General features: G+C 49.9%; 3 protein-coding genes and 8 long non-coding RNA genes across 11 annotated transcripts; 6 read left to right on the top strand and 5 right to left on the bottom strand.

Moving 5' to 3' along the window:
* The first annotated feature begins 29,262 nt into the window (after positions 1 to 29,262).
* On the top strand, positions 29,263 to 34,159 carry LOC125322432. Its single transcript, XR_007201997.1, has 4 exons — positions 29,263 to 29,422; positions 31,432 to 31,564; positions 33,253 to 33,358; positions 34,119 to 34,159. It is a non-coding gene; the product is annotated as an uncharacterized LOC125322432 (long non-coding RNA).
* A 153-nt stretch (positions 34,160 to 34,312) lies between these two features.
* Positions 34,313 to 37,253, top strand: LOC125322533. Its single transcript, XR_007202061.1, has 3 exons — positions 34,313 to 34,354; positions 35,856 to 36,008; positions 37,213 to 37,253. It is a non-coding gene; the product is annotated as an uncharacterized LOC125322533 (long non-coding RNA).
* A 45-nt stretch (positions 37,254 to 37,298) lies between these two features.
* LOC125323531 (TOG array regulator of axonemal microtubules protein 2-like) lies at positions 37,299 to 45,696 on the top strand. Its single transcript, XM_048298598.1, has 5 exons — positions 37,299 to 37,330; positions 38,287 to 38,390; positions 41,111 to 41,315; positions 42,495 to 42,711; positions 45,313 to 45,696. The coding sequence occupies exons 1-5, from the start codon at positions 37,319 to 37,321 to the stop codon at positions 45,546 to 45,548; spliced, it is 774 nt and encodes a 257-aa protein (XP_048154555.1). The 5' UTR covers positions 37,299 to 37,318; the 3' UTR covers positions 45,549 to 45,696.
* A 5,650-nt stretch (positions 45,697 to 51,346) lies between these two features.
* On the top strand, positions 51,347 to 53,916 carry LOC125322653. The gene is made up of 3 exons (XR_007202142.1): positions 51,347 to 51,377; positions 52,769 to 52,857; positions 53,808 to 53,916. It is a non-coding gene; the product is annotated as an uncharacterized LOC125322653 (long non-coding RNA).
* A 6,176-nt stretch (positions 53,917 to 60,092) lies between these two features.
* LOC125322584 lies at positions 60,093 to 63,019 on the top strand. The gene is made up of 3 exons (XR_007202107.1): positions 60,093 to 60,134; positions 61,631 to 61,783; positions 62,980 to 63,019. It is a non-coding gene; the product is annotated as an uncharacterized LOC125322584 (long non-coding RNA).
* Positions 63,020 to 64,056: 1,037 nt separating this feature from the next.
* LOC125322368 (TOG array regulator of axonemal microtubules protein 2-like) lies at positions 64,057 to 71,463 on the top strand. Its single transcript, XM_048296022.1, has 4 exons — positions 64,057 to 64,157; positions 66,878 to 67,082; positions 68,266 to 68,482; positions 71,080 to 71,463. The coding sequence occupies exons 1-4, from the start codon at positions 64,057 to 64,059 to the stop codon at positions 71,313 to 71,315; spliced, it is 759 nt and encodes a 252-aa protein (XP_048151979.1). The 3' UTR covers positions 71,316 to 71,463.
* An 11,121-nt stretch (positions 71,464 to 82,584) lies between these two features.
* On the bottom strand, positions 82,585 to 85,501 carry LOC125322511. The gene is made up of 3 exons (XR_007202039.1): positions 85,460 to 85,501; positions 83,806 to 83,958; positions 82,585 to 82,625 (listed from the first exon to the last, which is right to left on the bottom strand). It is a non-coding gene; the product is annotated as an uncharacterized LOC125322511 (long non-coding RNA).
* A 153-nt stretch (positions 85,502 to 85,654) lies between these two features.
* On the bottom strand, positions 85,655 to 88,400 carry LOC125322568. Its single transcript, XR_007202090.1, has 3 exons — positions 88,257 to 88,400; positions 86,456 to 86,561; positions 85,655 to 85,695 (listed from the first exon to the last, which is right to left on the bottom strand). It is a non-coding gene; the product is annotated as an uncharacterized LOC125322568 (long non-coding RNA).
* Positions 88,401 to 98,758: 10,358 nt separating this feature from the next.
* LOC125323407 (TOG array regulator of axonemal microtubules protein 2-like) lies at positions 98,759 to 105,779 on the bottom strand. Its single transcript, XM_048298341.1, has 5 exons — positions 105,742 to 105,779; positions 104,684 to 104,787; positions 103,137 to 103,334; positions 101,737 to 101,953; positions 98,759 to 99,139 (listed from the first exon to the last, which is right to left on the bottom strand). Exons 3-5 carry the CDS (start codon positions 103,206 to 103,208, stop codon positions 98,904 to 98,906), a joined length of 525 nt encoding a protein of 174 aa, XP_048154298.1. The 5' UTR covers positions 103,209 to 103,334; positions 104,684 to 104,787; positions 105,742 to 105,779; the 3' UTR covers positions 98,759 to 98,903.
* A 39-nt stretch (positions 105,780 to 105,818) lies between these two features.
* On the bottom strand, positions 105,819 to 108,730 carry LOC125322529. Its single transcript, XR_007202057.1, has 3 exons — positions 108,689 to 108,730; positions 107,039 to 107,191; positions 105,819 to 105,859 (listed from the first exon to the last, which is right to left on the bottom strand). It is a non-coding gene; the product is annotated as an uncharacterized LOC125322529 (long non-coding RNA).
* Positions 108,731 to 108,883: 153 nt separating this feature from the next.
* LOC125322582 lies at positions 108,884 to 111,629 on the bottom strand. The gene is made up of 3 exons (XR_007202106.1): positions 111,486 to 111,629; positions 109,685 to 109,790; positions 108,884 to 108,924 (listed from the first exon to the last, which is right to left on the bottom strand). It is a non-coding gene; the product is annotated as an uncharacterized LOC125322582 (long non-coding RNA).
* Positions 111,630 to 138,891: the final 27,262 nt, after the last annotated feature.

The following is a 138,891-nucleotide window of genomic DNA, read 5'->3' as shown; positions in this document are numbered from 1 at the left end:
GCCAGGACTCGTTGCAATCTCCTTCCTGCAGCTGTGCCCGGAGGATGTTGGCCTACAGCGTCGGTGCCCATGCCCAGGAATGCTGCTCGGCTCAGGGAGGCGGAGTGTGTACAAAGGCTGCGCTCAAAGCGCTGATCGCGAGACCCCGGAGCCGCTGGCAAGTGCAGCAGCTCTTCTTCATTCCGTGCAAGTGAGAGCCCAGCCTTAGAGCCTGTCCCTGGGGACAGGGAAACGCTCTGTGTATAGTTTTGAATTTTCAGGGACAGCCAAGATGAGAATTGTTTTGAGGCAGGTGATGTTAATGTTGGGTTTGGGTGTGTCTGCAGGAAAGAAAGCAGGAATAAACCCCTGCCACAAGGAAGGAGAACATTTGCATGGCCAATTTACACCCTACAGATACACTGATCATATCAGCCCACTGAATACTGGGAGCATCTAATGCAGGGGGCAAAGCTTCCTTTAATAGATGGGAAAGATGAGATTTGAACAAATAATTTTGCTGATGCAGACAAAGGGATCAGATCCACTGGTCCCTTGCCTCAGGGTTAGTTCTGCCAAATCCTGGCACGGCCCCTTTGGAATGATTCCTTAATTGCTGATATGCAGCTGGAATGCTGAATGCATCTGGGGAGAAGAATTGCTGAGTATGTAAGGTGGCATTTTTGCTGGATTAATTCTGGACTAGGAGTGAGCTATCTCATTAAAGCTTATCTTTCTCTCTTTTATTATTGACTGTAATGTTCTACAGGGGGCAAAAAATCCTGATTTCAGAAAGTTATTCCTTTTTTTTTACCGCTTGGCTGCCACATGATTTTATCATTGGTGGAGGCCTGTACAGAATGATTAGTTCTCTGAGTTTTAGGAGCTCTCTTGGAGAGCATTTCAGAATGACCTGCCCAGTGGTATTTCCATTAGGAAGATTTTCAATTGTTAGGATTAGCCAAGATCAGAAATATTTTGAGGCAGGTCATGTTTATGTTGCGTTTGGGTGTCTCTGCAGGAAGGAAAGCAGGGAATAAACCCCTGGAAAAATGAAGTAGAGCAAAAGTGGATTGTTTGGATAGGCCAGTTTGTTCCCTACAGATATGGGCTGCTTGAATACTGGGGATATCTAATGGAAAGTGCAAAGCTTCTTCAACTTCTAACATGAGGTGCCATTGTTCATGTGCCAGCCCTTCGTTTGTTGTGAACAGAAAAAATCAAATCCAAAAAGTGCAAAACCCAGCCCAGATGTGAGTGGGAGTTACAAAAATAAATGCCTTGAAAAGTAGCTTTGGAAAGTGCCTTTCCTCCTAGACAGTGTCAAACCCACAGGCCCGGCCTGCTGGGGCTTAGGGCTGGCTGCCCTTGGGAAGGGAAGGGGATGGTGTTGGGATGGGGGTTTTGCGGCCATGGAAACGAGAGAACCACGGGCGAGCGCGTCACAAAGGGGCAGCCCCGCGCTGAGGTTGTGAAGGTGGCGGGTGTCACAGACACGGCGGCAGGAGACGCGTCTGGCTCTGCCTCTCTGTGCCGACTGCTGGCGATTGGAGTCCCCCGACCTTGTTCTAAGGCTGGGTACCAAGCTCCCGTCGCTGTCTACGCCGAGAGCGTTCCCAAATTCAAACCCAGATACTTCTGCGAGGCAGAAGCACGGGTTCCAATATGGACTTCAGTGGAAAAGGAAAGACCGCTGAAGAAAAAGGTGAGGATAGAATGGAGATGAAAGGCCTCAGCCAAATGGAAAAAAATCCCAGCAGATTTCAGGGAAAACTGGTCGATGGTGGTCAGTGCTGGCTCTGTGTCAGAGTAGGTGGCTGACAGGTACAGATGATCCTGTTGGGATGCCCAAGGCATCACAACATTCTGTCCTTAGTTTACTCTGCTTTCTCCTTTTTCTGGGTAGCCAAGTCACTCATACTGCCAGCCAGGACAGGGACTGTGGCCACAGCAGACCACAAGTGGACATGGTCATAAGATGCAAGGCCTGTTTCTACCTTTGCCATCAATGTCAGGTCTCACTAAAAATAAATTTCCCGTCCTTCCTCTGCTTGCTGATCAGCTCGAGCCCTGAGGATGTTATAACGGTGCTATTAAAACACCAGCAAGGCCTGCCTGCTTGCTGAGAGGTCTTGCTGCTTTGCAGGAAAAGTAGTCAGGACTGTGTGGGTCTGTACTTGGTAGGCACAGAAGCCCAGTCTCAAGAAGGAATGGGTTTTTTCCCCACTTATCATTGCAGCCTTCCACCTTGCCCTTCAGGCTTGGCAGGTCCATACTGTTAAGAAGAATTACAGCGATGCAAGTTTCATGAAAGATCAAAACAAAGCAAACTTCTCAATATTTAAAAAACCCCTTGAGTGCCTCACCCATTCGATGAGTAGATATCAAAGGCTGGAGTTCGACTAACTCACTTCTTCCCTTGTACCTGATCCACAGCTTCTTCAGTAGACAAAACCTCAAGGAAGAAGTGGATGGAGACCATGCCTAAGGAGGGCCCTGTGCGGCCTCCCCACCCTGGTGCCCTCCCGCCCCTGGCTGGCTGCAAGGATGCTGTGCAGACCCCCAGGCTTGGCAGTGCAGGTCTCCGCTCGCAGCCTGCTCAGGGGGCCTTGGCCCAGGAGCCCCGGCAGGGGCAGCTGAGCAGCGCTGCCCCCGGGGTCACTGCCAGGGAGCACAAGGTGAAGGCTGAGCATGGCTCAGCCTCACAAAGAGGTAAGGCGGGAGCTGGGCCGCTCTCTGGCGGGAGGAAGGCTCTTGTGCCAGCCTAGAGAGCCTGGGCACATTGCCAGGGAACAGTTCTGCCCTGCACGTGCCCCCTGCACTGAGCTGTGCTGCTCCCAGTGCCCCGTGGAGCTGTAGGGCTGCTCAGCTGTGGGGCCGGGAGAGGAGCAGGAGGGTGCGTGTGCAGCTGAGCCATTCCTGGAAAGCACAGGCCTCTGGGCTCCCTGCTGTCCCAGGGCAGCCCAGAGGCCAGGCTGTTCCTGTGCTGGCTCTGTGCAAGTGGGTCAGGGTGTCTCCCTGGTCTGCCTCAAGTGGCTGCTGGCAGGAGCATGTTTCCCTGTGCAGCTCTTTAGAAGTTTCCAGGGAATCTCTCACATGAAATACTGTAGCTTCTGATGCTTTATGTTGGCATTGTGGCCTCTGTTATATTTTGTGTTTCCATTTTACAGGACTGACTGGCTACACTCTTGCCAAGAAGTTTACCGTGGCAACTCCCTCTATGCTCCTTCCCTCCAAGCCATTGCCTCCCATCCAGAAGAGCTCTCCTTCTTCAAACGCAAAGAAAATAAGTAGCAGAGAGCAGGAGAATGGGAAAAATGGCACTAGCTACGACGAAGACGGTAGAGCAAACCAGGAGTTGAGTACAGAGGGAAAAGGATGGAAGGTAAGGAAATGAAGCTAGAGTCCTGTGTGAAAGGTTTTCAGTTTATGTGCTGTAGGCAGAGCTCGGAGACCTTTTGCTGTGGTGTGAGGCCAGGGAAGCAGCTGAGCAAAGGGAGAGCTCAGCAGGACACTGCACTTCAGGCTGTCTTTGCAGTGGGTGTGTAGTGCAGGCTTCATGTCCTCAGCGGGTATCAATAGCAGGGGAGGTCTTTGAATGGTTTCTGGCTCTCTTGTGGCTCCTGCTCTGTCTTATGGCTGAGAAAACACCAACAGGCAGTCAGAGCAGCTGAAGTTGGCCAATCTTGTGAACCAATCCTTCTACATTTAGTAAACTACGGGTATGTGTGAACCATCTCTGTGTCTTGGTGGTGTTTTCTGTCAGCTGTGTCCGGTTTGGACGGAGAAAGGTGTTTGCTGGAACCGGCAGTCCTGCAAAGTCAGTTCCAGGTTGTGTCAGCTTTTGAGTTGTACAGCCATGCCCTTGTGCCCAGTTGTCTCTGATGCTATTTCTAGACTTCATCAGCTTCTGGGCAGCTTTGTGCATTCTGGCATGGCTTTGTCCAGAGGGAAGGGATGGCAGGTGGCCATGGGGAGAGCAGCCCAGAGCCCACCCCCACGATTGCCTTTGCAGCAGGGCCAGGACCTGCAGTTGTTTTGGGTTTGCCGTGGGGTGCAGGAGGAGGCAGATGAACAACAGCTTTGGTAAACAGAATGTCCAACCCAAGGCTTGTGTACTTGATTCCAGCCTTGCTGAGAAAGGGCCCAGCGTATCCCTGAGAGGAACCGATCCTTCCACTGAAGTTTGAACAGGGCCTGATTTGGCTCTTTAGCTGTGCCAGGGACAATGGGATACTAAGGAAGGGTGTGCATCTGCCCCTGCTGCCTCCACCCCGCTTGCTGGACATGGCATGGGGGCCCTGGAGCAACTTGGGCAGGCAGAGGCCTTCCAGAGAGCAGCAGGGCAGGGAGCTCAGCAGAACTTCCTAAATGCCAGTGAGCCTGAGATGATGGATGTGTGGGAGCTGGAGAGCACCGAGCATGCCCAGAGCTCAGCAGCATTGGGGCTCAAAGGCTGCTGGGGAACTGTACGAGGGAAGGGAAGCAGCAGCAGAAATGAGGGGCTTGAGAAAAGCAGGTTTGGACATCCTGCAGAATGGCTTTGTGGGGACTTGGCTGGAGATCAGCACTGGCTGTTAGGTGCTATAGGGACAGGGAGAGAATAGGGATCCAAGGCCATTCCCATACAATCCAAAAGGCCAGTGGAGGCAGTGGCACCGCAGAACATCTTGGTGCCAAACATGTGGATGCCATCTGGGAATGTAGCCACATTTCCAGAGAAGTGAGCACAGGGATAGCGGTGGCAAATGTGGGACATGATCTCTCCCTCACCACTTCCCTTTCCATTCCCTGTCCTAGACCAAGTTGCTCCATCAGTTTGACATTTCTGCCAGGTCTCAGCTAAGAGCATGGCTAAATGTCTTCAGGCATGAAGGGGGGCAAGGCTGGATGCTTGATCTGAGGAGTACTGTGTTCTACTCTTTGCAGGCTTCCTTGCTGTGTTCCAGTGTTGGGGATATGAAGAAGGGATCATTGGGACCACCTTTGATCCCCCCAATACGCAAGGCAGTGAGTCCCCCTGTGAGCAGTGCGGCAGCGTCTGTCCCAAGCTCTCCGCAGCTGGATTTCCAGGAGTCCCAGGAGATGAGGTAAGCCAAGGTGTCTGCTGCTCCAGTGTGCTGTTCCCCTCACGCTTCCCATCTCGTGAGGTTATTTTCCACAGTCATCTCTCCCATGTATTTAGGCAAACCTCAGTGTATTCCCCATTTTGCCCATCTGTGGTGATCCAGCACAATGGCAAAGCCAACACCATATGCCCTAAGAGCAGAGGTGGTTGTGGGGAAGAGGAGGCAGGGCTTAAGAGCACCTCAGAACAGGTCCTCTGCTGGACTTGGCTACTGATTCCCTCTATGGTGTTTGTGCTGTCATTTGGGAACTGTATTGCATGGATCTGGATACTGCGGTTCTTTGAATACTGTGATCCTTGCCTGTCAACTTCTGCAGCCATGAGGATATGTCAGGGCAAATATTGGCTACTGAGGAGGTGTCTGCAAATTCAGGTGCTGCTCCTGTAAATGTCAGGTGTGACTTCTCTGTGCCTGGGCCTCCACCGTGAAACCAGAGCCCAGATAAAACTTGGGGTACAGATGTATCATCTGATCGAAGTTTAGTATTTCGATCTGGGCTTAAGATCAAAGAGGGCAAGGTGCTAGAGAAGAGTTATAGGACTGTACCTGATGCAAAGATATTGGCTTGGATATATGTGTGAGAAAATGTAGCTGTCAAGCTTATCCTAGTGACAAGGATAAAGCAGGAGTCCCAGAAGTATCATTCCAATTGAAAAGCGTCCGTAGGGCTTTTAAAGTGCAATCGGAATACCCTTACCTAGCAGCTGAGTTGGAAAAGGCCTTTTTGTCCTTGAAAGAGCAAGGAGGTGTACTGTCATTCTCAGGAGAGAGCAGTGCTATGGCCCCATGTAGCCCGAGACTGTCACCAGTGTAAGGCATGAGCAGGCAAAGTCAAGCTTGGGCAGGAGAACAAAAGTAGCTGCCCTCCATACAGACTTGTGTCTCAGCTCAGCAGCTCTTGCTGCTTCACAGAGGCTGTAGGAGCCACTTGGCTGCAAAAGGAGAGAACTGGGCAGGTCTGATGCAAGTTGAAGAATGACTGCTGTGTTTCAGCCAGAGCTTGGCAAGCTCTGTGGGACTCCAGCACCTGAAAGCTTAAGGACAATTCCTCAGCTTTGCATCGTGTTGGGTTTATGTGTTGCATTTCCTCCTTCATCAGGGGGACCATGCTAAGAAGGTTTGCCTCCTTTGATGCTACACACATTCCATGCCCTTCTCTTTCTACCTCCTCATATATTCTTTTGTCCTCCCTTTTCTCAAGGCCAAGATCCAGCGGAAGAAGCAAAGAGAAGAACTCTGAACATGCAGGTAGGTACAGGGCATGTCTGTCCTAAAATGACCATTGGAATGCTGACCCAGGGGTGGCATTGTGGCAGTTTGGTTGAAAACCATCCTGGTTTAAATGTCTTCAAATTCCTTTCAATTCCTTGATGGGCTCTCCCAGAGCCTGGTCACTGGGAGTGTGCTCCAGTGGTGCAGTGAAAATTACTCCAGGAGCTGCACTGGTACCTTGGGGCTCGGGAAATGCACCGCAGGAACAGAAAACATTCCTCTCCATCCTGCACATGCCTTTCATCTCCCTGCACCCTTTCTAAGGTCATAATTAGTAGAGAAAAAAAGACATTTAGCATGAAAGGAGAAATGTTCCCACTCCTTCCTCCTGCCTTTGAAGGAAGAAAGAGAACACCTTCCCTTGGGGCAGTTTCTGTGCTGAACCCTTTGAGATCTGAAGGAGATTCATGGACATTGCCTGGTTTTGCATGGGGAGAAATAGGGAAACCTCCTTAGACAGAAAGGCCTTGTGAATGTTCCAGTTAAGGGGAAGGAGACTTCCAAATGGATGCAGCCTATGCAGGATCAGAGTTTGTCATCCTCTGACAGCACAAGCCTAAAGCCACCTATGGCAGGTTCACGATGGCAAATCTCTTCCCCGACTCTCTCTGCCCGTGTCAGTATTGCAGGCTGAGGCTGGGGGAGGAGATGCCTTCTGCCTTGTCCCCCGTCCCTGCCTTGCCTGATCCCTGACAAGAAGAGTTGTGCCAGACCAAATGAGGTGTCTGGTGCATGTGTGTCAGTCCCTGCTTTCAAGTTCAAAGCCTCAATGCCAGGGTTGTTGTTCCCTTGCCATCTCTGGGCGTGGAATGATAGGAGAGATGAGATTTGAAGAAACAATTTTGCTGATGCAGAAAAAGGGATCAGATCCACTGGTCCTTTGCCTCAGGGTTAGTTCTGCCAAATCCTGGGCACGGCCCCTTTGGAATGATTCCTTAATTGCTGATATGCAGCTGGAATGCTGAATGCATCTGGGGAGAAGTATTGCTGAGTATGTAAGGTGGCATTTCTGGATTAATTTTGGAGTAGAAATGAGCTATCTCTTTTAATATTGACCTGGCCTTTCTACAGGGGGAAAAAAATCCAGATTTAAGACAGGTCTTCGTTTTATGATCTGCCCCATGCCACTTCCATTGGGAAAATTTTGAATTGTCAGGAACTGCCATGATCAGAAATGTTTTGAGGCAGGTCATGTTTGTGTTGGGTTTCAGTTTCTTTGCAGAGAAGAAAGCAGGCAATAAATCCCTGGAACCATGAATTAGAGCAAAAGTGGGATATTTGGATGACCCATTTGTTCCCTACAGATACAGGCTACTTGAGTATTGGGGACATCTCATGGGGAGTGCAAAGCTTCTGCAGCTTCTAACATGGGGTGCCATTATTTGTGTCCCAGCACTGCCTTTGTTGTAAAGAGAAATAAAAACCACCAAGAAAACCCAACCCAGAACTGAGGGGGAGTTACAGAAACAAAGGCCTTGAAAACTTGCTTGGGAAAGCAATTACTTCCTAGGTGGAATTGTCAAATTCTAGAGACCCCTGTGGGTTGCCAACTGTTTGGAAGGAAAGGGATCCCCAAGTAGTGGATGAGCCATGAGCAGCACAGAAGCAAAGTAGTGGAATCTCTCTCTCCCTTCCTGCCAGCTCCATACAGTTCAGAGCAATTATAGTGATGCTAGTTTCATGAAAAATAAAAACAAAGCGATCTTCTCAATACTTAAAAATCCCCTTGAGTGCTTCACCCATGATTGTAAAGGTGGGAGTTCGACTAACTCACTTCTTCCCTTGTACCTGATCTACAGCTTCTTCAGTAGACAAAACCTCAAGGAAGAAGTGGATGGAGACCATGCCTAAGGAGGGCCCTGTGCGGCCTCCCCACCCTGGTGCCCTCCCACCCCTGGCTGGCTGCAAGGATGCTGTGCAGACCCCCAGGCTTGGCAGTGCAGGTCTCCGCTCGCAGCCTGCTCAGGGGGCCTTGGCCCAGGAGCCCCGGCAGGGGCAGCTGAGCAGCGCTGCCCCCGGGGTCACTGCCAGGGAGCACAAGGTGAAGGCTGAGCATGGCTCAGCCTCACAAAGAGGTAAGGCGGGAGCTGGGCCTCTCTCTGGCGGGAGGAAGGCTCTTGTGCCAGCCTAGAGAGCCTGGGCACATTGCCAGGGAACAGTTCTGCCCTGCATGTGCCCCCTGCACTGAGCTGTGCTGCTCCCAGTGCCCCGTGGAGCTGTAGGGCTGCTCAGCTGTGGGGCCGGGAGAGGAGCAGGAGGGTGCGTGTGCAGCTGAGCCATTCCTGGAAAGCACAGGCCTCTGGGCTCCCTGCTGTCCCAGGGCAGCCCAGAGGCCAGGCTGTTCCTGTGCTGGCTCTGTGCAAGTGGGTCAGGGTGTCTCCCTGGCCTGCCTCAAGTGGCTGCTGGCAGGAGCATGTTTCCCTGTGCAGCTCTTTAGAAGTTTCCAGGGAATCTCTCACATGAAATATTGTAGCTTCAGAGGCTTTATGTTGGCATTGTGGCCTCTGTTATATTTTGTGTCTCCACTTTGCAGGTGTGACTAGGTTCATTTTTGCCAAGTCTTTCCGGCCATCTCCCTATATGCCCCTTCCCTCCAAGCCATTGCCTCCCATCCAGAAGAGCTCTCCTTCTTCAAACGCAAAGAAAATAAGTAGCAGAGAGCAGGAGAATGGGAAAAATGGCACTAGCTACGACGAAGACAGTAGAGCAAACCAGGAGTTGAGTACAGAGGGAAAAGGATGGAAGGTAAGGAAATGAAGCTAGAGTCCTGTGTGAAAGGTTTTCAGTTTATGTGCTGTAGGCAGAGCTCGGAGACCTTTTGCTGTGGTGTGAGGCCAGGGAAGCAGCTGAGCAAAGGGAGAGCTCAGCAGGACACTGCACTTCAGGCTGTCTTTGCAGTGGGTGTGTAGTGAAGGCTTCATGTCCTCAGCGGGTATCAATAGCAGGGGAGGTCTTTGAATGGTTTCTGGCTCTCTTGTGGCTCCTGCTCTGTGTTATGGCTGAGAAAACACCAACAGGCAGTCAGAGCAGCTGAAGTTGGCCAATCTTGTGAACCAATCCTTCTACATTTAGTAAACTACGGGTATGTGTGAACCATCTCTGTGTCTTGGTGGTGTTTTCTGTCAGCTGTGTCCGGTTTGGACGGAGAAAGGTGTTTGCTGGAACAGGCAGTCCTGCAAAGTCAGTTCCAGGTTGTGTCAGCTTTTGAGTTGTACAGCCATGCCCTTGTGCCCAGTTGTCTCTGATGCTATTTCTAGACTTCATCAGCTTCTGGGCAGCTTTGTGCATTCTGGCATGGCTTTGTCCAGAGGGAAGGGATGGCAGGTGGCCATGGGGAGAGCAGCCCAGAGCCCACCCCCACGATTGCCTTTGCAGCAGGGCCAGGACCTGCAGTTGTTTTGGGTTTGCCGTGGGGTGCAGGAGGAGGCAGATGAACAACAGCTTTGGTAAACAGAATGTCCAACCCAAGGCTTGTGTACTTGATTCCAGCCTTGCTGAGAAAGGGCCCAGCGTATCCCTGAGAGGAACCGATCCTTCCACTGAAGTTTGAACAGGGCCTGATTTGGCTCTTTAGCTGTGCCAGGGACAATGGGATACTAAGGAAGGGTGTGCATCTGCCCCCGCTGCCTCCACCCCGCTTGCTGGACATGGCATGGGGGCCCTGGAGCAACTTGGGCAGGCAGAGGCCTTCCAGAGAGCAGCAGGGCAGGGAGCTCAGCAGAACTTCCTAAATGCCAGTGAGCCTGAGATGATGGATGTGTGGGAGCTGGAGAGCACCGAGCATGCCCAGAGCTCAGCAGCATCGGGGCTCAAAGGCTGCTGGGGAACTGTACGAGGGAAGGGAAGCAGCAGCAGAAATGAGGGGCTTGAGAAAAGCAGGTTTGGACATCCTGCAGAATGGCTTTGTGGGGACTTGGCTGGAGATCCGCACTGGCTGTTAGGTGCTTTAGGGAAAGGGAGAGAATAGGGATCCAAGGCCATTCCCATACGATCCAAAAGGCCAGTGGAAGCAGTGGCACCGCAGAACATCTTGGTGCCAAACATGTGGATGCCATCTGGGAATGTAGCCACATTTCCAGAGAAGTGAGCACAGGGATAGCGGTGGCAAATGTGGGACATGATCTCTCCCTGACCACTTCCCTTTCCATTCCCTGTCCTAGACCAAGTTGCTCCATCAGTTTGACATCTCTGCCAGGTCTCAGCTAAGAGCATGGCTAAATGTCTTCAGGCATGAATGGGGGCAAGGCTGGATGCTTGATCTGAGGAGTACTGTGTTCTACTCTTTGCAGGCTTCCTTGCTGTGTTCCAGTGTTGGGGATATGAAGAAGGGGTCATTGGGACCACCTTTGATCCCCCCAATACGCAAGGCAGTGAGTCCCCCTGTGAGCAGTGCGGCAGCGTCTGTCCCAAGCTCTCCGCAGCTGGATTTCCAGGAGTCCCAGGAGATGAGGTAAGCCAAGGTGTCTGCTGCTCCAGTGTGCTGTTCCCCTCACGCTTCCCATCTCGTGAGGTTATTTTCCACAGTCATCTCTCCCTTGTATTTAGGCAAACCTCAGTGTATTCCCCATTTTGCCCATCTGTGGTGATCCAGCACAATGGCAAAACCAACACCATATGCCCTAAGAGCAAAGGTGGTTGTGGGGAAGAGGAGGCAGGGCTTAAGAGCACCTCAGAACAGGTCCTCTGCTGGACTTGGCTACTGATTCCCTCTGTGGTGTTTGTGCTGTCATTTGGGAACTGTATTGCATGGATGTGGATACTGCGGTTCTTTGAATACTGTGATCCTTGCCTGTCAACTTCTGCAGCCATGAGGATATGTCAGGGCAAATATTGGCTACTGAGGAGGTGTCTGCAAATTCAGGTGCTGCTCCTGTAAATGTCAGGTGTGACTTCTCTGTGCCTGGGCCTCCACCGTGAAACCAGAGCCCAGATAAAACTTGGGGTACAGATGTATCATCTGATCGATGTTTAGTATTTCGATCTGGGCTTAAGATCAAAGAGGGCAAGGTGCTAGAGAAGAGTTATAGGACTGTACCTGATGCAAAGACATTGGCTTGGATAAATGTGTGAGAAAATGTAGCTGTCAAGCTTATCCTAGTGACAAGGATAAAGCAGGAGTCCCAGAAGTATCATTCCAATTGAAAAGCGTCCGTAGGGCTTTTAAAGTGCAATCGGAATATCCTTACCTAGCAGCTGAGTTGGAAAAGGCCTTTTTGTCCTTGAAAGAGCAAGGAGGTGTACTGTCATTCTCAGGAGAGAGCAGTGCTATGACGCCATGTAGCCCGAGACTGTCACCAGTGTAAGGCATGAGCAGGCAAAGTCAAGCTTGGGCAGGAGAACAAAAGTAGCTGCCCTCCATACAGACTTGTGTCTCAGCTCAGCAGCTCTTGCTGCTTCACAGAGGCTGTAGGAGCCACTTGGCTGCAAAAGGAGAGAACTGGGCAGGTCTGATGCAAGTTGAAGAATGACTGCTGTGTTTCAGCCGGAGCTTGGCAAGCTCTGTGGGACTCCAGCACCTGAAAGCTTAAGGACAATTCCTCAGCTTTGCATCGTGTTGGGTTTATGTGTTGCATTTCCTCCTTCATCAGGGGGACCATGCTAAGAAGGTTTGCCTCCTTTGATGCTACACACATTCCATGCCCTTCTCTTTCTACCTCCTCATATGTTCTTTTGTCCTCCCTTTTCTCAAGGCCAAGATCCAGCGGAAGAAGCAAAGAGAAGAACTCTGAACATGCAGGTAGGTACAGGGCATGTCTGTCCTAAAATGACCATTGGAATGCTGACCCAGGGGTGGCATTGTGACAGTTTGGTTGAAAACCATCCTGGTTTAAATGTCTTCAAATTCCTTTCAATTCCCTGATGGGCTCTCCCAGAGCCTGGTCACTGGGAGTGTGCTCCGGTGGTGCAGTGAAAATTACTCCAGGAGCTGCACTGGTACCTTGGGGCTCGGGAAATGCACCGCAGGAACAGAAAACATTCCTCTCCATCCTGCACATGCCTTTCATCTCCCTGCACCCTTTCTAAGGTCATAATTAGTAGAGAAAAAAAGACATTTAGCATGAAAGGAGAAATGTTCCCACTCCTTCCTCCTGCCTTTGAAGGAAGAAGGAGAACACCTTCCCTTGGGGCAGTTTCTGCGCTGAACCCTTTGAGATCTGAAGGAGATTCATGGACATTGCCTGGTTTTGCATGGGGAGAAATAGGGAAACCTCCTTAGACAGAAAGGCCTTGTGAATGTTCCAGTTAAGGGGAAGGAGACTTCCAAATGGATGCAGCCTATGCAGGATCAGAGTTTGTCATCCTCTGACAGCACAAGCCTAAAGCCACCTATGGCAGGTTCACGATGGCAAATCTCTTCCCCGACTCTCTCTGCCCGTGTCAGTATTGCAGGCTGAGGCTGGGGGAGGAGATGCCTTCTGCCTTGTCCCCCCTCCCTGCCTTGCCTGATCCCTGACAAGAAGAGTTGTGCCAGACCAAATGAGGTGTCTGGTGCATGTGTGTCAGTCCCTGCTTTCAAGTTCAAAGCCTCAATGCCAGGGTTGTTGTTCCTTTGCCATCTCTGGGCGTGGAATGATAGGAGAGATGAGATTTGAAGAAACAATTTTGCTGATGCAGAAAAAGGGATCAGATCCACTGGTCCCGTGCCTCAGGGTTAGTTCTGCCAATGCCTGGGCACGGCCCCTTTGGAATGATTCCTTAATTGCTGATATGCAGCTGGAATGCTGAATGCATCTGGGGAGAAGTATTGCTGAGTATGTAAGGTGGCATTTCTGGATTAATTTTGGAGTAGAAATGAGCTATCTCTTTTAATATTGACCTGGCCTTTCTACAGGGGGAAAAAATTCCAGATTTAAGACAGGTCTTCTTTTTATGATTACCCTATGCAACTTCCATTGAGAAAATTTTGAATTGTCAGGAACTGCCATGATCAGAAATGTTTTGAGGCAGGTCATGTTTGTGTTGGGTTTCAGTTTCTTTGCAGAGAAGAAAGCAGGCAATAAATCCCTGGAACCATGAATTAGAGCAAAAGTGGGATATTTGGATGACCCATTTGTTCCCTACAGATACAGGCTACTTGAGTATTGGGGACATCTCATGGGGAGTGCAAAGCTTCTGCAGCTTCTAACATGGGGTGCCACTGTTTGTGTCCCAGCACTGCCTTTGTTGTAAAGAGAAATAAAAACCACCAAGAAAACCCAACCCAGAACTGAGGGGGAGTTACAGAAACAAAGGCCTTGAAAACTGGCTTTGGAAAGCAATTAATTCCTAGGTGGAATTGTCAAATTCTAGAGACCCCTGTGGGTTGCCAACTGTTTGGAAGGAAAGGGATCCCCAAGTAGTGGATGAGCCATGAGCAGCACAGAAGCAAAGTAGTGGAATCTCTCTCTCCCTTCCTGCCAGCTCCATACAGTTCAGAGCAATTATAGTGATGCTAGTTTCATGAAAAATAAAAACAAAGTGATCTTCTCAATAATAAATAACCCCTCGAGTGCCTCACCCATTAGTTGTGGTGATTGTAAAGGTGGGAGTTCAACTAACTCACTTCTTCCCTTGTACCTGATCTACAGCTTCTTCTGTAGACAAAACCTCAAGGAAGAAGTGGATGGAGACCATGCCTAAGGAGGGCCCTGTGCGGCCTCCCCACCCTGGTGCCCTCCCGCCCCTGGCTGGCTGCAAGGATGCTGTGCAGACCCCCAGGCTTGGCAGTGCAGGTCTCCGCTCGCAGCCTGCTCAGGGGGCCTTGGCCCAGGAGCCCCGGCAGGGGCAGCTGAGCAGCGCTGCCCCCGGGGTCACTGCCAGGGAGCACAAGGTGAAGGCTGAGCATGGCTCAGCCTCACAAAGAGGTAAGGCGGGAGCTGGGCCGCTCTCTGGCGGGAGGAAGGCTCTTGTGCCAGCCTAGAGAGCCTGGGCACATTGCCAGGGAACAGTTCTGCCCTGCATGTGCCCCCTGCACTGAGCTGTGCTGCTCCCAGTGCCCCGTGGAGCTGTAGGGCTGCTCAGCTGTGGGGCCGGGAGAGGAGCAGGAGGGTGCGTGTGCAGCTGAGCCATTCCTGGAAAGCACAGGCCTCTGGGCTCCCTGCTGTCCCAGGGCAGCCCAGAGGCCAGGCTGTTCCTGTGCTGGCTCTGTGCAAGTGGGTCAGGGTGTCTCCCTGGTCTGCCTCAAGTGGCTGCTGGCAGGAGCATGTTTCCCTGTGCAGCTCTTTAGAAGTTTCCAGGGAATCTCTCACATGAAATACTGTAGCTTCAGAGGCTTTATGTTGGCATTGTGGCCTCTGTTATATTTTGTGTTTCCATTTTACAGGACTGACTGACTTGGCTACTCTTGCCAAGAAATTTACCGTGGAATCTCCCTCTATGCTCCTTCCCTCCAAGCCATTGCCTCCCATCCAGAAGAGCTCTCCTTCTTCTAACACAAACAAAATAAGTAGCAGAGAGCAGGGGAATGGGGAAAATGGCACTAGCTACGATGAAGACAGTAGAGCAAACCAGGAGTTGAGTACAGAGGGAAAAGGATGGAAGGTAAGGAAATGAAGCTAGAGTCCTGTGTGAAAGGTTTTCAGTTTATGTGCTGTAGGCAGAGCTCGGAGACCTTTTGCTGTGGTGTGAGGCCAGGGAAGCAGCTGAGCAAAGGGAGAGCTCAGCAGGACACTGCACTTCAGGCTGTCTTTGCAGTGGGTGTGTAGTGAAGGCTTCATGTCCTCAGCGGGTATCAATAGCAGGGGAGGTCTTTGAATGGTTTCTGGCTCTCTTGTGGCTCCTGCTCTGTGTTATGGCTGAGAAAACACCAACAGGCAGTCAGAGCAGCTGAAGTTGGCCAATCTTGTGAACCAATCCTTCTACATTTAGTAAACTACGGGTATGTGTGAACCATCTCTGTGTCTTGGTGGTGTTTTCTGTCAGCTGTGTCCGGTTTGGACGGAGAAAGGTGTTTGCTGGAACAGGCAGTCCTGCAAAGTCAGTTCCAGGTTGTGTCAGCTTTTGAGTTGTACAGCCATGCCCTTGTGCCCAGTTGTCTCTGATGCTATTTCTAGACTTCATCAGCTTCTGGGCAGCTTTGTGCATTCTGGCATGGCTTTGTCCAGAGGGAAGGGATGGCAGGTGGCCATGGGGAGAGCAGCCCAGAGCCCACCCCCACGATTGCCTTTGCAGCAGGGCCAGGACCTGCAGTTGTTTTGGGTTTGCCGTGGGGTGCAGGAGGAGGCAGATGAACAACAGCTTTGGTAAACAGAATGTCCAACCCAAGGCTTGTGTACTTGATTCCAGCCTTGCTGAGAAAGGGCCCAGCGTATCCCTGAGAGGAACCGATCCTTCCACTGAAGTTTGAACAGGGCCTGATTTGGCTCTTTAGCTGTGCCAGGGACAATGGGATACTAAGGAAGGGTGTGCATCTGCCCCCGCTGCCTCCACCCCGCTTGCTGGACATGGCATGGGGGCCCTGGAGCAACTTGGGCAGGCAGAGGCCTTCCAGAGAGCAGCAGGGCAGGGAGCTCAGCAGAACTTCCTAAATGCCAGTGAGCCTGAGATGATGGATGTGTGGGAGCTGGAGAGCACCGAGCATGCCCAGAGCTCAGCAGCATTGGGGCTCAAAGGCTGCTGGGGAACTGTACGAGGGAAGGGAAGCAGCAGCAGAAATGAGGGGCTTGAGAAAAGCAGGTTTGGACATCCTGCAGAATGGCTTTGTGGGGACTTGGCTGGAGATCAGCACTGGCTGTTAGGTGCTATAGGGACAGGGAGAGAATAGGGATCCAAGGCCATTCCCATACAATCCAAAAGGCCAGTGGAGGCAGTGGCACCGCAGAACATCTTGGTGCCAAACATGTGGATGCCATCTGGGAATGTAGCCACATTTCCAGAGAAGTGAGCACAGGGATAGCGGTGGCAAATGTGGGACATGATCTCTCCCTCACCACTTCCCTTTCCATTCCCTGTCCTAGACCAAGTTGCTCCATCAGTTTGACATTTCTGCCAGGTCTCAGCTAAGAGCATGGCTAAATGTCTTCAGGCATGAAGGGGGGCAAGGCTGGATGCTTGATCTGAGGAGTACTGTGTTCTACTCTTTGCAGGCTTCCTTGCTGTGTTCCAGTGTTGGGGATATGAAGAAGGGATCATTGGGACCACCTTTGATCCCCCCAATACGCAAGGCAGTGAGTCCCCCTGTGAGCAGTGCGGCAGCGTCTGTCCCAAGCTCTCCGCAGCTGGATTTCCAGGAGTCCCAGGAGATGAGGTAAGCCAAGGTGTCTGCTGCTCCAGTGTGCTGTTCCCCTCACGCTTCCCATCTCGTGAGGTTATTTTCCACAGTCATCTCTCCCATGTATTTAGGCAAACCTCAGTGTATTCCCCATTTTGCCCATCTGTGGTGATCCAGCACAATGGCAAAGCCAACACCATATGCCCTAAGAGCAGAGGTGGTTGTGGGGAAGAGGAGGCAGGGCTTAAGAGCACCTCAGAACAGGTCCTCTGCTGGACTTGGCTACTGATTCCCTCTATGGTGTTTGTGCTGTCATTTGGGAACTGTATTGCATGGATCTGGATACTGCGGTTCTTTGAATACTGTGATCCTTGCCTGTCAACTTCTGCAGCCATGAGGATATGTCAGGGCAAATATTGGCTACTGAGGAGGTGTCTGCAAATTCAGGTGCTGCTCCTGTAAATGTCAGGTGTGACTTCTCTGTGCCTGGGCCTCCACCGTGAAACCAGAGCCCAGATAAAACTTGGGGTACAGATGTATCATCTGATCGAAGTTTAGTATTTCGATCTGGGCTTAAGATCAAAGAGGGCAAGGTGCTAGAGAAGAGTTATAGGACTGTACCTGATGCAAAGATATTGGCTTGGATATATGTGTGAGAAAATGTAGCTGTCAAGCTTATCCTAGTGACAAGGATAAAGCAGGAGTCCCAGAAGTATCATTCCAATTGAAAAGCGTCCGTAGGGCTTTTAAAGTGCAATCGGAATACCCTTACCTAGCAGCTGAGTTGGAAAAGGCCTTTTTGTCCTTGAAAGAGCAAGGAGGTGTACTGTCATTCTCAGGAGAGAGCAGTGCTATGGCCCCATGTAGCCCGAGACTGTCACCAGTGTAAGGCATGAGCAGGCAAAGTCAAGCTTGGGCAGGAGAACAAAAGTAGCTGCCCTCCATACAGACTTGTGTCTCAGCTCAGCAGCTCTTGCTGCTTCACAGAGGCTGTAGGAGCCACTTGGCTGCAAAAGGAGAGAACTGGGCAGGTCTGATGCAAGTTGAAGAATGACTGCTGTGTTTCAGCCGGAGCTTGGCAAGCTCTGTGGGACTCCAGCACCTGAAAGCTTAAGGACAATTCCTCAGCTTTGCATCGTGTTGGGTTTATGTGTTGCATTTCCTCCTTCATCAGGGGGACCATGCTAAGAAGGTTTGCCTCCTTTGATGCTACACACATTCCATGCCCTTCTCTTTCTACCTCCTCATATATTCTTTTGTCCTCCCTTTTCTCAAGGCCAAGATCCAGCGGAAGAAGCAAAGAGAAGAACTCTGAACATGCAGGTAGGTACAGGGCATGTCTGTCCTAAAATGACCATTGGAATGCTGACCCAGGGGTGGCATTGTGGCAGTTTGGTTGAAAACCATCCTGGTTTAAATGTCTTCAAATTCCTTTCAATTCCTTGATGGGCTCTCCCAGAGCCTGGTCACTGGGAGTGTGCTCCAGTGGTGCAGTGAAAATTACTCCAGGAGCTGCACTGGTACCTTGGGGCTCGGGAAATGCACCGCAGGAACAGAAAACATTCCTCTCCATCCTGCACATGCCTTTCATCTCCCTGCACCCTTTCTAAGGTCATAATTAGTAGAGAAAAAAAGACATTTAGCATGAAAGGAGAAATGTTCCCACTCCTTCCTCCTGCCTTTGAAGGAAGAAAGAGAACACCTTCCCTTGGGGCAGTTTCTGTGCTGAACCCTTTGAGATCTGAAGGAGATTCATGGACATTGCCTGGTTTTGCATGGGGAGAAATAGGGAAACCTCCTTAGACAGAAAGGCCTTGTGAATGTTCCAGTTAAGGGGAAGGAGACTTCCAAATGGATGCAGCCTATGCAGGATCAGAGTTTGTCATCCTCTGACAGCACAAGCCTAAAGCCACCTATGGCAGGTTCACGATGGCAAATCTCTTCCCCGACTCTCTCTGCCCGTGTCAGTATTGCAGGCTGAGGCTGGGGGAGGAGATGCCTTCTGCCTTGTCCCCCGTCCCTGCCTTGCCTGATCCCTGACAAGAAGAGTTGTGCCAGACCAAATGAGGTGTCTGGTGCATGTGTGTCAGTCCCTGCTTTCAAGTTCAAAGCCTCAATGCCAGGGTTGTTGTTCCCTTGCCATCTCTGGGCGTGGAATGATAGGAGAGATGAGATTTGAAGAAACAATTTTGCTGATGCAGAAAAAGGGATCAGATCCACTGGTCCTTTGCCTCAGGGTTAGTTCTGCCAAATCCTGGGCACGGCCCCTTTGGAATGATTCCTTAATTGCTGATATGCAGCTGGAATGCTGAATGCATCTGGGGAGAAGTATTGCTGAGTATGTAAGGTGGCATTTCTGGATTAATTTTGGAGTAGAAATGAGCTATCTCTTTTAATATTGACCTGGCCTTTCTACAGGGGGAAAAAAATCCAGATTTAAGACAGGTCTTCGTTTTATGATCTGCCCCATGCCACTTCCATTGGGAAAATTTTGAATTGTCAGGAACTGCCATGATCAGAAATGTTTTGAGGCAGGTCATGTTTGTGTTGGGTTTCAGTTTCTTTGCAGAGAAGAAAGCAGGCAATAAATCCCTGGAACCATGAATTAGAGCAAAAGTGGGATATTTGGATGACCCATTTGTTCCCTACAGATACAGGCTACTTGAGTATTGGGGACATCTCATGGGGAGTGCAAAGCTTCTGCAGCTTCTAACATGGGGTGCCATTATTTGTGTCCCAGCACTGCCTTTGTTGTAAAGAGAAATAAAAACCACCAAGAAAACCCAACCCAGAACTGAGGGGGAGTTACAGAAACAAAGGCCTTGAAAACTTGCTTGGGAAAGCAATTACTTCCTAGGTGGAATTGTCAAATTCTAGAGACCCCTGTGGGTTGCCAACTGTTTGGAAGGAAAGGGATCCCCAAGTAGTGGATGAGCCATGAGCAGCACAGAAGCAAAGTAGTGGAATCTCTCTCTCCCTTCCTGCCAGCTCCATACAGTTCAGAGCAATTATAGTGATGCTAGTTTCATGAAAAATAAAAACAAAGCGATCTTCTCAATACTTAAAAATCCCCTTGAGTGCTTCACCCATGATTGTAAAGGTGGGAGTTCGACTAACTCACTTCTTCCCTTGTACCTGATCTACAGCTTCTTCAGTAGACAAAACCTCAAGGAAGAAGTGGATGGAGACCATGCCTAAGGAGGGCCCTGTGCGGCCTCCCCACCCTGGTGCCCTCCCACCCCTGGCTGGCTGCAAGGATGCTGTGCAGACCCCCAGGCTTGGCAGTGCAGGTCTCCGCTCGCAGCCTGCTCAGGGGGCCTTGGCCCAGGAGCCCCGGCAGGGGCAGCTGAGCAGCGCTGCCCCCGGGGTCACTGCCAGGGAGCACAAGGTGAAGGCTGAGCATGGCTCAGCCTCACAAAGAGGTAAGGCGGGAGCTGGGCCTCTCTCTGGCGGGAGGAAGGCTCTTGTGCCAGCCTAGAGAGCCTGGGCACATTGCCAGGGAACAGTTCTGCCCTGCATGTGCCCCCTGCACTGAGCTGTGCTGCTCCCAGTGCCCCGTGGAGCTGTAGGGCTGCTCAGCTGTGGGGCCGGGAGAGGAGCAGGAGGGTGCGTGTGCAGCTGAGCCATTCCTGGAAAGCACAGGCCTCTGGGCTCCCTGCTGTCCCAGGGCAGCCCAGAGGCCAGGCTGTTCCTGTGCTGGCTCTGTGCAAGTGGGTCAGGGTGTCTCCCTGGCCTGCCTCAAGTGGCTGCTGGCAGGAGCATGTTTCCCTGTGCAGCTCTTTAGAAGTTTCCAGGGAATCTCTCACATGAAATATTGTAGCTTCAGAGGCTTTATGTTGGCATTGTGGCCTCTGTTATATTTTGTGTCTCCACTTTGCAGGTGTGACTAGGTTCATTTTTGCCAAGTCTTTCCGGCCATCTCCCTATATGCCCCTTCCCTCCAAGCCATTGCCTCCCATCCAGAAGAGCTCTCCTTCTTCAAACGCAAAGAAAATAAGTAGCAGAGAGCAGGAGAATGGGAAAAATGGCACTAGCTACGACGAAGACAGTAGAGCAAACCAGGAGTTGAGTACAGAGGGAAAAGGATGGAAGGTAAGGAAATGAAGCTAGAGTCCTGTGTGAAAGGTTTTCAGTTTATGTGCTGTAGGCAGAGCTCGGAGACCTTTTGCTGTGGTGTGAGGCCAGGGAAGCAGCTGAGCAAAGGGAGAGCTCAGCAGGACACTGCACTTCAGGCTGTCTTTGCAGTGGGTGTGTAGTGAAGGCTTCATGTCCTCAGCGGGTATCAATAGCAGGGGAGGTCTTTGAATGGTTTCTGGCTCTCTTGTGGCTCCTGCTCTGTGTTATGGCTGAGAAAACACCAACAGGCAGTCAGAGCAGCTGAAGTTGGCCAATCTTGTGAACCAATCCTTCTACATTTAGTAAACTACGGGTATGTGTGAACCATCTCTGTGTCTTGGTGGTGTTTTCTGTCAGCTGTGTCCGGTTTGGACGGAGAAAGGTGTTTGCTGGAACAGGCAGTCCTGCAAAGTCAGTTCCAGGTTGTGTCAGCTTTTGAGTTGTACAGCCATGCCCTTGTGCCCAGTTGTCTCTGATGCTATTTCTAGACTTCATCAGCTTCTGGGCAGCTTTGTGCATTCTGGCATGGCTTTGTCCAGAGGGAAGGGATGGCAGGTGGCCATGGGGAGAGCAGCCCAGAGCCCACCCCCACGATTGCCTTTGCAGCAGGGCCAGGACCTGCAGTTGTTTTGGGTTTGCCGTGGGGTGCAGGAGGAGGCAGATGAACAACAGCTTTGGTAAACAGAATGTCCAACCCAAGGCTTGTGTACTTGATTCCAGCCTTGCTGAGAAAGGGCCCAGCGTATCCCTGAGAGGAACCGATCCTTCCACTGAAGTTTGAACAGGGCCTGATTTGGCTCTTTAGCTGTGCCAGGGACAATGGGATACTAAGGAAGGGTGTGCATCTGCCCCCGCTGCCTCCACCCCGCTTGCTGGACATGGCATGGGGGCCCTGGAGCAACTTGGGCAGGCAGAGGCCTTCCAGAGAGCAGCAGGGCAGGGAGCTCAGCAGAACTTCCTAAATGCCAGTGAGCCTGAGATGATGGATGTGTGGGAGCTGGAGAGCACCGAGCATGCCCAGAGCTCAGCAGCATCGGGGCTCAAAGGCTGCTGGGGAACTGTACGAGGGAAGGGAAGCAGCAGCAGAAATGAGGGGCTTGAGAAAAGCAGGTTTGGACATCCTGCAGAATGGCTTTGTGGGGACTTGGCTGGAGATCCGCACTGGCTGTTAGGTGCTTTAGGGAAAGGGAGAGAATAGGGATCCAAGGCCATTCCCATACGATCCAAAAGGCCAGTGGAAGCAGTGGCACCGCAGAACATCTTGGTGCCAAACATGTGGATGCCATCTGGGAATGTAGCCACATTTCCAGAGAAGTGAGCACAGGGATAGCGGTGGCAAATGTGGGACATGATCTCTCCCTGACCACTTCCCTTTCCATTCCCTGTCCTAGACCAAGTTGCTCCATCAGTTTGACATCTCTGCCAGGTCTCAGCTAAGAGCATGGCTAAATGTCTTCAGGCATGAATGGGGGCAAGGCTGGATGCTTGATCTGAGGAGTACTGTGTTCTACTCTTTGCAGGCTTCCTTGCTGTGTTCCAGTGTTGGGGATATGAAGAAGGGGTCATTGGGACCACCTTTGATCCCCCCAATACGCAAGGCAGTGAGTCCCCCTGTGAGCAGTGCGGCAGCGTCTGTCCCAAGCTCTCCGCAGCTGGATTTCCAGGAGTCCCAGGAGATGAGGTAAGCCAAGGTGTCTGCTGCTCCAGTGTGCTGTTCCCCTCACGCTTCCCATCTCGTGAGGTTATTTTCCACAGTCATCTCTCCCTTGTATTTAGGCAAACCTCAGTGTATTCCCCATTTTGCCCATCTGTGGTGATCCAGCACAATGGCAAAACCAACACCATATGCCCTAAGAGCAAAGGTGGTTGTGGGGAAGAGGAGGCAGGGCTTAAGAGCACCTCAGAACAGGTCCTCTGCTGGACTTGGCTACTGATTCCCTCTGTGGTGTTTGTGCTGTCATTTGGGAACTGTATTGCATGGATGTGGATACTGCGGTTCTTTGAATACTGTGATCCTTGCCTGTCAACTTCTGCAGCCATGAGGATATGTCAGGGCAAATATTGGCTACTGAGGAGGTGTCTGCAAATTCAGGTGCTGCTCCTGTAAATGTCAGGTGTGACTTCTCTGTGCCTGGGCCTCCACCGTGAAACCAGAGCCCAGATAAAACTTGGGGTACAGATGTATCATCTGATCGATGTTTAGTATTTCGATCTGGGCTTAAGATCAAAGAGGGCAAGGTGCTAGAGAAGAGTTATAGGACTGTACCTGATGCAAAGACATTGGCTTGGATATATGTGTGAGAAAATGTAGCTGTCAAGCTTATCCTAGTGACAAGGATAAAGCAGGAGTCCCAGAAGTATCATTCCAATTGAAAAGCGTCCGTAGGGCTTTTAAAGTGCAATCGGAATATCCTTACCTAGCAGCTGAGTTGGAAAAGGCCTTTTTGTCCTTGAAAGAGCAAGGAGGTGTACTGTCATTCTCAGGAGAGAGCAGTGCTATGACGCCATGTAGCCCGAGACTGTCACCAGTGTAAGGCATGAGCAGGCAAAGTCAAGCTTGGGCAGGAGAACAAAAGTAGCTGCCCTCCATACAGACTTGTGTCTCAGCTCAGCAGCTCTTGCTGCTTCACAGAGGCTGTAGGAGCCACTTGGCTGCAAAAGGAGAGAACTGGGCAGGTCTGATGCAAGTTGAAGAATGACTGCTGTGTTTCAGCCGGAGCTTGGCAAGCTCTGTGGGACTCCAGCACCTGAAAGCTTAAGGACAATTCCTCAGCTTTGCATCGTGTTGGGTTTATGTGTTGCATTTCCTCCTTCATCAGGGGGACCATGCTAAGAAGGTTTGCCTCCTTTGATGCTACACACATTCCATGCCCTTCTCTTTCTACCTGCTCATATGTTCTTTTGTCCTCCCTTTTCTCAAGGCCAAGATCCAGCGGAAGAAGCAAAGAGAAGAACTCTGAACATGCAGGTAGGTACAGGGCATGTCTGTCCTAAAATGCCCATTGGAATGCTGACCCAGGGGTGGCATTGTGACAGTTTGGTTGAAAACCATCCTGGTTTAAATGTCTTCAAATTCCTTTCAATTCCCTGATGGGCTCTCCCAGAGCCTGGTCACTGGGAGTGTGCTCCGGTGGTGCAGTGAAAATTACTCCAGGAGCTGCACTGGTACCTTGGGGCTCGGGAAATGCACCGCAGGAACAGAAAACATTCCTCTCCATCCTGCACATGCCTTTCATCTCCCTGCACCCTTTCTAAGGTCATAATTAGTAGAGAAAAAAAGACATTTAGCATGAAAGGAGAAATGTTCCCATTCCTTCCTCCTGCCTTTGAAGGAAGAAGGAGAACACCTTCCCTTGGGGCAGTTTCTGCGCTGAGCCCTTTGAGATCTGAAGGAGATTCATGGACATTGCCTGGTTTTGCATGGGGAGAAATAGGGAAACCTCCTTAGACAGAAAGTCCTTGTGAATGTTCCAGTTAAGGGGAAGGAGACTTCCAAATGGATGCAGCCTATGCAGGATCAGAGTTTGTCATCCTCTGACAGCACAAGCCTAAAGCCACCTATGGCAGGTTCACGATGTCAAATCTCTTCCCCGACTCTCTCTGCCCGTGTCAGTATTGCAGGCTGAGGCTGGGGGAGGAGATGCCTTCTGCCTTGTCCCCCGTCCCTGCCTTGCCTGATCCCTGACAAGAAGAGTTGTGCCAGACCAAATGAGGTGTCTGGTGCATGTGTGTCAGTCCCTGCTTTCAAGTTCAAAGCCTCAATGCCAGGGTTGTTGTTCCTTTGCCATCTCTGGGCATGGAATGATAGGAGAGATGAGATTTGAGGAAACAATTTTGCTGATGCAGAAAAACGATTTATCATTGATGGAGGCCTGTACAGAATGATTAGTTCTCTGAGTTTCAAAAGCTCCATTGGAGAGCATTTCAGATTAACCTGCACCATGCCGTTTCCATTAAGAAAATTTTGAATTGTCAGGATTAGCGAAGATCAGAAATGTTTTGAGGCAGGTCATGTTTATGTTGGGTTTGGGTGTCTCTGCAGGAAGGAAAGCAGGGAATAAACTCCTGGAGCAACAAAGCAGAGAAAGCTGGGGCGTTTGCATGAACAATGTGTTCCCTACAGATATGGGCTGCTTGAATACTGGGGACATCTCATGGGGATTGCAAATCTTCTTTTGCTTCTAACACGTGGTGCCATTGTTTGTGTCCCAGCACTGCCTTTGTTGTAAAAAGAAATAAAAACCACCAAGAAAACCCAACCAAGAACTGAGGGGGAGTTACAGAAACAAAGGCCTTGAAAACTGGCTTTGGAAAGCAATTAATTCCTAGGTGGAATTGTCAAATTCTAGAGACCCCTGTGGGTTGCCAACTGTTTGGAAGGAAAGGGATCCCCAAGTAGTGGATGAGCCATGAGCAGCACAGAAGCAAAGTAGTGGAATCTCTCTCTCCCTTCCTGCCAGCTCCATACAGTTCAGAGCAATTATAGTGATGCTAGTTTCATGAAAAATAAAAACAAAGTGATCTTCTCAATAATAAATAACCCCTCGAGTGCCTCACCCATTAGTTGTGGTGATTGTAAAGGTGGGAGTTCAACTAACTCACTTCTTCCCTTGTACCTGATCTACAGCTTCTTCTGAGTCTACAACAAAAACCCAGAGGAAGAAGGGAAAGAGTTCATGGTGTGTGATAGGACCTGGGATGCCTCTGTTCCCAAGGGAACTGGCTGAACTTTTTGGCTTGAAGACTGATGTGCAGACCCCCAGGCTTGGCAGTGCAGGTCTCCGCTCGCAGCCTGCTCAGGGGGCCTTGGCCCAGGAGCCCCGGCAGGGGCAGCTGAGCAGCGCTGCCCCCGGGGTCACTGCCAGGGAGCACAAGGTGAAGGCTGATCATGGCTCAGCCTCACAAAGAGGTAAGGCGGGAGCTGGGCCGCTCTCTGGCGGGAGGAAGGCTCTTGTGCCAGCCTAGAGAGCCTGGGCACATTGCCAGGGAACAGTTCTGCCCTGCATGTGCCCCCTGCACTGAGCTGTGCTGCTCCCAGTGCCCCGTGGAGCTGTAGGGCTGCTCAGCTGTGGGGCCGGGAGAGGAGCAGGAGGGTGCGTGTGCAGCTGAGCCATTCCTGGAAAGCACAGGCCTCTGGGCTCCCTGCTGTCCCAGGGCAGCCCAGAGGCCAGGCTGTTCCTGTGCTGGCTCTGTGCAAGTGGGTCAGGGTGTCTCCCTGGCCTGCCTCAAGTGGCTGCTGGCAGGAGCATGTTTCCCTGTGCAGCTCTTTAGAAGTTTCCAGGGAATCTCTCACATGAAATACTGTAGCTTCCGATGCTTTATGTTGGCATTGTGGCCTCTGTTATATTTTGTGTCTCCACTTTGCACTTGGGACTGACTGCACTGGTCCCAAGGAGGTTACCCTGGAGTCAGTAATTTCCCTGTCAACTTCTCAGATGCTCTTACCTTCCAAGGCCTTGCCCCCAATCCAGAATAGCCCTCCTTCCTCAAAGCCCATATCTAACTCTTTTTTATTATTAAGCTGACCATTTTGCAGGGCAAAAAATCCGGATTTAAGACATTGGTTTTCTGCTACTTTGCTGCCACGTGTTTTTATCCTCTGTGAAGCCATGTAAAGAGTGATTCATCCTCTGAGTTTTAAGGGCTCTGTTGAAGAGTATTTCAAAACGAGCTACATTGTTCCACTTCCATTAGGAAAATCAGCCTTTGGTCAGACTGGCCTGAAAGTGGCCCAATCTCACACAGTTTAGAATGAAAATCCTCGGGGAAAGCAAATTATCCAATTTCAAGAACACAATTCACGTTTTGCTAACACTCCTGCAATCCTAAGCTTTTCTTTTCATGTCCTCTAAAATATTGCCACAAAGAGAAGAAAATATTGATCTAAATGCTTACGGGTATTAGAACCCGGGAGTTCTTTTAGGAACCAGGGAGAAGATGTTTACTAAAATCAGCATGAATTAGGGCAGATAAGAATCTCTGTCAAGAGCAAGCTCCGTCTCTGCCCTTCTCTATCAAACGCAGCAGCTCTCCAGCATCCAGGGCTGAGGCCTCCATCATGCAGGAGGTTTCACTCTGCTGGCCACAGAGCAATGCCATGTCTGCTGCCAGTGCACTGTGGCAGTAGCCCATCCATTGGGAGAGGTTCTAGGCATATGTAGCTTGCTGCTCTCAGACACAATCTCTGGGTCTTATCAGAGCTCTGCAATCTGGAAGCTGTCTTGCCTGTTGCCCAGCAAGGCGCTGTTGGGGGCTTGAAGTGTGCCAGAGATTTACAGGAACCTTTGCTTCCATTAACAGGCCTCCCAGTGAGCCAGGCCAAGGAGACGGATCACCCCACCAGTGCTGGCCTTACGAGTGCCGAAGCCCTGAAGGATGGCTTTGGAAAGGTGAGGGATAAGGACAGGGATGAGCAGACTTCCTTTCCAGTGACTGTTTAGTGCTAGGCCCAAACTGTCCCTGAAAATCATAATCTTCCACTCTTGGGGGGTGGGGATTCTCTTGGGAATATATTTGACAGCTACAGAGCAATTGCTTGGCTATTTCCAGTGGTGGCAAGGTCACTGGTTTGGAGATGGTGCTAAGGTCATGCCAGAAGCATTCTTTATGTGCAAAGGCCCTTGTAGAGAAGTTCTGAATGGCAGAGCAAGCTACACATCAGTGAATGTGGGCAAAGTGCATCCTGGGAAGCACAGAAGCAAGGATTCTAATGCTCAATGTAAGCAAGGGTGCAAAATAAAATGGGAGAGTTTGATTTTTCCTGGTTACCTTTCTTTCTGTATCTCACAGCCCTCTCATTCTCAATTTTTCCATGCATTACCATCAATGTTTCTGCAACTTGTTTTCACGTGACTCCTCTTTTTGGCCTCACGGTCTCCGAGAGCAGCTGAGTCCTTCAGAAGCCAGAAGTGAGAAACAGCTGCAATTCCTGGCCATGAGTGTTAAGCAACAGCTACTTACCCCTCCTTGCTGCGTATTGCACATGGTTTTTATTCTCCTGCCATGGCCTGTAGGAAGGGAACTGCCTGCTCACTGATCACGTAGGCTCTTCATCTGTCTTGGAGCACTCCTGTGATTTTCTTGCTTCAAGCAGGGCCTCCTGACACAGGCTGAGAAACAGTACCTTGGAGCAGTGGGAGGTTATGGCAATAAAGCATTCCACCTCACTGTGTGTAATTGCCAAGGTGAGGACAGGAGACATTCTTCAGAAACCATTGGAATGTACATGGAGCTGCATCAAGGACTGTGGAAATCTATGGACTCTGTGCTCCTGATGAGATGTTGTGTCTGGTTTGTGTGTCTCTGCTTACAGTCTGTGATGCATTCCCATTGCATGTAGGTCCGTGCTGCATTGGGCAAGTTGGCTCAAAGGAACTTAGAGCGGATGCCAATGGAGCTTTTGGAGAAAGAGATCAAGACAGAGAGAGAAAAGGAAACGTCCTTGCAGCTGCCTCCACAGACAGTTGACCCCGGGGATGCAGCTGCGGCAAGTAAGTGGTTGCTACACCTGTGGTCCTTTCTGATCACTTGCTTGCCCTCTGCACAGTGTTGCCCTCAGACTGGGGGGCTGTTACATTTGCATCTGAGTGGGAGTTTGCATAGGATGTATTTCCGGTCCCCAAAGAAAAATGGAGAGGCATGAAGTGTCTTGCCCATGGCCTCACTGAGTCCGTAACAGAATATCAGCTTCCCACCTTCCCCTCTGAAGTCCTTCAGATTGTAAAATTCTGTCTTGCAAAGTACACTGGGGCTTCAGACTCTCTCCTGGATAGCAGCCTCCAGGAAAAGTGGGTCCAAAAGAATGCTTTTCAACCAAGGTGCAACCTGGAAGAAACAAAATTCAACTCCTTCTAATGAAAACCCCAGAGACCCTTCTCCCACCACTCCCTGCTGAGGAGCTGGTGCTGTAGAGCTGTGCTGAAGCCCCGAGCCAGTGCTTCTGTTGTAGCCCCAGGAGCAAGCAGCGTTGCCGACTGAATCCGGGCTGAGGGGCTCTGACTGCAGTGCTGTGTGCGCTGCCCCAGGGCAGCAGCAGGGACCTCAGGAGGCAGCACTCAGCCCGAGGGCATCACGCAAGGTTATCTGCGCTTTCTTTTGGTAACTTCCCCAGCCAGCCTCTGAAACAGGAAAACAAAAGCAAAGCAATACTGGGGTTTCCTTGTTTCTTCGGGGAAGCATCACTGCAATTTGGTTTTAAACCAGAAGAGGGTAGATTTTGATTAGATATTAGGAAGAATTTCTTTATAATGAAGGGGATGAAACACTGGAAGAGTTTGCCCTGAGAAGCTGTTGTTGATCGATCCTTGAAGGTGTTCAAGGCCATGTTAGATGGGGCCCTGAGGAAGCTGCTCGTGCTGAAGATGTCCCTGCTCATGGGGGCTGGACTAGATGGTGGTTAAAGGTGCCTTCCCACATAAACTCTTCTAGGAGTCTGTGATCACTTTCCCATGGTGCTGTGCCACTGTTATACTTGAAGTTCTTTGGGATAACAAAGAGATGTTACCCAGCTCCAGCAAGTTTTCTGGGCCTTTCCATTGTCACCCTCCACTTCTAAGCTCCTCTTTGGTCCCTGCAGGCTTTAGCCTACTGCCTGTCAATGGCACAGCTTCCAGTGTGCAGAGGAAACACCCTGGTAGTGCCTTGAAGAAGAAGGTCTTGAGGAAGCAGGACAACGTGCCCTTACTGCCCAAGAAGCCCATCATCCATGGAGACGGCAGCTTCCCACGCAGCTCCTCAGGTAAGCCTGCTCCACAGCAGCTTTTTCCTGCACCGGTTTTCCTTGCACAAGGAGCACAAACTGCCTCCTGATTCAGCCACCACAGCTGGGATCTTGGGTTCATAGCCTGTGCTGAGAATGAACAGCAAATCTACTCTTGAGTTACTCCAGCTCGGCAGAACTGGAGCAGTTGGTTCTTATTGATCCATTGGAAAGCTGAGCTGCATAAAGTAGTGGTAAAGACCTAAGCTCTGGCTTTTGCCCATCCTGATAGAGCAAACTACAGCACTGGTGCCAGGAGGCAGCTGTAACTGCAGGGATGAGCTCGGGGCAGTCTGGCAGGGTGTGCTCACTGTGCACCTACGAGTACCACCACGATCAATTGTCCACTCTCCATCTTGGCCCTCTGCCTGTGCTGCTGTCTGCCTCTGCAGCCAGCTTTCCTGCTCTCCCAGCAAGGGTTGTCTCTGCATGGCAGTCAGCCACTTGGTGCAGCCGTGCTGCTGCTGCTCCCAGAAGTGCCCAATGGCTTCTTGCCGCTGCCATCCCACGGCCTGCAATGCCAAGAGGGAACAAGCAGCGCCTCCTGTGTCACCCCACCCAAATACAGCGGCCTGTGTAGCAGGTGACAGCCAGGAGGGGCTGCCTGGTGCTCCCAGGCTGTTTGCTGCCTGCAGTGAATACATAGCACATAGTCCCTTGTGGCTCTTGCCTCTCCTGTGAGGGCAGCCTGCCTGTGCTATGATCCTGAGTAGGGTGAGAGAAGAAGAAGGGAGCTAGGAATGATACTTTGAGTGCTCTTTTCTAGTGATGCTACTTCCATGGTCACAATTGACCAGAACTAGCCTGACGTGGCTCCCCATTCCTATTGAATATAGATGTGTACATCGACATCCTTCTGCAGTGACACCACTGATGGCAGTGACAGGGGTACATCAGTGACAGCCAGATAGCTCCCATCTGAATATTCTAGATTCTGTGCAATATTTAAACTCCATCATTTGAGACAGCTCAGATGTTTCCTTGTACACATTAGAAAACGACCTGTTGAGTGCATGACATGAAATTGATGATCAAGAGTCCTTTGGATGACAAGTGGGTTTCTTAAGAAATGCATTTATCATCTGAATTTTCTCATACCTTGTAAACTGACTATCAAGAGATTGTGTCTGCCAACAATTTGCATCTGTATTTACGTATTCTTATCATCAATTTGCATTTGGAAGGCTTTTTTATCAACCATCTGGGCTAGAGATTCCATTTTTCCACAAGAGAAAGCTTAGGCTTGCACAGTGTGCACACAAGTCCATTTGAGGACAAACAAATTTCACCTCAGCATCTTTCAAATACAGCCAGTGTGTACTTTATTGAAATAGTAAAGATTCATGATGCTTGGAAAGAACAAAATCCATGAACTACTCCCTTCCCAAGAGCAGGCTGAAATGTAAGTGCACTCAGCTGCCCTCTGTCTAGAATATTTGAAGCCAATGGGAACAGAGGCGCTGTGAGGTGTGAAGGGTCAGGTATCGCTGTTCCCTGGTAGCTGCTCTGAGGGGATTCAGCCGGGCCCAGCAGGACTCGCTTGTTCAGGCTCGGCTTGGTGCTGTCACGAGGCAGCTGCAGGTCTTTCCTCAGGGAGTTGCAGAGTGCCTCTGTCCTCAGGGCTCGGGGAAATCAGGGCGCTGAGACAGGAGAGGCAGCTGAGGGGTCCCTCGTGGGGAGCAAGTCCTGCTGGTGGGCACTGTCTCACAGGGAGTGGGAGCTCTGCGGCCTCAGGAACGTGCCGCTGGCTGTGGTACCTGTGGCACTTGGGAGCTGGCGCTGTGTGGGCAATTGTCAGGTTGAGCCAAGGAGCTGTGCCCAGCTGGGGGGGCTGGGAGAAAGCAAGGAGCCAGAGAGCAGGGAATTCTCTGAGCCAGTGCCAGTTTGTACCTCATGGAAGCCTGGCTGGGAGATGGGGCTGCAGGCCGCTCCATGGCGGGGTGCCTTGCCCGGGGCTGCAGCGCTCATGGCTGACCCTCTCCTTACAGTGACCCCGCAGACGGCCACTGGTGCCGAGCGCCGAGAGGAGCCGCTCCGTGGGAAGGGGCAGAAGGACGGAGCCTCTTTGGAGCCACAGCAGTCCTTGCTCGAGGCACTCTCCTTGCTCAGCAGCGATGACTGGTAAGAAAGGCCCCGTTCACTCTGTCTCCCTCTTAGCGTTAAGGTAGGTTAGGAGAGCATCTTGCTAGTGCCTCTGAGCCCCAGCAGCCCAGAGGGCCGAGGGGCACCAGTGAAACCACTCCAGAGCAGAGAGAGGATAAAGATTTGAGAGCAGCCTTTTCTTGGCCTTGGTCTGCAGCAGTGCTCCAGCTGCAGCAGGTCCGTGCTGTTTCCTCGCTTTGCCTGCTGCTCTGTGGGGCTGCAAAGGAAATCTTGAGGGAAGAGAGAAAGCTGTGGGACAAGATGATTTGCTGGCTGAAGCCAGAAGCAGGATGGCAGCAGTTTGGAGTGTAGAGATTTGGGTGCCTCGGGGCCCAGTGGGACTGAGTAAGATTTGTCTCTGGCCCCACTGCTGGCAGCAGTGGCAGGAGTCAGGGTCTGCCCGTGACCTTCCGCATGTGAGTCCCAGGAGCAGCTACAGGGAGTTCTTCTTTCTGAGAAATGCACTGAGTTGTGCTATAGAGTCACTCAGCCTGTCATTAGTCCTGAGGGGCTCATGGCAGAAGAGAAGGAAAAAGAAATAAAATCCTCTAGGAATCTTGCACTTTTGCAAGTCAACTGTTTCCTTCTCACTGCTTCATATGGGCCTGAGATGTTTTGTCAATACTCACAATGTGTCCCAAACTTAGACACAGACAGAAGGAGGCCTGTAGAGGCCCAGAGGTGATAACCCCACAAATGTTAGGTGATACTGGTTGTCTTTTTGATGTCTGGGTTATCATCTACTCACTGCTTCATTCACCCTGGGATAAGGACTCCATTCACCCTGGGATAAGCATGAAAAATCTGCCACAATGCATCTCCTTGTGCAGTCGCCTTTGCTCTGCCCTGTCTCTTCTGCTTTCTCTTCCCCATTTCTGTTTGGTGCCCTGTGCGGTGCAGAGAGCTTCTGCAGCTGTGGGGGGGTCCGGGTGACACTCAGGGATGCCCGTGGCATCGGCCGCCAGCCCTGCGCTGCAGCCCCGATGCATCACGCGCCTTCCTGTAGCTCAGGTCCTGCCCAAAGCAAGTGCTGAGAGAGGGAGTTGTTTGCACCTTGTAAATAACATGTTGCTGCTGTTTTAGGTAGGGGCTTTTGGGAAAAGCTAGACTTTCAGCTGTTCTTGCCCGGGTGTGGAACCTTCTGGGGCATCCTGCTGCTTTCTTGGGGAATGTGTGAGGTGGAGTGGAGTGGGTGACAGACAGGCCTAGATTGCAGAGTGGAAACTCAGCTACAGAGTGCCAGTGCAGACTCTCACTGCTGAACTGCCTGCTGGGGCTAGCAAAGAAGGAAAATGCCCCAGACACAGCCCAGTGGGACTGTGTCTCAGGGACAGGTACAGGGAGGTGACAAGAAACAGCAGCATGGCACGGTCTCACAGCCTCCAGGAAGCACTGACATAGGGACTTCATGTGCCAGAGACTTCAGAAAGGCTGTCTTGTTAAACGGCCACAAATGAAGACTCTGAAAGCCCTCTATTTGCCTCTTGGATTTGTGTATGCTTTTGACAGCCACAGCAACCTGTGGCAGCGAGTTCCACGATTTCATCACGTACTGCTTGAAAAGCACCTCCCTTTGTTTGACTGAGCCGCCAGCCTGGTAAATTCAGAGGGTGCTGCCTAGTTCTTGGGTGGAGAGAAAGTCAATCTTTTTGGTACTTGCCTTTCAGGGAGCTGAAGGAGAAGGGACTCTTCAGCATCAAACACCTGGCTGAGTCCCACTCAGAAGTCCTTCTTTGTAGACTTCGTGAGGTTTGCTTGGCACTTACCAACGAGGTAAGAACATTGTTCTGAATCGTCCTCCGTGCTTCTTACACGGTGTGTAGAGTAGATATGTGCTTGTTCATCTCCCTGTGTGCTCAGGAACTGCCTTCATTTCTGTTTCTAGACCTTATCTTTCTCATGTCTGTCAGCTCTCTATAGGATCTGTGTGCACATGTAGCTCTATTTACTGGTAGGTCGGGCATCTGACACTCTCCTCTTGGAGCGAGCTGCCATTACAATGCAACGTGCAAATGCAGAAGCGGAGACACTAATTATGTTATTTGCTGCAGTCCAAATCTCTGCCCAAGCTGTAATTCAACACTGCCAATTAGTCTGTAGACTTGAGCCTGTGTTTTCTGTTTCCTGGCTGAGGGCTTCAACTGCTGCTGTTACTTTTTCAAACAGGAGCAAATGACTCTTTTGTCTTTATGATTTGTGCCTTTATGGCTTGAGAGCAGCCCTTGCTTTAATTTGTTTCTTTGTTTTTTGAATAAAAGGGCCTAAAACCAAAGCAGTGGACATTCCAGAAGAATTAAGTAGAACACTTTAAGTGAAATAATATGTTTTAGGCCTGCAGGAAGCAGGCCTGAGGCCTAGCACAAGTAGGTGCCAGAGTTAAGTGCCTTTCTGTGCTTGTGCTCTTCTGCTCTGCCTGTGCTTTTGTGTTCCCCTGGACACAGCGGGAAGTGTTGTCATTTCCTGGGACTTTTGTCTAAGGCAACTGGTTTTCTTTTCAAGGTGATTCTTATGTTTCCCCGCATGACTTCCCCAGGTGACCAACCTTCGCTCAAAGGTGTCTTACTCTGCAATCGTCACTCTTGGAGAGCTCTTTGTGACCTTGCAGAAGGACATGGACTCGGAGGTGGATGAGGTTGCTCGGGTCCTTCTCCAGATGGTGTGGAACTCCCCAGAGTTTGTTCAGAAAGCAGCCAGTCACACCCTGGGAGTCATGGTGGAGCATGTGACTCCTGCACGAGCAATGACTGCTCTCATGGACAGTGGAGTCCAGTAGGTTCTTCTTCTCTTAGTGATATTCTTCACCTTCTATTGTGTGTGGGGGGGGAGAAGGGCTGAGAGAGAGAATGGGAACGGTGGGAGGGAAGGGTCCTGTATCCTGCATCTTCTGTGATCTCAGTGACTTGATTCTCCAATCAACCTCACTTCTTTCCTCTTGTCACCTATTTCTGCCCTCATGCAGCCCTTTAGTTGACAGAATCACAGAGCTGTAGAATATGCTGAGTTGGAAGGGGCCCATCAGGCTCATCGAGTCCAGCTTCTGGCCTTGCACAGAACAAACACGCCAAGGGTCACACCATGTGCCTGAGAGCGTTGTCCAAAGGCTTCCTGAACTCTCTCAGGCTTGGTGCTGTGACCAGTACCCTGGGGAGCCTGTTCCAGTGCCCAGCCACCCTCTGGGTGAAAAACTTTTTCCTGATATCCAAGCTCAACCTCCCCTGACTCAGCTTGCTGCTGCTTCCTGGAGTTCTCCCAGTCTGTCCGAGTTGCCTAGATGTGGTGAATGGTGGGCAAGTGAAAGTGCCTGCAAAGGCTAAGGATAGAGCCCTGTGGTTTTGTGGGAAGAGGGACAATTGCAACTGCAGCTGTGAGCGCTCTTTGATATTTCACAGCCCTAACCACAGAGGCCTTGGGAAAAACCATGCATCCTCATTATGCCATTCACTTGAGAAGTAAGGAGGGTTCTTGCTGGGGCATGGAGCACATGGGGGAGAACGTGCTGGGTGTGGCACAGCCTGCACAGCAGGTGCAGCTCCTGCCAAGAGGAGTCTTGTAGGACTGTCCTGGCCTTAGAGGCCCACTTGCTATTCAAACTGATGTCTCATGTTAGCCTTGAGATGATGAATCACTGTACAGGCACCTTCACAGGCCGACTGCCATGGGACAGCTGAAGCAGGTGCTGCCTTAAGTGTTGGTGCTGGGCCTGATAGTCCCCAAGAGACACTGTCTAGAACAGGACAAGCTGGCTAAACTGACTGCCACCCTTTCCTCAGCTTTGGAAAAGGGGGAAACGTTCAGATGTATCTCTTGCCAAGCCTCACAGAAGAAACTGGCTGCATTGCAGAATATTCTGCAACTTCGTGTCCCACAGCGTGTTTTCCCTGCATTTGTTTCTTTCCCAAGGTCTGCAGATTTGGGGGTAAATGGGTGCAAATATCCTCAATCCTGCTGCGGCTGTCTGTGTAGTGGCTGGCTCCTGATGGGTCAGCCTGGGTTGTCTTTAATTTCCCTCTTTCTCAGAGTGAATTTGGGGAAAGACGTTGAGTATCAGATAGTGCAGGGAGACTGAATTCCTCACTCTTGCTTGCAGGCAGTCCTTCTGTAGAGTGCTAACTTTGTGTTTCTCTGCGGACAGAACCTTCTACAGGTGTCCCAAGTGTCAGGGAGAACCCAGGCCTCCTTCCCCCAGCAATGACAGGGAGCATGCTCTGGCCAAGGCCTGCGCTGTGTCCCTCTGCTCCCTGTGCCCCAGTGTCCGCTCTCTTCTTCCCAGGAGCCGCCACGTCCAGGTGCGGAAGTGCGCGGCCCAACTCCTCCTGTCCTTGATGGAGAAAACTGGAGTCACGAAGCTCGCAGGAACGCCCAGGGCTGAGAGGCTGGCGCACGCGGCAGGGACGCTTGCTCAGGACTGTCACGAGGACACAAGGTAATGATCTTCATTTCACCTCCTAAAACAGGAAAACTGTTGGGTGTCTGGCTGTAAAGGGCAAAACCACAAAAGAGTGGAAGCTAAAGGAAATATTAAGTTCCCTCACTGTGTGGATGAGGTTCACAGAGTCACGGAATACGCTGAATTAGAAGGGACCCATCAGTGTCATCGAGTCCAGCTCCTGCCTGTGTGCAGGGCCCCCCAAGAGTCACTCCATGTGCCCGAGAGCATTGTCCAAAGGCTTCTTGAGCTCTGTCAGGCTTGGTGCTGTGACCACTGCCCTGGCTTGTCTGGGGAAATGACTGTGCTGGGGAACGTGAGGTTGTCCCGCAAGAGGGAGCATTGCCAACTTCCTGGGACTTGAATGATTCTTTCCTGAGATCAAAAGAGCCATCAGATGAGCCAGTCAAACAGTTTTGCTTGGCCTTAGGTGCACAAGACAAAGCCAAAATGTTGGCTAATGTTCATCACTGAAGGATCCCATACATCTATTTCTCATTAACTTAAGACTTTCCTAGAAATATTCCCGGGGTCTTTAGCCAATGTATTCAGTCTTTCTAAACCTCTTCTGCAGATTTCTATAATGCTCTTATCTGTGGCTGAATGACCTCCAAATTGCTTCCTGAAGAAAACTGTGGTTTCCTAGTGGCAAAATCAACCCAAACCACCCAAATCCCCTCACTTTGAGGATTCAATTCCCATTAATAGCTGCCAAGAACGCATGAGCAACTAGCTGTCCCTGTGCATACATATGGTATAGAATAATCAAAAGCAAGCATGAGGCATTTGGTCCTGGCTTCCCTGCCAGTTAAAGAAAGGCAAATTACTGTGCAATGGCAGCAAGACACTGCTAATAAGCTCTGACTCAAAGCAGAGGTGTTTTGCTTGTTCCCTGGGATCCTTCGATGCCACAGAAGCGCACCCACAGTTTCAGAGTGAGATTGTATTTTTCTGTTGCCCCACGTTCTCCTCTTGCCTCTTGTGTTCAGCTGACAGCACTGTGCAGTGACAAGTGGAGGTAAACCTCTCTCTTTGCTGAGTAGGTAATGCCTTCTCATGCAGGTATGGCAGCTGCTGAGTTTAAGGTATCAGCTTATTCTGTTAATGCTCCTCCTTTGTTTGTTCACCTTCTATTCTTTCTTTCCTTCTTTCTTTCTTTCTTTCTTTCTTTCTTTCTTTCTTTCTTTCTTTCTTGTTTTAGGCATTATGGACAGGAGATGGTGAAAATGATGCTGAATCACCAAAAATTTAAAAGGCTTTTGGAACAATCTCTTTCCACCCGTGACCTGGAAGATATTCTGACAAGAATGAAGAAGAAAGTAAGTGCTTGGTAGGAGAAATGTCTCCTTTGTGCAAGTATTGCCACTGCTGATATGAGATCAAACAGACCTAATCTTATCTCATTCCTTTTCTGCCAAATCATTTTGCTCCTGGGAATGAACTGTTGATCCGTAGCCTGTTCATCTGCAGAGCACAAAGGAACTGATAATATTAGGGGAAAAGTGGGGTATTGGATATTTTGTATATTGGCCACAAACAGGGAAGGGAAAGAGGAGGAAATGTGTTTACATTTAAGCATAACCCCCCACCCCACTATCCCTACTCTGCCCCCAGTGACGCAATTAAGTGAGAACAGTGCTTCTGGAGATAACAGAGTCTTTGCAAAAGACACAGGAAGCAGTAGTGCCAAGAAAATTTCCAAATATTCAAAAGATGTCCCAGTCAATCCCAATTCCTACAATTACTATCTGTCTTCTGGGAATACTGCCCTGCTGTCATGCCCTGTGCAGCTGGAAGAAGCTTGGTGAATTCAGCAGCATCCAGAGGAAAATCATTTGTTTGCCTGGGTTATTTTTTTATTCTTTTTACCTACGTTATAGAAGGGAGTGTGCCTTTGTGCAGCAACAGGGAGAGTGAGTGTGGAACCAAATCAACTTCCAACACAATGGGCCAACCTCCAAAGAGTCCAAATTTTTCTGCAGCTTCCTTTAAGAGCATTAGTTCCCTACCAGTTTGCATTATTCCCATTTATGCTCAAGAGGAATGAATTGGGGATTTTAGACTGCTGCTCAGTATGGTAGCAGCCATAACCTGCCTTGGGCTATTGAAAACAAAGAGTTGGCATCACTGAACCTCTGGCCTGTTTCCTTCTGTAAGTTCGGAAAGGTTTGCCCAAGCCTTGGTTGCAGTGATCCTGGTTATAAGTTGTGTTTTAAACAGGTAATTTCCTATTTTACATTCTAAAGATCCATGGGGTTTCTTTATGCCTTTGTAGGGGATGGAAACGCAGAAGGATGAACACCCATCTGTCGAGAAGCCTGTGAAGAAGAGGAGCGATGGCTCGAAGAAGCCCCAGGCCACATTGCCTTCTAGTAAACGGTACTGAGCACTTTAGTTAGATGTGACAAAGCACGTGGCAAGCTTTACATGTCTCTTCCTCAGGAAAATCTTTCTGGTGGAGATGACCTGTACCAGAGATTGTTTCCTTTCCCTACAAATGCTCTATCATAAAAAATGTCTCCTTCTGCATTACGCTGAACACAACTTCTCTGGAAGGGTTTCCACAAAAAATGGGCGACAAAAAGACACCCATTGGTTGCAGCTCAGAAGATCCAGTGCAGTGGCAAGGACAGTGCTGTGGAGGCTGTGAGAGGGCCATGTCTCCGCTGCCTCACTTGGGACAAGTAAATTCAAGCAGGGTTTTTTTCCTCTGAGAGCAGTCTTTTTCAGATGGGTGTTTTGATGAGAAGTCCCAGTCTAGAAGCAAGATGCCGTTCCCCAAAATAGCACTTCCCATGCACGTGGTTTGGCCTTCCTGAGTCATGGTTTTCTTACCCTCAGACAGTACCAAGATGAGTAGTAAGTAGCAAGCCAGTTCCTGAGCAACTTTGGTCAACAGGTGTCTCAATGTGGACGTTTTGTCTTGACATTCCTGTCCTTCATACTGTTTGCTTGATGGACAGCATGTTTGGTTTATTTCCCCCTGTGCTGCAATCAGCATTTGAGACAGGAATTTGGTCCTTGCTGTCTCTTCCTGCCAGTGGGAGAGCTACTTGTACCTGTTGTCCTCTGATAACAGAGGGGATTTATTTAGCTCTGTCATGCTCAGCGCTGGCAGGAGAGTGACCACATGCCTCAGTAGCGTAGTCAGGATCTTCCCATGCTCAAGAGAGTTGTTCCCAGTGGGTTTGTTAAGCTGTGGATCTAGTCTCTAGGGAAGCAATCATGTGAGCGTAGTGCTGGGATGTCTGGCTTCTGTTTTTATCCCTGTTACGGATTTTCTGGATCCTTCAGATATGCCCCTATCCATCTGTTCAGATGCATCTGAGCTACTTTTCCAGATTGTCATGCCTGCTGTAGAGACACTTCTCCAGAGGGATGAGTTTCCTTATTATAAGACGCACACCTCCCTCATGATGAGGCATTTAAACATGGAAGTAGCGTCTCTCTTTCTTCACAAAGCAGTGCGACATGTGTACCTGGGAAGCCGTCTGGAGATAAGTGAGATGCATCTCATCCTTGGTTTTCCTGAGTAAGCACTGGTGAGAATGTTGCTTGCAGATTGTCTCCTGTAATGATTGTGTAGCGGGTTTGGTTTGTAACCAGGCAGAAACACCAATTTAGTGTAGTGGTTTGGTCCAAAATACTCATTACTATTTACCTTCTGTGAGATAAGAATTAGGAGAAACGCAAAGCAGTCACCAAACTTGAAAGAATAGAAAGAAGTTTATTAACAGACCTAAAAGAAGAAAAACAAAGTCATACCACGCCTTCAGAACACTTCTCCTCCCCCCTGCCTTTCTCCCTTCTTGCAGTGATAATGTAAAAAGACAGCCCTTGAGATGTTCAGTCTGTTTACCACTTCCATAATAACCTTGTTCAGTCCATTTAGGAAGAGGAGTCTCTTGCCCATGCTATGAAAACATTATCGCAAGGAGCCAGCCACCCGGGTTGGTTCTCTGCTTGCATGTGAGTCCCTTCCCCCGTCTTGCAGCTTTTCCCACAACTGCTTTCGAGGGTCCACTCTTGAATTGCTGGGGTAAAATTTTAAGGTTGAGCCGTTCAGAAACAAAAGTTCTCTTCACCCATCTCTGGGAGTATTTCATTTCTAAGAATAGAGGCCCTTCTCCTTCCCTGGAAGCAAAGGGTCTTCCTCATCTTCCTCTTTAGAACTATCTCTGGGAGCATCTCTAGGACCTGAGGTTTTCTCCTTTTCCATTTGGAGCAAAAGTCCTCATCACTTCCATCTCTCCCTGTTCAAACTTCTCATGAAATTACAGCTGCGTCAGCATCTGCTTATCTCAGCGCAAGTGCTTTTGCTCACAAGTACAAGTTGAATGCTCCACCCCCCATGCCTTCATGAAATTACAGCAGGTACTCTGATCTATCATAGCTTCACAACAGAATTTCAGCTTTAAGCATCTCCTCTTTCACTTCCCTCCGGTTTTCAGCTCTTCATAGTACTAAAAGGGTTAATCTCACCTAGGCCTTGCAGCTGGAATGTGGCTTATCGCTGTTGGTCACATGACCTCTGCCAGACAGCCGTGCAGCTTTAGCTGAATCTTGGCAGCTCTGGAGAGGGGGAGCCGAGCCGCTCCGGCTGCCCACAGCCCTGCTGTGGGGGGGGTTCCGCGGGTGGAACAGGGCCCGTCGGCTCCAGGATGGCCGTGGCCCGACCCGGCCTGGCCTGAGCAGGGCCTGGGCCGGGCCCGCTGGCCCCCACACGGGGCCCGCAGCCACCTGTCCCAGCACCGGAAACAAGACAGAGAGAGTCTGCCTCGGGGTTTCCTGTTCTTAAGTGTGGATCACAGAGGCGGTCACAACTTTAAGTGGCTTAAAGAATTGTCCATATTCAAAGTGGCCAGCTGATAGGTTCTGTCAGGTCACAGAAGGAGCTGTAAGCACTCCTTTGCAAGAACATCACTTCCGGGACTATGCTTGCTAACCCATGACAGATTGTCATGAGGTCTCCCGTTGTTTTTCAGATCAGGATTTTCTAGCTTGAAATCACATCATTAGGAAACCTCCCCAAGATGTTCTGCTCACAATTAACTGAAGGTATGATCACCAACAGGTCCGCATTTGGTTTTATTCAACAGGGTGAAGTCTACCTCTGATGGACGCCTCCTACGCCGCCCAAAAGCCCAGGTCACGTTACCTCCGGCTGTGGAAGAAACGGAGTCGCTCCAGAAGCTGTACAATCTCCTGGAAGCCAAGGAGTTTAAGACACGGATGGAAGGAGTGGCACTCCTCCTAGACCTGTGCAAAAGCAGCCCCCAGCTCGTCTCCACTAACACTGTCCAAGTATGTAGGGTGTCTTCATTGTTCCTTTCCTTTAGCTCCTTTCCCAAGCCTGCAGCAGGAAAGTTAATTCAGTGTGTCTTGGCACTACATCCTGGCTGTGTGGGACAGGCTGCTGCCTCTTACCCTGAAATATTTAATTCAGGTCCACGCTTCAGGACAAGTTCTTTCGGTCCAGATGTATTTGTCTGGCAGGTGCCTATTGATGCTGTTCATCAGAGGAGGACAGAGTTTTCTGCTGGTGTAACTTCTGCTGTCTCCTACTCCCACTTGGGTTAAGTGAAGGGAATCCAGCCACTGAAAGCGTGGCAATTATTCTCTAGACAAAAAAATGGGTTTGGATGGGGAAGAGAAGTATCAGGCTGGGCAGGTTTAAACCAATTTTTTTTAAAAGGATACTTCTGTAAACTCCGACTTGTCTTGCACAGGCACAACTCTGGTTACTCGTTTCCATCGGCATCCCTAGTCCTCTTGGTAAAGACGGTGCTCACCATTCTTGGGGGGTCTTTTTTCTCTTTGGAAAAGGAGGGAAATGGCTAGGGACAGATCTCTTCCTTCTCCCAGTAGCTGCTTTTTCCCTTTGTCCAGAAAATGGTGCCTGATAATGTGGCTGTCAAGGGACTGAACCTGCTCTAATGAGAGCGGTCCAGCACATTAAATTTCAGAAGTCTACCTGCTGGGTAGACAATTGGTCTGGATCCTGGAAGAGTTGATCAGAGCCCTGCACTTCTCCAGACACAGGTTCTGAGACAGATGGAACAAAATCTGGATCTCCTCCAGCCATAGTTTTGGCAAAATCGTAACTGTCCTCAGAACTTGAGACAACTGCGTAGAAAAAGGGGCATTGTAAATATCTGGTTCCATACTTCGAAAGCAAAGATACTGTTTTGCATCAATAAATGGGATGAATTTAATGACTGAAATGTGGAGAGAAACACCATAGGAACTATTCTGTCCCCACCCAAAGCTCTTCAAAATATATGAAAATCTTTCAACCAGCATGAGGTTGTGCAACCATTCCAGTGAGCGGCCCACAGGAAAACAGGGAAATTGTGCAAGCAAGTGCTGACCTGACAGGAAGGATCACTTTCATCTTTTACATTGCTGAGTGCTCACTTCTGCGTCCCTTCCTCAAACAAGGACATTTTAATCCAGCTTTCATGTTGTTTGTTCTCTTCACAGATTTTTGATTATTTTGTCCCGAGACTTGGTGATACGCACAAGAAAGTGAAGCAGAAGGCGCTGGACGTGCTGGCTGAAATCGTAGGCATCCTGAAAGATGGCTTAAACCCGGTGATCATCTGTCTGGTTGAAGGAATAACAAACAACCTAAACTCAAAGGACCCCGGGGTTTATGCCGCAGCTGTGAAAGCGCTGGAAGAATCCATGGCTCACTTAGGTAAGGCTGAGCCCTGGCATAGACTCTCCTCAAGTGTGTCTCTGCCTCTGCGAGTCAAGAGAACGCTGAGTGCCTTGACAGCTGTTGTTGTCTGTGGAAACCTCCAGCTGACATCCACCAGAAGCTGTGCAGGTGCAGTCCTTACGCACCAGTCCCCCAGCAGGCTTGAATGTGCATCAGCATTTCCCAAAAGTCCCAGGAGCCCTTGGCTCTGTGCTGCTTGTCTGAAGAGGAAGTGCTGGACTACAGCTTTGCTGGAATTCAGGGCCAAAGGGATTTTTGGAGTTTGCCTGGGCCCCAGTTGACTTCCCAAATGAATAGCTTTGCTGTTGGCATGAAGGGACAGCGGCGCATCAGAACCTCTGCAGAGCAGCCTCCTGGAAGGCTCCACATCATAGGCATTAGCTTCATTAGGACAGCAGGATCAGTTCTTTACTGCATGCTTGCATGAAGATCATTTGGGACCTCCTTTTTGTATCTCATGCAGGAAAGGAGCTCTTAATAATACCCTGCTACTGAAACCCACACTGGGGTGTAGCTCTGTAGTGGTTCCCAATGAAGCAGATTGCCTGCTTTGTCACTGCCAGCCCTGTGACCCTGTGAGGGACCAAACTTCATCCCACACACGTTCTGTCTCCAGGAAAAGCTTGCCTTGGCTTATTAGAGTGGCAGGACTCGAGGCTTGCAGGCCAATGCAGGCAACAGTGTTTAAATTCAAACGAGACCCCCAAAACTGCGACAGATAGGCGCAAGAAAAACCAAAATACATACGCCGGTCAAGTATTGGGAAATCAGTTCATTTTCCAGTCTCTCTGCCAAGATCTGATTTCACAGATGTTACAGAAACCCACAGGCTACTGAGGCACTGAGCACTAATAGCTCTTGTATGAGTAACTTGGAGTCTTGTCCCTAGATCCACACAGGTAACCTGACAATTTAAAAACAGCTTATCCTTCAGGTGGGAATGGAGGTGTGCATTTTGGAGCCTTCTCACCCTTTTCCATAGGGGAGGGAGAAGATCACCTCTGCAAAGCTCTGGGATGCAAAACCTTTTCACTGCTTACGTGTGATTGAAGTCTTGAGGTCCCTGATGTGAAATGTTTAACATAGCTCCTGGTACAGCAGACAACTTTGGATTTAAAAAGTGACAGGAGAGCTTTTCTTTTGGAATTTAAAATCTTCCCAAGTAGGCTGGAAGGAAAGAAGAAAAGGATTCAAAAATCGGCAGGAATTTCCTTTCTTTTACAAAATGTAGTTGCCCCTGCCCTTTCCCTCCCCACTGTCCTTTCTCTTATGACCTCAGAAGAGAGAGCAGAAATGTGTGTTTCCCTTGTAGATAAAGTATCCCTGATGAAAGAGTTCAGCCACCGCAGGAGTGAACTGAAGGGCCAAGCTCTGCTGGATGTCACGGAGCATCTCTCAGGTATGGCCTCCCCTTCTAAGGCAAGAGGTCTTCCGAGGCAGAATTTACAGGGAATGCCAGTGAATAGACACCAGAGTGGCTCCTCCAAATCAGGAGGTGCTGAGCTTGTCCCTCCTGCCCAATACCCATGGAAGGTGTATTGGGCAGGTTTTCCCTGGCTGCTGCAGAGGTGTGCAGCATCTGAGATGGGGGCGGCACTCGGCCTCGGGGCTGAGCTCTCACTGGGGCATCTCAGAAGCTGCCTCCAGGAAAGGGAGGGGCTAAAAATTCCCAAGCTGGCTCCTCTCTTGGAAGCTCAGGGACAGCTCTGATCCTTTAGGGAAAATGGTGGCAAATGCTGTTTCAGGGGATCGGTTTGTTTTGTCCTCACAGAATTCTTGCTTTGCTCTTGGAAAGTTTTGAGGCGGAAGCCTGCAGTGCCTGGGGGTCACAGCTTAGGTCAAAACTCAGCACACGTGTTAGAGGCACGGATTTTGTGCAAGGCAGCCTTTGGGGGCAGAGGGGCAGAAGCAGAGTGCTGAGGCTCCCTGCCTGTGCTGTGGAAGTGCCATTGGACTGAGCATTTCAGGGTGTGCAGTCAGGGTCTTCCTATGTCAGTGCTGCCCAAAATGCTCCAAATGCAGCTGATAATTGATTGCTCAGAGGAGCTTGCTATGTCAGCAATAGCCAAGGGATGGAAAAATGATAACCTCAATATATACTAGAGAAGACAGTGTATAGCCTTGCTTTATTTATAGCCTTGCTTTAGCGGGGTCTAAATCCACTGCTAATTAAGCCAGGTCACAAAAACGGAGTCATCCTTTTTATTAGAAATCTCTCAATTTCCTCTCTAAAGTGCCTTTCAAACCTTCAGCAGTGGGTTTAGACAACTTCTAAATGGAAATAAACAGCAATTTGACATTTTGGTCATTCATCATGCTGGAAACAGATTGTGGAATGATTTAGTAAAGGTGTGAAGTCTGCCACAGGTACAAGGCTCGGATCTGGAGAAATTAGTCCTGAGGGCTTGGTGGTTCTGTTTTGGGGATGTTCAGCTGCTTTGCCCATTTCTGGATCATGGGGCTCTCACTGTTATTTCACTGATCTTAGCCAGAGAGACTCCCAAAATCACAACTAGAGGTAGATCCTTGTTTGCATTAAGGCTGGTGGTTAAGAAGTTTGTGTCTCTCTTCCGGCAGCGCTTGTGGCATGGGTTTATCCCAGGAGCCCCGAAGTCGTCCAGCGCTACGCCCTGCCCGTGCTCTGGTCCTTCCTGGGGAACAAGGCGCTGCCTGTCCGAAGCGCCAATGTCCGCACTGTGGTCACCAAGCTTGCCTGCACCCTCTACAAGGTGATGGGCGCCAAGCTGAGGAAGCATGCTGCCAGCCAGCCTCCGCATGTGCGGGAAAACCTCTCCGACATTTTGGGCTGGTGAAGGCTCAATGACCTGCAGGAAGATGACAAAGTGCTGAGTTGGACACCTCCGGACGTGACTTCTTAGCTGTGCCAAAAAGGACAGAATGCAAAGGAAGGGTGTGCACCTGCCCCCGCTCTCTCCACCCCCCTTCCTAGTCGTGGCATGGGGTGCCTGAAGCAACTTCCAATTGAGGACAAGGTGAAGGCTGAGCATGGCTCAGCCTCACAAAGAGGTAAGGCGGGAGCTGGGCCGCTCTCTGGCGGGAGGAAGGCTCTTGTGCCAGCCTAGAGAGCCTGGGCACATTGCCAGGGAACAGTTCTGCCCTGCATGTGCCCCCTGCACTGAGCTGTGCTGCTCCCAGTGCCCCGTGGAGCTGTAGGGCTGCTCAGCTGTGGGGCCGGGAGAGGAGCAGGAGGGTGCGTGTGCAGCTGAGCCATTCCTGGAAAGCACAGGCCTCTGGGCTCCCTGCTGTCCCAGGGCAGCCCAGAGGCCAGGCTGTTCCTGTGCTGGCTCTGTGCAAGTGGGTCAGGGTGTCTCCCTGGTCTGCCTCAAGTGGCTGCTGGCAGGAGCATGTTTCCCTGTGCAGCTCTTTAGAAGTTTCCAGGGAATCTCTCACATGAAATACTGTAGCTTCTGATGCTTTATGTTGGCATTGTGGCCTCTGTTATATTTTGTGTTTCCATTTTGCAGGACTGACTGGCTACACTCTTGCGAAGAAGTTTACCGTGGAATCTCCCTCTATGCTCCTTCCCTCCAAGCCATTGCCTCCCATCCAGAAGAGCTCTCCTTCTTCTAACACAAACAAAATAAGTAGCAGAGAGCAGGAGAATGGGAAAAATGTCACCGGCAATGATGATGACAGGAGAAAAAAGCAGGAGCTGAGTTCAGAGAGAAAAGGACATATGGTAAGGACACCAACCTAAGTCCTGTCTGGTGGATTTCCAGTTTATGTGCTGTAGGCAGAGCTCGGAGACCTTTTGCTGTGGTGTGAGGCCAGGGAAGCAGCTTGAGCAAAGGGAGAGCTCAGCAGGACACTGCACTTCAGGCTGTCTTTGCAGTGGGTGTGTAGTGCAGGCTTCATGTCCTCAGCGGGTATCAATAGCAGGGGAGGTCTTTGAATGGTTTCTGGCTCTCTTGTGGCTCCTGCTCTGTCTTATGGCTGAGAAAATACCAACAGGCAGTCAGAGCAGCTGAAGTTGGCCAATCTTGTGAACCAATCCTTCTACATTTAGTAAACTACGGGTATGTGTGAACCATCTCTGTGTCTTGGTGGTGTTTTCTGTCAGCTGTGTCCGGTTTGGACGGAGAAAGGTGTTTGCTGGAATAGGCAGTCCTGCAAAGTCAGTTCCAGGTTGTGTCAGCTTTTGAGTTGTACAGCCATGCCCTTGTGCCCAGTTGTCTCTGATGCTATTTCTAGACTTCATCAGCTTCTGGGCAGCTTTGTGCATTCTGGCACGGCTTTGTCCAGAGGGAAGGGATGGCAGGTGGCCATGGGGAGAGCAGCCCAGAGCCCACCCCCACGATTGCCTTTGCAGCAGGGCCAGGACCTGCAGTTGTTTTGGGTTTGCCGTGGGGTGCAGGAGGAGGCAGATGAACAACAGCTTTGGTAAACAGAATGTCCAACCCAAGGCTTGTGTACTTGATTCCAGCCTTGCTGAGAAAGGGCCCAGCGTATCCCTGAGAGGAACTGATCCTTCCACTGAAGTTTGAACAGGGCCTGATTTGGCTCTTTAGCTGTGCCAGGGACAATGGGATACTAAGGAAGGGTGTGCATCTGCCCCCGCTGCCTCCACCCCGCTTGCTGGACATGGCATGGGGGCCCTGGAGCAACTTGGGCAGGCAGAGGCCTCCCAGAGAGCAGCAGGGCAGGGAGCTCAGCAGAACTTCCTAAATGCCAGTGAGCCTGAGATGATGGATGTGTGGGAGCTGGAGAGCACCGAGCATGCCCAGAGCTCAGCAGCATTGGGGCTCAAAGGCTGCTGGGGAACTGTACGAGGGAAGGGAAGCAGCAGCAGAAATGAGGGGCTTGAGAAAAGCAGGTTTGGACATCCTGCAGGATGGCTTTGTGGGGACTTGGCTGGAGATCCGCACTGGCTGTTAGGTGCTATAGGGACAGGGAGAGACTAGGGATCCAAGGCCATTCCCATACGATCCAAAAGGCCAGTGGAGGCAGTGGCACCGCAGAACATCTTGGTGCCAAACATGTGGATGCCATCTGGGAATGTAGCCACATTTCCAGAGAAGTGAGCACAGGGATAGCGGTGGCAAATGTGGGACATGGCCTCTCCCTCACCACTTCCCTTTCCATTCCCTGTCCTAGACCAAGTTGCTCCATCAGTTTGACATCTCTGCCAGGTCTCAGCTAAGAGCATGGCTAAATGTCTTCAGGCATGAATGGGGGCAAGGCTGGATGCTTGATCTGAGTCTTCTGCTCTTTCCAGGCTGCCTTGATGCCGGTGCATTCCAGAGGTGGGGATATGAAGAAGGGGTCATTGGGACCACCTTTGATCCCCCCAATACGCAAGGCAGTGAGTCCCCCTGTGAGCAGTGCGGCAGCGTCTGTCCCAAGCTCTCCGCAGCTGGATTTCCAGGAGTCCCAGGAGATGAGGTAAGCCAAGGTGTCTGCTGCTCCGGTGTGCTGTTCGCCTCGCTCTTCCCGTCTCGTGAGGTTATTTTCCACAGTCATCTCTCCCTTGTATTTAGGCAAACCTCAGTGTATTCCCCATTTTGCCCATCTGTGGTGATCCAGCACAATGGCAAAGCCAACACCATATGCCCTAAGAGCAAAGGTGGTTGTGGGGAAGAGGAGGCAGGGCTTAAGAGCACCTCAGAACAGGTCCTCTGCTGGACTTGGCTACTGATTCCCTCTGTGGTGTTTGTGCTGTCATTTGGGAACTGTATTGCATGGATGTGGATACTGTGGTTCTTTGAATACTGTGATCCTTGCCTATCAACTTCTGCAGCCATGAGGATATGTCAGGGCAAATATTGGCTACTGAGGAGGTGTCTGCAAATTCAGGTGCTGCTCCTGTAAATGTCAGGTGTGACTTCTCTGTGCCTGGGCCTCCACCGTGAAACCAGAGCCCAGATAAAACTTGGGGTACAGATGTATCATCTGATCGAAGTTTAGTATTTCGATCTGGGCTTAAGATCAAAGAGGGCAAGGTGCTAGAGAAGAGTTATAGGACTGTACCTGATGCAAAGACATTGGCTTGGATAAATGTGTGAGAAAATGTAGCTGTCAAGCTTATCCTAGTGACAAGGATAAAGCAGGAGTCCCAGAAGTATCATTCCAATTGAAAAGCGTCCGTAGGGCTTTTAAAGTGCAATCGGAATATCCTTACCTAGCAGCTGAGTTGGAAAAGGCCTTTTTGTCCTTGAAAGAGCAAGGAGGTGTACTGTCATTCTCAGGAGAGAGCAGTGCTATGGCCCCATGTAGCCCGAGACTGTCACCAGTGTAAGGCATGAGCAGGCAAAGTCAAGCTTGGGCAGGAGAACAAAAGTAGCTGCCCTCCATACAGACTTGTGTCTCAGCTCAGCAGCTCTTGCTGCTTCACAGAGGCTGTAGGAGCCACTTGGCTGCAAAAGGAGAGAACTGGGCAGGTCTGATGCAAGTTGAAGAATGACTGCTGTGTTTCAGCCGGAGCTTGGCAAGCTCTGTGGGACTCCAGCACCTGAAAGCTTAAGGACAATTCCTCAGCTTTGCATCGTGTTGGGTTTATGTGTTGCATTTCCTCCTTCATCAGGGGGACCATGCTAAGAAGGTTTGCCTCCTTTGATGCTACACACATTCCATGCCCTTCTCTTTCTACCTGCTCATATGTTCTTTTGTCCTCCCTTTTCTCAAGGCCAAGATCCAGCGGAAGAAGCAAAGAGAAGAACTCTGAACATGCAAGTAGGTACAGGGCATGTCTGTCCTAAAATGCCCATTGGAATGCTGACCCAGGGGTGGCATTGTGGCAGTTTGGTTGAAAACCATCCTGGTTTAAATGTCTTCAAATTCCTTTCAATTCCTTGATGGGCTCAGTGGATTCTCCCAGAGCCTGGTCACTGGGAGTGTGCTCCGGTGGTGCAGTGAAAATTACTCCAGGAGCTGCACTGGTACCTTGGGGCTCGGGAAATGCGCCACAGGAAAAGAAAACATTCCTCTCCATCCTGCACATGCCTTTCATCTCCCTGCACCCTTTCTAAGGTCATAATTAGTAGAGAAAAAAAGACATTTAGCATGAAAGGAGAAATGTTCCCACTCCTTCCTCCTGCCTTTGAAGGAAGAAGGAGAACACCTTCCCTTGGGGCAGTTCCTGTGCTGAACCCTTTGAGATCTGAAGGAGATTCATGGACATTGCCTGGTTTTGCACGGGAAGAAATAGGGAAACCTCCTTAGACAGAAAGGCCTTGTGAATGTTCCAGTTAAGGGGAAGGAGACTTCCAAATGGATGCAGCCTATGCAGGATCAGAGTTTGTCATCCTCTGACAGCACAAGCCTAAAGCCACCTATGGCAGGTTCACGATGGCAAATCTCTTCCCCGACTCTCTCTGCCCGTGTCAGTATTGCAGGCTGAGGCTGGGGGAGGAGATGCCTTCTGCCTTGTCCCCCCTCCCTGCCTTGCCTGATCCCTGACAAGAAGAGTTGTGCCAGACCAAATGAGGTGTCTGATGCATGTGTGTCAGCCCCTGCTTTCAAGTTCAAAGCCTCAATGCCAGGGTTGTTGTTCCTTTGCCATCTCTGGGCATGGAATGATAGGAGAGATGAGATTTGAAGAAACAATTTTGCTGATGCAGAAAAACGATTTATCATTGGTGGAGGCCTGTACAGAATGATTAGTTCTCTGAGTTTCAAAAGCTCCGTTGGAGAGCATTTCAGATTAAAACCTGCACCATGCCGTTTCCATTAAGAAAATTTTGAATTGTCAGGATTAGCGAAGATCAGAAATGTTTTGAGGCAGGTCATGTTTATGTTGGGTTTGGGTGTCTCTGCAGGAAGGAAAGCAGGGAATAAACTCCTGGAGCAACAAAGCAGAGAAAGCTGGGACGTTTGCATGACCAATGTGTTCCCTACAGATATGGGCTGCTTGAATAGTGGGGACATGTAATGGGGATTGCAAATCTTCTTTTGCTTCTAACACGTGGTGCCATTGTTTGTGTCCCAGCACTGCCTTTGTTGTAAAGAGAAATAAAAACCACCAAGAAAACCCAACCAAGAACTGAGGGGGAGTTACAGAAACAAAGGCCTTGAAAACTGGCTTGGGAAAGCAATTAATTCCTAGGTGGAATTGTCAAATTCTAGAGACCCCTGTGGGTTGCCAACTGTTTGGAAGGAAAGGGATCCCCAAGTAGTGGATGAGCCATGAGCAGCACAGAAGCAAAGTAGTGGAACCTCTCTCTCCTGTCCTGCCAGCTCCATACAGCTCAGAGCAATTATAGTGATGCTAGTTTCATGAAAAATAAAAACAAAGTGATCTTCTCAATAATAAATAACCCCTCGAGTGCCTCACCCATTAGTTGTGGTGATTGTAAAGGTGGGAGTTCAACTAACTCACTTCTTCCCTTGTACCTGATCTACAGCTTCTTCTGAGTCTACAACAAAAACCCAGAGGAAGAAGGGAAAGAGTTCATGGTGTGTGATAGGACCTGGGATGCCTCTGTTCCCAAGGGAACTGGCTGAACTTTTCGGCTTGGAGACGGATGCGCGGAAGCCCGGCCTTGGCAGTGCAGGTCTCCGCTCGCAGCCTGCTCAGGGGGCCTTGGCCCAGGAGCCCCGGCAGGGGCAGCTGAGCAGCGCTGCCCCCGGGGTCACTGCCAGGGAGCACAAGGTGAAGGCTGAGCATGGCTCAGCCTCACAAAGAGGTAAGGCGGGAGCTGGGCCGCTCTCTGGCGGGAGGAAGGCTCTTGTGCCAGCCTAGAGAGCCTGGGCACATTGCCAGGGAACAGTTCTGCCCTGCATGTGCCCCCTGCACTGAGCTGTGCTGCTCCCAGTGCCCCGTGGAGCTGTAGGGCTGCTCAGCTGTGGGGCCGGGAGAGGAGCAGGAGGGTGCGTGTGCAGCTGAGCCATTCCTGGAAAGCACAGGCCTCTGGGCTCCCTGCTGTCCCAGGGCAGCCCAGAGGCCAGGCTGTTCCTGTGCTGGCTCTGTGCAAGTGGGTCAGGGTGTCTCCCTGGCCTGCCTCAAGTGGCTGCTGGCAGGAGCATGTTTCCCTGTGCAGCTCTTTAGAAGTTTCCAGGGAATCTCTCACATGACATACTGTAGCTTCTGATGCTTTATGTTGGCATTGTGGCCTCTATTATATTTTGTGTCTCCACTTTGCACTTGGGACTGACTGCACTGGTCCCAAGGAGGTTACCCTGGAGTCAGTAGTTTCCCAGTCAACTTCTCAGATGCTCTTACCTTCCAAGGCCTTGCCCCCAATCCAGAATAGCCCTCCTTCCTCAAAGCCCATATCTAACTCTTTTTTATTATTAAGCTGACCATTTTGCAGGGCAAAAAATCCAGATTTAAGACATTGGTTTTTTGCTACTTTGTTGCCACGTGATTTAATCCTCTGTGAAGCCATGTAAAGAGTGATTCATCCTCTGAGTTTTAACGGCTCTGTTGGAGAGTGTTTCAGAATGAGCTACATTGTTCCACTTCCATTAGGAAAATCAGCCTTTGGTCAGACTGGCCTGAAAGTGGCCCAATCTCACACAGTTTAGAATGAAAATCCTCGGGGAAAGCAAATTATCCAATTTCAAGAACACAATTCACGTTTTGCTAACACTCCTGCAATCCTAAGCTTTTCTTTTCATGTCCTCTAAAATATTGCCACAAAGAGAAGAAAATATTGATCTAAATGCTTACGGGTATTAGAACCCGGGAGTTCTTTTAGGAACCAGGGAGAAGATGTTTACTAAAATCAGCATGAATTAGGGCAGATAAGAATCTCTGTCAAGAGCAAGCTCCGTCTCTGCCCTTCTCTATCAAACACAGCGGCTCTCCAGCATCCAGGGCTGAGGCCTCCATCATGCAGGAGGTTTCACTCTGCTGGCCACAGAGCAATGCCACGTCTGCTGCCAGTGTACTGTGGCAGTAGCCCATCCATTGGGAGAGGTTCTAGGCATATGTAGCTTGCTGCTCTCAGACACAATCTCTGGGTCTTATCAGAGCTCTGCAATCTGGAAGCTGTCTTGCCTGTTGCCCAGCAAGGCGCTGTTGGGGGCTTGAAGTGTGCCAGAGATTTACAGGAACCTTTGCTTCCATTAACAGGCCTCCCAGTGAGCCAGGCCAAGGAGACGGATCACCCCACCAGTGCTGGCCTTACGAGTGCCGAAGCCCTGAAGGATGGCTTTGGAAAGGTGAGGGATAAGGACAGGGATGAGCAGACTTCCTTTCCAGTGACTGTTTAGTGCTAGGCCCAAACTGTCCCTGAAAATCATAATCTTCCACTCTTGGGGGGTGGGGATTCTCTTGGGAATATATTTGACAGCTACAGAGCAATTGCTTGGCTATTTCCAGTGGTGGCAAGGTCACTGGTTTGGAGATGGTGCTAAGGTCATGCCAGAAGCATTCTTTATGTGCAAAGGCCCTTGTAGAGAAGTTCTGAATGGCAGAGCAAGCTACACATCAGTGAATGTGGGCAAAGTGCATCCTGGGAAGCACAGAAGCAATGATTCTAATGCTCAATGTAAGCAAGGGTGCAAAATAAAATGGGAGAGTTTGATTTTTCCTGGTTACCTTTCTTTCTGTATCTCACAGCCCTCTCATTCTCAATTTTTCCATGCATTAGCATCAATGTTTTTGCAACTTGTTTTCACGTGACTCCTCTTTTTGGCCTCACGGTCTCCGAGAGCAGCTGAGTCCTTCAGTAGCCAGAAGTGAGAAACAGCTGCAATTCCTGGCCATGAGTGTTAAGCAACAGCTACTTACCCCTCCTTGCTGCGTATTGCACATGGTTTTTATTCTCCTGCCATGGCCTGTAGGAAGGGAACTGCCTGCTCACTGATCACGTAGGCTCTTCATCTGTCTTGGAGCACTCCTGTGATTTTCTTGCTTCAAGCAGGGCCTCCTGACACAGGCTGAGAAACAGTACCTTGGAGCAGTGGGAGGTTATGGCAATAAAGTGTTCCACCTCACTGTGTGTAATTGCCAAGGTGAGGACGGGAGACATTCTTCAGAAACCATTGGAATGTACATGGAGCTGCATCAAGGACTGTGGAACTCTATGGACTCTGTGCTCCTGATGAGATGTTGTGTCTGGTTTGTGTGTCTCTGCTTACAGTCTGTGATGCATTCCCATTGCATGTAGGTCCGTGCTGCATTGGGCAAGTTGGCTCAAAGGAACTTAGAGCGGATGCCAATGGAGCTTTTGGAGAAAGAGATCAAGACAGAGAGAGAAAAGGAAACGTCCTTGCAGCTGCCTCCACAGAGAGTTGACCCCGGGGATGCAGCTGCGGCAAGTAAGTGGTTGCTACACCTGTGGTCCTTTCTGATCACTTGCTTGCCCTCTGCACAGTGTTGCCCTCAGACTGGGGGGCTGTTACATTTGCATCTGAGTGGGAGTTTGCATAGGATGTATTTCCGGTCCCCAAAGAAAAATGGAGAGGCATGAAGTGTCTTGCCCATGGCCTCACTGAGTCCGTAACAGAATATCAGCTTCCCACCTTCCCCTCTGAAGTCCTTCAGAGTGTAAAATTCTGTCTTGCAAAGTACACTGGGGCTTCAGACTCTCTCCTGGATAGCAGCCTCCAGGAAAAGTGGGTCCAAAAGAATGCTTTTCAACCAAGGTGCAACCTGGAAGAAACAAAATTCAACTCCTTCTAATGAAAACCCCAGAGACCCTTCTCCCACCACTCCCTGCTGAGGAGCTGGTGCTGTAGAGCTGTGCTGAAGCCCCGAGCCAGTGCTTCTGTTGTAGCCCCAGGAGCAAGCAGCGTTGCCGACTGAATCCGGGCTGAGGGGCTCTGACTGCAGTGCTGTGTGCGCTGCCCCAGGGCAGCAGCAGGGACCTCAGGAGGCAGCACTCAGCCCGAGGGCATCACGCAAGGTTATCTGCGCTTTCTTTTGGTAACTTCCCCAGCCAGCCTCTGAAACAGGAAAACAAAAGCAAAGCAATACTGGGGTTTCCTTGTTTCTTTGGGGAAGCATCACTGCAATTTGGTTTTAAACCAGAAGAGGGTAGATTTTGATTAGATATTAGGAAGAATTTCTTTATAATGAAGGGGATGAAACACTGGAAGAGTTTGCCCTGAGAAGCTGTTGTTGATCGATCCTTGAAGGTGTTCAAGGCCATGTTAGATGGGGCCCTGAGGAAGCTGCTCGTGCTGAAGATGTCCCTGCTCATGGGGGCTGGACTAGATGGTGGTTAAAGGTGCCTTCCCACATAAACTCTTCTAGGATTCTGTGATCACTTTCCCATGGTGCTGTGCCACTGTTATACTTGAAGTTCTTTGGGATAACAAAGAGATGTTACCCAGCTCCAGCAAGTTTTCTGGGCCTTTCCATTGTCACCCTCCACTTCCAAGCTCCTCTTTGGTCCCTGCAGGCTTTATCCTACTGCCTGTCAATGGCACAGCTTCCAGTGTGCAGAGGAAACACCCTGGTAGTGCCTTGAAGAAGAAGGTCTTGAGGAAGCAGGACAACGTGCCCTTACTGCCCAAGAAGCCCATCATCCATGGAGACGGCAGCTTCCCACGCAGCTCCTCAGGTAAGCCTGCTCCACAGCAGCTTTTTCCTGCACCGGTTTTCCTTGCACAAGGAGCACAAACTGCCTCCTGATTCAGCCACCACAGCTGGGATCTTGGGTTCATAGCCTGTGCTGAGAATGAACAGCAAATCTACTCTTGAGTTACTCCAGCTCGGCAGAACTGGAGCAGTTGGTTCTTATTGATCCATTGGAAAGCTGAGCTGCATAAAGTAGTGGTAAAGACCTAAGCTCTGGCTTTTGCCCATCCTGATAGAGCAAACTACAGCACTGGTGCCAGGAGGCAGCTGTAACTGCAGGGATGAGCTCGGGGCAGTCTGGCAGGGTGTGCTCACTGTGCACCTACGAGTACCACCACGATCAATTGTCCACTCTCCATCTTGGCCCTCTGCCTGTGCTGCTGTCCGCCTCTGCAGCCAGCTTTCCTGCTCTCCCAGCAAGGGTTGTCTCTGCATGGCAGTCAGCCACTTGGTGCAGCCGTGCTGCTGCTCCCAGAAGTGCCCAATGGCTTCTCGCCGCTGCCATCCCACGGCCTGCAATGCCAAGAGGGAACAAGCAGCGCCTCCTGTGTCACCCCACCCAAATACAGCGGCCTGTGTAGCAGGTGACAGCCAGGAGGGGCTGCCTGGTGCTCCCAGGCTGTTTGCTGCCCGCAGTGAATACACAGCACATAGTCCCTAGTGGCTCTTGCCTCTCCTGTGAGGGCAGCCTGCCTGTGCTATGATCCTGAGTAGGGTAAGAGAAGAAGAAGGGAGCTAGGAATGATACTTTGAGTGCTCTTTTCTAGTGATGCTACTTCCATGCTCACAATTGACCAGAACTAGCCTGACGTGGCTCCCCATTCCTATTGAATATAGATGTGTACATCGACATCCTTCTGCAGTGACACCACTGATGGCAGTGACAGGGGTACATCAGTGACAGCCAGATAGCTCCCATCTGAATATTCTAGATTCTGTGCAATATTTAAACTCCATCATTTGAGACAGCTCAGATGTTTCCTTGTACACATTAGAAAACGACCTGTTGAGTGCATGACATGAAATTGATGATCAAGAGTCCTTTGGATGACAAGTGGGTTTCTTAAGAAATGCATTTATCATCTGAATTTTCTCATACCTTGTAAACTGACTATCAAGAGATTGTGTCTGCCAACAATTTGCATCTGTATTTACGTATTCTTATCATCAATTTGCATTTGGAAGGCTTTTTTATCAACCATCTGGGCTAGAGATTCCATTTTTCCACAAGAGAAAGCTTAGGCTTGCACAGTGTGCACACAAGTCCATTTGAGGACAAACAAATTTCACCTCAGCATCTTTCAAATACAGCCAGTGTGTACTTTATTGAAATAGTAAAGATTCATGATGCTTGGAAAGAACAAAATCCATGAACTACTCCCTTCCCAAGAGCAGGCTGAAATGTAAGTGCACTCAGCTGCCCTCTGTCTAGAATATTTGAAGCCAATGGGAACAGAGGCGCTGTGAGGTGTGAAGGGTCAGGTATCGCTGTTCCCTGGTAGCTGCTCTGAGGGGATTCAGCCGGGCCCAGCAGGACTCGCTTGTTCAGGCTCGGCTTGGTGCTGTCACGAGGCAGCTGCAGGTCTTTCCTCAGGGAGTTGCAGAGTGCCTCTGTCCTCAGGGCTCAGGGAAATCAGGGCACTGAGACAGGAGAGGCAGCTGAGGGGTCCCTCGTGGGGAGCAAGTCCTGCTGGTGGGCACTGTCTCACAGGGAGTGGGAGCTCTGCGGCCTCAGGAACGTGCCGCTGGCTGTGGTACCTGTGGCACTTGGGAGCTGGCGCTGTGTGGGCAATTGTCAGGTTGAGCCAAGGAGCTGTGCCCAGCTGGGGGGGCTGGGAGAAAGCAAGGAGCCAGAGAGCAGGGAATTCTCTGAGCCAGTGCCAGTTTGTACCTCATGGAAGCCTGGCTGGGAGATGGGGCTGCAGGCCGCTCCATGGCGGGGTGCCTTGCCCGGGGCTGCAGCGCTCATGGCTGACCCTCTCCTTACAGTGACCCCGCAGACGGCCACTGGTGCCGAGCGCCGAGAGGAGCCGCTCCGTGGGAAGGGGCAGAAGGACGGAGCCTCTTTGGAGCCACAGCAGTCCTTGCTCGAGGCACTCTCCTTGCTCAGCAGCGATGACTGGTAAGAAAGGCCCCGTTCACTCTGTCTCCCTCTTAGCGTTAAGGTAGGTTAGGAGAGCATCTTGCTAGTGCCTCTGAGCCCCAGCAGCCCAGAGGGCCGAGGGGCACCAGTGAAACCACTCCAGAGCAGAGAGAGGATAAAGATTTGAGAGCAGCCTTTTCTTGGCCTTGGTCTGCAGCAGTGCTCCAGCTGCAGCAGGTCCGTGCTGTTTCCTTGCTTTGCCTGCTGCTCTGTGGGGCTGCAAAGGAAATCTTGAGGGAAGAGAGAAAGCTGTGGGACAAGATGATTTGCTGGCTGAAGCCAGAAGCAGGATGGCAGCAGTTTGGAGTGTAGAGATTTGGGTGCCTCGGGGCCCAGTGGGACTGAGTAAGATTTGTCTCTGGCCCCACTGCTGGCAGCAGTGGCAGGAGTCAGGGTCTGCCTGTGACCTTCCGCATGTGAGTCCCAGGAGCAGCTACAGGGAGTTCTTCTTTCTGAGAAATGCACTGAGTTGTGCTATAGAGTCACTCAGCCTGTCATTAGTCCTGAGGGGCTCATGGCAGAAGAGAAGGAAAAAGAAATAAAATCCTCTAGGAATCTTGCACTTTTGCAAGTCAACTGTTTCCTTCTCACTGCTTCATATGGGCCTGAGATGTTTTGTCAATACTCACAATGTGTCCCAAACTTAGACACAGACAGAAGGAGGCCTGTAGAGGCCCAGAGGTGATAACCCCACAAATGTTAGGTGATATTGGTTGTCTTTTTGATGTCTGGGTTATCATCTACTCACTGCTTCATTCACCCTGGGATAAGGACTCCATTCACCCTGGGATAAGCATGAAAAATCTGCCGCAATGCATCTCCTTGTGCAGTCGCCTTTGCTCTGCCCTGTCTCTTCTGCTTTCTCTTCCCCATTTCTGTTTGGTGCCCTGTGAGGTGCAGAGAGCTTCTGCAGCTGTGGGGGGGTCCGGGTGACACTCAGGGATGCCCGTGGCATCGGCCGCCAGCCCTGCGCTGCAGCCCCGATGCATCACGCGCCTTCCTGTAGCTCAGGTCCTGCACAAAGCAAGTGCTGAGAGAGGGAGTTGTTTGCACCTTGTAAATAACATGTTGCTGCTGTTTTAGGTAGGGGCTTTTGGGAAAAGCTAGACTTTCAGCTGTTCTTGCCCGGGTGTGGAATCTTCTGGGGCATCCTGCTGCTTTCCTGGGGAATGTGTGAGGTGGAGTGGAGTGGGTGACAGACAGGCCTAGATTGCAGAGTGGAAACTCAGCTACAGAGTGCCAGTGCAGACTCTCACTGCTGAACTGCCTGCTGGAGCTGGCAAAGAAGGAAAATGCCCCAGACACAGCCCAGTGGGACTGTGTCTCAGGGACAGGTACAGGGAGGTGACAAGAAACAGCAGCATGGCACGGTCTCACAGCCTCCAGGAAGCACTGACATAGGGACTTCATGTGCCAGAGACTTCAGAAAGGCTGTCTTGTTAAACGGCCACAAATGAAGACTCTGAAAGCCCTCTATTTGCCTCTTGGATTTGTGTATGCTTTTGACAGCCACAGCAACCTGTGGCAGCGAGTTCCACGATTTCATCACGTACTGCTTGAAAAGCACCTCCCTTTGTTTGACTGAGCCGCCAGCCTGGTAAATTCAGAGGGTGCTGCCTAGTTCTTGGGTGGAGAGAAAGTCAATCTTTTTGGTACTTGCCTTTCAGGGAGCTGAAGGAGAAGGGATTCTTCAGCATCAAACACCTGGCTGAGTCCCACTCAGAAGTCCTTCTTTGTAGACTTCGTGAGGTTTGCTTGGCACTTACCAACGAGGTAAGAACATTGTTCTGAATCGTCCTCCGTGCTTCTTACACGGTGTGTAGAGTAGATATGTGCTTGTTCACCTCCCTGTGTGCTCAGGGACTGCCTTCATTTCTGTTTCTAGACCTTATCTTTCTCATGTCTGTCAGCTCTCTATAGGATCTGTGTGCACATGTAGCTCTATTTACTGGTAGGTCGGGCATCTGACACTCTCCTCTTGGAGCGAGCTGCCATTACAATGCAACGTGCAAATGCAGAAGCAGAGACACTAATTATGTTATTTGCTGCAGTCCAAATCTCTGCCCAAGCTGTAATTCAACACTGCCAATTAGTCTGTAGACTTGAGCCTGTGTTTTCTGTTTCCTGGCTGAGGGCTTCAACTGCTGCTGTTACTTTTTCAAACAGGAGCAAATGACTCTTTTGTCTTTATGATTTGTGCCTTTATGGCTTGAGAGCAGCCCTTGCTTTAATTTGTTTCTTTGTTTTTTGAATAAAAGGGCCTAAAACCAAAGCAGTGGACATTCCAGAAGAATTAAGTAGAACACTTTAAGTGAAATAATATGTTTTAGGCCTGCAGGAAGCAGGCCTGAGGCCTAGCACAAGTAGGTGCCAGAGTTAAGTGCCTTTCTGTGCTTGTGCTCTTCTGCTCTGCCTGTGCTTTTGTGTTCCCCTGGACACAGCGGGAAGTGTTGTCATTTCCTGGGACTTTTGTCTAAGGCAACTGGTTTTCTTTTCAAGGTGATTCTTATGTTTCCCCGCATGACTTCCCCAGGTGACCAACCTTCGCTCAAAGGTGTCTTACTCTGCAATCGTCACTCTTGGAGAGCTCTTTGTGACCTTGCAGAAGGACATGGACTCGGAGGTGGATGAGGTTGCTCGGGTCCTTCTCCAGATGGTGTGGAACTCCCCAGAGTTTGTTCAGAAAGCAGCCAGTCACACCCTGGGAGTCATGGTGGAGCATGTGACTCCTGCACGAGCAATGACTGCTCTCATGGACAGTGGAGTCCAGTAGGTTCTTCTTCTCTTAGTGATATTCTTCACCTTCTATTGTGTGGGGGGAGAAGGGCTGAGAGAGAGAATGGGAACGGTGGGAGGGAAGGGTCCTGTATCCTGCATCTTCTGTGAACTCAGTGACTTGATTCTCCAATCAACCTCACTTCTTTCCTCTTGTCACCTATTTCTGCCCTCATGCAGCCCTTTAGTTGACAGAATCACAGAGCTGTAGAATATGCTGAGTTGGAAGGGGCCCATCAGGATCATCGAGTCCAGCTCCTGCCCTTGCACAGAACAAACACGCCAAGGGTCACACCATGTGCCTGAGAGCATTGTCCAAAGGCTTCCTGAACTCTCTCAGGCTTGGTGCTGTGACCAGTACCCTGGGGAGCCTGTTCCAGTGCCCAGCCACCCTCTGGGTGAAAAACTTTTTCCTGATATCCAAGCTCAACCTCCCCTGACTCAGCTTGCTGCTGCTTCCTGGAGTTCTCCCAGTCTGTCCGAGTTGCCTAGATGTGGTGAATGGTGGGCAAGTGAAAGTGCCTGCAAAGGCTAAGGATAGAGCCCTGTGGTTTTGTGGGAAGAGGGACAATTGCAACTGCAGCTGTGAGCGCTCTTTGATATTTCACAGCCCTAACCACAGAGGCCTTGGGAAAAACCATGCATCCTCATTATGCCATTCACTTGAGAAGTAAGGAGGGTTCTTGCTGGGGCATGGAGCACATGGGGGAGAACGTGCTGGGTGTGGCACAGCCTGCACAGCAGGTGCAGCTCCTGCCAAGAGGAGTCTTGTAGGACTGTCCTGGCCTTAGAGGCCCACTTGCTATTCAAACTGATGTCTCATGTTAGCCTTGAGATGATGAATCACTGTACAGGCACCTTCACAGGCCGACTGCCATGGGACAGCTGAAGCAGGTGCTGCCTTAAGTGTTGGTGCTGGGCCTGATAGTCCCCAAGAGACACTGTCTAGAACAGGACAAGCTGGCTAAACTGACTGCCACCCTTTCCTCAGCTTTGGAAAAGGGGGAAACGTTCAGATGTATCTCTTGCCAAGCCTCACAGAAGAAACTGGCTGCATTGCAGAATATTCTGCAACTTCATGTCCCACAGCGTGTTTTCCCTGCATTTGTTTCTTTCCCAAGGTCTGCAGATTTGGGGTAAATGGGTGCAAATATCCTCAATCCTGCTGCGGCTGTCTGTGTAGTGGCTGGCTCCTGATGGGTCAGCCTGGGTTGTCTTTAATTTCCCTCTTTCTCAGAGTGAATTTGGGGAAAGACGTTGAGTATCAGATAGTGCAGGGAGACTGAATTCCTCACTCTTGCTTGCAGGCAGTCCTTCTGTAGAGTGCTAACTTTGTGTTTCTCTGCGGACAGAACCTTCTACAGGTGTCCCAAGTGTCAGGGAGAACCCAGGCCTCCTTCCCCCAGCAATGACAGGGAGCATGCTCTGGCCAAGGCCTGCGCTGTGTCCCTCTGCTCCCTGTGCCCCAGTGTCCGCTCTCTTCTTCCCAGGAGCCGCCACGTCCAGGTGCGGAAGTGCGCGGCCCAACTCCTCCTGTCCTTGATGGAGAAAACTGGAGTCACGAAGCTCGCAGGAACGCCCAGGGCTGAGAGGCTGGCGCACGCGGCAGGGACGCTTGCTCAGGACTGTCACAAGGACACAAGGTAATGATCTTCATTTCACCTCCTAAAACAGGAAAACTGTTGGGTGTCTGGCTGTAAAGGGCAAAACCACAAAAGAGTGGAAGCTAAAGGAAATATTAAGTTCCCTCACTGTGTGGATGAGGTTCACAGAGTCACGGAATACGCTGAATTGGAAGGGACCCATCAGTGTCATCGAGTCCAGCTCCTGCCCGTGTGCAGGGCCCCCCAAGGGTCACTCCATGTGCCCGAGAGCATTGTCCAAAGGCTTCTTGAGCTCTGTCAGGCTTGGTGCTGTGACCACTGCCCTGGCTTGTCTGGGGAAATGACTGTGCTGGGGAACCTGAGGTTGTCCCGCAAGAGGGAGCATTGCTAACTTCCTGGGACTTGAATGATTCTTTCCTGAGATCAAAAGAGCCATCAGATGAGCCAGTCAAACAGTTTTGCTTGGCCTTAGGTGCACAAGACAAAGCCAAAATGTTGTCTAATGTTCATCACTGAAGGATCGCATACATCTATTTCTCATTAACTTAAGACTTTCCTAGAAATATTCCAGGGGTCTTTAGCCAATGTATTCAGTCTTTCTAAACCTCTTCTGCAGATTTCTATAATGCTCTTATCTGTGGCTGAATGACCTCCAAATTGCTTCCTGAAGAAAACTGTGGTTTCCTAGTGGCAAAATCAACCCAAACCACCCAAATCCCCTCACTTTGAGGATTCAATTCCCATTAATAGCTGCCAAGAACGCATGAGCAACTAGCTGTCCCTGTGCATACATATGGTATAGAATAATCAAAAGCAAGCATGAGGCATTTGGTCCTGGCTTCCCTGCCAGTTAAAGAAAGGCAAATTACTGTGCAATGGCAGCAAGACGCTGCTAATAAGCTCTGACTCAAAGCAGAGGTGTTTTGCTTGTTCCCTGGGATCCTTCGATGCCACAGAAGCGCACCCACAGTTTCAGAGTGAGATTGTATTTTTCTGTTGCCCCACGTTCTCCTCTTGCCTCTTGTGTTCAGCTGACAGCACTGTGCAGTGACAAGTGGAGGTAAACCTCTCTCTTTGCTGAGTAGGTAATGCCTTCTCATGCAGGTATGGCAGCTGCTGAGTTTAAGGTATCAGCTTATTCTGTTAACGCTCCTCCTTTGTTTGTTCACCTTCTATTCTTTCTTTCCTTCTTTCTTTCTTTCTTTCTTTCTTTCTTTCTTTCTTTCTTGTTTTAGGCATTATGGACAGGAGATGGTGAAAATGATGCTGAATCACCAAAAATTTAAAAGGCTTTTGGAACAATCTCTTTCCACCCGTGACCTGGAAGATATTCTGACAAGAATGAAGAAGAAAGTAAGTGCTTGGTAGGAGAAATGTCTCCTTTGTGCAAGTATTGCCACTGCTGATATGAGATCAAACAGACCTAATCTTATCTCATTCCTTTTCTGCCAAATCATTTTGCTCCTGGGAATGAACTGTTGATCCGTAGCCTGTTCATCTGCAGAGCACAAAGGAATTGATAATATTAGGGGAAAAGTGGGGTATTGGATATTTTGTATATTGGCCACAAACAGGGAAGGGAAAGAGGAGGAAATGTGTTTACATTTAAGCATAACCCCCCACCCCACTATCCCTACTCTGCCCCCAGTGACGCAATTAAGTGAGAACAGTGCTTCTGGAGATAACAGAGTCTTTGCAAAAGACACAGGAAGCAGTAGTGCCAAGAAAATTTCCAAATATTCAAAAGATGTCCCAGTCAATCCCAATTCCTACAATTACTATCTGTCTTCTGGGAATACTGCCCTGCTGTCATGCCCTGTGCAGCTGGAAGAAGCTTGGTGAATTCAGCAGCATCCAGAGGAAAATCATTTGTTTGCCTGGGTTATTTTTTTATTCTTTTTACCTACGTTATAGAAGGGAGTGTGCCTTTGTGCAGCAACAGGGAGAGTGAGTGTGGAACCAAATCAACTTCCAACACAATGGGCCAACCTCCAAAGAGTCCAAATTTTTCTGCAGCTTCCTTTAAGAGCATTAGTTCCCTACCAGTTTGCATTATTCCCATTTATGCTCAAGAGGAATGAATTGGGGATTTTAGACTGCTGCTCAGTATGGTAGCAGCCATAACCTGCCTTGGGCTATTGAAAACAAAGAGTTGGCATCACTGAACCTCTGGCCTGTTTCCTTCTGTAAGTTCGGAAAGGTTTGCCCAAGCCTTGGTTGCAGTGATCCTGGTTATAAGTTGTGTTTTAAACAGGTAATTTCCTATTTTACATTCTAAAGATCCATGGGGTTTCTTTATGCCTTTGTAGGGGATGGAAACGCAGAAGGATGAACACCCATCTGTCGAGAAGCCTGTGAAGAAGAGGAGCAATGGCTCGAAGAAGCCCCAGGCCACATTGCCTTCTAGTAAACGGTACTGAGCACTTTAGTTAGATGTGACAAAGCACGTGGCAAGCTTTACATGTCTCTTCCTCATGAAAATCTTTCTGGTGGAGATGACCTGTGCCAGAGATTGTTTCCTTTCCCTACAAATGCTCTATCATAAAAAATGTCTCCTTCTGCATTACGCTGAACACAACTTCTCTGGAAGGGTTTCCACAAAAAATGGGCGACAAAAAGACACCCATTGGTTGCAGCTCAGAAGATCCAGTGCAGTGGCAAGGACAGTGCTGTGGAGGCTGTGAGAGGGCCATGTCTCTGCTGCCTCACTTGGGACAAGTAAATTCAAGCAGGGTTTTTTTCCTCTGAGAGCAGTCTTTTTCAGATGGGTGTTTTGATGAGAAGTCCCAGTCTAGAAGCAAGATGCTGTTCCCCAAAATAGCACTTCCCATGCACGTGGTTTGGCCTTCCTGAGTCATGGTTTTCTTACCCTCAGACAGTACCAAGATGAGTAGTAAGTAGCAAGCCAGTTCCTGAGCAACTTTGGTCAACAGGTGTCTCAATGTGGACGTTTTGTCTTGACATTCCTGTCCTTCATACTGTTTGCTTGATGGACAGCATGTTTGGTTTATTTCCCCCTGTGCTGCAATCAGCATTTGAGACAGGAATTTGGTCCTTGCTGTCTCTTCCTGCCAGTGGGAGAGCTACTTGTACCTGTTGTCCTCTGATAACAGAGGGGATTTATTTAGCTCTGTCATGCTCAGCGCTGGCAGGAGAGTGACCACATGCCTCAGTAGCATAGTCAGGATCTTCCCATGCTCAAGAGAGTTGTTCCCAGTGGGTTTGTTAAGCTGTGGATCTAGTCTCTAGGGAAGCAATCATGTGAGCGTAGTGCTGGGATGTCTGGCTTCTGTTTTTATCCCTGTTACGGATTTTCTGGATCCTTCAGATATGCCCCTATCCATCTGTTCAGATGCATCTGAGCTACTTTTCCAGATTGTCATGCCTGCTGTAGAGACACTTCTCCAGAGGGATGAGTTTCCTTATTATAAGACGCACACCTCCCTCATGATGAGGCATTTAAACATGGAAGTAGCGTCTCTCTTTCTTCACAAAGCAGTGCGACATGTGTACCTGGGAAGCCGTCTGGAGATAAGTGAGATGCATCTCATCCTTGGTTTTCCTGAGTAAGCACTGGTGAGAATGTTGCTTGCAGATTGTCTCCTGTAATGATTGTGTAGCGGGTTTGGTTTGTAACCAGGCAGAAACACCAATTTAGTGTAGTGGTTTGGTCCAAAATACTCATTACTATTTACCTTCTGTGAGATAAGAATTAGGAGAAACGCAAAGCAGTCACCAAACTTGAAAGAATAGAAAGAAGTTTATTAACAGACCTAAAAGAAGAAAAAAAAAGTCATACCACGCCTTCAGAACACTTCTCCTCCCCCCTGCCTTTCTCCCTTCTTGCAGTGATAATGTAAAAAGACAGCCCTTGAGATGTTCAGTCTGTTTACCACTTCCATAATAACCTTGTTCAGTCCATTTAGGAAGAGGAGTCTCTTGCCCATGCTATGAAAACATTATCGCAAGGAGCCAGCCACCCGGGTTGGTTCTCTGCTTGCATGTGAGTCCCTTCCCCCGTCTTGCAGCTTTTCCCACAACTGCTTTCGAGGGTCCACTCTTGAATTGCTGGGGTAAAATTTTAAGGTTGAGCCGTTCAGAAACAAAAGTTCTCTTCACCCATCTCTGGGAGTATTTCATTTCTAAGAATAGAGGCCCTTCTCCTTCCCTGGAAGCAAAGGGTCTTCCTCATCTTCCTCTTTAGAACTATCTCTGGGAGCATCTCTAGGACCTGAGGTTTTCTCCTTTTCCATTTGGAGCAAAAGTCCTCATCACTTCCATCTCTCCCTGTTCAAACTTCTCATGAAATTACAGCTGCGTCAGCATCTGCTTATCTCAGCGCAGGTGCTTTTGCTCACAAGTACAAGTTGAATGCTCCACCCCCCATGCCTTCATGAAATTACAGCAGGTACTCTGATCTATCATAGCTTCACAACAGAATTTCAGCTTTAAGCATCTCCTCTTTCACTTCCCTCCGGTTTTCAGCTCTTCATAGCACTAAAAGGGTTAATCTCACCTAGGCCTTGCAGCTGGAATGTGGCTTATCGCTGTTGGTCACATGACCTCTGCCAGACAGCCGTGCAGCTTTAGCTGAATCTTGGCAGCTCTGGAGAGGGGGAGCCGAGCCGCTCCGGCTGCCCACAGCCCTGCTGTGGGGGGGGTTCCGCGGGTGGAACAGGGCCCGTCGGCTCCAGGATGGCCGTGGCCCGACCCGGCCTGGCCTGAGCAGGGCCTGGGCCGGGCCCGCTGGCCCCCACACGGGGCCCGCAGCCACCTGTCCCAGCACCGGAAACAAGACAGAGAGAGTCTGCCTCGGGGTTTCCTGTTCTTAAGTGTGGATCACAGAGGCGGTCACAACTTTAAGTGGCTTAAAGAATTGTCCATATTCAAAGTGGCCAGCTGATAGGTTCTGTCAGGTCACAGAAGGAGCTGTAAGCACTCCTTTGCAAGAACATCACTTCCGGGACTATGCTTGCTAACCCATGACAGATTGTCATGAGGTCTCCCGTTGTTTTTCAGATCAGGATTTTCTAGCTTGAAATCACATCATTAGGAAACCTCCCCAAGATGTTCTGCTCACAATTAACTGAAGGTATGATCACCAACAGGTCCGCATTTGTTTTTATTTTCCAGGGTGAAGTCTACCTCTGATGGACGCCTCCTACGCCGCCCAAAAGCCCAGGTCACGTTACCTCCGGCTGTGGAAGAAACGGAGTCGCTCCAGAAGCTGTACAATCTCCTGGAAGCCAAGGAGTTTAAGACACGGATGGAAGGAGTGGCACTCCTCCTAGACCTGTGCAAAAGCAGCCCCCAGCTCGTCTCCACTAACACTGTCCAAGTATGTAGGGTGTCTTCATTGTTCCTTTCCTTTAGCTCCTTTCCCAAGCCTGCAGCAGGAAAGTTAATTCAGTGTGTCTTGGCACTACATCCTGGCTGTGTGGGACAGGCTGGTGCCTCTTACCCTGAAATATTTAATTCAGGTCCACGCTTCAGGACAAGTTCTTTCGGTCCAGATGTATTTGTCTGGCAGGTGCCTATTGATGCTGTTCATCAGATGAGGACAGAGTTTTCTGCTGGTGTAACTTCTGCTGTCTCCTACTCCCACTTGGGTTAAGTGAAGGGAATCCAGCCACTGAAAGCGTGGCAATTATTCTCCAGACAAAAAAATGGGTTTGGATGGGGAAGAGAAGTATCAGGCTGGGCAGGTTTAAACCAATTTTTTTTAAAAGGATACTTCTGTAAACTCCGACTTGTCTTGCACAGGCACAACTCTGGTTACTCGTTTCCATTGGCATCCCTAGTCCTCTTGGTAAAGACGGTGCTCACCATTCTTGGGGGGGTCTTTTTTCTCTTTGGAAAAGGAGGGAAATGGCTAGGGACAGATCTCTTCCTTCTCCTCCCAGTAGCTGCTTTTTCCCCTTGTCCAGAAAATGGTGCCTGATAATGTGGCTGTCAAGGGACTGAACCTGCTCTAATGAGAGCGGTCCAGCACATTAAATTTCAGAAGTCTACCTGCTGGGTAGACAATTGGTCTGGATCCTGGAAGAGTTGATCAGAGCCCTGCACTTCTCCAGACACAGGTTCTGAGACAGATGGAACAAAACCTGGATCTCCTCCAGCCATAGTTTTGGCAAAATCGTAACTGCCCTCAGAACTTGAGACAACTGCGTAGAAAAAGGGGCATTGTAAATATCTGGTTGCATACTTCGAAAGCAAAGATACCATTTTGCATCAATAAATGGGATGAATTTAATGACTGAAATGTGGAGAGAAACACCATAGGAACTATTCTGTCCCCACCCAAAGCTCTTCAAAATATATGAAAATCTTTCAACCAGCATGAGGTTGCGCAACCATTCCAGTGAGCGGCCCACAGGAAAACAGGGAAATTGTGCAAGCAAGTGCTGACCTGACAGGAAGGATCACTTTCATCTTTTACATTGCTGAGTGCTCACTTCTGCGTCCCTTCCTCAAACAAGGACATTTTAATCCAGCTTTCATGTTGTTTGTTCTCTTCACAGATTTTTGATTATTTTGTCCCGAGACTTGGTGATACGCACAAGAAAGTGAAGCAGAAGGCGCTGGACGTGCTGGCTGAAATCGTAGGCATCCTGAAAGATGGCTTAAACCCGGTGATCATCTGTCTGGTTGAAGGAATAACAAACAACCTAAACTCAAAGGACCCCGGGGTTTATGCCGCAGCTGTGAAAGCGCTGGAAGAATCCATGGCTCACTTAGGTAAGGCTGAGCCCTGGCATGGACTCTCCTCAAGTGTGTCTCTGCCTCTGCGAGTCAAGAGAACGCTGAGTGCCTTGACAGCTGTTGTTGTCTGTGGAAACCTCCAGCTGACATCCACCAGAAGCTGTGCAGGTGCAGTCCTTACGCACCAGTCCCCCACCAGGCTTGAATGTGCATCAGCATTTCCCAAAAGTCCCAGGAGCCCTTGGCTCTGTGCTGCTTGTCTGAAGAGGAAGTGCTGGACTACAGCTTTGCTGGAATTCAGGGCCAAAGGGATTTTTGGAGTTTGCCTGGGCCCCAGTTGACTTCCCAAACGAATAGCTTTGCTGTTGGCATGAAGGGACACCGGCACATCAGAACCTCTGCAGAGCAGCCTCCTGGAAGGCTCCACATCATAGGCATTAGCTTCATTAGGACAGCAGGATCAGTTCTTTACTGCATGCTTGCATGAAGATCATTTGGGACCTCCTTTTTGTATCTCATGCAGGAAAGGAGCTCTTAATAATACCCTGCTACTGAAACCCACACTGGGGTGTAGCTCTGTAGTGGTTCCCAATGAAGCAGATTGCCTGCTTTGTCACTGCCAGCCCTGTGACCCTGTGAGGGACCAAACTTCATCCCACACACGTTCTGTCTCCAGGAAAAGCTTGCCTTGGCTTATTAGAGTGGTAGGACTCGAGGCTTGCAGGCCAATGCAGGCAACAGTAAATTCAAACATGACCCCCAAAACCGCGACAGATAGGCGCAAGGAAAACCAAAATACATACGCCGGTCAAGTATTGGGAAATCAGTTCATTTTCCAGTCTCTCTGCCAAGATCTGATTTCACAGATGTTACAGAAACCCACAGGCTACTGAGGCACTGAGCACTAATAGCTCTTGTATGAGTAACTTGGAGTCTTGTCCCTAGATCCACACAGGTAACCTGACAATTTAAAAACAGCTTATCCTTCAGGTGGGAACGGAGGTGTGCATTTTGGAGCCTTCTCACCCTTTTCCATAGGGGAGGGAGAAGATCACCTCTGCAAAGCTCTGGGATGCAAAACCTTTTCACTGCTTACGTGTGATTGAACTCTTGAGGTCCCTGATGTGAAATGTTTAACATAGCTCCTGGTACAGCAGAGAACTTTGGATTTAAAAAGTGACAGGAGAGCTTTTCTTTTGGAATTTAAAATCTTCCCAAGTAGGCTGGAAGGAAAGAAGAAAAGGATTCAAAAATCGGCAGGAATTTCCTTTCTTTTACAAAATGTAGTTGCCCCTGCCCTTTCCCTCCCCACTGTCCTTTCTCTTATGACCTCAGAAGAGAGAGCAGAAATGTGTGTTTCCCTTGTAGATAAAGTATCCCTGATGAAAGAGTTCAGCCACCGCAGGAGTGAACTGAAGGGCCAAGCTCTGCTGGATGTCACGGAGCATCTCTCAGGTATGGCCTCCCCTTCTAAGGCAAGAGGTCTTCCGAGGCAGAATTTACAGGGAATGCCAGTGAATAGACACTAGAGTGGCTCCTCCAAATCAGGAGGTGCTGAGCTTGTCCCTCCTGCCCAATACCCATGGAAGGTGTATTGGGCAGGTTTTCCCTGGCTGCTGCAGAGGTGTGCAGCATCTGAGATGGGGGCGGCGCTCGGCCTCGGGGCTGAGCTCTCACTGGGGCATCTCAGAAGCTGCCTCCAGGAAAGGGAGGGGCTAAAAATTCCCAAGCTGGCTCCTCTCTTGGAAGCTCAGGGACAGCTCTGATCCTTTAGGGAAAATGGTGGCAAATGCTGTTTCAGGGGATCGGTTTGTTTTGTCCTCACAGAATTCTTGCTTTGCTCTTGGAAAGTTTTGAGGCGGAAGCCTGCAGTGCCTGGGGGTCACAGCTTAGGTCCAAACTCAGCACACATGTTAGAGGCACGGATTTTGTGCAAGGCAGCCTTTGGGGGCAGAGGGGCAGAAGCAGAGTGCTGAGGCTCCCTGCCTGTGCTGTGGAAGTGCCATTGGACTGAGCATTTCAGGGTGTGCAGTCAGGGTCTTCCTATGTCAGCGCTGCCCAAAATGCTCCAAATGCAGCTGATAATTGATTGCTCAGAGGAGCTTGCTATGTCAGCAATAGCCAAGGGATGGAAAAATGATAACCTCAATATATACTAGAGAAGACAGTGTATAGCCTTGCTTTATTTATAGCCTTGCTTTAGCGGGGTCTAAATCCACTGCTAATTAAGCCAGGTCACAAAAACGGAGTCATCCTTTTTATTAGAAATCTCTCAATTTCCTCTCTAAAGTGCCTTTCAAACCTTCAGCAGTGGGTTTAGACAACTTCTAAATGGAAATAAACAGCAATTTGACATTTTGGTCATTCATCATGCTGGAAACAGATTGTGGAATGATTTAGTAAAGGTGTGAAGTCTGCCACAGGTACAAGGCTCGGATCTGGAGAAATTAGTCCTGAGGGCTTGGTGGTTCTGTTTTGGGGATGTTCAGCTGCTTTGCCCATTTCTGGATCATGGGACTCTCACTGTTATTTCACTGATCTTAGCCAGAGAGACTCCCAAAATCACAACTAGAGGTAGATCCTTGTTTGCATTAAGGCTGGTGGTTAAGAAGTTTGCGTCTCTCTTCCGGCAGCGCTTGTGGCATGGGTTTATCCCAGGAGCCCCGAAGTCGTCCAGCGCTACGCCCTGCCCGTGCTCTGGTCCTTCCTGGGGAACAAGGCGCTGCCTGTCCGAAGCGCCAATGTCCGCACTGTGGTCACCAAGCTTGCCTGCGCCCTCTACAAGGTGATGGGCGCCAAGCTGAGGAAGCATGCTGCCAGCCAGCCTCCGCATGTGCGGGAAAACCTCTCCGACATTTTGGGCTGGTGAAGGCTCAATGACCTGCAGGAAGATGACAAAGTGCTGAGTTGGACACCTCCGGACGTGACTTCTTAGCTGTGCCAAAAAGGACAGAATGCAAAGGAAGGGTGTGCACCTGCCCCCGCTCTCTCCACCCCCCTTCCTAGTCGTGGCATGGGGTGCCTGAAGCAACTTCCAATTGAGGACAAGGTGAAGGCTGAGCATGGCTCAGCCTCACAAAGAGGTAAGGCGGGAGCTGGGCCGCTCTCTGGCGGGAGGAAGGCTCTTGTGCCAGCCTAGAGAGCCTGGGCACATTGCCAGGGAACAGTTCTGCCCTGCATGTGCCCCCTGCACTGAGCTGTGCTGCTCCCAGTGCCCCGTGGAGCTGTAGGGCTGCTCAGCTGTGGGGCCGGGAGAGGAGCAGGAGGGTGCGTGTGCAGCTGAGCCATTCCTGGAAAGCACAGGCCTCTGGGCTCCCTGCTGTCCCAGGGCAGCCCAGAGGCCAGGCTGTTCCTGTGCTGGCTCTGTGCAAGTGGGTCAGGGTGTCTCCCTGGTCTGCCTCAAGTGGCTGCTGGCAGGAGCATGTTTCCCTGTGCAGCTCTTTAGAAGTTTCCAGGGAATCTCTCACATGAAATACTGTAGCTTCAGAGGCTTTATGTTGGCATTGTGGCCTCTGTTATATTTTGTGTTTCCATTTTACAGGACTGACTGGCTACACTCTTGCGAAGAAGTTTACCGTGGAATCTCCCTCTATGCTCCTTCCCTCCAAGCCATTGCCTCCCATCCAGAAGAGCTCTCCTTCTTCTAACACAAACAAAATAAGTAGCAGAGAGCAGGAGAATGGGAAAAATGTCACCGGCAATGATGATGACAGGAGAAAAAAGCAGGAGCTGAGTTTAGAGAGAAAAGGACATATGGTAAGGACACCAACCTAAGTCCTGTCTGGTGGATTTCCAGTTTATGTGCTGTAGGCAAAGCTCGGAGACCTTTTGCTGTGGTGTGAGGCCAGGGAAGCAGCTGAGCAAAGGGAGAGCTCAGCAGGACACTGCACTTCAGGCTGTCTTTGCAGTGGGTGTGTAGTGCAGGCTTCATGTCCTCAGCGAGTATCAATAGCAGGGGAGGTCTTTGAATGGTTTCTGGCTCTCTTGTGGCTCCTGCTCTGTCTTATGGCTGAGAAAACACCAACAGGCAGTCAGAGCAGCTGAAGTTGGCCAATCTTGTGAACCAATCCTTCTACATTTAGTAAACTACGGGTATGTGTGAACCATCTCTGTGTCTTGGTGGTGTTTTCTGTCAGCTGTGCCCGGTTTGGACGGAGAAAGGTGTTTGCTGGAACAGGCAGTCCTGCAAAGTCAGTTCCAGGTTGTGTCAGCTTTTGAGTTGTACAGCCATGCCCTTGTGCCCAGTTGTCTCTGATGCTATTTCTAGACTTCATCAGCTTCTGGGCAGCTTTGTGCATTCTGGCATGGCTTTGTCCAGAGGGAAGGGGTGGCAGGTGGCCATGGGGAGAGCAGCCCAGAGCCCACCCCCACGATTGCCTTTGCAGCAGGGCCAGGACCTGCAGTTGTTTTGGGTTTGCCGTGGGGTGCAGGAGGAGGCAGATGAACAACAGCTTTGGTAAACAGAATGTCCAACCCAAAGCTTGTGTACTTGATTCCAGCCTTGCTGAGAAAGGGCCCAGCGTATCCCTGAGAGGAACTGATCCGTCCACTGAAGTTTGAACAGGGCCTGATTTGGCTCTTTAGCTGTGCCAGGGACAATGGGATCCTAAGGAAGGGTGTGCATCTGCCCCCGCTGCCTCCACCCCGCTTGCTGGACATGGCATGGGGGCCCTGGAGCAACTTGGGCAGGCAGAGGCCTTCCAGAGAGCAGCAGGGCAGGGAGCTCAGCAGAACTTCCTAAATGCCAGTGAGCCTGAGATGATGGATGTGTGGGAGCTGGAGAGCACCGAGCATGCCCAGAGCTCAGCAGCATCGGGGCTCAAAGGCTGCTGGGGAACTGTACGAGGGAAGGGAAGCAGCAGCAGAAATGAGGGGCTTGAGAAAAGCAGGTTTGGACATCCTGCAGGATGGCTTTGTGGGGACTTGGCTGGAGATCCGCACTGGCTGTTAGGTGCTTTAGGGACAGGGAGAGACTAGGGATCCAAGGCCATTCCCATACGATCCAAAAGGCCAGTGGAAGCAGTGGCACCGCAGAACATCTTGGTGCCAAACATGTGGATGCCATCTGGGAATGTAGCCACATTTCCAGAGAAGTGAGCACAGGGATAGCGATGGCAAATGTGGGACATGGCCTCTCCCTCACCACTTCCCTTTCCATTCCCTGTCCTAGACCAAGCTGCTCCATTGACATCTCTGCCAGGTCTCAGCTAAGAGCATGGCTAAATGTCTTCAGGCATGAATGGGGGCAAGGCTGGATGCTTGATCTGAGGAGTACTGTGTTCTACTCTTTGCAGGCTTCCTTGCTGTGTTCCAGTGTTGGGGATATGAAGAAGGGATCATTGGGACCACCTTTGATCCCCCCAATACGCAAGGCAGTGAGTCCCCCTGTGAGCAGTGCGGCAGCGTCTGTCCCAAGCTCTCCGCAGCTGGATTTCCAGGAGTCCCAGGAGATGAGGTAAGCCAAGGTTTCTGCTGCTCCAGTGTGCTGTTCCCCTCGCGTTTCCCATCTCGTGAGGTTATTTTCCACAGTCATCTCTCCCATGTATTTAGGCAAACCTCAGTGTATTCCCCATTTTGCCCATCTGTGGTGATCCAGCACAATGGCAAAGCCAACACCATATGCCCTAAGAGCAGAGGTGGTTGTGGGGAAGAGGAGGCAGGGCTTAAGAGCACCTCAGAACAGGTCCTCTGCTGGACTTGGCTACTGATTCCCTCTGTGGTGTTTGTGCTGTCATTTGGGAACTGTATTGCATGGATGTGGATACTGCGGTTCTTTGAATACTGTGATCCTTGCCTGTCAACTTCTGCAGCCATGAGGATATGTCAGGGCAAATATTGGCTACTGAGGAGGTGTCTGCAAATTCAGGTGCTGCTCCTGTAAATGTCAGGTGTGACTTCTCTGTGCCTGGGCCTCCACCGTGAAACCAGAGCCCAGATAAAACTTGGGGTACAGATGTATCATCTGATCGATGTTTAGTATTTCGATCTGGGCTTAAGATCAAAGAGGGCAAGGTGCTAGAGAAGAGTTATAGGACTGTACCTGATGCAAAGACATTGGCTTGGATATATGTGTGAGAAAATGTAGCTGTCAAGCTTATCCTAGTGACAAGGATAAAGCAGGAGTCCCAGAAGTATCATTCCAATTGAAAAGCGTCCGTAGGGCTTTTAAAGTGCAATCGGAATATCCTTACCTAGCAGCTGAGTTGGAAAAGGCCTTTTTGTCCTTGAAAGAGCAAGGAGGTGTACTGTCATTCTCAGGAGAGAGCAGTGCTATGGCCCCATGTAGCCCGAGACTGTCACCAGTGTAAGGCATGAGCAGGCAAAGTCAAGCTTGGGCAGGAGAACAAAAGTAGCTGCCCTCCATACAGACTTGTGTCTCAGCTCAGCAGCTCTTGCTGCTTCACAGAGGCTGTAGGAGCCACTTGGCTGCAAAAGGAGAGAACTGGGCAGGTCTGATGCAAGTTGAAGAATGACTGCTGTGTTTCAGCCGGAGCTTGGCAAGCTCTGTGGGACTCCAGCACCTGAAAGCTTAAGGACAATTCCTCAGCTTTGCATCGTGTTGGGTTTATGTGTTGCATTTCCTCCTTCATCAGGAGGACCATGCTAAGAAGGTTTGCCTCCTTTGATGCTACACACATTCCATGCCCTTCTCTTTCTACCTGCTCATATGTTCTTTTGTCCTCCCTTTTCTCAAGGCCAAGATCCAGCAGAAGAAGCAAAGAGAAGAACTCTGAACATGCAAGTAGGTACAGGGCATGTCTGTCCTAAAATGCCCATTGGAATGCTGACCCAGGGGTGGCATTGTGGCAGTTTGGTTGAAAACCATCCTGGTTTAAATGTCTTCAAATTCCTTTCAATTCCTTGATGGGCTCAGTGGATTCTCCCAGAGCCTGGTCACTGGGAGTGTGCTCCGGTGGTGCAGTGAAAATTACTCCAGGAGCTGCACTGGTACCTTGGGGCTCGGGAAATGCGCCACAGGAAAAGAAAACATTCCTCTCCATCCTGCACATGCCTTTCATCTCCCTGCACCCTTTCTAAGGTCATAATTAGTAGAGAAAAAAAGACATTTAGCATGAAAGGAGAAATGTTCCCACTCCTTCCTCCTGCCTTTGAAGGAAGAAGGAGAACACCTTCCCTTGGGGCAGTTTCTGCGCTGAACCCTTTGAGATCTGAAGGAGATTCATGGACATTGCCTGGTTTTGCATGGGGAGAAATAGGGAAACCTCCTTAGACAGAAAGTCCTTGTGAATGTTCCAGTTAAGGGGAAGGAGACTTCCAAATGGATGCAGCCTATGCAGGATCAGAGTTTGTCATCCTCTGACAGCACAAGCCTAAAGCCACCTATGGCAGGTTCACGATGGCAAATCTCTTCCCCGACTCTCTCTGCCCGTGTCAGTATTGCAGGCTGAGGCTGGGGGAGGAGATGCCTTCTGCCTTGTCCCCCGTCCCTGCCTTGCCTGATCCCTGACAAGAAGAGTTGTGCCAGGTCAAATGAGGTGTCTGATGCATGTGTGTCAGCGCCTGCTTTCAAGTTCAAAGCCTCAATGCCAGGGTTGTTGTTCCTTTGCCATCTCTGGGTATGGAATGATAGGAGAGATGAGATTTGAAGAAACAATTTTGCTGATGCAGAAAAACGATTTATCATTGGTGGAGGCCTGTACAGAATGATTAGTTCTCTGAGTTTCAAAAGCTCCATTGGAGAGCATTTCAGATTAACCTGCACCATGCCGTTTCCATTAAGAAAATTTTGAATTGTCAGGATTAGCAAAGATCAGAAATGTTTTGAGGCAGGTCATGTTTATGTTGGGTTTGGGTGTCTCTGCAGGAAGGAAAGCAGGGAATAAACTCCTGGAGCAACAAAGCAGAGAAAGCTGGGACGTTTGCATGACCAATGTGTTCCCTACAGATATGGGCTGCTTGAATAGTGGGGACATCTAAATTTGATTGCAAATCTTCTTTTGCTTCTAACACGTGGTGCCATTGTTTGTGTCTCAGCACTGCCTTTGTTGTAAAGAGAAATAAAAACCACCAAGAAAACCCAACCAAGAACTGAGGGGGAGTTACAGAAACAAAGGCCTTGAAAACTGGCTTTGGAAAGCAATTACTTCCTAGGTGGAATTGTCAAATTCTAGAGACCCCTGTGGGTTGCCAACTGTTTGGAAGGAAAGGGATCCCCAAGTAGTGGATGAGCCATGAGCAGCACAGAAGCAAAGTAGTGGAATCTCTCTCTCCCTTCCTGCCAGCTCCATACAGTTCAGAGCAATTATAGTGATGCTAGTTTCATGAAAAATAAAAACAAAGTGATCTTCTCAATAATAAATAACCCCTCGAGTGCCTCACCCATTAGTTGTGGTGATTGTAAAGGTGGGAGTTCAACTAACTCACTTCTTCCCTTGTACCTGATCTACAGCTTCTTCTGAGTCTACAACAAAAACCCAGAGGAAGAAGGGAAAGAGTTCATGGTGTGTGATAGGACCTGGGATGCCTCTGTTCCCAAGGGAACTGGCTGAACTTTTTGGCTTGAAGACTGACGTGCGGAAGCCCGGCCTTGGCAGTGCAGGTCTCCGCTCGCAGCCTGCTCAGGGGGCCTTGGCCCAGGAGCCCCGGCAGGGGCAGCTGAGCAGCGCTGCCCCCGGGGTCACTGCCAGGGAGCACAAGGTGAAGGCTGAGCATGGCTCAGCCTCACAAAGAGGTAAGGCGGGAGCTGGGCCGCTCTCTGGCGGGAGGAAGGCTCTTGTGCCAGCCTAGAGAGCCTGGGCACATTGCCAGGGAACAGTTCTGCCCTGCATGTGCCCCCTGCACTGAGCTGTGCTGCTCCCAGTGCCCCGTGGAGCTGTAGGGCTGCTCAGCTGTGGGGCCGGGAGAGGAGCAGGAGGGTGCGTGTGCAGCTGAGCCATTCCTGGAAAGCACAGGCCTCTGGGCTCCCTGCTGTCCCAGGGCAGCCCAGAGGCCAGGCTGTTCCTGTGCTGGCTCTGTGCAAGTGGGTCAGGGTGTCTCCCTGGCCTGCCTCAAGTGGCTGCTGGCAGGAGAGTGTTTCCCTGTGCAGCTCTTTAGAAGTTTCCAGGTGGTCTGTCCCATTAAATACGTAGCTTCTGATGCTTTAGGTTTGCATTGTGGCCTCTGTTATATTTTGTGTCTCCACTTTGCAGGCGTGACTGGCTACAGTCTTATCAAGAAGTTTTCCTTGGACATTTCCTATGTTCCCTAACCGACAAAGCCCTTGCCTCCTGTCCAGAAGAGCTCTCTTTCCTCGAGCTCAGGAAGAAGGTGCTGCCTGTCCGAAGAATGTTTGAAGATTTGGATTTATACGTTAGGCTTTGTAGTTACAGATGTACATATGTTCTGACATGTAGATGTAGTTTGAATAAATGTGTTGTCATTTTATCTTTTAAATTTTGAAACTAGATTTTCAACAGTATATATTTTATTTTGATTGGTTTTGTTTGTTTTAAATAAAATAATTTTTAAAAAAAACAAGCCGAGAATGTGAGACCTGCTAGCCTAGAGGTTGTCAGAGTGCAGCTGACTCAACGTGCCACTGTCTCACGGTATTCTTTCCTCACAGCGCCTCTCCTCTTCCTCTTTTGCCATGTTTTCTTCATGTCATTTGTGCTGCTGTTTGTTATTTAGCATTACAATGGGGCCACCTATTACCATGTTTGGGGGACAATGGACCCAGAAGATCCTGTGTAGTCTCCAGTTTTCTGCCTCGATCTATTCTGTGCTCACAAAAGGCCTGAGCAAAGCAACAAAGAGAATGTGCCCAAATCCCAAAGCTTTGCTCCTTTGCAATGTCAGACGGATCTGGCTCAGAGGTGTCTTCAATCACAATTCCATAGGTAAGAAGAGGACGTGTATTTCACTGGGAAAAGAGGCACTGCTTTGGAAAAGGCATCTGTATGTATATTTACCCAGGACAGCAGTCCAACGGCGTTGTTTGCAACTTGTTTGCAGAAGGATGAGCGGACTGTGAGGTTATTGAACAGGTGACAAGGGTTCCTCAAATCTGTACCCTAGCCTGGGTGCCATTCAGCCCACGGGTATGGGATCATTTGGTACCATGGACCAGTGCTTGCCAGCATATTGAATTCCTGCCTAGCTGGAAGAAGCAATTCTGGGTTCAGCTCCAGCTCTTGGTGGGCTGCATGATCACTGACAATGCTGCCTTTCCAGAATTTATTTCTCAGTTGCCTTTCATAGTCATTTGAAGCTTTTAAACCTCACATGTCAATTTGCTCTGCCTTAGGGAAAAACACTTCTGAGCCCTGTGCAAACTGTAACCTTTTGACACCAAAGTCTTCATGGTTTCCAGGCTCGGATGTTAGAGAAGAAAATGCATGTGAATGTGTTACTTAGGTTTTCTGGAGGAAAAACTCTGTGTCACGTGGCTGCGTGTGTTTGCACAATTTCCCTGTTTTCCTGTGGGCCGCTCACTGGAATGGTTGCGCAACCTCATGCTGGTTGAAAGATTTTCATATATTTTGAAGAGCTTTGGATGGGGACAGGATAGTTCCTATGGTGTTTCTCTCCACATTTCAGTCATTAAATTCATCCCATTTATTGATGCAAAATGGTATCTTTGCTTTCGAAGTATGCAACCAGATATTTACAATGCCCCTTTTTCTACGCAGTTGTCTCAAGTTCTGAGGACAGTTACGATTTTGCCAAAACTATGGCTGGAGGAGATCCAGGTTTTGTTCCATCTGTCTCAGAACCTGTGTCTGGAGAAGTGCAGGGCTCTGATCAACTCTTCCAGGATCCAGACCAATTGTCTACCTAGCAGGTAGACTTCTGAAATTTAATGTGCTGGACCACTCTCATTAGAGCAGGTTCAGTCCCTTGACAGCCACATTATCAGGCACCATTTTCTGGACAAAGGGAAAAAGCAGCTACTGGGAGGAGAAGGAAGAGATCTGTCCCTAGCCATTTCCCTCCTTTTCCAAAGAGAAAAAAGACCCCCCAAGAAGGGTGAGCACCGTCTTTACCAAGAGGACTAGGGATGCCGATGGAAACGAGTAACCAGAGTTGTGCCTGTGCAAGACAAGTCGGAGTTTACAGAAGTATCCTTTCAAAAAAAATTGGTTTAAACCTGCCCAGCCTGATATTTCTCTTCCCCATCCAAACCCATTTTTTTGTCTAGAGAATAATTGCCACGCTTTCAGTGGCTGGATTCCCTTCACTTAACCCAAGTGGGAGTAGGAGACAGCAGAAGTTACACCAGCAGAAAACTCTGTCCTCATCTGATGAACAGCATCAATAGGCACCTGCCAGACAAATACATCTGGACCGAAAGAACTTGTCCTGAAGCGTGGACCTGAATTAAATATTTCAGGGTAAGAGGCACCAGCCTGTCCCACACAGCCAGGATGTAGTGCCAAGACACACTGAATTAACTTTCCTGCTGCAGGCTTGGGAAAGGAGCTAAAGGAAAGGAACAATGAAGACACCCTACATACTTGGACAGTGTTAGTGGAGACGAGCTGGGGGCTGCTTTTGCACAGGTCTAGGAGGAGTGCCACTCCTTCCATCCGTGTCTTAAACTCCTTGGCTTCCAGGAGATTGTACAGCTTCTGGAGCGGCTCCGTTTCTTCCACAGCCGGAGGTAACGTGACCTGGGCTTTTGGGCGGCGTAGGAGGCGTCCATCAGAGGTAGACTTCACCCTGTTGAATAAAACCAAATGCGGACCTGTTGGTGATCATACCTTCAGTTAATTGTGAGCAGAACATCTTGGAGAGGTTTCCTAATGATGTGATTTCAAGCTAGAAAATCCTGATCTGAAAAACAACGGGAGGCCTCATGACAATCATTACAGGAGACAATCTGCAAGCAACATTCTCACCAGTGCTTACTCAGGAAAACCAAGGATGAGATGCATCTCACTTCTCTCCAGACGGCTTCCCAGGTACACATGTCGCACTGCTTTGTGAGGAAAGAGAGATGCTACTTCCATGTTTAAATGCCTCATCATGAGGGAGGTGTGCGTCTTATAATAAGGAAACTCATCCCTCTGGAGAAGTGTCTCTACAGCAGGCATGACAATCTGGAAAAGTAGCTCAGATGCATCTGAACAGATGGATAGGGGCATATCTGAAGGATCCAGAAAATCCGTAACAGGGATAAAAACAGAAGCCAGACATCCCAGCACTACGCTCACATGATTGCTTCCCTAGAGACTAGATCCACAGCTTAACAAACCCACTGGGAACAACTCTCTTGAGCATGGGAAGATCCTGACTATGCTACTGAGGCATGTGGTCACTCTCCTGCCAGCGCTGAGCATGACAGAGCTAAATAAATCCCCTCTGTTATCAGAGGACAACAGGTACAAGTAGCTCTCCCACTGGCAGGAAGAGACAGCAAGGACCAAATTCCTGTCTCAAATGCTGATTGCAGCACAGGGGGAAATAAACCAAACATGCTGTCCATCAAGCAAACAGTATGAAGGACAGGAATGTCAAGACAAAACGTCCACATTGAGACACCTGTTGACCAAAGTTGCTCAGGAACTGGCTTGCTACTTACTACTCATCTTGGTACTGTCTGAGGGTAAGAAAACCATGACTCAGGAAGGCCAAACCACATGCATGGGAAGTGCTATTTTGGGGAACAGCATCTTGCTTCTAGACTGGGACTTCTCATCAAAACACCCATCTGAAAAAGACTGCTCTCAGAGGAAAAAAACCCTGCTTGAATTTACTTGTCCCAAGTGAGGCAGCGGAGACATGGCCCTCTCACAGCCTCCACAGCACTGTCCTTGCCACTGCACTGGATCTTCTGAGCTGCAACCAATGGGTGTCTTTTTGTCGCCCATTTTTTGTGGAAACCCTTCCAGAGAAGTTGTGTTCAGCGTAATGCAGAAGGAGACATTTTTTATGATAGAGCATTTGTAGGGAAAGGAAACAATCTCTGGCACAGGTCATCTCCACCAGAAAGATTTTCCTGAGGAAGAGACATGTAAAGCTTGCCACGTGCTTTGTCACATCTAACTAAAGTGCTCAGTACCGTTTACTAGAAGGCAATGTGGCCTGGGGCTTCTTCGAGCCATCGCTCCTCTTCTTCACAGGCTTCTCGACAGATGGGTGTTCATCCTTCTGCGTTTCCATCCCCTACAAAGGCATAAAGAAACCCCATGGATCTTTAGAATGTAAAATAGGAAATTACCTGTTTAAAACACAACTTATAACCAGGATCACTGCAACCAAGGCTTGGGCAAACCTTTCCGAACTTACAGAAGGAAACAGGCCAGAGGTTCAGTGATGCCAACTCTTTGTTTTCAATAGCCCAAGGCAGGTTATGGCTGCTACCATACTGAGCAGCAGTCTAAAATCCCCAATTCATTCCTCTTGAGCATAAATGGGAATAATGCAAACTGGTAGGGAACTAATGCTCTTAAAGGAAGCTGCAGAAAAATTTGGACTCTTTGGAGGTTGGCCCATTGTGTTGGAAGTTGATTTGGTTCCACACTCACTCTCCCTGTTGCTGCACAAAGGCACACTCCCTTCTATAACGTAGGTAAAAAGAATAAAAATACCCCAGGCAAACAAATGATTTTCCACTGGATGCTGCTGAATTCACCAAGCTTCTTCCAGCTGCACAGGGCATGACAGCAAGGCAGTATTCCCAGAAGACAGACAGTAATTGTAGGAATTGGGATTGACTGGGACATCTTTTGTATATTTGGAAATTTTCTTGGCACTACTGCTTCCTGTGTCTTTTGCAAAGACTCTGTTATCTCCAGAAGCACTGTTCTCACTTAATTGCGTCACTGGGGGCAGAGTAGGGATAGTGGGGTGGGGGGTTATGCTTAAATGTAAACACATTTTCTCCTCTTTCCCTTCCCTGTTTGTGGCCAATATTCAAAATATCCAATACCCCACTTTTCCCCTAATATTATCAATTCCTTTGTGCTCTGCAGATGAACAGGCTACGGATCAACAGTTCATTCCCAGGAGCAAAATGATTTGGCAGAAGAGGAATGAGATAAGATTAGGTCTGTTTGATCTCATATCAGCAGTGGCAATACTTGCACAAAGGAGACATTTCTCCTACCAAGCACTTACTTTCTTCTTCATTCTTGTCAGAATATCTTCCAGGTCACGGGTGGAAAGAGATTGTTCCAAAAGCCTTTTAAATTTTTGGTGATTCAGCATCATTTTCACCATCTCCTGTCCATAATGCCTAAAACAAGAAAGAAAGAAAGAAAGAAAGAAGGAAAGAAAGAATAGAAGGTGAACAAACAAAGGAGGAGCATTAACAGAATAAGCTGATACCTTAAACTCAGCAGCTGCCATACCTGCATGAGAAGGCATTACCTACTCAGCAAAGAGAGAGATTTACCTCCACTTGTCACTGCACAGTGCTGTCAGCTGAACACAAGAGGCAAGAGGAGAACGTGGGGCAACAGAAAAATACAATCTCACTCTGAAACTGTGGGTGCGCTTCTGTGGCATCGAAGGATCCCAGGGAACAAGCAAAACACCTCTGCTTTGAGTCAGAGCTTATTAGCAGTGTCTTGCTGCCATTGCACAGTAATTTGCCTTTCTTTAACTGGCAGGGAAGCCAGGACCAAATGCCTCATGCTTGCTTTTGATTATTCTATACCATATGTATGCACAGGGACAGCTAGTTGCTCATGCGTTCTTGGCAGCTATTAATGGGAATTGAATCCTCAAAGTGAGGGGATTTGGGTGGTTTGGGTTGATTTTGCCACTAGGAAACCACAGTTTTCTTCAGGAAGCAATTTGGAGGTCATTCAGCCACAGATAAGAGCATTACAGAAATCTGCAGAAGAGGTTTAGAAAGACTGAATACATTGGCTAAAGACCCCGGGAATATTTCTAGGAAAGTCTTAAGTTAATGAGAAATAGATGTATGCGATCCTTCAGTGATGAACATTAGCCAACATTTTGGCTTTGTCTTGTGCACCTAAGGCCAAGCAAAACTGTTTGACTGGCTCATCTGATGGCTCTTTTGATCTCAGGAAAGAATCATTCAAGTCCCAGGAAGTTGGCAATGCTCCCTCTTGCGGGACAACCTCACGTTCCCCAGCACAGTCATTTCCCCAGACAAGCCAGGGCAGTGGTCACAGCACCAAGCCTGACAGAGCTCAAGAAGCCTTTGGACAATGCTCTCGGGCACATGGAGTGACTCTTGGGGGGCCCTGCACACGGGCAGGAGCTGGACTCGATGACCCTGATGGGTCCCTTCCAACTCAGCGTATTCCGTGACTCTGTGAACCTCATCCACACAGTGAGGGAACTTAATATTTCCTTTAGCTTCCACTCTTTTGTGGTTTTGCCCTTTACAGCCAGACACCCAACAGTTTTCCTGTTTTAGGAGGTGAAATGAAGATCATTACCTTGTGTCCTCGTGACAGTCCTGAGCAAGCGTCCCTGCCGCGTGCGCCAGCCTCTCAGCCCTGGGCGTTCCTGCGAGCTTCGTGACTCCAGTTTTCTCCATCAAGGACAGGAGGAGTTGGGCCGCGCACTTCCGCACCTGGACGTGGCGGCTCCTGGGAAGAAGAGAGCGGACACTGGGGCACAGGGAGCAGAGGGACACAGCGCAGGCCTTGGCCAGAGCATGCTCCCTGTCATTGCTGGGGGAAGGAGGCCTGGGTTCTCCCTGACACTTGGGACACCTGTAGAAGGTTCTGTCCGCAGAGAAACACAAAGTTAGCACTCTACAGAAGGACTGCCTGCAAGCAAGAGTGAGGAATTCAGTCTCCCTGCACTATCTGATACTCAACGTCTTTCCCCAAATTCACTCTGAGAAAGAGGGAAATTAAAGACAACCCAGGCTGACCCATCAGGGGCCAGCCACTACACAGACAGCCGCAGCAGGATTGAGGATATTTGCACCCATTTACCCCCAAATCTGCAGACCTTGGGAAAGAAACAAATGCAGGGAAAACACGCTGTGGGACATGAAGTTGCAGAATATTCTGCAATGCAGCCAGTTTCTTCTGTGAGGCTTGGCGAGAGATACATCTGAACGTTTCCCCCTTTTCCAAAGCTGAGGAAAGGGTGGCAGTCAGTTTAGCCAGCTTGTCCTGTTCTAGACAGTGTCTCTTGGGGACTATCAGGCCCAGCACCAACACTTAAGGCAGCACCTGCTTCAGCTGTCCCATGGCAGTCGGCCTGTGAAGGTGCCTGTACAGTGATTCATCATCTCAAGGCTAACATGAGACATCAGTTTGAATAGCAAGTGGGCCTCTAAGGCCAGGACAGTCCTACAAGACTCCTCTTGGCAGGAGCTGCACCTGCTGTGCAGGCTGTGCCACACCCAGCACGTTCTCCCCCATGTGCTCCATGCCCCAGCAAGAACCCTCCTTACTTCTCAAGTGAATGACATAATGAGGATGCATGGTTTTTCCCAAGGCCTCTGTGGTTAGGGCTGTGAAATATCAAAGAGCGCTCACAGCTGCAGTTGCAATTGTCCCTCTTCCCACAAAACCACAGGGCTCTATCCTTAGCCTTTGCAGGCACTTTCACTTGCCCACCATTCACCACATCTAGGCAACTCGGACAGACTGGGAGAACTCCAGGAAGCAGCAGCAAGCTGAGTCAGGGGAGGTTGAGCTTGGATATCAGGAAAAAGTTTTTCACCCAGAGGGTGGCTGGGCACTGGAACAGGCTCCCCAGGGTACTGGTCACAGCACCAAGCCTGAGAAAGTTCAGGAAGCCTTTGGACAACGCTCTCAGGCACATGGTGTGACCCTTGGCGTGTTTGTTCTGTGCAAGGCCAGGAGCTGGACTCGATGATCCTGATGGGCCCCTTCCAACTCAGCATATTCTACAGCTCTGTGATTCTGTCAACTAAAGGGCTGCATGAGGGCAGAAATAGGTGACAAGAGGAAAGAAGTGAGGTTGATTGGAGAATCAAGTCACTGAGATCACAGAAGATGCAGGATACAGGACCCTTCCCTCCCACCGTTCCCATTCTCTCTCTCAGCCCTTCTCCCCCCCCACACACAATAGAAGGTGAAGAATATCACTAAGAGAAGAAGAACCTACTGGACTCCACTGTCCATGAGAGCAGTCATTGCTCGTGCAGGAGTCACATGCTCCACCATGACTCCCAGGGTGTGACTGGCTGCTTTCTGAACAAACTCTGGGGAGTTCCACACCATCTGGAGAAGGACCCGAGCAACCTCATCCACCTCCGAGTCCATGTCCTTCTGCAAGGTCACAAAGAGCTCTCCAAGAGTGACGATTGCAGAGTAAGACACCTTTGAGCGAAGGTTGGTCACCTGGGGAAGTCATGCGGGGAAACATAAGAATCACCTTGAAAAGAAAACCAGTTGCCTTAGACAAAAGTCCCAGGAAATGACAACACTTCCCGCTGTGTCCAGGGGAACACAAAAGCACAGGCAGAGCAGAAGAGCACAAGCACAGAAAGGCACTTAACTCTGGCACCTACTTGAGCTATGCCTCAGGCCTGCTTCCTGCAGGCCTAAAACATATTATTTCACTTAAAGTGTTCTACTTAACTCTTCTGGAATGTCCACTGCTTTGGTTTTAGGCCCTTTTATTCAAAAAACAAAGAAACAAATTAAAGCAAGGGCTGCTCTCAAGCCATAAAGGCACAAGTCATAAAGACAAAAGAGTCATTTGTTCCTGTTTGAAAAAGCAACAGCAGCAGTTGAAGCCCTCAGCCAGGAAACAGAAAACACAGGCTCAAGTCTACAGACTAATTGGCAGTGTTGAATTACAGCTTGGGCAGAGATTTGGACTGCAGCAAATAACATAATTAGTGTCTCCGCTTCTGCATTTGCACGTTGCATTGTAATGGCAGCTCGCTCCAAGAGGAGAGTGTCAGATGCCCGACCTACCAGTAAATAGAGCTACATGTGCACACAGATCCTATAGAGAGCTGACAGACATGAGAAAGATAAGGTCTAGAAACAGAAATGAAGGCAGTCCCTGAGCACACAGGGAGATGAACAAGCACATATCTACTCTACACACCGTGTAAGAAGCACGGAGGACGATTCAGAACAATGTTCTTACCTCGTTGGTAAGTGCCAAGCAAACCTCACGAAGTCTACAAAGAAGGACTTCTGAGTGGGACTCAGCCAGGTGTTTGATGCTGAAGAGTCCCTTCTCCTTCAGCTCCCTGAAAGGCAAGTACCAAAAAGATTGACTTTCTCTCCACCCAAGAACTAGGCAGCACCCTCTGAATTTACCAGGCTGGCGGCTCAGTCAAACAAAGGGAGGTGCTTTTCAAGCAGTACTTGATGAAATCGTGGAACTCGCTGCCACAGGTTGCTGTGGCTGTCAAAAGCATACACAAATCCAAGAGGCAAATAGAGGGCTTTCAGAGTCTTCACTTGTGGCCGTTTAACAAGACAGCCTTTCTGAAGTCTCTGGCACATGAAGTCCCTATGTCAGTGCTTCCTGGAGGCTGTGAGACCGTGCCATGCTGCTGTTTCTTGTCACCTCCCTGTACCTGTCCCTGAGACACAGTCCCATTGGGCTGTGTCTGGGGCATTTTCCTTCTTTGCCAGCTCCAGCAGGCAGTTCAGCAGTGAGAGTCTGCACTGGCACTCTGTAGCTGAGTTTCCACTCTGCAATCTAGGCCTGTCTGTCACCCACTCCACTCCACCTCACACATTCTCCAGGAAAGCAGCAGGATGCCCCAGAAGATTCCACACCCGGGCAAGAACAGCTGAAAGTCTAGCTTTTCCCAAAAGCCCCTACCTAAAACAACAGCAACATGTTATTTACAAGGTGCAAACAACTCCCTCTCTCAGCACTTGCTTTGGGCAGGACCTGAGCTACAGGAAGGCGCGTGATGCATCGGGGCTGCAGCGCAGGGCTGGCGGCCGATGCCACGGGCATCCCTGAGTGTCACCCGGACCCCCCCACAGCTGCAGAAGCTCTCTGCACCTCACAGGGCACCAAACAGAAATGGGGAAGAGAAAGCAGAAGAGACAGGGCAGAGCAAAGGCGACTGCACAAGGAGATGCATTGCAGCAGATTTTTCATGCTTATCCCAGGGTGAATGGAGTCCTTATCCCAGGGTGAATGAAGCATCCAGCAGTGAGTAGATGATAACCCAGACATCAAAAAGACAACCAATATCACCTAACATTTGTGGGGTTATCACCTCTGGGCCTCTACAGGCCTCCTTCTGTCTGTGTCTAAGTTTGGGACACATTGTGAGTATTGACAAAACATCTCAGGCCCATATGAAGCAGTGAGAAGGAAACAGTTGACTTGCAAAAGTGCAAGATTCCTAGAGGATTTTATTTCTTTTTCCTTCTCTTCTGCCATGAGCCCCTCAGGACTAATGACAGGCTGAGTGACTCTATAGCACAACTCAGTGCATTTCTCAGAAAGAAGAACTCCCTGTAGCTGCTCCTGGGACTCACATGCAGAAGGTCACAGGCAGACCCTGACTCCTGCCACTGCTGCCAGCAGTGGGGCCAGAGACAAATCTTACTCAGTCCCACTGGGCCCCGAGGCACCCAAATCTCTACACTCCAAACTGCTGCCATCCTGCTTCTGGCTTCAGCCAGCAAATCATCTTGTCCCACAGCTTTCTCTCTTCCCTCAAGATTTCCTTTGCAGCTCCACAGAGCAGCAGGCAAAGCGAGGAAACAGCACGGACCTGCTGCAGCTGGAGCACTGCTGCAGACCAAGGCCAAGAAAAGGCTGCTCTCAAATCTTTATCCTCTCTCTGCTCTGGAGTGGTTTCACTGGTGCCCCTCGGCTCTCTGTGCTGTTGGGGCTCAGAGGCACTAGCAAGATGCTCTCCTAACCTACCTTAACGCTAAGAGGGAGACAGAGTGAACGGGGCCTTTCTTACCAGTCATCGCTGCTGAGCAAGGAGAGTGCCTCGAGCAAGGACTGCTGTGGCTCCAAAGAGGCTCCGTCCTTCTGCCCCTTCCCACGGAGCGGCTCCTCTCGGCGCTCGGCACCAGTGGCCGTCTGCGGGGTCACTGTAAGGAGAGGGTCAGCCATGAGCGCTGCAGCCCCGGGCAAGGCACCCCGCCATGGAGCGGCCTGCAGCCCCATCTCCCAGCCAGGCTTCCATGAGGTACAAACTGGCACTGGCTCAGAGAATTCCCTGCTCTCTGGCTCCTTGCTTTCTCCCAGCTCCCCCAGCTGGGCACAGCTCCTTGGCTCAACCTGACAATTGCCCACACAGCGCCAGCTCCCAAGTGCCACAGGTACCACAGCCAGCGGCACGTTCCTGAGGCCGCAGAGCTCCCACTCCCTGTGAGACAGTGCCCACCAGCAGGACTTGCTCCCCACGAGGGACCCCTCAGCTGCCTCTCCTGTCTCAGCGCCCTGATTTCCCCGAGCCCTGAGGACAGAGGCACTCTGCAACTCCCTGAGGAAAGACCTGCAGCTGCCTCGTGACAGCACCAAGCCGAGCCTGAACAAGCGAGTCCTGCTGGGCCCGGCTGAATCCCCTCAGAGCAGCTACCAGGGAACAGCGATACCTGACCCTTCACACCTCACAGCGCCTCTGTTCCCATTGGCTTCAAATATTCTAGACAGAGGGCAGCTGAGTGCACTTACATTTCAGCCTGCTCTTGGGAAGGGAGTAGTTCATGGATTTTGTTCTTTCCAAGCATCATGAATCTTTACTATTTCAATAAAGTACACACTGGCTGTATTTGAAAGATGCTGAGGTGAAATTTGTTTGTCCTCAAATGGACTTGTGTGCACACTGTGCAAGCCTAAGCTTTCTCTTGTGGAAAAATGGAATCTCTAGCCCAGATGGTTGATAAAAAAGCCTTCCAAATGCAAATTGATGATAAGAATACGTAAATACAGATGCAAATTGTTGGCAGACACAATCTCTTGATAGTCAGTTTACAAGGTATGAGAAAATTCAGATGATAAATGCATTTCTTAAGAAACCCACTTGTCATCCAAAGGACTGTTGATCATCAATTTCATGTCATGCACTCAACAGGTCGTTTTCTAATGTGTACAAGGAAACATCTGAGCTGTCTCAAATGATGGAGTTTAAATATTGCACAGAATCTAGATGAACTGCTCTAGAATCTGTAGAAGTTTTGTGCTACCCTGCATGTTCTCACACAGTATGGAGGAAGTGTAACATCAAAAATATTCAGATGGGAGCTAATCTGGCTGTCACTGGTGTACCCCTGTCACTGCCATCAGTGGTGTCACTGCAGAAGGATGTGGATGTACACATCTATATTCAATAGGAATGGGGAGCCACGTCAGGCTAGTTCTGGTCAATTGTGAGCATGGAAGTAGCATCACTAGAAAAGAGCACTCAAAGTATCATTCCTAGCTCCCTTCTTCTTCTCTCACCCTACTCAGGATCATAGCACAGGCAGGCTGCCCTCACAGGAGAGGCAAGAGCCACTAGGGACTATGTGCTGTGTATTCACTGCGGGCAGCAAACAGCCTGGGAGCACCAGGCAGCCCCTCCTGGCTGTCACCTGCTACACAGGCCGCTGTATTTGGGTGGGGTGACACAGGAGGCGCTGCTTGTTCCCTCTTGGCATTGCAGGCCGTGGGATGGCAGCGGCGAGAAGCCATTGGGCGCTTCTGGGAGCAGCAGCACGGCTGCACCAAGTGGCTGACTGCCATGCAGAGACAACCCTTGCTGGGAGAGCAGGAAAGCTGGCTGCAGAGGCGGACAGCAGCACAGGCAGAGGGCCAAGATGGAGAGTGGACAATTGATCGTGGTGGTACTCGTAGGTGCACAGTGAGCACACCCTGCCAGACTGCCCCGAGCTCATCCCTGCAGTTACAGCTGCCTCCTGGCACCAGTGCTGTAGTTTGCTCTATCAGGATGGGCAAAAGCCAGAGCTTAGGTCTTTACCACTACTTTATGCAGCTCAGCTTTCCAATGGATCAATAAGAACCAACTGCTCCAGTTCTGCCGAGCTGGAGTAACTCAAGAGTAGATTTGCTGTTCATTCTCAGCACAGGCTATGAACCCAAGATCCCAGCTGTGGTGGCTGAGGCAGGAGGCAGTTTGTGCTCCTTGTGCAAGGAAAACCGGTGCAGGAAAAAGCTGCTGTGGAGCAGGCTTACCTGAGGAGTTGCGTGGGAAGCTGCCGTCTCCATGGATGATGGGCTTCTTGGGCAGTAAGGGCACGTTGTCCTGCTTCCTCAAGACCTTCTTCTTCAAGGCACTACCAGGGTGTTTCCTCTGCACACTGGAAGCTGTGCCATTGACAGGCGGTAGGCTAAAGCCTGCAGGGACCAAAGAGGAGCTTGGAAGTGGAGGGTGACAATGGAAAGGCCCAGAAAACTTGCTGGAGCTGGGTAACATCTCTTTGTTATCCCAAAGAACTTCAAGTATAACAGTGGCACAGAAACCAATGGTTTCTGAAGAATGTCTCCTGTCCTCACCTTGGCAATTACACACAGTGAGGTGGAATGCTTTATTGCCATAACCTCCCACTGCTCCAAGGTACTGTTTCTCAGCCTGTGTCAGGAGGCCCTGCTTGAAGCAAGAAAATCACAGGAGTGCTCCAAGACAGATGAAGAGCCTACGTGATCAGTGAGCAGGCAGTTCCCTTCCTACAGGCCATGGCAGGAGAATAAAAACCATGTGCAATACGCAGCAAGGAGGGGTCAGTAGCTGTTGCTTAACACTCATGGCCAGGAATTGCAGCTGTTTCTCACTTCTGGCTACTGAAGGACTCAGCTGCTCTCGGAGACCGTGAGGCCAAAAAGAGGAGTCACGTGGAAACAAGTTGCAAAAACATTGATGCTAATGCATGGAAAAATTGAGAATGAGAGGGCTGTGAGATACAGCAAGAAAGGTAACCAGGAAAAATCAAACTCTCCCATTTTATTTTGCACCCTTGCTTACACTCAGCATTAGAATCCTTGCTTCTGTGCTTCCCAGGATGCACTTTGCCCACATTCACTGATGTGTAGCTTGCTCTGCCATTCAGAACTTCTCTACAAGGGCCTTTGCACATAAAGAATGCTTCTGGCATGACCTTAGCACCATCTCCAAACCAGTGACCTTGCCACCACTGGAAATAGCCAAGCAATTGCTCTGTAGCTGTCAAATATATTCCCAAGAGAATCCCCACCCCCCAAGAGTGGAAGATTATGATTTTCAGGGACAGTTTGGGCCTAGCACTAAACAGTCACTGGAAAGGAAGTCTGCTCATCCCTGTCCTTATCCCTCACCTTTCCAAAGCCATCCTTCAGAGCTTCGGCACTCGTAAGGCCAGCACTGGTGGGGTGATCCGTCTCCTTGGCCTGGCTCACTGGGAGGCCTGTTAATGGAAGCAAAGGTTCCTGTAAATCTCTGGCACACTTCAAGCCCCCAACAGCGCCTTGCTGGGCAACAGGCAAGACAGCTTCCAGATTGCAGAGCTCTGATAAGACCCAGAGATTGTGTCTGAGAGCAGCAAGCTACATATGCCTAGAACCTCTCCCAATGGATGGGCTACTGCCACAGTGCACTGGCAGCAGACATGGCATTGCTCTGTGGCCAGCAGAATGAAACCTCCTGCAGGATGGAGGCCTCAGCCCTGGATGCTGGAGAGCCGCTGCGTTTGATAGAGAAGGGCAGAGATGGAGCTTGCTCTTGACAGAGATTCTTATCTGCCCTAATTCATGCTGATTTTAGTAAACATCTTCTCCCTGGTTCCTAAAAGAACTCCCGGGTTCTAATACCCGTAAGCATTTAGATCAATATTTTCTTCTCTTTGTGGCAATATTTTAGAGGACATGAAAAGAAAAGCTTAGGATTGCAGGAGTGTTAGCAAAACGTGAATTGTGTTCTTGAAATTGGATAATTTGCTTTCCCCAAGGATTTTCATTCTAAACTGTGTGAGATTGGGCCACTTTCAGGCCAGTCTGACCAAAGGCTGATTTTCCTAATGGAAGTGGAACAATGTAGCTCATTCTGAAACACTCTCCAACAGAGCCCTTAAAACTCAGAGGATGAATCACTCTTTACATGGCTTCACAGAGGATTAAAACACGTGGCAACAAAGTAGCAGAAAACCAATGTCTTAAATCCGGATTTTTTGCCCTGCAAAATGGTCAGCTTAATAATAAAAAAGAGTTAGATATGGGCTTTGAGGAAGGAGGGCTATTCTGGATTGGGGGCAAGGCCTTGGAAGGTAAGAGCATCTGAGAAGTTGACAGGGAAACTACTGACTCCAGGGTAACCTCCTTGGGACCAGTGCAGTCAGTCCCAAGTGCAAAGTGGAGACACAAAATATAACAGAGGCCACAATGCCAACATAAAGCATCAGAAGCTACAGTATTTCATGTGAGAGATTCCCTGGAAACTTCTAAAGAGCTGCACAGGGAAACACGCTCCTGCCAGCAGCCACTTGAGGCAGGCCAGGGAGACACCCTGACCCACTTGCACAGAGCCAGCACAGGAACAGCCTGGCCTCTGGGCTGCCCTGGGACAGCAGGGAGCCCAGAGGCCTGTGCTTTCCAGGAATGGCTCAGCTGCACACGCACCCTCCTGCTCCTCTCCCGGCCCCACAGCTGAGCAGCCCTACAGCTCCACGGGGCACTGGGAGCAGCACAGTTCAGTGCAGGGGGCACATGCAGGGCAGAACTGTTCCCTGGCAATGTGCCCAGGCTCTCTAGGCTGGCACAAGAGCCTTCCTCCCGCCAGAGAGCGGCCCAGCTCCCGCCTTACCTCTTTGTGAGACTGAGCCATGCTCAGCCTTCACCTTGTGCTCCCTGGCAGTGACCCCGGGGGCAGCGCTGCTCAGCTGCCCCTGCCGGGGCTCCTGGGCCAAGGCCCCCTGAGCAGGCTGCGAGCGGAGACCTGCACTGCCAAGGCCGGGCTTCCGCACATCAGTCTTCAAGCCGAAAAGTTCAGCCAGTTCCCTTGGGAACAGAGGCATCCCAGGTCCTATCACACACCATGAACTCTTTCCCTTCTTCCTCTGGGTTTTTGTTGTAGACTCAGAAGAAGCTGTAGATCAGGTACAAGGGAAGAAGTGAGTTAGTTGAACTCCCACCTTTACAATCACCACAACTAATGGGTGAGGCACTCGAGGGGTTATTTATTATTGAGAAGATCACTTTGTTTTTATTTTTCATGAAACTAGCATCACTATAATTGCTCTGAACTGTATGGAGCTGGCAGGAAGGGAGAGAGAGATTCCACTACTTTGCTTCTGTGCTGCTCATGGCTCATCCACTACTTGGGGATCCCTTTCCTTCCAAACAGTTGGCAACCCACAGGGGTCTCTAGAATTTGACAATTCCACCTAGGAATTAATTGCTTTCCCAAGCCAGTTTTCAAGGCCTTTGTTTCTGTAACTCCCCCTCAGTTCTTGGTTGGGTTTTCTTGGTGGTTTTTATTTCTCTTTACAACAAAGGCAGTGCTGGGACACAAACAATGGCACCACGTGTTAGAAGCAAAAGAAGATTTGCAATCCCCATTACATGTCCCCACTATTCAAGCAGCCCATATCTGTAGGGAACACATTGTTCATGCAAACGCCCCAGCTTTCTCTGCTTTGTTGCTCCAGGAGTTTATTCCCTGCTTTCCTTCCTGCAGAGATACCCAAACCCAACATAAACATGACCTGCCTCAAAACATTTCTGATCTTCGCTAATCCTGACAATTCAAAATTTTCTTAATGGAAACGGCATGGTGCAGGTTAATCTGAAATGCTCTCCAATGGAGCTTTTGAAACTCAGAGAACTAATCATTCTGTACAGGCCTCCATCAATGATAAATCGTTTTTCTGCATCAGCAAAATTGTTTCTTCAAATCTCATCTCTCCTATCATTCCACGCCCAGAGATGGCAAAGGAACAACAACCCTGGCATTGAGGCTTTGAACTTGAAAGCAGGGACTGACACACATGCACCAGACACCTCATTTGGTCTGGCACAACTCTTCTTGTCAGGGATCAGGCAAGGCAGGGACGGGGGACAAGGCAGAAGGCATCTCCTCCCCCAGCCTCAGCCTGCAATACTGACACGGGCAGGGAGAGTCGGGGAAGAGATTTGGCATCGTGAACCTGCCATAGGTGGCTTTAGGCTTGTGCTGTCAGAGGATGACAAACTCTGATCCTGCATAGGCTGCATCCATTTGGAAGTCTCCTTCCCCTTAACTGGAACATTCACAAGGACTTTCTGTCTAAGGAGGTTTCCCTATTTCTCCCCATGCAAAACCAGGCAATGTCCATGAATCTCCTTCAGATCTCAAAGGGCTCAGCGCAGAAACTGCCCCAAGGGAAGGTGTTCTCCTTCTTCCTTCAAAGGCAGGAGGAAGGAGTGGGAACATTTCTCCTTTCATGCTAAATGTCTTTTTTTCTCTACTAATTATGACCTTAGAAAGGGTGCAGGGAGATGAAAGGCATGTGCAGGATGGAGAGGAATGTTTTCTTTTCCTGCGGTGCATTTCCCGAGCCCCAAGGTACCAGTGCAGCTCCTGGAGTAATTTTCACTGCACCACCGGAGCACACTCCCAGTGACCAGGCTCTGGGAGAATCCACTGAGCCCATCAGGGAATTGAAAGGAATTTGAAGACATTTAAACCAGGATGGTTTTCAACCAAACTGTCACAATGCCACCCCTGGGTCAGCATTCCAATGGGCATTTTAGGACAGACATGCCCTGTACCTACCTGCATGTTCAGAGTTCATCTCTTTGCTTCTTCCGCTGGATCTTGGCCTTGAGAAAAGGGAGGACAAACGAACATATGAGGAGGTAGAAAGAGAAGGGCATGGAATGTGTGTAGCATCAAAGGAGGCAAACCTTCTTAGCATGGTCCCCCTGATGAAGGAGGAAATGCAACACATAAACCCAACACGATGCAAAGCTGAGGAATTGTCCTTAAGCTTTCAGGTGCTGGAGTCCCACAGAGCTTGCCAAGCTCCGGCTGAAACACAGCAGTCATTCTTCAACTTGCATCAGACCTGCCCAGTTCTCTCCTTTTGCAGCCAAGTGGCTCCTACAGCCTCTGTGAAGCAGCAAGAGCTGCTGAGCTGAGACACAAGTCTGTATGGAGGGCAGCTACTTTTGTTCTCCTGCCCAAGCTTGACTTTGCCTGCTCATGCCTTACACTGGTGACAGTCTCGGGCTACATGGGGCCATAGCACTGCTCTCTCCTGAGAATGGCAGTACACCTCCTTGCTCTTTCAAGGACAAAAAGGCCTTTTCCAACTCAGCTGCTAGGTAAGGATATTCCGATTGCACTTTAAAAGCCCTACGGACGCTTTTCAATTGGAATGATACTTCTGGGACTCCTGCTTTATCCTTGTCACTAGGATAAGCTTGACAGCTACATTTTCTCACACATATATCCAAGCCAATGTCTTTGCATCAGGTACAGTCCTATAACTCTTCTCTAGCACCTTGCCCTCTTTGATCTTAAGCCCAGATCGAAATACTAAACATCGATCAGATGATACATCTGTACCCCAAGTTTTATCTGGGCTCTGGTTTCACGGTGGAGGCCCAGGCACAGAGAAGTCACACCTGACATTTACAGGAGCAGCACCTGAATTTGCAGACACCTCCTCAGTAGCCAATATTTGCCCTGACATATCCTCATGGCTGCAGAAGTTGACAGGCAAGGATCACAGTATTCAAAGAACCACAGTATCCACATCCATGCAATACAGTTCCCAAATGACAGCACAAACACCACAGAGGGAATCAGTAGCCAAGTCCAGCAGAGGACCTGTTCTGAGGTGCTCTTAAGCCCTGCCTCCTCTTCCCCACAACCACCTCTGCTCTTAGGGCATATGGTGTTGGCTTTGCCATTGTGCTGGATCACCACAGATGGGCAAAATGGGGAATACACTGAGGTTTGCCTAAATACAAGGGAGAGATGACTGTGGAAAATAACCTCATGAGATGGGAAGCGTGAGGGGAACAGCACACTGGAGCAGCAGACACCTTGGCTTACCTCATCTCCTGGGACTCCTGGAAATCCAGCTGCGGAGAGCTTGGGACAGACGCTGCCGCACTGCTCACAGGGGGACTCACTGCCTTGCGTATTGGGGGGATCAAAGGTGGTCCCAATGATCCCTTCTTCATATCCCCACCACTGGAACACAGCAAGGAAGCCTGCAAAGAGTAGAACACAGTACTCCTCAGATCAAGCATCCAGCCTTGCCCCCATTCATGCCTGAAGACATTTAGCCATGCTCTTAGCTGAGACCTGGCAGAGATGTCAAACTGATGGAGCAACTTGGTCTAGGACAGGGAATGGAAAGGGAAGTGGTGAGGGAGAGGCCATGTCCCACATTTGCCATCGCTATCCCTGTGCTCACTTCTCTGGAAATGTGGCTACATTCCCAGATGGCATCCACATGTTTGGCACCAAGATGTTCTGCGGTGCCACTGCCTCCACTGGCCTTTTGGATCGTATGGGAATGGCCTTGGATCCCTATTCTCTCCCTGTCCCTAAAGCACCTAACAGCCAGTGTGGATCTCCAGCCAAGTCCCCACAAAGCCATTCTGCAGGATGTCTAAACCTGCTTTTCTCAAGCCCCTCATTTCTGCTGCTGCTTCCCTTCCCTCGTACAGTTCCCCAGCAGCCTTTGAGCCCCGATGCTGCTGAGCTCTGGGCGTGCTCGGTGCTCTCCAGCTCCCACACATCCATCATCTCAGGCTCACTGGCATTTAGGAAGTTCTGCTGAGCTCCCTGTCCTGCTGCTCTCTGGAAGGCCTCTGCCTGCCCAAGTTGCTCCAGGGCCCCCATGCCATGTCCAGCAAGCGGGGTGGAGGCAGCGGGGGCAGATGCACACCCTTCCTTAGTATCCCATTGTCCCTGGCACAGCTAAAGAGCCAAATCAGGCCCTGTTCAAACTTCAGTGGAAGGATCGGTTCCTCTCAGGGATACGCTGGGCCCTTTCTCAGCAAGGCTGGAATCAAGTACACAAGCTTTGGGTTGGACATTCTGTTTACCAAAGCTGTTGTTCATCTGCCTCCTCCTGCACCCCACGGCAAACCCAAAACAACTGCAGGTCCTGGCCCTGCTGCAAAGGCAATCGTGGGGGTGGGCTCTGGGCTGCTCTCCCCATGGCCACCTGCCATCCCTTCCCTCTGGACAAAGCCATGCCAGAATGCACAAAGCTGCCCAGAAGCTGATGAAGTCTAGAAATAGCATCAGAGACAACTGGGCACAAGGGCATGGCTGTACAACTCAAAAGCTGACACAACCTGGAACTGACTTTGCAGGACTGCCTGTTCCAGCAAACACCTTTCTCCATCCAAACAGGACACAGCTGACAGAAAACACCACCAAGACACAGAGATGGTTCACACATACCCGTAGTTTACTAAATGTAGAAGGATTGGTTCACAAGATTGGCCAACTTCAGCTGCTCTGACTGCCTGTTGGTGTTTTCTCAGCCATAAGACAGAGCAGGAGCCACAAGAGAGCCAGAAACCATTCAAAGACCTCCCCTGCTATTGATACCCGCTGAGGACATGAAGCCTGCACTACACACCCACTGCAAAGACAGCCTGAAGTGCAGTGTCCTGCTGAGCTCTCCCTTTGCTCAGCTGCTTCCCTGGCCTCACACCACAGCAAAAGGTCTCCGAGCTCTGCCTACAGCACATAAACTGAAAACCTTCCACACAGGACTCTAGCTTCATTTCCTTACCTTCCATCCTTTTCCCTCTATACTCAACTCCTGGTTTGCTCTACTGTCTTCGTCGTAGCTAGTGCCATTTTCCCCATTCTCCTGCTCTCTGCTACATATTTTCTTTGCATTTGAAGAAGGAGAGCTCTTCTGGATGGGAGGCAATGGCTTGGAGGGAAGGAGCATAGAGGGAGATTCCATGGTAAATTTCTTGGCAAGAGTAGCCAAGTCAGTCAGTCCTGTAAAATGGAAACACAAAATATAACAGAGGCCACAATGCCAACATAAAGCATCAGAAGCTACAGTATTTCATGTGAGAGATTCCCTGGAAACTTCTAAAGAGCTGCACAGGGAAACATGCTCCTGCCAGCAGCCACTTGAGGCAGACCAGGGAGACACCCTGACCCACTTGCACAGAGCCAGCACAGGAACAGCCTGGCCTCTGGGCTGCCCTGGGACAGCAGGGAGCCCAGAGGCCTGTGCTTTCCAGGAATGGCTCAGCTGCACACGCACCCTCCTGCTCCTCTCCCGGCCCCACAGCTGAGCAGCCCTACAGCTCCACGGGGCACTGGGAGCAGCACAGCTCAGTGCAGGGGGCACATGCAGGGCAGAACTGTTCCCTGGCAATGTGCCCAGGCTCTCTAGGCTGGCACAAGAGCCTTCCTCCCGCCAGAGAGCGGCCCAGCTCCCGCCTTACCTCTTTGTGAGGCTGAGCCATGCTCAGCCTTCACCTTGTCCTCAATTGGAAGTTGCTTCAGGCACCCCATGCCACGACTAGGAAGGGGGGTGGAGAGAGCGGGGGCAGGTGCACACCCTTCCTTTGCATTCTGTCCTTTTTGGCACAGCTAAGAAGTCACGTCCGGAGGTGTCCAACTCAGCACTTTGTCATCTTCCTGCAGGTCATTGAGCCTTCACCAGCCCAAAATGTCGGAGAGGTTTTCCCGCACATGCGGAGGCTGGCTGGCAGCATGCTTCCTCAGCTTGGCGCCCATCACCTTGTAGAGGGCGCAGGCAAGCTTGGTGACCACAGTGCGGACATTGGCGCTTCGGACAGGCAGCGCCTTGTTCCCCAGGAAGGACCAGAGCACGGGCAGGGCGTAGCGCTGGACGACTTCGGGGCTCCTGGGATAAACCCATGCCACAAGCGCTGCCGGAAGAGAGATGCAAACTTCTTAACCACCAGCCTTAATGCAAACAAGGATCTACCTCTAGTTGTGATTTTGGGAGTCTCTCTGGCTAAGATCAGTGAAATAACAGTGAGAGCCCCATGATCCAGAAATGGGCAAAGCAGCTGAACATCCCCAAAACAGAACCACCAAGCCCTCAGGACTAATTTCTCCAGATCCGAGCCTTGTACCTGTGGCAGACTTCATAGCTTTACTAAATCATTCCACAATCTGTTTCTGGCATGATGAATGACCAAAATGTCAAATTGCTGTTTATTTCCATTTAGAAGTTGTCTAAACCCACTGCTGAAGGTTTGAAAGGCACTTTAGAGAGGAAATTGAGAGATTTCTAATAAAAAGGATGACTCCGTTTTTGTGACCTGGCTTAATTAGCAGTGGATTTAGACCCCGCTAAAGCAAGGCTATAAATAAAGCAAGGCTATACACTGTCTTCTCTAGTATATATTGAGGTTATCATTTTTCCATCCCTTGGCTATTGCTGACATAGCAAGCTCCTCTGAGCAATCAATTATCAGCTGCATTTGGAGCATTTTGGGCAGCGCTGACATAGGAAGACCCTGACTGCACACCCTGAAATGCTCAGTCCAATGGCACTTCCACAGCACAGGCAGGGAGCCTCAGCACTCTGCTTCTGCCCCTCTGCCCCCAAAGGCTGCCTTGCACAAAATCCGTGCCTCTAACATGTGTGCTGAGTTTGGACCTAAGCTGTGACCCCCAGGCACTGCAGGCTTCCGCCTCAAAACTTTCCAAGAGCAAAGCAAGAATTCTGTGAGGACAAAACAAACCGATCCCCTGAAACAGCATTTGCCACCATTTTCCCTAAAGGATCAGAGCTGTCCCTGAGCTTCCAAGAGAGGAGCCAGCTTGGGAATTTTTAGCCCCTCCCTTTCCTGGAGGCAGCTTCTGAGATGCCCCAGTGAGAGCTCAGCCCCGAGGCCGAGCGCCGCCCCCATCTCAGATGCTGCACACCTCTGCAGCAGCCAGGGAAAACCTGCCCAATACACCTTCCATGGGTATTGGGCAGGAGGGACAAGCTCAGCACCTCCTGATTTGGAGGAGCCACTCTAGTGTCTATTCACTGGCATTCCCTGTAAATTCTGCCTCGGAAGACCTCTTGCCTTAGAAGGGGAGGCCATACCTGAGAGATGCTCCGTGACATCCAGCAGAGCTTGGCCCTTCAGTTCACTCCTGCGGTGGCTGAACTCTTTCATCAGGGATACTTTATCTACAAGGGAAACACACATTTCTGCTCTCTCTTCTGAGGTCATAAGAGAAAGGACAGTGGGGAGGGAAAGGGCAGGGGCAACTACATTTTGTAAAAGAAAGGAAATTCCTGCCGATTTTTGAATCCTTTTCTTCTTTCCTTCCAGCCTACCTGGGAGGATTTTAAATTCCAAAAGAAAAGCTCTCCTGTCACTTTTTAAATCCAAAGTTGTCTGCTGTACCAGGAGCTATGTTAAACATTTCACATCAGGGACCTCAAGACTTCAATCACACGTAAGCAGTGAAAAGGTTTTGCATCCCAGAGCTTTGCAGAGGTGATCTTCTCTCTCCCCTATGGAAAAGGGTGAGAAGGCTCCAAAATGCACACCTCCGTTCCCACCTGAAGGATAAGCTGTTTTTAAATTGTCAGGTTACCTGTGTGGATCTAGGGACAAGACTCCAAGTTACTCATACAAGAGCTATTAGTGCTCAGTGCCTCAGTAGCCTGTGGGTTTCTGTAACATCTGTGAAATCAGATCTTGGCAGAGAGACTGGAAAATGAACTGATTTCCCAATACTTGACCGGCGTATGTATTTTGGTTTTCCTTGTGCCTATCTGTCGCGGTTTTGGGGGTCATGTTTGAATTTACTGTTGCCTGCATTGGCCTGCAAGCCTCGAGTCCTACCACTCTAATAAGCCAAGGCAAGCTTTTCCTGGAGACAGAACGTGTGTGGGATGAAGTTTGGTCCCTCACAGGGTCACAGGGCTGGCAGTGACAAAGCAGGCAATCTGCTTCATTGGGAACCACTACAGAGCTACACCCCAGTGTGGGTTTCAGTAGCAGGGTATTATTAAGAGCTCCTTTCCTGCATGAGATACAAAAAGGAGGTCCCAAATGATCTTCATGCAAGCATGCAGTAAAGAACTGATCCTGCTGTCCTAATGAAGCTAATGCCTATGATGTGGAGCCTTCCAGGAGGCTGCTCTGCAGAGGTTCTGATGCGCCGCTGTCCCTTCATGCCAACAGCAAAGCTATTCATTTGGGAAGTCAACTGGGGCCCAGGCAAACTCCAAAAATCCCTTTGGCCCTGAATTCCAGCAAAGCTGTAGTCCAGCACTTCCTCTTCAGACAAGCAGCACAGAGCCAAGGGCTCCTGGGACTTTTGGGAAATGCTGATGCACATTCAAGCCTGGTGGGGGACTGGTGCGTAAGGACTGCACCTGCACAGCTTCTGGTGGATGTCAGCTGGAGGTTTCCACAGACAACAACAGCTGTCAAGGCACTCAGCGTTCTCTTGACTCGCAGAGGCAGAGACACACTTGAGGAGAGTCCATGCCAGGGCTCAGCCTTACCTAAGTGAGCCATGGATTCTTCCAGCGCTTTCACAGCTGCGGCATAAACCCCGGGGTCCTTTGAGTTTAGGTTGTTTGTTATTCCTTCAACCAGACAGATGATCACCGGGTTTAAGCCATCTTTCAGGATGCCTACGATTTCAGCCAGCACGTCCAGCGCCTTCTGCTTCACTTTCTTGTGCGTATCACCAAGTCTCGGGACAAAATAATCAAAAATCTGTGAAGAGAACAAACAACATGAAAGCTGGATTAAAATGTCCTTGTTTGAGGAAGGGACGCAGAAGTGAGCACTCAGCAATGTAAAAGATGAAAGTGATCCTTCCTGTCAGGTCAGCACTTGCTTGCACAATTTCCCTGTTTTCCTGTGGGCCGCTCACTGGAATGGTTGCACAACCTCATGCTGGTTGAAAGATTTTCATATATTTTGAAGAGCTTTGGGTGGGGACAGGATAGTTCCTATGGTGTTTCTCTCCACATTTCAGTCATTAAATTCATCCCATTTATTGATGCAAAATGGTATCTTTGCTTTCGAAGTATGGAACCAGATATTTACAATGCCCCTTTTTCTACGCAGTTGTCTCAAGTTCTGAGGACAGTTACGATTTTGCCAAAACTATGGCTGGAGGAGATCCAGGTTTTGTTCCATCTGTCTCAGAACCTGTGTCTGGAGAAGTGCAGGGCTCTGATCAACTCTTCCAGGATCCAGACCAATTGTCTACCTAGCAGGTAGACTTCTGAAATTTAATGTGCTGGACCACTCTCATTAGAGCAGGTTCAGTCCCTTGACAGCCACATTATCAGGCACCATTTTCTGGACAAAGGGAAAAAGCAGCTACTGGGAGGAGAAGGAAGAGATCTGTCCCTAGCCATTTCCCTCCTTTTCCAAAGAGAAAAAAGACCCCCCCAAGAAGGGTGAGCACCGTCTTTACCAAGAGGACTAGGGATGCCGATGGAAACGAGTAACCAGAGTTGTGCCTGTGCAAGACAAGTCGGAGTTTACAGAAGTATCCTTTTAAAAAAAATTGGTTTAAACCTGCCCAGCCTGATACTTCTCTTCCCCATCCAAACCCATTTTTTTGTCTAGAGAATAATTGCCACGCTTTCAGTGGCTGGATTCCCTTCACTTAACCCAAGTGGGAGTAGGAGACAGCAGAAGTTACACCAGCAGAAAACTCTGTCCTCATCTGATGAACAGCATCAATAGGCACCTGCCAGACAAATACATCTGGACTGAAAGAACTTGTCCTGAAGCGTGGACCTGAATTAAATATTTCAGGGTAAGAGGCACCAGCCTGTCCCACACAGCCAGGATGTAGTGCCAAGACACACTGAATTAACTTTCCTGCTACAGGCTTGGGAAAGGAGCTAAAGGAAAGGAACAATGAAGACACCCTACATACTTGGACAGTGTTAGTGGAGACGAGCTGGGGGCTGCTTTTGCACAGGTCTAGGAGGAGTGCCACTCCTTCCATCCGTGTCTTAAACTCCTTGGCTTCCAGGAGATTGTACAGCTTCTGGAGCGGCTCCGTTTCTTCCACAGCCGGAGGTAACGTGACCTGGGCTTTTGGGCGGCGTAGGAGGCATCCATCAGAGGTAGACTTCACCCTGTTGAATAAAACCAAATGCGGACCTGTTGGTGATCATACCTTCAGTTAATTGTGAGCAGAACATCTTGGAGAGGTTTCCTAATGATGTGATTTCAAGCTAGAAAATCCTGATCTGAAAAACAACGGGAGACCTCATGACAATCATTACAGGAGACAATCTGCAAGCAACATTCTCACCAGTGCTTACTCAGGAAAACCAAGGATGAGATGCATCTCACTTCTCTCCAGACGGCTTCCCAGGTACACATGTCGCACTGCTTTGTGAGGAAAGAGAGATGCTACTTCCATGTTTAAATGCCTCATCATGAGGGAGGTGTGCGTCTTATAATAAGGAAACTCATCCCTCTGGAGAAGTGTCTCTACAGCAGGCATGACAATCTGGAAAAGTAGCTCAGATGCATCTGAACAGATGGATAGGGGCATATCTGAAGGATCCAGAAAATCCGTAACAGGGATAAAAACAGAAGCCAGACATCCCAGCACTACGCTCACATGATTGCTTCCCTAGAGACTAGATCCACAGCTTAACAAACCCACTGGGAACAACTCTCTTGAGCATGGGAAGATCCTGACTACGCTACTGAGGCATGTGGTCACTCTCCTGCCAGCGCTGAGCATGACAGAGCTAAATAAATCCCCTCTGTTATCAGAGGACAACAGGTACAAGTAGCTCTCCCACTGGCAGGAAGAGACAGCAAGGACCAAATTCCTGTCTCAAATGCTGATTGCAGCACAGGGGGAAATAAACCAAACATGCTGTCCATCAAGCAAACAGTATGAAGGACAGGAATGTCAAGACAAAACGTCCACATTGAGACACCTGTTGACCAAAGTTGCTCAGGAACTGGCTTGCTACTTACTACTCATCTTGGTACTGTCTGAGGGTAAGAAAACCATGACTCAGGAAGGCCAAACCACATGCATGGGAAGTGCTATTTTGGGGAACAGCATCTTGCTTCTAGACTGGGACTTCTCATCAAAACACCCATCTGAAAAAGACTGCTCTCAGAGGAAAAAAACCCTGCTTGAATTTACTTGTCCCAAGTGAGGCAGCAGAGACATGGCCCTCTCACAGCCTCCACAGCACTGTCCTTGCCACTGCACTGGATCTTCTGAGCTGCAACCAATGGGTGTCTTTTTGTCGCCCATTTTTTGTGGAAACCCTTCCAGAGAAGTTGTGTTCAGCGTAATGCAGAAGGAGACATTTTTTATGATAGAGCATTTGTAGGGAAAGGAAACAATCTCTGGCACAGGTCATCTCCACCAGAAAGATTTTCCTGAGGAAGAGACATGTAAAGCTTGCCACGTGCTTTGTCACATCTAACTAAAGTGCTCAGTACCGTTTACTAGAAGGCAATGTGGCCTGGGGCTTCTTCGAGCCATCGCTCCTCTTCTTCACAGGCTTCTCGACAGATGGGTGTTCATCCTTCTGCGTTTCCATCCCCTACAAAGGCATAAAGAAACCCCATGGATCTTTAGAATGTAAAATAGGAAATTACCTGTTTAAAACACAACTTATAACCAGGATCACTGCAACCAAGGCTTGGGCAAACCTTTCCGAACTTACAGAAGGAAACAGGCCAGAGGTTCAGTGATGCCAACTCCTTGTTTTCAATAGCCCATGGCAGGTTATGGCTGCTACCATACTGAGCAGCAGTCTAAAATCCCCAATTCATTCCTCTTGAGCATAAATGGGAATAATGCAAACTGGTAGGGAACTAATGCTCTTAAAGGAAGCTGCAGAAAAATTTGGACTCTTTGGAGGTTGGCCCATTGTGTTGGAAGTTGATTTGGTTCCACACTCACTCTCCCTGTTGCTGCACAAAGGCACACTCCCTTCTATAACGTAGGTAAAAAGAATAAAAATACCCCAGGCAAACAAATGATTTTCCACTGGATGCTGCTGAATTCACCAAGCTTCTTCCAGCTGCACAGGGCATGACAGCAAGGCAGTATTCCCAGAAGACAGACAGTAATTGTAGGAATTGGGATTGACTGGGACATCTTTTGTATATTTGGAAATTTTCTTGGCACTACTGCTTCCTGTGTCTTTTGCAAAGACTCTGTTATCTCCAGAAGCACTGTTCTCACTTAATTGCGTCACTGGGGGCAGAGTAGGGATAGTGGGGTGGGGGGTTATGCTTAAATGTAAACCCATTTTCTCCTCTTTCCCTTCCCTGTTTGTGGCCAATATTCAAAATATCCAATACCCCACTTTTCCCCTAATATTATCAATTCCTTTGTGCTCTGCAGATGAACAGGCTACAGATCAACAGTTCATTCCCAGGAGCAAAATGATTTGGCAGAAGAGGAATGGGATAAGATTAGGTATGTTTGATGTCATATCAGCAGTGGCAATACTTGCACAAAGGAGACATTTCTCCTACCAAGCACTTACTTTCTTCTTCATTCTTGTCAGAATATCTTCCAGGTCACGGGTGGAAAGAGATTGTTCCAAAAGCCTTTTAAATTTTTGGTGATTCAGCATCATTTTCACCATCTCCTGTCCATAATGCCTAAAACAAGAAAGAAAGAAAGAAAGAAAGAAGGAAAGAAAGAATAGAAGGTGAACAAACAAAGGAGGAGCATTAACAGAATAAGCTGATACCTTAAACTCAGCAGCTGCCATACCTGCATGAGAAGGCATTACCTACTCAGCAAAGAGAGAGATTTACCTCCACTTGTCACTGCACAGTGCTGTCAGCTGAACACAAGAGGCAAGAGGAGAACGTGGGGCAACAGAAAAATACAATCTCACTCTGAAACTGTGGGTGCGCTTCTGTGGCATCGAAGGATCCCAGGGAACAAGCAAAACACCTCTGCTTTGAGTCAGAGCTTATTAGCAGTGTCTTGCTGCCATTGCACAGTAATTTGCCTTTCTTTAACTGGCAGGGAAGCCAGGACCAAATGCCTCATGCTTGCTTTTGATTATTCTATACCATATGTATGCACAGGGACAGCTAGTTGCTCATGCGTTCTTGGCAGCTATTAATGGGAATTGAATCCTCAAAGTGAGGGGATTTGGGTGGTTTGGGTTGATTTTGCCACTAGGAAACCACAGTTTTCTTCAGGAAGCAATTTGGAGGTCATTCAGCCACAGATAAGAGCATTATAGAAATCTGCAGAAGAGGTTTAGAAAGACTGAATACATTGGCTAAAGACCCCTGGAATATTTCTAGGAAAGTCTTAAGTTAATGAGAAATAGATGTATGCGATCCTTCAGTGATGAACATTAGCCAACATTTTGGCTTTGTCTTGTGCACCTAAGGCCAAGCAAAACTGTTTGACTGGCTCATCTGATGGCTCTTTTGATCTCAGGAAAGAATCATTCAAGTCCCAGGAAGTTGGCAATGCTCCCCTTGCGGGACAACCTCACGTTCCCCAGCACAGTCATTTCCCCAGACAAGCCAGGGCAGTGGTCACAGCACCAAGCCTGACAGAGCTCAAGAAGCCTTTGGACAATGCTCTCGGGCACATGGAGTGACTCTTGGGGGGCCCTGCACACAGGCAGGAGCTGGACTCGATGACACTGATGGGTCCCTTCCAATTCAGCGTATTCCGTGACTCTGTGAACCTCATCCACACAGTGAGGGAACTTAATATTTCCTTTAGCTTCCACTCTTTTGTGGTTTTGCCCTTTACAGCCAGACACCCAACAGTTTTCCTGTTTTAGGAGGTGAAATGAAGATCATTACCTTGTGTCCTCGTGACAGTCCTGAGCAAGCGTCCCTGCCGCGTGCGCCAGCCTCTCAGCCCTGGGCGTTCCTGCGAGCTTCGTGACTCCAGTTTTCTCCATCAAGGACAGGAGGAGTTGGGCCGCGCACTTCCGCACCTGGACGTGGCGGCTCCTGGGAAGAAGAGAGCGGACACTGGGGCACAGGGAGCAGAGGGACACAGCGCAGGCCTTGGCCAGAGCATGCTCCCTGTCATTGCTGGGGGAAGGAGGCCTGGGTTCTCCCTGACACTTGGGACACCTGTAGAAGGTTCTGTCCGCAGAGAAACACAAAGTTAGCACTCTACAGAAGGACTGCCTGCAAGCAAGAGTGAGGAATTCAGTCTCCCTGCACTATCTGATACTCAACGTCTTTCCCCAAATTCACTCTGAGAAAGAGGGAAATTAAAGACAACCCAGGCTGACCCATCAGGGGCCAGCCACTACACAGACAGCTGCAGCAGGATTGAGGATATTTCCACCCATTTACCCCAAATCTGCAGACCTTGGGAAAGAAACAAATGCAGGGAAAACACGCTGTGGGACATGAAGTTGCAGAATATTCTGCAATGCAGCCAGTTTCTTCTGTGAGGCTTGGCGAGAGATACATCTGAACGTTTCCCCCTTTTCCAAAGCTGAGGAAAGGGTGGCAGTCAGTTTAGCCAGCTTGTCCTGTTCTAGACAGTGTCTCTTGGGGACTATCAGGCCCAGCACCAACACTTAAGGCAGCACCTGCTTCAGCTGTCCCATGGCAGTCGGCCTGTGAAGGTGCCTGTACAGTGATTCATCATCTCAAGGCTAACATGAGACATCAGTTTGAATAGCAAGTGGGCCTCTAAGGCCAGGACAGTCCTACAAGACTCCTCTTGGCAGGAGCTGCACCTGCTGTGCAGGCTGTGCCACACCCAGCACGTTCTCCCCCATGTGCTCCATGCCCCAGCAAGAACCCTCCTTACTTCTCAAGTGAATGGCATAATGAGGATGCATGGTTTTTCCCAAGGCCTCTGTGGTTAGGGCTGTGAAATATCAAAGAGCGCTCACAGCTGCAGTTGCAATTGTCCCTCTTCCCACAAAACCACAGGGCTCTATCCTTAGCCTTTGCAGGCACTTTCACTTGCCCACCATTCACCACATCTAGGCAACTCGGACAGACTGGGAGAACTCCAGGAAGCAGCAGCAAGCTGAGTCAGGGGAGGTTGAGCTTGGATATCAGGAAAAAGTTTTTCACCCAGAGGGTGGCTGGGCACTGGAACAGGCTCCCCAGGGTACTGGTCACAGCACCAAGCCTGAGAGAGTTCAGGAAGCCTTTGGACAACGCTCTCAGGCACATGGTGTGACCCTTGGTGTGTTTGTTCTGTGCAAGGGCAGGAGCTGGACTCGATGAGCCTGATGGGCCCCTTCCAACTCAGCATATTCTACAGCTCTGTGATTCTGTCAACTAAAGGGCTGCACGAGGGCAGAAATAGGTGACAAGAGGAAAGAAGTGAGGTTGATTGGAGAATCAAGTCACTGAGTTCACAGAAGATGCAGGATACAGGACCCTTCCCTCCCACCGTTCCCATTCTCTCTCTCAGCCCTTCTCCCCCCCACACAATAGAAGGTGAAGAATATCACTAAGAGAAGAAGAACCTACTGGACTCCACTGTCCATGAGAGCAGTCATTGCTCGTGCAGGAGTCACATGCTCCACCATGACTCCCAGGGTGTGACTGGCTGCTTTCTGAACAAACTCTGGGGAGTTCCACACCATCTGGAGAAGGACCCGAGCAACCTCATCCACCTCCGAGTCCATGTCCTTCTGCAAGGTCACAAAGAGCTCTCCAAGAGTGACGATTGCAGAGTAAGACACCTTTGAGCGAAGGTTGGTCACCTGGGGAAGTCATGCGGGGAAACATAAGAATCACCTTGAAAAGAAAACCAGTTGCCTTAGACAAAAGTCCCAGGAAATGACAACACTTCCCGCTGTGTCCAGGGGAACACAAAAGCACAGGCAGAGCAGAAGAGCACAAGCACAGAAAGGCACTTAACTCTGGCACCTACTTGTGCTAGGCCTCAGGCCTGCTTCCTGCAGGCCTAAAACATATTATTTCACTTAAAGTGTTCTACTTAATTCTTCTGGAATGTCCACTGCTTTGGTTTTAGGCCCTTTTATTCAAAAAACAAAGAAACAAATTAAAGCAAGGGCTGCTCTCAAGCCATAAAGGCACAAGTCATAAAGACAAAAGAGTCATTTGCTCCTGTTTGAAAAAGCAACAGCAGCAGTTGAAGCCCTCAGCCAGGAAACAGAAAACACAGGCTCAAGTCTACAGACTAATTGGCAGTGTTGAATTACAGCTTGGGCAGAGATTTGGACTGCAGCAAATAACATAATTAGTGTCTCTGCTTCTGCATTTGCACGTTGCATTGTAATGGCAGCTCGCTCCAAGAGGAGAGTGTCAGATGCCCGACCTACCAGTAAATAGAGCTACATGTGCACACAGATCCTATAGAGAGCTGACAGACATGAGAAAGATAAGGTCTAGAAACAGAAATGAAGGCAGTCCCTGAGCACACAGGGAGGTGAACAAGCACATATCTACTCTACACACCGTGTAAGAAGCACGGAGGACGATTCAGAACAATGTTCTTACCTCGTTGGTAAGTGCCAAGCAAACCTCACGAAGTCTACAAAGAAGGACTTCTGAGTGGGACTCAGCCAGGTGTTTGATGCTGAAGAGTCCCTTCTCCTTCAGCTCCCTGAAAGGCAAGTACCAAAAAGATTGACTTTCTCTCCACCCAAGAACTAGGCAGCACCCTCTGAATTTACCAGGCTGGCGGCTCAGTCAAACAAAGGGAGGTGCTTTTCAAGCAGTACTTGATGAAATCGTGGAACTCGCTGCCACAGGTTGCTGTGGCTGTCAAAAGCATACACAAATCCAAGAGGCAAATAGAGGGCTTTCAGAGTCTTCATTTGTGGCCGTTTAACAAGACAGCCTTTCTGAAGTCTCTGGCACATGAAGTCCCTATGTCAGTGCTTCCTGGAGGCTGTGAGACCGTGCCATGCTGCTGTTTCTTGTCACCTCCCTGTACCTGTCCCTGAGACACAGTCCCATTGGGCTGTGTCTGGGGCATTTTCCTTCTTTGCCAGCTCCAGCAGGCAGTTCAGCAGTGAGAGTCTGCACTGGCACTCTGTAGCTGAGTTTCCACTCTGCAATCTAGGCCTGTCTGTCACCCACTCCACTCCACCTCACACATTCTCCAGGAAAGCAGCAGGATGCCCCAGAAGATTCCACACCAGGGCAAGAACAGCTGAAAGTCTAGCTTTTCCCAAAAGCCCCTACCTAAAACAGCAGCAACATGTTATTTACAAGGTGCAAACAACTCCCTCTCTCAGCACTTGCTTTGGGCAGGACCTGAGCTACAGGAAGGCGCGTGATGCATCGGGGCTGCAGCGCAGGGCTGGCGGCCGATGCCACGGGCATCCCTGAGTGTCACCCGGACCCCCCCACAGCTGCAGAAGCTCTCTGCACCTCACAGGGCACCAAACAGAAATGGGGAAGAGAAAGCAGAAGAGACAGGGCAGAGCAAAGGCGACTGCACAAGGAGATGCATTGCAGCAGATTTTTCATGCTTATCCCAGGGTGAATGGAGTCCTTATCCCAGGGTGAATGAAGCATCCAGCAGTGAGTAGATGATAACCCAGACATCAAAAAGACAACCAATATCACCTAACATTTGTGGGGTTATCACCTCTGGGCCTCTACAGGCCTCCTTCTGTCTGTGTCTAAGTTTGGGACACATTGTGAGTATTGACAAAACATCTCAGGCCCATATGAAGCAGTGAGAAGGAAACAGTTGACTTGCAAAAGTGCAAGATTCCTAGAGGATTTTATTTCTTTTTCCTTCTCTTCTGCCACGAGCCCCTCAGGACTAATGACAGGCTGAGTGACTCTATAGCACAACTCAGTGCATTTCTCAGAAAGAAGAACTCCCTGTAGCTGCTCCTGGGACTCACATGCGGAAGGTCACAGGCAGACCCTGACTCCTGCATCTGCTGCCAGCAGTGGGGCCAGAGACAAATCTTACTCAGTCCCACTGGGCCCCGAGGCACCCAAATCTCTACACTCCAAACTGCTGCCATCCTGCTTCTGGCTTCAGCCAGCAAATCATCTTGTCCCACAGCTTTCTCTCTTCCCTCAAGATTTCCTTTGCAGCTCCACAGAGCAGCAGGCAAAGCGAGGAAACAGCACGGACCTGCTGCAGCTGGAGCACTGCTGCAGACCAAGGCCAAGAAAAGGCTGCTCTCAAATCTTTATCCTCTCTCTGCTCTGGAGTGGTTTCACTGGTGCCCCTCGGCCCTCTGTGCTGTTGGGGCTCAGAGGCACTAGCAAGATGCTCTCCTAACCTACCTTAACGCTAAGAGGGAGACAGAGTGAACGGGGCCTTTCTTACCAGTCATCGCTGCTGAGCAAGGAGAGTGCCTCGAGCAAGGACTGCTGTGGCTCCAAAGAGGCTCCGTCCTTCTGCCCCTTCCCACGGAGCGGCTCCTCTCGGCGCTCGGCACCAGTGGCCGTCTGCGGGGTCACTGTAAGGAGAGGGTCAGCCATGAGCGCTGCAGCCCCGGGCAAGGCACCCCGCCATGGAGCGGCCTGCAGCCCCATCTCCCAGCCAGGCTTCCATGAGGTACAAACTGGCACTGGCTCAGAGAATTCCCTGCTCTCTGGCTCCTTGCTTTCTCCCAGCCCCCCCAGCTGGGCACAGCTCCTTGGCTCAACCTGACAATTGCCCACACAGCGCCAGCTCCCAAGTGCCACAGGTACCACAGCCAGCGGCACGTTCCTGAGGCCGCAGAGCTCCCACTCCCTGTGAGACAGTGCCCACCAGCAGGACTTGCTCCCCACGAGGGACCCCTCAGCTGCCTCTCCTGTCTCAGCGCCCTGATTTCCCCGAGCCCTGAGGACAGAGGCACTCTGCAGCTCCCTGAGGAAAGACCTGCAGCTGCCTCGTGACAGCACCAAGCCGAGCCTGAACAAGCGAGTCCTGCTGGGCCCGGCTGAATCCCCTCAGAGCAGCTACCAGGGAACAGCGATACCTGACCCTTCACACCTCACAGCGCCTCTATTCCCATTGACTTCAAATATTCTAGACAGAGGGCAGCTGAGTGCACTTACATTTCAGCCTGCTCTTGGGAAGGGAGTAGTTCATGGATTTTGTTCTTTCTAAGCATCATGAATCTTTACTATTTCAATAAAGTACACACTGGCTGTATTTGAAAGATGCTGAGGTGAAATGTGTTTGTCCTCAAATGGACTTGTGTGCACACTGTGCAAGCCTAAGCTTTCTCTTGTGGAAAAATGGAATCTCTAGCCCAGATGGTTGATAAAAAAGCCTTCCAAATGCAAATTGATGATAAGAATACGTAAATACAGATGCAAATTGTTGGCAGACACAATCTCTTGATAGTCAGTTTACAAGGTATGAGAAAATTCAGATGATAAATGCATTTCTTAAGAAACCCACTTGTCATCCAAAGGACTGTTGATCATCAATTTCATGTCATGCACTCAACAGGTCGTTTTCTAATGTGTACAAGGAAACATCTGAGCTGTCTCAAATGATGGAGTTTAAATATTGCACAGAATCTAGATGAACTGCTCTAGAATCTGTAGAAGTTTTGTGCTACCCTGCATGTTCTCACACAGTATGGAGGAAGTGTAACATCAAAAATATTCAGATGGGAGCTAATCTGGCTGTCACTGGTGTACCCCTGTCACTGCCATCAGTGGTGTCACTGCAGAAGGATGTGGATGTACACATCTATATTCAATAGGAATGGGGAGCCACGTCAGGCTAGTTCTGGTCAATTGTGACCATGGAAGTAGCATCACTAGAAAAGAGCACTCAAAGTATCATTCCTAGCTCCCTTCTTCTTCTCTCACCCTACTCAGGATCATAGCACAGGCAGGCTGCCCTCACAGGAGAGGCAAGAGCCACTAGGGACTATGTGCTGTGTATTCACTGCGGGCAGCAAACAGCCTGGGAGCACCAGGCAGCCCCTCCTGGCTGTCACCTGCTACACAGGCCGCTGTATTTGGGTGGGGTGACACAGGAAGCGCTGCTTGTTCCCTCTTGGCATTGCAGGCCGTGGGATGGCAGCGGCGAGAAGCCATTGGGCACTTCTGGGAGCAGCAGCACGGCTGCACCAAGTGGCTGACTGCCATGCAGAGACAACCCTTGCTGGGAGAGCAGGAAAGCTGGCTGCAGAGGCGGACAGCAGCACAGGCAGAGGGCCAAGATGGAGAGTGGACAACTGATCGTGGTGGTACTCGTAGGTGCACAGTGAGCACACCCTGCCAGACTGCCCCGAGCTCATCCCTGCAGTTATAGCTGCCTCCTGGCACCAGTGCTGTAGTTTGCTCTATCAGGATGGGCAAAAGCCAGAGCTTAGGTCTTTACCACTACTTTATGCAGCTCAGCTTTCCAATGGATCAATAAGAACCAACTGCACCAGTACTGCCGAGCTGGAGTAACTCAAGAGTAGATTTGCTGTTCATTCTCAGCACAGGCTATGAACCCAAGATCCCAGCTGTGGTGGCTGAATCAGGAGGCAGTTTGTGCTCCTTGTGCAAGGAAAACCGGTGCAGGAAAAAGCTGCTGTGGAGCAGGCTTACCTGAGGAGTTGCGTGGGAAGCTGCCGTCTCCATGGATGATGGGCTTCTTGGGCAGTAAGGGCACGTTGTCCTGCTTCCTCAAGACCTTCTTCTTCAAGGCACTACCAGGGTGTTTCCTCTGCACACTGGAAGCTGTGCCATTGACAGGCGGTAGGCTAAAGCCTGCAGGGACCAAAGAGGAGCTTGGAAGTGGAGGGTGACAATGGAAAGGCCCAGAAAACTTGCTGGAGCTGGGTAACATCTCTTTGTTATCCCAAAGAACTTCAAGTATAACAGTGGCACAGAAACCAATGGTTTCTGAAGAATGTCTCCTGTCCTCACCTTGGCAATTACACACAGTGAGGTGGAATGCTTTATTGCCATAACCTCCCACTGCTCCAAGGTACTGTTTCTCAGCCTGTGTCAGGAGGCCCTGCTTGAAGCAAGAAAATCACAGGAGTGCTCCAAGACAGATGAAGAGCCTACGTGATCAATGAGCAGGCAGTTCCCTTCCTACAGGCCATGGCAGGAGAATAAAAACCATGTGCAATACGCAGCAAGGAGGGGTCAGTAGCTGTTGCTTAACACTCATGGCCAGGAATTGCAGCTGTTTCTCACTTCTGGCTTCTGAAGGACTCAGCTGCTCTCGGAGACCGTGAGGCCAAAAAGAGGAGTCACATGAAAACAAGTTGCAGAAACATTGATGTTAATGCATGGAAAAATTGAGAATGAGAGGGCTGTGAGATACAGCAAGAAAGGTAACCAGGAAAAATCAAACTCTCCCATTTTATTTTGCAGCCTTGCTTACACTCAGCATTAGAATCCTTGCTTCTGTGCTTCCCAGGATGCACTTTGCCCACATTCACTGATGTGTAGCTTGCTCTGCCATTCAGAACTTCTCTAAAAGGGCCTTTGCACATAAAGAATGCTTCCGGCATGACCTTAGCACCATCTCCAAACCAGTGACCTTGCCACCACTGGAAATAGCCAAGCAATTGCTCTGTAGCTGTCAAATATATTCCCAAGAGAATCCCCACCCCCCAAGAGTGGAAGATTATGATTTTCAGGGACAGTTTGGGCCTAGCACTAAACAGTCACTGGAAAGGAAGTCTGCTCATCCCTGTCCTTATCCCTCACCTTTCCAAAGCCATCCTTCAGGGCTTCGGCACTCGTAAGGCCAGCACTGGTGGGGTGATCCGTCTCCTTGGCCTGGCTCACTGGGAGGCCTGTTAATGGAAGCAAAGGTTCCTGTAAATCTCTGGCACACTTCAAGCCCCCAACAGCGCCTTGCTGGGCAACAGGCAAGACAGCTTCCAGATTGCAGAGCTCTGATAAGACCCAGAGATTGTGTCTGAGAGCAGCAAGCTACATATGCCTAGAACCTCTCCCAATGGATGGGCTACTGCCACAGTGCACTGGCAGCAGACATGGCATTGCTCTGTGGCCAGCAGAATGAAACCTCCTGCAGGATGGAGGCCTCAGCCCTGGATGCTGGAGAGCTGCTGCGTTTGATAGAGAAGGGCAGAGACGGAGCTTGCTCTTGACAGAGATTCTTATCTGTCCTAATTCATGCTGATTTTAGTAAACATCTTCTTCCTGGTTCCTAAAAGAACTCCTGGGTTTCAATGCCCGTAAGCATTTGGATCAATATTTTCTTCTCTTTGTGGCAATATTTTAGAGGACATGAAAAGAAAAGCTTAGGATTGCAGGAGTGTTAGCAAAACGTGAATTGTGTTCTTGAAACTGGATAATTTGCTTTCCCCAAGGATTTTCATTCTAAACTGTGTGAGATTGGGCCACTTTCAGGCCAGTCTGACTAAAGGCTGATTTTCCTAATGGAAGTGGAACAATGTAGCTCATTCTGAAACACTCTCCAACAGAGCCCTTAAAACTCAGAGGATGAATCACTCTTTACATGGCTTCACAGAGGATTAAAACACGTGGCAGCAAAGTAGCAAAAAACCAATGTCTTAAATCTGGATTTTTTGCCCTGCAAAATGGTCAGCTTAATAATAAAAAAGAGTTAGATATGGGCTTTGAGGAAGGAGGGCTATTCTGGATTGGGAGGCAAGGCCTTGGAAGGTAAGAGCATCTGAGAAGTTGACTGGGAAACTACTGACTCCAGGGTAACCTCCTTGGGACCAGTGCAGTCAGTCCCAAGTGCAAAGTGGAGACACAAAATATAACAGAGGCCACAATGCCAACATAAAGCATCGGAAGCTACAGTATTTCATGTGAGAGATTCCCTGGAAACTTCTAAAGAGCTGCACAGGGAAACATGCTCCTGCCAGCAGCCACTTGAGGCAGGCTGTGTGAATGAAGAGACACTGGCACATCAGAACCTCTGCAGAGCAGCCTCCTGGAAGGCTCCACATCATAGGCATTAGCTTCATTAGGACAGCAGGATCAGTTCTTTACTGCATGCTTGCATGAAGATCATTTGGGACCTCCTTTTTGTATCTCATGCAGGAAAGGAGCTCTTAATAATACCCTGCTACTGAAACCCACACTGGGGTGTAGCTCTGTAGTGGTTCCCAATGAAGCAGATTGCCTGCTTTGTCATTGCCAGCCCTGTGACCCTGTGAGGGACCAAACTTCATCCCACACACGTTCTGTCTCCAGGAAAAGCTTGCCTTGGCTTATTAGAGTGGAAAAAAATAGAAGAATAATAAAATGGACAATTATACTTGGATACGATCACGCTGTCGATGTCAGCCTTGTACCTCATTCTCCCAAGGCTTGTAAGACATCCTGAAACATATCAATAGAAAAAACTCAGATCCTATGCTACATCTGAATGAAATTGCCTCAGATCATTAAGAATTCTCCTGTCAGGACCAGGACAAAACCCTTCCCACACTCGCTTGTAGCTGTCCTGGATTTCTGCAGCCCTTTGTGGAAACCTGCTGTAGGCAGAGTGTCTGGAGTTGGTTTGGGCCTTTAGGAAAGATTTGTGGAACAGCAGCAGGGCTCTCCTAGGAGAAAAATGCTGGCCAGCGATCATATTTTAGTAGTCCCCTGTGGGGGATGGCTTCACACAGCAAGAGCCCCAAGGCTGCTGAGAGGAAGGCACAGAGGAAGATAACCCTCCTATTTCTGAGGGAAATTCTCTGACAACAAACCAACCTGAGTTGTCAAACAGCTGTGAGAAATATTCACTCAGCCATAAGGCTGAAAGAGGAGAAAGTCATCTAAGCAAAACTCTTTATGAGTATAAACAAGTCAGCTGAGTTGAGTGCATCTCCTTTAACATAAACAGAGTTGCCCAATCAAAATTAATAAAGAAATGACATTTATTATGCGACCGAAATATCGTTTTCAAACACCACGATCGAGAAAAACAGCACCGAGCCCGGGGTCGGAGCTGGGTGAACACGCATAGATCTGATCTCTATCGCATCAGACCTTCCAAGTTCACGAGTGCTGCTTTGGCTGGTCCCTTCTTATACAGTTTTTGGGCAGAGTCCGAATTAATTCTATTCTTCTCGTATTCATGAAGTTTTCTTGTCCCAGAGTAGTTGGGCCGCACAAAGCCTTTCCTGGGTCTGATGAATTGTCCATCCTGGGTGATGAGTGGGCCATTTCTGCTGATGGATGGGCCATCTCTGGTTCCCGGAACAGTTATTTTTAGTTCCCGGAATGTCCGATTCCTTCTCAGATGCGCTGTAGATATCAGAGTGTGGTGATCAAGTCGTCATGGTGCAAATGTCCCGGTGATAAGATCCAACCCCACCTAGGTGGAATCCTCACTTATTGTGAAAGAAATACTTTTAGTGTTGTGAAATTTTTCTCTCAGCCACGCTGGTGCAGGGATTTAGAAACTCGGTCTCTGTAGGGTCTCATTACATTTCAGTTTTAGATAGAATAGCACGAATTACATATTTTATTTATAACATCCCTGATGAGGCACAGCTCTGCCTCAAATGCACAAACCTTTATGCCTTTTCCTGGCCCATGGGGCTGCCTGTCCCCTTTCCCACGTGCCGGCTGCTCAGGAACTTACATTCTTTCCGACTGCCCACCAGGCTCCAAGCAACAGCTCCTTTCCCCTCCCCTTTCTCTGCCGGTAACAAGCGTGGGTTCCCTCCCCTTTTCCTCCCGCCCACACTCAGCAGGCCTGGCCTCCTGCTCGTTACATCTTTGCTTGTGTGACATGAGCACTCCTTCTCATGGCTACCTGCAATGCCTGAACGAAAACATCATTTTATCCCTCACGCAGCTGGCCTGATGTTTCGAGACATGGGCCAAAGGGGAAACCTTTCAGTGTGTTTGGTCAAGGCCGGGCTATGCTCAAGGCAAAGGTGTGTCAGTGTACTCGGCTCCTTCTCTCCTCATGGTGTCCGGCAGGCACAGGAGCCCAGAGCTCCTGCAGAAACCATCACAGCACTCGGTGGGAGCAAACTTGTGTCCAGTCCTCACACAGAGCTCTGGTGTCCAGCACTGCACCTCCTTGGAATGAGGAATTGTTGCAGTGCTCTTGGAAGGAGCTAAGGAGGTTTGGCCTTCAGATCAGCTCCTTCCTAGCTCCTGATTTGCTGCCCTGGGTAAGCTGCTGCCTGTGGCAACACTTGGTTCACAGCTGACAGCCCTGCTCTGCTGGCGGGCAGCCATTGCAGGAGCTTTTGCTGGGGACATTGAACCTTTCAGATCTTCCCAAGGAGAGCTAAGGAGGGAACTTGTCAAAAGAGCATTGCCTGGGCAAAGCTTTTAATATTAAATCTTTCCTCTGTGCTCATTACCATGCACAGGAAATATTTGAGGAAGCAAGCTTCCTGCTCCAGAAATTCCCCAAATCTATCAGTTTTCCAGAAAGAAAGCACAGATTTGGGATGTGTAATCTCACTTTAATTCATTGTGCAGAAAAATACAGGAGCACTTCTTGGGAGCTGTGTGTCTAACCTAAGTGACCTTGCCACCAAGAACTGAGAAAGGTGGGGAGAGATGGAATCAGTGGCACAAGGATCTGCAGTGGGATTTTCCCGCAGGCCTGAGGAAACTGCCCCGTTCCAATGGGCTTGTTGCACTAGATAAAACTCATGCTTCAGGTACATGATCTCTAAGCTGAAATTTCAGGGCTCAGAAAAGCCTCAAAGAACTGACATCACTCAAATTTAATTTTATCCTCCCATCAAGTCTCTGACTGATGATAAACTGTGTTTGACCTCCACAGCAGCTCCAGTCCTGATGGGCTCTGTAGCGTGCTTGCCATGAGCATGTTTCATATAACATTACTGTATGTTTGCTGCACAACAATGGGAGAACATCATGGACCTATTTCCTTGCTATTACTCCTATGAAATGAAACCTTGGAAGATATACCTGACTCCCTGCCTTATGTACTAGCCCCACTCTCAATGGGTCCCACAGAGAGCTTTGGCTGGAACTCAGGGGAACAGGAGAGTTTATCATCTTTGGAGAAAGGGGCAGGCAACTCAGGAGGACTCTACGGATGTCGTGAGGTTATGCAGGGACAAAATTGCAAGGGACAAAGCCCAAGTTTAATCTGACTCCTGCAGGGAAATCGTAGAATCACAGAATGACTTAGATTGGAAAGGACCTGAAAGATTCTCTACTTCCAAAGCTCTGGCTGTGGGCAGGGATACCTTCCACTATACCGGGTTGCTCAGGGCCCCATCTGACCTGGCCTTGAACGCTTCCAGGCTTGGGGCATCCACAGCTTCTCTGGGTAACTTGTTCCCAGTGCCTCAGCAGCCTCACAGTAAAGAATTTCTTCCTAGAAACTTGCAAAAGAGAGTAGAACTATTGCTGTAAATACAACAGCAACAAAAGGAGGGCTGAGGAGAATCTCTGCCTTTTATGTGGGGGGAAACAGAGAACAAAGCCTGAGGAAAAGCCTGAAGTACTTCATGCACTCTTCCTTCCCTGGGTGAAGACTGTCAGGGAGTGGTGGAATTAAATGGAATTAAATGCAGTTGGTGGCTGGTCACAAGTGGTGTTCCCCAGGGCTCAGCACTGGGGCCAGTCGTGTTTCATATCTTTATCAATGATCTGGAGGAGAGGATCAAGGGCATCTCAGCCAGTTTGCAGACGATGCCAAGCTGGGTGGGAGTGTTGATCTGCTGGAGGGTAGGCAGTCTCTACAGAGAGATCTGGCCAGGCTGGATCATGGGCTGAGGTCAGTTGTATGAGGTTCAACAAGGTGAAGTGTCCCGTCCTGCACTTGGGCCACAACAACCCCACGGAAGGCTACAGGCCGGGGGCAGAGTGGCTGGAAAGCTGCCCAGCAGAGAAGGACCTGAGGGTGCTGCTTGGCAGTGGCGGAACATGAGCCAGCGTGTGCCCAGGTGGCCAAGAAGGCCAATGGCATCCCGTCCTGGGATATGCTTTAGTGGTGGCCTTGGCAGTGTTAGCGGGCTCAGGTTATTGGGGGAACTCTGTGAGCTTAAAGGTCTTTCCCAATGGAAACAGTTCTGTGCTTCTAAACCTCCATTCCTTGTTTTGAAGGATGCAGTCCCAAACAGACCTGCATTTGTGTTTTTAAGGAATTTAGCATCTACTTTTCCGTGCAAGTAAGAGGAATCAGGCTTGAAATGCTCTCGAAACACTTTTATTCCTTGATCTTAAGCTGTGTGTTTGAATTGAGGAGATTTTGTACAGAAAGGTTGGACCAGAAGATAAATGCAGGCAATTTAGCTGCAATGGCACTTGTTTCATCTGCTTTTCTGCTTCCTTTCCCCATGGGGGGCAGATTTGGGAGTATTTGTCTTGTGCTTTGAGTTCTGGCCCAGACTTGCTCATGGATGTGCTGTAAAATCTTATCTACCCCTTTCTACTGACAAAATCTTGCAGACTGGTGGGAATTGCTAGAGACAAGGCTTATAAAGCAGTCCCCAGTATGATTAGCCCAGTGTCCCTGCTTAAATCCAGGCCTGCTTGTATTAAAAAGGAGCAAACTCTTCTAACCACCCCGCCTTTTATTTGTAGCTCTTGGGGCAAGTCCTGCGTGCCATTCCAACTCTTTGTTATCAAATGTGCGAAGTGATGTTGCTGCTGTAGCAGCAGCCTGAGTTCAGTGGGAACAACTCCAAAGCACTGTCCTGGGTCCCACTGCAGTGGGCAAGGTCAGAGACTTGCCTCTGCTGCCATGGGCATCCTGCCATGGGGAGAGCAGCTGCTGGGGCTTCCCCCATTCTGCTGACAGCGGTCTGCCTCCAACATGTGGACTGTATGGCCATGATTTTGACAGCATGTGGAAAATGCATCATTTGAACATTTTTTATGTTGCTCTAACATGACCTGACTCGAGCAGTTTGGTAGGCAGGACGCCCTGTGGGCAGGGCCATGGCAGGGATGGGTGGCTGTCACTCGCACTGGCAGCGTTATTTTTCCATGCAGGCTCCTGATGCTGCGGGGCAACGCACCAGCAGCTGTATCGGGCCCAGTGACCAGCAGCACATCGAGGAGACCCTCATCTGCACAGAGCCCATCACCCCTTTGCTCCCCCCATGGCGGCACAAGACAATTCCGCCCCAGGTGAAGGGCTGCAGCAGACTGGAGACTCCTTCAGCCAGGACTCGTTGCAATCTCCTTCTTGCAGCTGTGCCCGGAGGATGTTGGCCTACAGCGTCGGTGCCCATGCCCAGGAATGCTGCTCGGCTCAGGGAGGCGGAGTGTGTACAAAGGCTGCGCTCAAAGCGCTGATCGCGAGACCCCGGAGCCGCTGGCAAGTGCAGCAGCTCTTCTTCATTCCGTGCAAGTGAGAGCCCAGCCTTAGAGCCTGTCCCTGGGGACAGGGAAACGCTCTGTGTATAGTTTTGAATTTTCAGGGACAGCCAAGATGAGAATTGTTTTGAGGCAGGTGATGTTAATGTTGGGTTTGGGTGTGTCTGCAGGAAAGAAAGCAGGAATAAACCCCTGCCACAAGGAAGGAGAACATTTGCATGGCCAATTTACACCCTACAGATACACTGATCATATCAGCCCACTGAATACTGGGAGCATCTAATGCAGGGGGCAAAGCTTCCTTTAATAGATGGGAAAGATGAGATTTGAACAAATAATTTTGCTGATGCAGACAAAGGGATCAGATCCACTGGTCCCTTGCCTCAGGGTTAGTTCTGCCAAATCCTGGCACGGCCCCTTTGGAATGATTCCTTAATTGCTGATATGCAGCTGGAATGCTGAATGCATCTGGGGAGAAGAATTGCTGAGTATGTAAGGTGGCATTTTTGCTGGATTAATTCTGGACTAGGAGTGAGCTATCTCATTAAAGCTTATCTTTCTCTCTTTTATTATTGACTGTAATGTTCTACAGGGGGCAAAAAATCCTGATTTCAGAAAGTTATTCCTTTTTTTTTACCGCTTGGCTGCCACATGATTTTATCATTGGTGGAGGCCTGTACAGAATGATTAGTTCTCTGAGTTTTAGGAGCTCTCTTGGAGAGCATTTCAGAATGACCTGCCCAGTGGTATTTCCATTAGGAAGATTTTCAATTGTTAGGATTAGCCAAGATCAGAAATATTTTGAGGCAGGTCATGTTTATGTTGCATTTGGGTGTCTCTGCAGGAAGGAAAGCAGGGAATAAACCCCTGGAAAAATGAAGTAGAGCAAAAGTGGATTGTTTGGATAGGCCAGTTTGTTCCCTACAGATATGGGCTGCTTGAATACTGGGGATATCTAATGGAAAGTGCAAAGCTTCTTCAACTTCTAACATGAGGTGCCATTGTTCATGTGCCAGCCCTTCGTTTGTTGTGAACAGAAAAAATCAAATCCAAAAAGTGCAAAACCCAGCCCAGATGTGAGTGGGAGTTACAAAAATAAATGCCTTGAAAAGTAGCTTTGGAAAGTGCCTTTCCTCCTAGACAGTGTCAAACCCACAGGCCTGGCCTGCTGGGGCTTAGGGCTGGCTGCCCTTGGGAAGGGAAGGGGATGGTGTTGGGATGGGGGTTTTGCGGCCATGGAAACGAGAGAACCACGGGCGAGCGCGTCACAAAGGGGCAGCCCCGCGCTGAGGTTGTGAAGGTGGCGGGTGTCACAGACACGGCGGCAGGAGACGCGTCTGGCTCTGCCTCTCTGTGCCGACTGCTGGCGATTGGAGTCCCCCGACCTTGTTCTAAGGCTGGGTACCAAGCTCCCGTCGCTGTCTACGCCGAGAGCGTTCCCAAATTCAAACCCAGATACTTCTGCGAGGCAGAAGCACGGGTTCCAACATGGACTTCAGTGGAAAAGGAAAGACCGCTGAAGAAAAAGGTGAGGATAGAATGGAGATGAAAGGCCTCAGCCAAATGGAAAAAAATCCCAGCAGATTTCAGGGAAAACTGGTCGATGGTGGTCAGTGCTGGCTCTGTGTCAGAGTAGGTGGCTGACAGGTACAGATGATCCTGTTGGGATGCCCAAGGCATCACAACATTCTGTCCTTAGTTTACTCTGCTTTCTCCTTTTTCTGGGTAGCCAAGTCACTCATACTGCCAGCCAGGACAGGGACTGTGGCCACAGCAGACCACAAGTGGACATGGTCATAAGATGCAAGGCCTGTTTCTACCTTTGCCATCAATGTCAGGTCTCACTAAAAATAAATTTCCCGTTCTTCCTCTGCTTGCTGATCAGCTCGAACCCTGAGGATGTTATAACGGTGCTATTAAAACACCAGCAAGGCCTGCCTGCTTGCTGAGAGGTCTTGCTGCTTTGCAGGAAAAGTAGTCAGGACTGTGTGGGTCTGTACTTGGTAGGCACAGAAGCCCAGTCTCAAGAAGGAATGGGTTTTTTCCCCACTTATCATTGCAGCCTTCCACCTTGCCCTTCAGGCTTGGCAGGTCCATACTGTTAAGAAGAATTACAGCGATGCAAGTTTCATGAAAGATCAAAACAAAGCAAACTTCTCAATATTTAAAAAACCCCTTGAGTGCCTCACCCATTCGATGAGTAGATATCAAAGGCTGGAGTTCGACTAACTCACTTCTTCCCTTGTACCTGATCCACAGCTTCTTCAGTAGACAAAACCTCAAGGAAGAAGTGGATGGAGACCATGCCTAAGGAGGGCCCTGTGCGGCCTCCCCACCCTGGTGCCCTCCCGCCCCTGGCTGGCTGCAAGGATGCTGTGCAGACCCCCAGGCTTGGCAGTGCAGGTCTCCGCTCGCAGCCTGCTCAGGGGGCCTTGGCCCAGGAGCCCCGGCAGGGGCAGCTGAGCAGCGCTGCCCCCGGGGTCACTGCCAGGGAGCACAAGGTGAAGGCTGAGCATGGCTCAGCCTCACAAAGAGGTAAGGCGGGAGCTGGGCCGCTCTCTGGCGGGAGGAAGGCTCTTGTGCCAGCCTAGAGAGCCTGGGCACATTGCCAGGGAACAGTTCTGCCCTGCATGTGCCCCCTGCACTGAGCTGTGCTGCTCCCAGTGCCCCGTGGAGCTGTAGGGCTGCTCAGCTGTGGGGCCGGGAGAGGAGCAGGAGGGTGCGTGTGCAGCTGAGCCATTCCTGGAAAGCACAGGCCTCTGGGCTCCCTGCTGTCCCAGGGCAGCCCAGAGGCCAGGCTGTTCCTGTGCTGGCTCTGTGCAAGTGGGTCAGGGTGTCTCCCTGGTCTGCCTCAAGTGGCTGCTGGCAGGAGCATGTTTCCCTGTGCAGCTCTTTAGAAGTTTCCAGGGAATCTCTCACATGAAATACTGTAGCTTCAGAGGCTTTATGTTGGCATTGTGGCCTCTGTTATATTTTGTGTTTCCATTTTACAGGACTGACTGGCTACACTCTTGCCAAGAAGTTTACCGTGGCAACTCCCTCTATGCTCCTTCCCTCCAAGCCATTGCCTCCCATCCAGAAGAGCTCTCCTTCTTCAAACGCAAAGAAAATAAGTAGCAGAGAGCAGGAGAATGGGGAAAATGGCACTAGCTACGACGAAGACAGTAGAGCAAACCAGGAGTTGAGTACAGAGGGAAAAGGATGGAAGGTAAGGAAATGAAGCTAGAGTCCTGTGTGGAAGGTTTTCAGTTTATGTGCTGTAGGCAGAGCTCGGAGACCTTTTGCTGTGGTGTGAGGCCAGGGAAGCAGCTGAGCAAAGGGAGAGCTCAGCAGGACACTGCACTTCAGGCTGTCTTTGCAGTGGGTGTGTAGTGCAGGCTTCATGTCCTCAGCGGGTATCAATAGCAGGGGAGGTCTTTGAATGGTTTCTGGCTCTCTTGTGGCTCCTGCTCTGTCTTATGGCTGAGAAAACACCAACAGGCAGTCAGAGCAGCTGAAGTTGGCCAATCTTGTGAACCAATCCTTCTACATTTAGTAAACTACGGGTATGTGTGAACCATCTCTGTGTCTTGGTGGTGTTTTCTGTCAGCTGTGTCCTGTTTGGATGGAGAAAGGTGTTTGCTGGAACAGGCAGTCCTGCAAAGTCAGTTCCAGGTTGTGTCAGCTTTTGAGTTGTACAGCCATGCCCTTGTGCCCAGTTGTCTCTGATGCTATTTCTAGACTTCATCAGCTTCTGGGCAGCTTTGTGCATTCTGGCACGGCTTTGTCCAGAGGGAAGAGATGGCAGGTGGCCATGGGGAGAGCAGCCCAGAGCCCACCCCCACGATTGCCTTTGCAGCAGGGCCAGGACCTGCAGTTGTTTTGGGTTTGCCGTGGGGTGCAGGAGGAGGCAGATGAACAACAGCTTTGGTAAACAGAATGTCCAACCCAAGGCTTGTGTACTTGATTCCAGCCTTGCTGAGAAATGGCCCAGCGTATCCCTGAGAGGAACCGATCCTTCCACTGAAGTTTGAACAGGGCCTGATTTGGCTCTTTAGCTGTGCCAGGGACAATGGGATCCTAAGGAAGGGTGTGCATCTGCCCCCGCTGCCTCCACCCTGCTTGCTGGACATGGCATGGGGTCCCTGGAGCAACTTGGGCAGGCAGAGGCCTTCCAGAGAGCAGCAGGGCAGGGAGCTCAGCAGAACTTCCTAAATGCCAGTGAGCCTGAGATGATGGATGTGTGGGAGCTGGAGAGCACCGAGCATGCCCAGAGCTCAGCAGCATCGGGGCTCAAAGGCTGCTGGGGAACTGTACGAGGGAAGGGAAGCAGCAGCAGAAATGAGGGGCTTGAGAAAAGCAGGTTTGGACATCCTGCAGGATGGCTTTGTGGGGACTTGGCTGGAGATCCGCACTGGCTGTTAGGTACTTTAGGGACAGGGAGAGACTAGGGATCCAAGGCCATTCCCATACGATCCAAAAGGCCAGTGGAGGCAGTGGCACCGCAGAACATCTTGGTGCCAAACATGTGGATGCCATCTGGGAATGTAGCCACATTTCCAGAGAAGTGAGCACAGGGATAGCGGTGGCAAATGTGGGACATGATCTCTCCCTGACCACTTCCCTTTCCATTCCCTGTCCTAGACCAAGTTGCTCCATCAGTTTGACATCTCTGCCAGGTCTCAGCTAAGAGCATGGCTAAATGTCTTCAGGCATGAATGAGGGCAAGGCTGGATGCTTGATCTGAGGAGTACTGTGTTCTACTCTTTGCAGGCTTCCTTGCTGTGTTCCAGTGGTGGGGATATGAAGAAGGGATCATTGGGACCACCTTTGATCCCCCCAATACGCAAGGCAGTGAGTCCCCCTGTGAGCAGTGCGGCAGCGTCTGTCCCAAGCTCTCCGCAGCTGGATTTCCAGGAGTCCCAGGAGATGAGGTAAGCCAAGGTGTCTGCTGCTCCAGTGTGCTGTTCCCCTCACGCTTCCCATCTCGTGAGGTTATTTTCCACAGTCATCTCTCCCTTGTATTTAGGCAAACCTCAGTGTATTCCCCATTTTGCCCATCTGTGGTGATCCAGCACAATGGCAAAGCCAACACCATATGCCCTAAGAGCAAAGGTGGTTGTGGGGAAGAGGAGGCAGGGCTTAAGAGCACCTCAGAACAGGTCCTCTGCTGGACTTGGCTACTGATTCCCTCTGTGGTGTTTGTGCTGTCATTTGGGAACTGGATTGCATGGATGTGGATACTGCGGTTCTTTGAATACTGTGATCCTTGCCTGTCAACTTCTGCAGCCATGAGGATATGTCAGGGCAAATATTGGCTACTGAGGAGGTGTCTGCAAATTCAGGTGCTGCTCCTGTAAATGTCAGGTGTGACTTCTCTGTGCCTGGGCCTCCACCGTGAAACCAGAGCCCAGATAAAACTTGGGGTACAGATGTATCATCTGATCGAAGTTTAGTATTTCGATCTGGGCTTAAGATCAAAGAGGGCAAGGTGCTAGAGAAGAGTTATAGGACTGTACCTGATGCAAAGACATTGGCTTGGATATATGTGTGAGAAAATGTAGCTGTCAAGCTTATCCTAGTGACAAGGATAAAGCAGGAGTCCCAGAAGTATCATTCCAATTGAAAAGCGTCCGTAGGGCTTTTAAAGTGCAATCGGAATATCCTTACCTAGCAGCTGAGTTGGAAAAGGCCTTTTTGTCCTTGAAAGAGCAAGGAGGTGTACTGTCATTCTCAGGAGAGAGCAGTGCTATGACGCCATGTAGCCCGAGACTGTCACCAGTGTAAGGCATGAGCAGGCAAAGTCAAGCTTGGGCAGGAGAACAAAAGTAGCTGCCCTCCATACAGACTTGTGTCTCAGCTCAGCAGCTCTTGCTGCTTCACAGAGGCTGTAGGAGCCACTTGGCTGCAAAAGGAGAGAACTGGGCAGGTCTGATGCAAGTTGAAGAATGACTGCTGTGTTTCAGCTGGAGCTTGGCAAGCTCTGTGGGACTCCAGCACCTGAAAGCTTAAGGACAATTCCTCAGCTTTGCATCGTGTTGGGTTTATGTGTTGCATTTCCTCCTTCATCAGGGGGACCATGCTAAGAAGGTTTGCCTCCTTTGATGCTACACACATTCCATGCCCTTCCCTTTCTACCTGCTCATATGTTCTTTTGTCCTCCCTTTTCTCAAGGCCAAGATCCAGCGGAAGAAGCAAAGAGATGAACTCTGAACATGCAAGTAGGTACAGGGCATGTCTGTCCTAAAATGACCATTGGAATGCTGACCCAGGGGTGGCATTGTGGCAGTTTGGTTGAAAACCATCCTGGTTTAAGTGTCTTCAAATTCCTTTCAATTCCTTGATGGGCTCTCCCAGAGCCTGGTCACTGGGAGTGTGCTCCAGTGGTGCAGTGAAAATTACTCCAGGAGCTGCACTGGTACCTTGGGGCTTGGGAAATGCACCGCAGGAACAGAAAACATTCCTCTCCATCCTGCACATGCCTTTCATCTCCCTGCACCCTTTCTAAGGTCATAATTAGTAGAGAAAAAAAGACATTTAGCATGAAAGGAGAAATGTTCCCACTCCTTCCTCCTGCCTTTGAAGGAAGAAGGAGAACACCTTCCCTTGGGGCAGTTTCTGCGCTGAACCCTTTGAGATCTGAAGGAGATTCATGGACATTGCCGGGTTTTGCACTGGAAGAAATAGGGAAACCTCCTTAGACAGAAAGGCCTTGTGAATGTTCCAGTTAAGGGGAAGGAGACTTCCAAATGGATGCAGCCTATGCAGGATCAGAGTTTGTCATCCTCTGACAGCACAAGCCTAAAGCCACCTATGGCAGGTTCACGATGGCAAATCTCTTCCCCGACTCTCTCTGCCCGTGTCAGTATTGCAGGCTGAGGCTGGGGGAGGAGATGCCTTCTGCCTTGTCCCCCCTCCCTGCCTTGCCTGATCCCTGACAAGAAGAGTTGTGCCAGACCAAATGAGGTGTCTGGTGCATGTGTGTCAGTCCCTGCTTTCAAGTTCAAAGCCTCAATGCCAGGGTTGTTGTTCCTTTGCCATCTCTGGGCGTGGAATGATAAGAGAGATGAGATTTGAAGAAACAATTTTGCTGATGCAGAAAAAGGGATCAGATCCACTGGTCCCTTGCCTCAGGGTTAGTTCTGCCAAATCCTGGGCACGGCCCCTTTGGAATGATTCCTTAATTGCTGATATGCAGCTGGAATGCTGAATGCATCTGGGGAGAAGTATTGCTGAGTATGTAAGGTGGCATTTCTGGATTAATTTTGGAGTAGAAATGAGCTATCTCTTTTAATATTGACCTGGCCTTTCTACAGGGGGAAAAAATTCCAGATTTAAGACAGGTCTTCTTTTTATGATTACCCTATGCAACTTCCATTGAGAAAATTTTGAATTGTCAGGAACTGCCATGATCAGAAATGTTTTGAGGCAGGTCATGTTTGTGTTGGGTTTCAGTTTCTTTGCAGAGAAGAAAGCAGGCAATAAATCCCTGGAACCATGAATTAGAGCAAAAGTGGGATATTTGGATGACCCATTTGTTCCCTACAGATACAGGCTACTTGAGTATTGGGGACATCTCATGGGGAGTGCAAAGCTTCTGCAGCTTCTAACATGGGGTGCCACTGTTTGTGTCCCAGCACTGCCTTTGTTGTAAAGAGAAATAAAAACCACCAAGAAAACCCAACCCAGAACTGAGGGGGAGTTACAGAAACAAAGGCCTTGAAAACTGGCTTTGGAAAGCAATTAATTCCTAGGTGGAATTGTCAAATTCTAGAGACCCCTGTGGGTTGCCAACTGTTTGGAAGGAAAGGGATCCCCAAGTAGTGGATGAGCCATGAGCAGCACAGAAGCAAAGTAGTGGAATCTCTCTCTCCCTTCCTGCCAGCTCCATACAGTTCAGAGCAATTATAGTGATGCTAGTTTCATGAAAAATAAAAACAAAGTGATCTTCTCAATAATAAATAACCCCTCGAGTGCCTCACCCATTAGTTGTGGTGATTGTAAAGGTGGGAGTTCAACTAACTCACTTCTTCCCTTGTACCTGATCTACAGCTTCTTCTGTAGACAAAACCTCAAGGAAGAAGTGGATGGAGACCATGCCTAAGGAGGGCCCTGTGCGGCCTCCCCACCCTGGTGCCCTCCCGCCCCTGGCTGGCTGCAAGGATGCTGTGCAGACCCCCAGGCTTGGCAGTGCAGGTCTCCGCTCGCAGCCTGCTCAGGGGGCCTTGGCCCAGGAGCCCCGGCAGGGGCAGCTGAGCAGCGCTGCCCCCGGGGTCACTGCCAGGGAGCACAAGGTGAAGGCTGAGCATGGCTCAGCCTCACAAAGAGGTAAGGCGGGAGCTGGGCCGCTCTCTGGCGGGAGGAAGGCTCTTGTGCCAGCCTAGAGAGCCTGGGCACATTGCCAGGGAACAGTTCTGCCCTGCATGTGCCCCCTGCACTGAGCTGTGCTGCTCCCAGTGCCCCGTGGAGCTGTAGGGCTGCTCAGCTGTGGGGCCGGGAGAGGAGCAGGAGGGTGCGTGTGCAGCTGAGCCATTCCTGGAAAGCACAGGCCTCTGGGCTCCCTGCTGTCCCAGGGCAGCCCAGAGGCCAGGCTGTTCCTGTGCTGGCTCTGTGCAAGTGGGTCAGGGTGTCTCCCTGGTCTGCCTCAAGTGGCTGCTGGCAGGAGCATGTTTCCCTGTGCAGCTCTTTAGAAGTTTCCAGGGAATCTCTCACATGAAATACTGTAGCTTCAGATGCTTTATGTTGGCATTGTGACCTCTGTTATATTTTGTGTTTCCATTTTACAGGACTGACTGACTTGGCTACTCTTGCCAAGAAATTTACCATGGAATCTCCCTCTATGCTCCTTCCCTCCAAGCCATTGCCTCCCATCCAGAAGAGCTCTCCTTCTTCAAATACAAAGAAAATATGTAGCAGAGAGCAGGAGAATGGGGAAAATGGCACTAGCTACGATGAAGACAGTAGAGCAAACCAGGAGTTGAGTACAGAGGGAAAAGGATGGAAGGTAAGGAAATGAAGCTAGAGTCCTGTGTGGAAGGTTTTCAGTTTATGTGCTGTAGGCAGAGCTCGGAGACCTTTTGCTGTGGTGTGAGGCCAGGGAAGCAGCTGAGCAAAGGGAGAGCTCAGCAGGACACTGCACTTCAGGCTGTCTTTGCAGTGGGTGTGTAGTGCAGGCTTCATGTCCTCAGCGGGTATCAATAGCAGGGGAGGTCTTTGAATGGTTTCTGGCTCTCTTGTGGCTCCTGCTCTGTCTTATGGCTGAGAAAACACCAACAGGCAGTCAGAGCAGCTGAAGTTGGCCAATCTTGTGAACCAATCCTTCTACATTTAGTAAACTACGGGTATGTGTGAACCATCTCTGTGTCTTGGTGGTGTTTTCTGTCAGCTGTGTCCGGTTTGGACGGAGAAAGGTGTTTGCTGGAACAGGCAGTCCTGCAAAGTCAGTTCCAGGTTGTGTCAGCTTTTGAGTTGTACAGCCATGCCCTTGTGCCCAGTTGTCTCTGATGCTATTTCTAGACTTCATCAGCTTCTGGGCAGCTTTGTGCATTCTGGCATGGCTTTGTCCAGAGGGAAGGGATGGCAGGTGGCCATGGGGAGAGCAGCCCAGAGCCCACCCCCACGATTGCCTTTGCAGCAGGGCCAGGACCTGCAGTTGTTTTGGGTTTGCCGTGGGGTGCAGGAGGAGGCAGATGAACAACAGCTTTGGTAAACAGAATGTCCAACCCAAGGCTTGTGTACTTGATTCCAGCCTTGCTGAGAAAGGGCCCAGCGTATCCCTGAGAGGAACCGATCCTTCCACTGAAGTTTGAACAGGGCCTGATTTGGCTCTTTAGCTGTGCCAGGGACAATGGGATACTAAGGAAGGGTGTGCATCTGCCCCCGCTGCCTCCACCCCGCTTGCTGGACATGGCATGGGGGCCCTGGAGCAACTTGGGCAGGCAGAGGCCTTCCAGAGAGCAGCAGGGCAGGGAGCTCAGCAGAACTTCCTAAATGCCAGTGAGCCTGAGATGATGGATGTGTGGGAGCTGGAGAGCACCGAGCATGCCCAGAGCTCAGCAGCATTGGGGCTCAAAGGCTGCTGGGGAACTGTACGAGGGAAGGGAAGCAGCAGCAGAAATGAGGGGCTTGAGAAAAGCAGGTTTGGACATCCTGCAGGATGGCTTTGTGGGGACTTGGCTGGAGATCCACACTGGCTGTTAGGTGCTTTAGGGACAGGGAGAGAATAGGGATCCAAGGCCATTCCCATACGATCCAAAAGGCCAGTGGAGGCAGTGGCACCGCAGAACATCTTGGTGCCAAACATGTGGATGCCATCTGGGAATGTAGCCACATTTCCAGAGAAGTGAGCACAGGGGTAGCGATGGCAAATGTGGGACATGGCCTCTCCCTCACCACTTCCCTTTCCATTCCCTGTCCTAGACCAAGTTGCTCCATCAGTTTGACATCTCTGCCAGGTCTCAGCTAAGAGCATGGCTAAATGTCTTCAGGCATGAAGGGGGGCAAGGCTGGATGCTTGATCTGAGGAGTACTGTGTTCTACTCTTTGCAGGCTTCCTTGCTGTGTTCCAGTGTTGGGGATATGAAGAAGGGATCATTGGGACCACCTTTGATCCCCCCAATACGCAAGGCAGTGAGTCCCCCTGTGAGCAGTGCAGCAGCGTCTGTCCCAAGCTCTCCGCAGCTGGATTTCCAGGAGTCCCAGGAGATGAGGTAAGCCAAGGTGTCTGCTGCTCCAGTGTGCTGTTCCCCTCACGCTTCCCATCTCGTGAGGTTATTTTCCACAGTCATCTCTCCCTTGTATTTAGGCAAACCTCAGTGTATTCCCCATTTTGCCCATCTGTGGTGATCCAGCACAATGGCAAAGCCAACACCATATGCCCTAAGAGCAGAGGTGGTTGTGGGGAAGAGGAGGCAGGGCTTAAGAGCACCTCAGAACAGGTCCTCTGCTGGACTTGGCTACTGATTCCCTCTGTGGTGTTTGTGCTGTCATTTGGGAACTGTATTGCATGGATGTGGATACTGCGGTTCTTTGAATACTGTGATCCTTGCCTGTCAACTTCTGCAGCCATGAGGATATGTCAGGGCAAATATTGGCTACTGAGGAGGTGTCTGCAAATTCAGGTGCTGCTCCTGTAAATGTCAGGTGTGACTTCTCTGTGCCTGGGCCTCCACCGTGAAACCAGAGCCCAGATAAAACTTGGGGTACAGATGTATCATCTGATCGATGTTTAGTATTTCGATCTGGGCTTAAGATCAAAGAGGGCAAGGTGCTAGAGAAGAGTTATAGGACTGTACCTGATGCAAAGACATTGGCTTGGATATATGTGTGAGAAAATGTAGCTGTCAAGCTTATCCTAGTGACAAGGATAAAGCAGGAGTCCCAGAAGTATCATTCCAATTGAAAAGCGTCCGTAGGGCTTTTAAAGTGCAATCGGAATATCCTTACCTAGCAGCTGAGTTGGAAAAGGCCTTTTTGTCCTTGAAAGAGCAAGGAGGTGTACTGTCATTCTCAGGAGAGAGCAGTGCTATGGCCCCATGTAGCCCGAGACTGTCACCAGTGTAAGGCATGAGCAGGCAAAGTCAAGCTTGGGCAGGAGAACAAAAGTAGCTGCCCTCCATACAGACTTGTGTCTCAGCTCAGCAGCTCTTGCTGCTTCACAGAGGCTGTAGGAGCCACTTGGCTCCAAAAGGAGAGAACTGGGCAGGTCTGATGCAAGTTGAAGAATGACTGCTGTGTTTCAGCCGGAGCTTGGCAAGCTCTGTGGGACTCCAGCACCTGAAAGCTTAAGGACAATTCCTCAGCTTTGCATCGTGTTGGGTTTATGTGTTGCATTTCCTCCTTCATCAGGGGGACCATGCTAAGAAGGTTTGCCTCCTTTGATGCTACACACATTCCATGCCCTTCTCTTTCTACCTCCTCATATGTTCGTTTGTCCTCCCTTTTCTCAAGGCCAAGATCCAGCGGAAGAAGCAAAGAGATGAACTCTGAACATGCAGGTAGGTACAGGGCATGTCTGTCCTAAAATGACCATTGGAATGCTGACCCAGGGGTGGCATTGTGGCAGTTTGGTTGAAAACCATCCTGGTTTAAATGTCTTCAAATTCCTTTCAATTCCCTGATGGGCTCAGTGGATTCTCCCAGAGCCTGGTCACTGGGAGTGTGCTCCGGTGGTGCAGTGAAAATTACTCCAGGAGCTGCACTGGTACCTTGGGGCTCAGGAAATGCGCCACAGGAAAAGAAAACATTCCTCTCCATCCTGCACATGCCTTTCATCTCCCTGCACCCTTTCTAAGGTCATAATTAGTAGAGAAAAAAAGACATTTAGCATGAAAGGAGAAATGTTCCCACTCCTTCCTCCTGCCTTTGAAGGAAGAAGGAGAACACCTTCCCTTGGGGCAGTTTCTGCGCTGAACCCTTTGAGATCTGAAGGAGATTCATGGACATTGCCTGGTTTTGCATGGGGAGAAATAGGGAAACCTCCTTAGACAGAAAGGCCTTGTGAATGTTCCAGTTAAGGGGAAGGAGACTTCCAAATGGATGCAGCCTATGCAGGATCAGAGTTTGTCATCCTCTGACAGCACAAGCCTAAAGCCACCTATGGCAGGTTCACGATGTCAAATCCCTTCCCCGACTCTCTCTGCCCATGTCAGTATTGCAGGCTGAGGCTGGGGGAGGAGATGCCTTCTGCCTTGTCCCCCGTCCCTGCCTTGCCTGATCCCTGACAAGAAGAGTTGTGCCAGGTCAAATGAGGTGTCTGATGCATGTGTGTCAGTCCCTGCTTTCAAGTTCAAAGCCTCAATGCCAGGGTTGTTGTTCCTTTGCCATCTCTGGGTATGGAATGATAGGAGAGATGAGATTTGAAGAAACAATTTTGCTGATGCAGAAAAACGATTTATCATTGGTGGAGGCCTGTACAGAATGATTAGTTCTCTGAGTTTCAAAAGCTCCATTGGAGAGCATTTCAGATTAACCTGCACCATGCCGTTTCCATTAAGAAAATTTTGCATTGTCAGGATTAGCGAAGATCAGAAATGTTTTGAGGCAGGTCATGTTTATGTTGGGTTTGGGTGTCTCTGCAGGAAGGAAAGCAGGGAATAAACTCCTGGAGCAACAAAGCAGAGAAAGCTGGGACGTTTGCATGACCAATGTGTTCCCTACAGATATGGGCTGCTTGAATAGTGGGGACATGTAATGGGGATTGCAAATCTTCTTTTGCTTCTAACACGTGGTGCCATTGTTTGTGTCCCAGCACTGCCTTTGTTGTAAAGAGAAATAAAAACCACCAAGAAAACCCAACCAAGAACTGGGGGGGAGTTACAGAAACAAAGGCCTTGAAAACTGGCTTGGGAAAGCAATTAATTCCTAGGTGGAATTGTCAAATTCTAGAGACCCCTGTGGGTTGCCAACTGTTTGGAAGGAAAGGGATCCCCAAGTAGTGGATGAGCCATGAGCAGCACAGAAGCAAAGTAGTGGAATCTCTCTCTCCCTTCCTGCCAGCTCCATACAGTTCAGAGCAATTATAGTGATGCTAGTTTCATGAAAAATAAAAACAAAGTGATCTTCTCAATAATAAATAACCCCTCGAGTGCCTCACCCATTAGTTGTGGTGATTGTAAAGGTGGGAGTTCAACTAACTCACTTCTTCCCTTGTACCTGATCTACAGCTTCTTCTGAGTCTACAACAAACACCCAGAGGAAGAAGAGTTCATGGTGTGTGATAGGACCTGGGATGCCTCTGTTCCCAAGGGAACTGGCTGAACTTTTTGGCTTGAAGACTGACGTGCGGAAGCCCGGCCTTGGCAGTGCAGGTCTCCGCTCGCAGCCTGCTCAGGGGGCCTTGGCCCAGGAGCCCCGGCAGGGGCAGCTGAGCAGCGCTGCCCCCGGGGTCACTGCCAGGGAGCACAAGGTGAAAGCTGAGCATGGCTCAGCCTCACAAAGAGGTAAGGCGGGAGCTGGGCCGCTCTCTGGCGGGAGGAAGGCTCTTGTGCCAGCCTAGAGAGCCTGGGCACATTGCGAGGGAACAGTTCTGCCCTGCATGTGCCCCCTGCACTGAGCTGTGCTGCTCCCAGTGCCCCGTGGAGCTGTAGGGCTGCTCAGCTGTGGGGCCGGGAGAGGAGCAGGAGGGTGCGTGTGCAGCTGAGCCATTCCTGGAAAGCACAGGCCTCTGGGCTCCCTGCTGTCCCAGGGCAGCCCAGAGGCCAGGCTGTTCCTGTGCTGGCTCTGTGCAAGTGGGTCAGGGTGTCTCCCTGGCCTGCCTCAAATGGCTGCTGGCAGGAGCGTGTTTCCCTGTGCAGCTCTTTAGAAGTTTCCAGGGAATCTCTCACATGAAATACTGTAGCTTCTGATGCTTTCTGTTGTCATTGTGGCCTCTATTATATTTTGTGTCTCCACTTTGCACTTGGGACTGACTGCACTGGTCCCAAGGAGGTTACCCTGGAGTCAGTAGTTTCCCTGTCAACTTCTCAGATGCTCTTACCTTCCAAGGCCTTGCCCCCAATCCAGAATAGCCCTCCTTCCTCAAAGCCCATATCTAACTCTTTTTTATTATTAAGCTGACCATTTTGCAGGGCAAAAAATCCAGATTTAAGACATTGGTTTTTTGCTACTTTGCTGCCACGTGATTTAATCCTCTGTGAAGCCATGTAAAGAGTGATTCATCCTCTGAGTTTTAACGGCTCTGTTGGAGAGTGTTTCAGAATGAGCTACATTGTTCCACTTCCATTAGGAAAATCAGCCTTTAGTCAGACTGGCCTGAAAGTGGCCCAATCTCACACAGTTTAGAATGAAAATCCTCGGGGAAAGCAAATTATCCAATTTCAAGAACACAATTCACGTTTTGCTAACACTCCTGCAATCCTAAGCTTTTCTTTTCATGTCCTCTAAAATATTGCCACAAAGAGAAGAAAATACTGATCTAAATGCTTACGGGTATTAGAACCCGGGAGTTCTTTTAGGAACCAGGGAGAAGATGTTTACTAAAATCAGCATGAATTAGGGCAGATAAGAATCTCTGTCAAGAGCAAGCTCCGTCTCTGCCCTTCTCTATCAAACACAGCAGCTCTCCAGCATCCAGGGCTGAGGCCTCCATCCTGCAGGAGGTTTCATTCTGCTGGCCACAGAGCAATGCCATGTCTGCTGCCAGTGTACTGTGGCAGTAGCCCATCCATTGGGAGAGGTTCTAGGCATATGTAGCTTGCTGCTCTCAGACACAATCTCTGGGTCTTATCAGAGCTCTGCAATCTGGAAGCTGTCTTGCCTGTTGCCCAGCAAGGCGCTGTTGGGGGCTTGAAGTGTGCCAGAGATTTACAGGAACCTTTGCTTCCATTAACAGGCCTCCCAGTGAGCCAGGCCAAGGAGACGGATCACCCCACCAGTGCTGGCCTTACGAGTGCCGAAGCCCTGAAGGATGGCTTTGGAAAGGTGAGGGATAAGGACAGGGATGAGCAGACTTCCTTTCCAGTGACTGTTTAGTGCTAGGCCCAAACTGTCCCTGAAAATCATAATCTTCCACTCTTGGGGGGTGGGGATTCTCTTGGGAGTATATTTGACAGCTACAGAGCAATTGCTTGGCTATTTCCAGTGGTGGCAAGGTCACTGGTTTGGAGATGGTGCTAAGGTCATGCCGGAAGCATTCTTTATGTGCAAAGGCCCTTGTAGAGAAGTTCTGAATGGCAGAGCAAGCTACACATCAGTGAATGTGGGCAAAGTGCATCCTGGGAAGCACAGAAGCAATGATTCTAATGCTGTGTGTAAGCAAGGGTGCAAAATAAAATGGGAGAGTTTGATTTTTCCTGGTTACCTTTCTTGCTGTATCTCACAGCCCTCTCATTCTCAATTTTTCCATGCATTACCATCAATGTTTCTGCAACTTGTTTTCATGTGACTCCTCTTTTTGGCCTCACGGTCTCCGAGAGCAGCTGAGTCCTTCAGAAGCCAGAAGTGAGAAACAGCTGCAATTCCTGGCCATGAGTGTTAAGCAACAGCTACTTACCCCTCCTTGCTGCGTATTGCACATGGTTTTTATTCTCCTGCCATGGCCTGTAGGAAGGGAACTGCCTGCTCACTGATCACGTAGGCTCTTCATCTGTCTTGGAGCACTCCTGTGATTTTCTTGCTTCAAGCAGGGCCTCCTGACACAGGCTGAGAAACAGTACCTTGGAGCAGTGGGAGGTTATGGCAATAAAGTGTTCCACCTCACTATGTGTAATTGCCAAGGTGAGGACAGGAGACATTCTTCAGAAACCATTGGAATGTACATGGAGCTGCATCAAGGACTGTGGAACTCTATGGACTCTGTGCTCCTGATGAGATGTTGTGTCTGGTTTGTGTGTCTCTGCTTACAGTCTGTGATGCATTCCCATTGCATGTAGGTCCGTGCTGCATTGGGCAAGTTGGCTCAAAGGAACTTAGAGCGGATGCCAATGGAGCTTTTGGAGAAAGAGATCAAGACAGAGAGAGAAAAGGAAACGTCCTTGCAGCTGCCTCCACAGACAGTTGACCCCGGGGATGCAGCTGCGGCAAGTAAGTGGTTGCTACACCTGTGGTCCTTTCTGATCACTTGCTTGCCCTCTGCACAGTGTTGCCCTCAGACTGGGGGGCTGTTACATTTGCATCTGAGTGGGAGTTTGCATAGGATGTATTTCCGGTCCCCAAAGAAAAATGGAGAGGCATGAAGTGTCTTGCCCATGGCCTCACTGAGTCCGTAACAGAATATCAGCTTCCCACCTTCCCCTCTGAAGTCCTTCAGAGTGTAAAATTCTGTCTTGCAAAGTACACTGGGGCTTCAGACTCTCTCCTGGATAGCAGCCTCCAGGAAAAGTGGGTCCAAAAGAATGCTTTTCAACCAAGGTGCAACCTGGAAGAAACAAAATTCAACTCCTTCTAATGAAAACCCCAGAGACCCTTCTCCCACCACTCCCTGCTGAGGAGCTGGTGCTGTAGAGCTGTGCTGAAGCCCCGAGCCAGTGCTTCTGTTGTAGCCCCAGGAGCAAGCAGCGTTGCCGACTGAATCCGGGCTGAGGGGCTCTGACTGCAGTGCTGTGTGCGCTGCCCCAGGGCAGCAGCAGGGACCTCAGGAGGCAGCACTCAGCCCGAGGGCATCACGCAAGTTATCTGCGCTTTCTTTTGGTAACTTCCCCAGCCAGCCTCTGAAACAGGAAAACAAAAGCAAAGCAATACTGGGGTTTCCTTGTTTCTTCGGGGAAGCATCACTGCAATTTGGTTTTAAACCAGAAGAGGGTAGATTTTGATTAGATATTAGGAAGAATTTCTTTATAATGAAGGGGATGAAACACTGGAAGAGTTTGCCCTGAGAAGCTGTTGTTGATCGATCCTTGAAGGTGTTCAAGGCCATGTTAGATGGGGCCCTGAGGAAGTTGCTCGTGCTGAAGATGTCCCTGCTCATGGGGGCTGGACTAGATGGTGGTTAAAGGTGCCTTCCCACATAAACTCTTCTAGGATTCTGTGATCACTTTCCCATGGTTCTGTGCCACTGTTATACTTGAAGTTCTTTGGGATAACAAAGAGATGTTACCCAGCTCCAGCAA

Source organism: Corvus hawaiiensis, chromosome 3 (assembly GCF_020740725.1).
Source record: "Corvus hawaiiensis isolate bCorHaw1 chromosome 3, bCorHaw1.pri.cur, whole genome shotgun sequence".
Taxonomy (NCBI): domain Eukaryota; kingdom Metazoa; phylum Chordata; class Aves; order Passeriformes; family Corvidae; genus Corvus; species Corvus hawaiiensis.
The sequence above is the reverse complement of the archived record's forward strand: the minus strand, read 5'-3'. Positions and strand labels throughout refer to the sequence as shown.

What these genes read in the sequence shown, in the direction of transcription:
- LOC125323531 (XM_048298598.1), top strand. An exon ending in ACATTGCCTTCTAGTAAACG is followed by an intron (nt 38,391 to 41,110) that starts GTACTGAGCACT and finishes TTTATTCAACAG; the next exon opens with GGTGAAGTCTACCTCTGATG. An exon ending in AGAATCCATGGCTCACTTAG is followed by an intron (nt 42,712 to 45,312) that starts GTAAGGCTGAGC and finishes CTCTTCCGGCAG; the next exon opens with CGCTTGTGGCATGGGTTTAT.
- LOC125322368 (XM_048296022.1), top strand. Translation starts at nt 64,057, where the DNA reads ATGGAAACGCAGAAGGATGAACACCCATCTGTCGAGAAGCCTGTGAAG. An exon ending in ACATTGCCTTCTAGTAAACG is followed by an intron (nt 64,158 to 66,877) that starts GTACTGAGCACT and finishes TTTATTTTCCAG; the next exon opens with GGTGAAGTCTACCTCTGATG. An exon ending in TCTCCACTAACACTGTCCAA is followed by an intron (nt 67,083 to 68,265) that starts GTATGTAGGGTG and finishes TTCTCTTCACAG; the next exon opens with ATTTTTGATTATTTTGTCCC.
- LOC125323407 (XM_048298341.1), bottom strand. Translation starts at nt 103,208, where the DNA reads ATGGAAGGAGTGGCACTCCTCCTAGACCTGTGCAAAAGCAGCCCCCAG. An exon ending in TCTCCACTAACACTGTCCAA is followed by an intron (nt 101,954 to 103,136) that starts GTATGTAGGGTG and finishes TTCTCTTCACAG; the next exon opens with ATTTTTGATTATTTTGTCCC. An exon ending in AGAATCCATGGCTCACTTAG is followed by an intron (nt 99,140 to 101,736) that starts GTAAGGCTGAGC and finishes CTCTTCCGGCAG; the next exon opens with CGCTTGTGGCATGGGTTTAT.